This window comes from Hirsutella rhossiliensis, assembly GCF_020360975.1.
Source record: "Hirsutella rhossiliensis strain HR02 chromosome Unknown scaffold00001, whole genome shotgun sequence".
Classification (NCBI taxonomy): domain Eukaryota; kingdom Fungi; phylum Ascomycota; class Sordariomycetes; order Hypocreales; family Ophiocordycipitaceae; genus Hirsutella; species Hirsutella rhossiliensis.
In genome coordinates, this window is record NW_025408667.1 from 9,694,315 (window position 1) to 9,834,187 (window position 139,873).

At 49.1% G+C, this 139,873-nt stretch overlaps 22 protein-coding genes across 22 annotated transcripts; 11 read left to right on the forward strand and 11 right to left on the reverse strand.

Annotated features, from left to right (window-relative positions):
• Window positions 1-12,088: 12,088 nt before the first annotated feature.
• On the reverse strand, window positions 12,089-13,876 carry HRG_01240 (IQ calmodulin-binding domain-containing protein; the record flags this gene model as incomplete). The annotated part of the gene is made up of 1 exon (XM_044859711.1): window positions 12,089-13,876. One exon carries the CDS (start codon window positions 13,874-13,876, stop codon window positions 12,089-12,091), a length of 1,788 nt encoding a protein of 595 aa, XP_044726111.1.
• Window positions 13,877-15,659: 1,783 nt separating this feature from the next.
• HRG_01241 (PX domain-containing protein) lies at window positions 15,660-16,458 on the reverse strand (the record flags this gene model as incomplete). The annotated part of the gene is made up of 3 exons (XM_044859712.1): window positions 15,660-15,723; window positions 15,781-15,959; window positions 16,024-16,458. 3 exons carry the CDS (start codon window positions 16,456-16,458, stop codon window positions 15,660-15,662), a joined length of 678 nt encoding a protein of 225 aa, XP_044726112.1.
• A 3,253-nt stretch (window positions 16,459-19,711) lies between these two features.
• On the forward strand, window positions 19,712-20,397 carry HRG_01242 (putative cdp-alcohol phosphatidyltransferase protein; the record flags this gene model as incomplete). Its single annotated transcript, XM_044859713.1, has 3 exons — window positions 19,712-19,817; window positions 19,868-19,956; window positions 20,014-20,397. The coding sequence occupies 3 exons, from the start codon at window positions 19,712-19,714 to the stop codon at window positions 20,395-20,397; spliced, it is 579 nt and encodes a 192-aa protein (XP_044726113.1).
• A 1,100-nt stretch (window positions 20,398-21,497) lies between these two features.
• Window positions 21,498-22,937, forward strand: HRG_01243 (CDP-alcohol phosphatidyltransferase domain-containing protein; the record flags this gene model as incomplete). Its single annotated transcript, XM_044859714.1, has 3 exons — window positions 21,498-21,671; window positions 21,746-21,871; window positions 21,945-22,937. The coding sequence occupies 3 exons, from the start codon at window positions 21,498-21,500 to the stop codon at window positions 22,935-22,937; spliced, it is 1,293 nt and encodes a 430-aa protein (XP_044726114.1).
• Window positions 22,938-23,640: 703 nt separating this feature from the next.
• Window positions 23,641-24,573, reverse strand: HRG_01244 (uncharacterized protein; the record flags this gene model as incomplete). Its single annotated transcript, XM_044859715.1, has 2 exons — window positions 23,641-24,339; window positions 24,433-24,573. The coding sequence occupies 2 exons, from the start codon at window positions 24,571-24,573 to the stop codon at window positions 23,641-23,643; spliced, it is 840 nt and encodes a 279-aa protein (XP_044726115.1).
• A 988-nt stretch (window positions 24,574-25,561) lies between these two features.
• On the reverse strand, window positions 25,562-26,915 carry HRG_01245 (UAA transporter family domain-containing protein; the record flags this gene model as incomplete). Its single annotated transcript, XM_044859716.1, has 4 exons — window positions 25,562-26,004; window positions 26,058-26,444; window positions 26,495-26,585; window positions 26,646-26,915. The coding sequence occupies 4 exons, from the start codon at window positions 26,913-26,915 to the stop codon at window positions 25,562-25,564; spliced, it is 1,191 nt and encodes a 396-aa protein (XP_044726116.1).
• Window positions 26,916-28,362: 1,447 nt separating this feature from the next.
• HRG_01246 (uncharacterized protein) lies at window positions 28,363-28,983 on the forward strand (the record flags this gene model as incomplete). Its single annotated transcript, XM_044859717.1, has 3 exons — window positions 28,363-28,685; window positions 28,748-28,805; window positions 28,945-28,983. 3 exons carry the CDS (start codon window positions 28,363-28,365, stop codon window positions 28,981-28,983), a joined length of 420 nt encoding a protein of 139 aa, XP_044726117.1.
• A 752-nt stretch (window positions 28,984-29,735) lies between these two features.
• On the forward strand, window positions 29,736-31,365 carry HRG_01247 (modin; the record flags this gene model as incomplete). Its single annotated transcript, XM_044859718.1, has 4 exons — window positions 29,736-30,369; window positions 30,440-30,462; window positions 30,577-31,000; window positions 31,229-31,365. 4 exons carry the CDS (start codon window positions 29,736-29,738, stop codon window positions 31,363-31,365), a joined length of 1,218 nt encoding a protein of 405 aa, XP_044726118.1.
• A 6,016-nt stretch (window positions 31,366-37,381) lies between these two features.
• HRG_01248 (cytochrome p450 domain-containing protein) lies at window positions 37,382-39,036 on the forward strand (the record flags this gene model as incomplete). Its single annotated transcript, XM_044859719.1, has 3 exons — window positions 37,382-37,559; window positions 37,614-38,079; window positions 38,139-39,036. The coding sequence occupies 3 exons, from the start codon at window positions 37,382-37,384 to the stop codon at window positions 39,034-39,036; spliced, it is 1,542 nt and encodes a 513-aa protein (XP_044726119.1).
• Window positions 39,037-39,677: 641 nt separating this feature from the next.
• Window positions 39,678-40,331, forward strand: HRG_01249 (thioredoxin domain-containing protein; the record flags this gene model as incomplete). Its single annotated transcript, XM_044859720.1, has 1 exon — window positions 39,678-40,331. One exon carries the CDS (start codon window positions 39,678-39,680, stop codon window positions 40,329-40,331), a length of 654 nt encoding a protein of 217 aa, XP_044726120.1.
• A 219-nt stretch (window positions 40,332-40,550) lies between these two features.
• On the forward strand, window positions 40,551-41,545 carry HRG_01250 (4-coumarate-CoA ligase 2; the record flags this gene model as incomplete). The annotated part of the gene is made up of 3 exons (XM_044859721.1): window positions 40,551-40,785; window positions 40,847-41,005; window positions 41,076-41,545. 3 exons carry the CDS (start codon window positions 40,551-40,553, stop codon window positions 41,543-41,545), a joined length of 864 nt encoding a protein of 287 aa, XP_044726121.1.
• A 4,706-nt stretch (window positions 41,546-46,251) lies between these two features.
• Window positions 46,252-49,460, reverse strand: HRG_01251 (fungal specific transcription factor domain-containing protein; the record flags this gene model as incomplete). The annotated part of the gene is made up of 8 exons (XM_044859722.1): window positions 46,252-46,561; window positions 46,637-47,127; window positions 47,193-47,746; window positions 47,865-48,146; window positions 48,207-48,554; window positions 48,622-49,152; window positions 49,211-49,255; window positions 49,340-49,460. The coding sequence occupies 8 exons, from the start codon at window positions 49,458-49,460 to the stop codon at window positions 46,252-46,254; spliced, it is 2,682 nt and encodes an 893-aa protein (XP_044726122.1).
• An 8,461-nt stretch (window positions 49,461-57,921) lies between these two features.
• HRG_01252 (iron-sulfur cluster assembly protein) lies at window positions 57,922-58,588 on the forward strand (the record flags this gene model as incomplete). Its single annotated transcript, XM_044859723.1, has 2 exons — window positions 57,922-58,150; window positions 58,209-58,588. 2 exons carry the CDS (start codon window positions 57,922-57,924, stop codon window positions 58,586-58,588), a joined length of 609 nt encoding a protein of 202 aa, XP_044726123.1.
• A 3,126-nt stretch (window positions 58,589-61,714) lies between these two features.
• HRG_01253 (GMC oxidoreductase domain-containing protein) lies at window positions 61,715-63,646 on the reverse strand (the record flags this gene model as incomplete). Its single annotated transcript, XM_044859724.1, has 1 exon — window positions 61,715-63,646. One exon carries the CDS (start codon window positions 63,644-63,646, stop codon window positions 61,715-61,717), a length of 1,932 nt encoding a protein of 643 aa, XP_044726124.1.
• Window positions 63,647-64,944: 1,298 nt separating this feature from the next.
• On the reverse strand, window positions 64,945-68,141 carry HRG_01254 (elongation factor tu GTP binding domain-containing protein; the record flags this gene model as incomplete). Its single annotated transcript, XM_044859725.1, has 5 exons — window positions 64,945-65,510; window positions 65,593-65,680; window positions 65,741-67,881; window positions 67,933-68,066; window positions 68,122-68,141. The coding sequence occupies 5 exons, from the start codon at window positions 68,139-68,141 to the stop codon at window positions 64,945-64,947; spliced, it is 2,949 nt and encodes a 982-aa protein (XP_044726125.1).
• Window positions 68,142-75,009: 6,868 nt separating this feature from the next.
• Window positions 75,010-76,388, forward strand: HRG_01255 (acetyl-CoA acetyltransferase; the record flags this gene model as incomplete). The annotated part of the gene is made up of 4 exons (XM_044859726.1): window positions 75,010-75,074; window positions 75,139-75,188; window positions 75,253-75,325; window positions 75,386-76,388. The coding sequence occupies 4 exons, from the start codon at window positions 75,010-75,012 to the stop codon at window positions 76,386-76,388; spliced, it is 1,191 nt and encodes a 396-aa protein (XP_044726126.1).
• Window positions 76,389-77,371: 983 nt separating this feature from the next.
• HRG_01256 (paired amphipathic helix repeat domain-containing protein) lies at window positions 77,372-82,610 on the reverse strand (the record flags this gene model as incomplete). The annotated part of the gene is made up of 7 exons (XM_044859727.1): window positions 77,372-77,911; window positions 77,963-79,663; window positions 79,727-80,554; window positions 80,614-81,166; window positions 81,223-81,323; window positions 81,891-81,925; window positions 81,983-82,610. The coding sequence occupies 7 exons, from the start codon at window positions 82,608-82,610 to the stop codon at window positions 77,372-77,374; spliced, it is 4,386 nt and encodes a 1,461-aa protein (XP_044726127.1).
• Window positions 82,611-83,690: 1,080 nt separating this feature from the next.
• Window positions 83,691-85,112, reverse strand: HRG_01257 (uncharacterized protein; the record flags this gene model as incomplete). Its single annotated transcript, XM_044859728.1, has 1 exon — window positions 83,691-85,112. One exon carries the CDS (start codon window positions 85,110-85,112, stop codon window positions 83,691-83,693), a length of 1,422 nt encoding a protein of 473 aa, XP_044726128.1.
• Window positions 85,113-90,326: 5,214 nt separating this feature from the next.
• On the forward strand, window positions 90,327-90,980 carry HRG_01258 (uncharacterized protein; the record flags this gene model as incomplete). The annotated part of the gene is made up of 1 exon (XM_044859729.1): window positions 90,327-90,980. One exon carries the CDS (start codon window positions 90,327-90,329, stop codon window positions 90,978-90,980), a length of 654 nt encoding a protein of 217 aa, XP_044726129.1.
• Window positions 90,981-91,679: 699 nt separating this feature from the next.
• HRG_01259 (uncharacterized protein) lies at window positions 91,680-93,084 on the forward strand (the record flags this gene model as incomplete). Its single annotated transcript, XM_044859730.1, has 2 exons — window positions 91,680-92,725; window positions 92,961-93,084. 2 exons carry the CDS (start codon window positions 91,680-91,682, stop codon window positions 93,082-93,084), a joined length of 1,170 nt encoding a protein of 389 aa, XP_044726130.1.
• A 416-nt stretch (window positions 93,085-93,500) lies between these two features.
• Window positions 93,501-96,407, reverse strand: HRG_01260 (amidase-like protein; the record flags this gene model as incomplete). Its single annotated transcript, XM_044859731.1, has 8 exons — window positions 93,501-93,622; window positions 93,686-93,766; window positions 93,825-93,907; window positions 93,976-94,131; window positions 94,196-94,287; window positions 94,620-94,867; window positions 94,924-94,992; window positions 96,170-96,407. 8 exons carry the CDS (start codon window positions 96,405-96,407, stop codon window positions 93,501-93,503), a joined length of 1,089 nt encoding a protein of 362 aa, XP_044726131.1.
• A 26,276-nt stretch (window positions 96,408-122,683) lies between these two features.
• HRG_01261 (uncharacterized protein) lies at window positions 122,684-123,096 on the reverse strand (the record flags this gene model as incomplete). The annotated part of the gene is made up of 3 exons (XM_044859732.1): window positions 122,684-122,731; window positions 122,769-123,004; window positions 123,063-123,096. 3 exons carry the CDS (start codon window positions 123,094-123,096, stop codon window positions 122,684-122,686), a joined length of 318 nt encoding a protein of 105 aa, XP_044726132.1.
• Between the last annotated feature and the right edge of the window lie 16,777 nt (window positions 123,097-139,873).

Here is a 139,873-nt window from a genome sequence, read left to right on the forward strand (position 1 = left end):
AAGACCTACTAGCAGTCTTCTAGCCGATAGGGCTTTTTATATACTTAGTAGGTAGGTCGATTCCTCCTCGTACGTTTCTTCGAGGAATCCTCGTCCCGGTCCGGAAGGTCTGCTTAAAAACCCCCCCTTTTTACCCTTTATTGCTGATTTTAACGAAGAGGTTCGATTTCGACTAGTTCCCTAATTTTTCGACTAACGGACTAATAGGTCTATTAGGGGACTAGTCGGGCCGGTCTAACTAACGGGACCGGGGCCGGGCCCGGAGCAAGATACGGAGCCGTGGCCGGGCCTAGGGCCGTAGCTATAGTTAACGACGGCGTTAAGGCTCTCGAGGGAGGAGGAGCCGGAGGGGCAACAGCCGTAGCAGCAGCAGCGGGAGCCGCAGCAATAGGGGCTGCAGCAGCTACAGGGGCAGTAGGTCGAGCCGTCTAGGTCGAGTACTAGCTACGAAGGAATAAGACTGCTTGCTATTATACTCTAGCAGCCTCTTCGTCTAGTTCCTAGCTAGCTTCTCGAAAGATAGTCGAGTAACTATTACTAATAGGCTTTATTAGTAGAGATATATCCTATAGCTACTAGCCGGAAAGAGCTTCTATAAGGAAGTATTAGTTAGCTTCCTCGAGGATCTCTTCCTACTTAGCTAGCTACGAAGAAGCTAGTAGGTTCCTAGCAGAAAAAGCTCCTAGGTAGGCCGTATAGGTCTTCCTAATACGGTTAGTTATATATCCTCTCGAGGGAGCTATTAAGGTCTCGAGCTTTAAAAGCTACTGCCTAGGAGTCTCTTCCTCTCGAAGAGAGATTAGCTTTACGGCACTAATAGATTCCGTTATCGCCGTACGTATAGCAGTTAGTAGCTTCGTCTCGTAAAGGTATTCCTTACGGTGACTCTTATAGTTACCTAAGGTAGTAGAAAAAGCTCTTTGTTATATAGAGGTTAGCTCGGAGAAGAGGGTAGCTCCCTCTATAAAGTCCGTTACCCTAGGACGAAGAGGGGGCTCGAGAGGGTCCTACTTATTAAAGAAGACTAAATTATAGATAGTTCTATCTATACGAGCCCGTAGCTCCTTTACCTACTTATCCTAATCTTAGGGCTCTATAAGAATCGTCCTATAGACCGTAGGGACGGTAGAGGAGTCGATTTTCGTTATTATTACGGGAAAAGGTAGAAAAGTCGGTTAAAATCGGCTTTTCTAGTAAGAGGGGTAAAAGGAAGCTACGAGGGATATAAGAAAGGTGCCTTTTATAGCAGCCGGAAGGTATAGGAATACTATTCCTCCTAGGCTTATAACTCTCGCGAGAGAGATATAAGAAGTATATAAAATGCACGAAGGTAAAATTAGAAGTAAGGGGTCGGATAAGTAGGGCAGAGAGATTTAATTCTTACGGGAGCAGCAATTGCGGTAGGGGAGTAATTATTATATTACCTTAATTATCCTTCTTTCCTCTATCTAACGCCCCTCTTTATACCCGTCTAGTATCTCGATTAATAAAGAAGATCCTACTTAAAGAAGCTACTTATATCCTTTCGACTACCGAGCTTTTTGCCGGTTTTTCCCCTCTTTTCTAGCCGTTGCCGGCATATCCGTCTTATCTTTCGCTACCTTTATAGGAAGCTATCGCTACTTCTACTTCCCTTTATACCCCTACCCTCCTTTTTATACCTCTTTTTAGCTCCTTCTTCCTTCTTCTATACTAGGTGTTTTTAGCTTCCTTAGTCCCTCGTGCTAAGAGATATCTCCGAGAACTATAAAATCAGGCCACGCTTCGCAATAATTATAGTTTACTTATAAGCTATACTCCTAAGTAGTAATCTATCTATATAAGGCTTACTTAGCTTATATATGCTTTAGGCAAGCTAAGCCTAAGTAGCTTCTCGTCCTAACTATTATTTTAAGCTGCCTTATTATATAAACTTAGCCGGCTCTCTTATAGCCCGCTAACCGTAGTCGTAATATATATAAGGCAGCGTCCCCCCCTTCCTTCTTTCTTTTCTTTTCCTCTTTCTTTAACTATAATAGTAATAATAATAAGTAAGTTCTACTTTACTTAAAGTATTAGTTTATTCCTAGCTATATAGGCCGCTTTATTAACGTATACTTATAATAGTAGCTATAATAGTAATAATAGCCTTAATAATAATAACTTTAACTAGTAAGTTCTCCGCCTTATAAAGTAAGAGGCTATAATCTATAATATTAACTTCCGCGATAGATATATCTACCTCCCCCTCCTTTACTTCCTCCTTCTTAAAGCGTATAGAGTTATTCGTCGACGCTATACTAAGCACGGCTAACGATAGCTCTACCGCTACCGCTACTCTTACCTACGCCCCTACGACTACGCCTACCGCCGCCGCCTCTACCTCTATTACGCTAGCCGCCCTTATATCGCCCTTTTATATAATAACGCTATCCTTACCGCTAGCTATAACGCCTAGCCCCTCTACCCCCGCCTCCGCCTCTACTACCCTTATAAGTCCGCTACCTAGCGAGTATAATAGCTATTTTCCGCTAACTTCTTAAAGTATAAACGCTAAGTATAGGCCGGAGCCGCTTACGCGGCCCCCTATATATAGTATACGTTATAAGAGCTCTCTTACGCCGACTAAGTTAGGCGCCGCTATAGCGGTAGTTATTACTAGTACGCGCGTGCTAGCCGCGCCTATAAGGCGGCGCCTCCTATCCTACTCGCTATAGCGTTAGCTTAGAAGGCTAGCGCGTATAGGTAGGTACGGGGGGCTACTAAGAAGCGCTTTACCGCCGCCGCCGCCGCCTACTATAATCTCCGCGCCCTTAAGCGCTAGGGCCTTATCCCTAAGTAAGTTCCTCTCTTCTAGCTCTTTTACTTCCGCTACTAACTCTCTTAGTACTAGGAATACTACCTCTATCGCCTTATCGGCGGTCCCCTTAGCTATGCCCGCCCCCGCCCCTACCGTTACTACTAGCTAGGCCCCCCCTTACTCTCGGAGCCCTTAGAGCCGCCGCTACCGCTAACTAGCTCGCGGGCCTAGAGGGCTACTTAAGTACCCTAGAAAGCGCCGCCGCCGCTAATAAGGTAGAGGAGGATAATAAGGATAAGGATAAAGATAATAATAAGGATAAGGAGTAGGTCTAGGTAGTCTAAGGGCTCTGCCTTAAAATAAACGCTATTTTTATCTCCGCTTATATTATTATACTTACGTTATCGTAACTACCTACTTTACTTTACTTACTTTATAGTCCTAGCTTAAGCTACTATTAGTAGTCCGCTAGTTTATTATTCTTATTTATTATTTTAAATAAGGCTTTAAACTTATTAAGGGCTATAGTTCCTATAAACTTATATATAGGTTCTTATATAAGGTCGAGATACCTATACTACTTAACGAGGACCTCTTAGCGTTTCCCCTTACTAACCTTTTTCTAGCGCGCGGCCTATATCTCTTTAACCTTAAACTTATCCTTTCTTTTTACCTCGATTATAAGTAGTTAAGCGTCCGCTACTTCTTATCTAAGTAGCGGGTTAAAGGAGGCTCTATAAAGGAGGTCTATATTAATCTTATTATAGACCCCTATTAAGAGACTATTAAGCTCTATAACCTATAGGCTAATAACCCTTTATACTATAAACTTTATATATAGTTAGTTAAGCTTCTTTTTTAGCTATACTAACCTATAGTTATAGAGGTCTAGCTATACTTTATCTCTTACTATAAACCTATCTACTAGGGCCCTAGTCTTATTAGCGTACCGCTCTTAATCTTACGCCGCGGCGGCTATCGCGGATTAGTAATAATCTATAGTCTTTTATAGCTTTTATATAAATATAAAGGCGCGGCCCTTTAGTAACGAATTACTATACTACTCTACTACTATATCTATAGTAAAGGGAACTAATAAGGGTAGTTTAAAGCTATATATTATAAAGAAAGGGGCTATCTTAATAGAGGTATATAGTCTACTATTTAACGTAAGTTAGGCCGCGGGGAGCTAATAGTCTTAGTCTACTTAGTTATAGGCTACGATAGCTTATAGGTAAGTTTATACTTCTTAGTTAACCTTTTTAGGCCCTCCGTTAGTCTATAAGTAATATACTATACTAAGTAGCTACGTAATTTAAAGTAGTTAGTATAGGTACTATTAAAAGTAGCTAGTTTAATTTAATCCCTTATTACTTATAATAAAAGCTAGCTAGCTATATAAGCGGGCCTAGTACTATAGGAAGCGCTTTATATAGGACTTTATATCTATAAATAGTATCGGCTCTAATACTATAAACTTACTAAGTTAGTCCTTAATTACTTATATATAGCGGTTGCCGCCCTCTATAAGTAGGAGGTCCGTTATAAAGTCTATTTATATATAGGTATAAAACCGGTTAGGCACTAAAAGCTACTTAAGTAGCCCCTTAAGCTACGCCCTTTAAATCTTAGTATAGCTATAGATATTATAGTTATAGAGGAAGCGGCGAACGTAGTACTATAGGAGGGGCTAGTAGAAATCCCTTATAAGGCCTACTACTATGCCCTACCTACTTAGGGAGCTTACGATACTAAAGTTATAGATAAGCTAAACTAGCTTCCCTTAGAGCTCGTTTTATTTATCTAGCTCTAGCGGTCTATCCTTCTCCTTAGCTTTTATAGTATATAGCGCGCTTAGTACCTATAGTCTCCCCCGCTAACATAGATACCTTTATAGGTCGATATAATAGTTAGCTACTTATACCTTTAGCTTTAGCTTTAGATCGAGGCGTCGAGCGCCGGACTTAATAGCGCGGCGCATACTCTTATAAGTATAGTCTAGAGACGATATCCTATCCTATAAGCTCTAGAAGACCTTATCTTAAAATACCTATACCGTATACGCCCCTAGGCTAGTCTATCCCTCCTTACTAGGCTAAGGCAAAGGTATAGGGGAAGGCTTATTTATTAGCGCCGCGCCTTCCTTTACTAAGGAAGCTCCTATATAAGTCTATAGCGCTTCTTATAAGATAAGCTATAGATCCTAGGCCTCGATATCTACTCTTATCGGCCGGTCTTAATCCCTCTAAGAAAGCGTATCTAGGACTATAGAGTCCTACCTTAGCTAGTACTTAATTAAGAAGTTAAAGTATAAGAGATACTCCGCTTAATAGGCTTATTATTCTAAGAGGTACTAGCGGGTTATAAAGTACTTAAGATTCCTATAGTCTATAAGAACCTTAAAGCTCTTATAGCTCTAAAGCTCCGCTTACTATTACTTAAGGTAGCTAATAATCGCTAGTATCTCCTTATCGTAAATAGCGTAATTCCGCTTTACTAAGGTTAGCTTATAGGAGTAGAACGCTATTAGTTACTTCTATTTATCTACCTTTTAAGAAAGCGTTCCTTTAAGTACCTAGCCGCTATAGTTTACTTTAACTAACGTAAACCGGTTAAAGTCCTACTAAAGTAGTACTAGGGCCCGCGAGAATAGGTCCTTAAGCGTATAGAACGCTCCTTCCTATATAGGCCCTTAATAAAAAGCGGTCTATTTCTTAGTAATCTCGTTTAAGGGACTTATAATATATAAGAAGCCCTTAATAAATATCCTATAATAGTTCGCGAACCTAAGGAAGCTCTATATACCTATTTACGTAGTTAGGGCCGCTTAGTCTTAGATCGCCTAGATCTTTATAAGATCCGCTTATATACCTATACCTATATAAATAATAAAGCCTAGGTACTTAACCCTCTTAACCTTAAATTCGTACTTATCTAGGTTAAGGTAGAGCCTATAAAGTTAAAGGCGCTTTAGGACCCTTTATACTTTCTATATATAGTCCTTATAAAAGCCGCTTATATAGATAAGGATATTATCTATATATATAAAAGCGAACTTATCGAGGAAGTCCTAAAGTATATTATTAATATAACGCTAAAAGGTAGCGGGCGCTCCTAAGAAGCTAAAGAGCGTTATAAGCTACTTAAATAAGCTATAGTATATATAGAACGCTGTCTTCTACTTATTACCCTCTAAGATCTATACCTTATAGAACGCCTATTTTATATCTAGCTTTATAAACTATTTTACCTTTAAAAGGTTATAGAGTATATCTAAGATTAAGGGTAAGGGGTAGTAGTCTAGCCTTATAATTACGTTTAGAGCCCTATAATCGTAATAGAACTATATCCCGCCCCTTAGTTTATATATAAATAGGACTAGCGCTCTTACTTTAAAGCTACTTACTTAAATAAAACCCTTATTTAAGAGGTCCCTTAGCGTCTTCTTTAGTACTAGTAGCTCCGCGTATAATATACTATATAGCGGTCTAAACGGCATAGGTAGTTCCTACCCCTTTTTATTAATATAAAGTACGATCCTATAGTCTACCCTTAGCTTATATAGGTTAAGCTTATTTACTTCTTAGGACTTAAATAGCGGTAGGAGGTCGTAAAAGCGCTTTAGTATCTACTACTATAGCTTAGAGGGCGACTTTAGCTTCTTTATTTAAAGGGCCTTATCGATATCCGCTAGGCTAACTATATAGACCGCTATATTAGCCGCTACTTAGCCTTGCCCTTACTTTACCTATTATATAGTTCTTATAAAGATAGAGGTAAGGACTTCTTATACTAAGTATAAAGCTCGCACGCTTAGTCCTATACTTATAGAACTATTATTATAGCGGACCTACTATTATATAGGCCTAAACTATAGCTTCCTTTAATATAAAACTAAGTATAACTCTATATATAATAACTAGGGTTTCCTAAGGATTAAGGGAAATTCTAGTTAAGGGATTATATAGGCTACGATAAGCTTATAATAACTATCGACCTTTATAGCTAGCTATATAATGCCCTTAATTACTATACCTTCTATCGCGCTTAAGGCGCCCTTTACTTACCTTAAGGCGATCTTTTCTACTAGTACTTATATCTCTTATATAAGCGCCTCGTTAACTATAGCGTAGTACTAATAGCCCTTATCTATAAGGGTAGTAATAGGTAAGGAGTTATTAATTATAACCTATATTAAAGTAGGCTCCTTTTTTATATAAGCGGATAGTTCCTCCTTCTCCCTTACTAGTACTAAGAATTAAGGCTTTAGAGCCTATCTTTACTCCGGAGCTACTCTTTTTCCTTTAGGCCTAGGGGGGCGGAGTCTTCCTTATCGTCTAAGGCGAAGAGCGGTTCTATCTTTACTATTTAAACCGCTATAGGCCGCTTAGCTAAAAGGAAGGGGTATTTTAATATAAAGTATATAGATACTCTATAACGTAAGCAGCGGCCGTTAGCTTTCCTCTTCTTAATTTCCTTACTCGTTACCTACTTCGCCCGCTACTTAGAGTATAGGGCGGTATAAGGGGTAGTTAACGGCGTCTTCTTACTACGTTTAGCCCGGTCTATATAGGTAGCCGATATTAAGGTATCCCTATCTATATTAATAGCTAGTTATTTATCTTATAGAGGGGCGGTAATCCTATCGCCGCTATATAGCGTACGCTTATAGAGCTTTTAAAAACGCGGCGTCTATTTATAGCCCTAAGCTACCTTTATTAACTAGCTTATATACTCGCTATAGTTAGTAGGTATAATTATAGGGATAAGTAGCTCTTATAGGGCTAGCGTAATTAAATTCTATAGCTATATAAGCTTTACGCTATCTTCCTATACTATAGTCCCCGCTACCTATAAAAGTATCTCTTTAAAATTAAGAAGGAATTCGCTAAAGGTTTATCTATCTCTTTACTTAAGGGTCTATAGCCTATCTTATGCCTTCTCCCGCTCCTATACGTTGCCGAACGTATATATAAGGTATTAAAAGAAGTCTTATAGGTCGCGTCTACCTTTAAGGCCGCCCTTATCCTAGAATCTAGAGATCTACTATATCTAGGGCTCTAGTAGCGTATAAAGGAGCAAATACCACGCTATATCGCGATAGCTATTTAGGCCCTATTTCTTATTAGTTATAAACTTTATCTATAGCTAGCTAAGGAAGAAGTAGAAGGACTCCGGCTTACCGTCCTAAGTCGGCTAAGGGAGCGGCTTCCGCGTCGGTAGTATCGCCGCCGTAACCGGCGTTATAGAGGCCGTAGGGGTTAGAGCTAGTCTTATAGACGGCTCCCTTAGTATAGCGAGAACCTCGTCCTTCTCGCTAGCCGTCGCGCTTTTAATCGCTTCTAGGATAGCTATAATACTTCCTATCTATCTAGGGAGGGGCAGAGTACTTCCTTAAGGGGGAGGCGCCCTCTCTAGAGAGATATCTATTAGATCTATTAGTTAATAGCTTATACTATTACGGAGTAAGTAGAGGCATAGGCGTAGGTACTATCTATAAAATAATATTAATAAGCTATATAGAGCTCTCTTATACGCGGCTAGCCTATATATATACGTATAGGATCCGGCCCTCTATACGTAACTATATAGCTTAGGCTATAGCCTAAGCTTATAACCTATAATAGTTAAAGACTCTTATATACGCTAGTGTTATAGAGTAGACCTAAGAGGGCATAGGCTGTGGTCGCGCCACTACCCCCCTCTGCTATATACGGCGTGTTGCACGCACGCGATAAAAGGTAACGAATTAACTAAGCTGCCTAGCTTGTCAATTGACCATACTTATTAACTGTCTAGGCAACGCCTAGACTCTTATATATGGTTTCTTCCCGCGCTCTCTTCCGTCACTCCCTTAGTTAATAGGCCATTACCCCTAGGTGCCGCACTACCTATTAGCCTAGGTTGAGATCCCCCGCTGCCTGCGCCATGCACACGCCTCTAGGCTGCGGCGCCCGTATACATGCGCGCCTATCTAGCCTTACGCACGGGGACTCGAACCTACGACCAGTAGGTAGCTTAGTTAATATGTCATAGAGTAGACCTAAGAGGGCATAGGCTGTGGTCGCGCCACTACCCCCCTCTGCCACGTACGGCGTGTTGCACGCACGCGATAAAAGGTAACGAATTAACTAAGCTGCCTAGCTTATTAATTAACTATACTTATTAACTGTCTAGGCAACGCCTAGACTCTTATAGCTAGTAGGAAAATTACTACTTACTATAGGTAATATATAATAAGAAGCCCCTATTAGGCTAGAAATATAGTAATCTAGCTAAATAGAATATCGAAAAACAGCTAAAAGACTATTTAAATAAGAAAGTAAAATGCCTAGCTTAGACCCTTAATTTATACTTAAAGGAAGAGAACTAATAAATACTATTATAAGTAATAATTCTTATAAAGAGAGATATAAAAAGTATATATAAAATATATAACGGTAAAATTAAAAGTAAGGGGTTAGATAAGCTAGGCAAAGATATTTAATTCTTATAAGGGTAGTAATTATAGTAAGGGAGTAATTATTATATTACCTTAATTATCCTTCTTTCTTTTATTTAACGCCCCTCTTTATACCTATTTAGTATCTTAATTAATAAAGAAGATCCTACTTAAAGAAGCTACTAATATCCTCTTAACTACTAAGCTTTTTACCGGTTTTTCCCCTCTATTCTAGCCGTTGCTAGTATATCCGTCTTATCTCTCGCTACCTTTATAGGAAGCTATCGCTACTTTTACTTCCCCTCTTACCCCTACCCTCCTCTCTATACCTCCTTTTAGCTCCTTCTTTTAAACCGGTTTTTTAGCTTCCTTAGTCCCTCTTACTAAGGGATATCTCTAAGAACTATAAAATTAAGCTACGCTTCGCGATAATAATAAGCTAGGAATAATAATTAATATAGTTGCTTTATCTAAGGTAAATACAGCTATTAAGGGAACGCTATTACTTACTAATAAATTAATCTATAATTTAAGGGCTAATATTAACCTTTTTAATAACCTAGGATAGTTCTAGGAAGGAACCTTTAAATAAGGTTCTTATAACGAAGTCTAAGTTAAAGACTAAGCCTTTAAGGTATAAGGAATAAGAATAGTAGTTATCCTTATAATTAATAGTAGAAAGATAACTTTACTAAATATCTACTTTATCTTAGAAATACTAATAAGCGTCTTCTTAGCTAAGCTAAGGATAAATATAAGAATATTTCTAAAACTAGCTCTTAAGATACCTTTATTTAGAACCTATAAAGGATATTTATATTAAACTAACTAACTTTAAAGGCTAATTTATAATAAAAACACTCCTATAGTATAAGAAGTAGGTATTTATAGTTACGTAAGCGCCTAAGCCGATAACTAAGGGGGTAGGTAACCTATAGTATCGCCGCCTTAGGCATCTTAGTCTAAGATTACTAGAGAAGCTATTAAAAGCCTACTTAGGTACTAAGCTTTAAGGCCCTATAATATATAGCTATTAAATATATATAATAGGGAAAGCTAAGAGGGAAGTCTTAAGAAAAATACTATCCTTAAAGCCTAAAAGTCTAAGGGTATAAGTTAGCTTCGACCTTTACCCTAGCCCTATAATAGTATATAATAGGGAAAAGAACTTCGCCCTATTTACCTATATAGATATATTTATAAGGTTCTATTACCTAATAAAAAGAAAAATAGGTATTAAGGATATCTTTAATAACTTCGTAGCGTTACTTAAGACCTAGTATAAAGTTAAGATAACTATATTAGTTACTAGTAGGGAAAGGGCTCTTTTAATAATAAAGCTTAACTTAAAGCTTTTAAAAGAGCTATAGCTAGAGATATACTATATAGTAGTATACCTACTTAATATAATACCCTTTAAATTATATACTTATAGCTAGTAGTATCGCAAAGCATAGCTTAATTTATATTCTTAGAGATATCCCTTAGTAAGAGGGACCTAAGAAGCTAAAAAACCGGTTTAAAAGAAGGAGCTAAAAAGAGGTATAGAGAGGAGGGTAGGGGTATAAGGGGAAGTAGAAGTAGCGATAGCTTCCTATAAAGGTAGCGAGAGATAAGATAGATATTACCGGCAACGGCTAAAAAAGAGGGGAAAAACTAGTAAAAAGCTTAGTAGTTAAGAGGATATTAATAGCTTCTTTAAGTAAGATCTTCTTTATTAATAGAGATACTAAATAGGTATAAAAAAGGGCGTTAGATAGAGGAAAGAATAATAATTAAAGCAATATAATAATTACTCCCTTACTATAATTACTACCCCTATAAGAATTAAATATCTTTACCCTACCTATCTAACCCTTTACTTTTAATTTTACCTTTATATATTTTTATATACTTCTTATATCTCTCTTCGTAAGAGTAGTATCTAGGAAACTAAATATATAAAACGGTGCTTTATATAGAGCTCTATTTTAGGGGCTAACTAAATAACTTAGCGATAGTATGGTAGCGGTAACTAATAGGTAGGCGCCCCCTCTCTAAATATTTAAGCGCTTAAAGGTATATAGGTTACCCTTCTACTAAACCTAAACACCTTTACCTAAATAAGAAAAATTATTTTTAAGTATAATAAATTAATAGTAAGCTACTAGTAAAGTATAAAAAATTTTTTAGTTTATTATACTTTATTCTTATAAGTTATAGCACGGACTTAGGTATTTACTATTATACTCTTAAGGGCGCGCCCGCCCGCTAATATTAGTAAACTTAAATTTAAAAAGAGTATAAAAAAAGATATAAAACTCTAAACTATAAACGTATAAAACTAATATTTACTAATCTAAAAAAAAACCTAGAACTTATATAAAAATTTCTTATTATTTTCGTGTTCTTTATTCCTCTATTTCTATAGTTTAGTTAATTATATTTAAGCTTAGTTAGTTAGCAGCTTATATACCCCTAGGCGCCCAAATATCTAGAGGGGGGCGCCTACCTATCAGTCGCCCGGGGTAGCCTGGATGCATGGTTCGTTGTCATCCAAAATCGGAGGAACACGTGTACAAAATTGGAGGCATAGGTGGCCAAAAAAAATGCAGACCTTGAACATTAGACATGAGCTTGACGGGATCGGAAAGTCTCACGAGGTAATGGCCGTATGTGACAGATGGCGGCTGCAAGTGATCTATGGACTTTGTACTTGCCGTACGCAAGGAGATACGGAGGAACACCAACAGCATCTTAGCCACGTCGACGGGCTGTCTTTACTTTACGCTCTTTGACGAAGTGCAGGCTTGGAAGTTCCCGCATCGTCATCATGTAACCCAGGAAACATAAAAGGCTGGCTAAGTTGCAATCGCATCGATGAAACATCAGGACCCAGCGACGGCACCTCCCGCCGCCCCTCGTCCGAGGCCGCCGCCCCCATCGTCGTCGCCGCCGTGGCCCCTGACGTGGGCGGGTATCGACTTGAACTTATCCACCACCTTGGCGCCCGGGCTGCTCTCGGCCCTCGCCGCCGCCGCCTCGGCCTCGGCCTCGAGCCTCTTCTTCTCGAGGAAGCGGCGCTCCTTCTCGGCGCTCTCGCTCTTGTCCCGCTGCTCCTCCTCGCGCCGCCTGACCTGCTCGGGGGACAGCATCTTGTCGCGGCGGCGGATGAGCTTGTCGACGAAATCCTTGCCCTTGCGGCGCGTCTTGGTGTACGTCTCGAGGCCGACGAGGACCGTGTACGACTTGGAGATGGACACGTGGCCCATGTCGACGCCGGCATCCTTGAGGCTGCGCACAAAGGCGCGGAAGTTGGACGCGGGCGGGCGGTAGTGGCCGCTCAGCGGCGACAGGGACGAGAGGCGGCCGTCCTTGATCTTGATGAGGCCGGCGGCCGAGATGCGGCTGCCCTGCAGAAAGGACGAGTGTTGGAAGGCGCCCGAGTCCTTGATGCCGACGTAGAGGCGGAACGACGTGTCGGCGACAAAGATCCACGTGTTCTTGCGCACCGACTTGCGCAGCAGCTTGTTGAAGATGGTCGAGGCCGAGATGTGCGTGATCTTCTGGACGCCGTGGGCGCCGTCGTAGCCGGGGTCGCCGTACTTGGCCGCGCGGTCGGCTTCTCTGCGCGACTCGGCCGACGACTGGCTCAACGACGACGACGACGTGGAGTCCTTCCTCGAGTGTGCGTCGTTGGGCGCTGCCGCCGAGGGCGCCACCGGGCTGAAGGCGGGCGTGGGGTCGCCCTCGGGGACGATGCCGTGGACGCTGTCCTTGAACTGCTCCGTCGTGTCGATGCGCGCGTCGTTCTTGGCCCAGCACAGGCGTCCTTGCGCATCCACCTTGACGAGGTAGTACTGGCGCTCCTCGCGCGACAGGTAGCGCACCTGCTCGCGCTCGAGGCGCTCCCGCGGACACGTGTCGAGCTCAATGTTCCTGCCGGCGCCGTAGTCGAGCCAGTAGAAGAAGTTGTCGGTCGTGTCCGACTTCTTCCACTCCTCGTGGTACATGCGCAGGTTGCTGCCGTAGCGGTGCTTGACGTCGACCATCTCGAGAAAGTATTGCAGGCCCATCATGCGGGCGGCCTGGCGGCGCTCGGCGTTGGCCAGCTCGCGCTTCCGCCGGGCCTCTGCGCGCTGCTCGGGCGTCTTTGCCGCGTGGCGGCCCGAGTTGGCCGAGTCGGAGTCGGACGACGAGGAGGCGGCATCGTCGGCATCGTCGTGGCCAGCGCGGCGAGCGACGAGGCTCGCTTTTTTCCAGTTGCGCCGCGCGCTCGCGGGCCGGCGGTCGATGGGGTCGTCGAGCGACGTCGTCGCGGCGGCGGAGGAGAGCTCATGGTCGGCGGTGGCGAGGTTGGGGCTCCGTGCGGCGGCGCGCGGCTTGGTCGACTGGCGGAACTGAGCCTCGCGGATGGCGGCGACCCATCGCGTGCCGGCGTCGAGACCGAAGCCCTCCATCTCCCTGCGGGCGCGATAGCCGCGAAACGTCTTTTGAATCATCTGGGCGGCCTCGGCGCGCTCATGGTCGTCGCTGCGCCGCTGCTCCGACGACGTGGTGTGCGAGATGGACTTGCGCTGCTGGCGGGCCCGGCGCCGGGCCTGGCTCTCCTTCTGGGCCTGGACATGGGCGATGCGCTCGAAGTGGTCCTTGTCTGGGGGCACGAGCGAGTCCATGTAGCGGCTGGTCTTTGCGGTGGTGGTGTCGAGGCTGCCTAATGTCGACGTGTCGGGCGACATGCCTTGGTTTAATACTTTTGTAGGGAGAGGGGGAGGGGGAGGGGGAGGGGCGGCGGTTGTAGGGCGATCTGCAGCAGCTCACTGGTCGAATCCAGATGAGAGCAGGTTCCAAGTATTCATGTGAAAAAAAAGAGGATGGGGCAAAGAGAAATAACAATGGTGCTTCTGGTCTGCACGGTACAGTATGCATATATGTGCCTGGCTAAAGGGGAGGGAGGGGAGGGGGGGGACAGTTCGGGAACAGAGGCCCAGGCGTCGCGACGTGGTTGCCGATAATTACACTCTCAAGTCTATCCAGACTGGGTGACGGACGGACGGGTGTTTTTGCAAGTCTTCGGACTCTGTGTCGTCGTCACATCAGGGCTATGGCTGCGAGTTTGTTGAGAAAAAGAGCAGACGGCAGCCCGGGGGGGGTCACGTTTACGAATGCACCAAAAGAGGTGAGGCTGTGCACAGGCGTGGGCGTGAGAGGAGGGAAGTGGCGACTGGCAGCAACTCCCGCAGCCTGTGCTGATGCTTATTATATATGACATGCCTTCTGTACGGTAGGTAGGTAGGTAGGTAAGGTAGGCAGGTATGCTTGAATGTGTATACAAAGTACCTTAGTTAATTATACGTACTCCGCGTGTGGACATGGAGCTTGCAAAGCATCAAAGAATTGAGAGAGATGAAACCTACCTTTGTGCCCCTTCCTTTATCGACGGTGAGGGTGCGTGCATGGTCTGGCCGTGTCGTTTCAGTCAATTGTTTGGGAAATCAGACTCTTGTCAGATCCAGCGAGCAGCCTATACGCCCCTATCCACTCCACCGGCGACTTTACCTGCACGCGCTCTTCATGCCTCAATCAACAGTATATACGGAGTAGATACAAAGCAGATACGGGCCATGCAGGCGATAGCAGTAGGAAAACCTCACACAGCCAATTTTCTACTGTACTACAACGCCTTACGCAATTCTATGGAGCCGCAACAAGACCTACAGTACCTACCTACAGTACAGTATATCAACGCCTTTCCAAGCCACTGTGAATAGCTTCGACGAAGCCCTCTTCGTACGAGAAAGCGGCAATAAGCAGCCGCGGCGGCCAAGGAAGACAACGAGGGATTTGACCAATGCAATGTGTCTCTTTAGACAGGCCCGAGTTGCTGGGACTTTTATTATAGTGATGTTTACTAGGTAGTAAACTATATGGCGCGAAAGCAGCCCGAGCCATGATGGCATTGGGCGCTACGGGCTCTGCCGGTCCGAGTTGCAGCGACAGGGGAGAGAGAACGAGAGGGGCGGAGCGCTGCCGTAACGGCACCCCAGGGTCTTTCTTCCCTTTCCCCACCGGTATCCGACCCAAGCCACGGGCCATGGCGTACGCTTCCACGGACGTGCCCAAGCCGTACTGTAAGTCTGGCCCCGTTGATCAATACCATGTATGTATGTGTGCATGTCCCCTGTCCCGTCATGGCCATTGCGCCCCAAGGCCCTGTTCTCTCACCCCGAGATATCCCCTGGCGAGGCACACACGGGTCCTCCCTCTCCAATAGCTCCCCTCTGCTCCGATCCCGCGGATGCACTATCAAGACTCGCATGTACACTGCCCAGGTATCGTCCACAAGACGCCTCTCAGCCAACGCGTCGCCTGTATTTACAAGTCATTGGCGATCATGTGCGCTCCCAGAACGAGGCCCAAGAAGGAAACAGAATTAACAGGAGAGTATAACACCCGCAATCACGGAAACAGAAACGCCCGGAGCACAGGTGACCCCGAAAACTCGGGGTTCAACATGATGCAGCTGCACCAATGCAAGAGTCAGCGTCTAATCAAACAACGATGACAAGAGGCCGCGTACTTGAGAAAGTATTGCAGGCCGGCCCGCCTCTTCTCGAGAAACTTGGGCCGGAACCGCGAGATGATGCTCTTGGGCGGCAGCACCGGCATCGCCGCCTCGAAGCTGGGAAACGACAGCATCAACTGCGCGCGCAGCTCGTCAAACTCCGAGTACCGCTTGCGCACCGTCATGTAGCTTCCCTGCAAGAGGTTCCTCATTAGTTGGAGGAGACAGAAGAGACGACGACGCACGGCGGCAACTCACCCGGAGCGTCTCGACCCGGACGTTCCACACCACAAAGGCGCCAATGTTGGTGGCGCTGCCGTTGACGACGGTGTAGTCGACCACCTCGACACTCTTGGCCCAGCACGCATCGTTGCGGTCGCTGTGCTCGCTCGTGTCGTTGTCGCGCAGCGTAATCGCCCCCGCCGGCGGGCCCGAGTCGACCGAGAGGCTCGAGGCGTTGCGCCGGGGCGCAGCGCTCGACACGACCCAGTACGGCGGCGACATGACGGCCGCCGCCGATGGGGAGTCTGGAGCATTGTCGTCGTCGTCGCTGCTGTCGAGATCGCTGCACGTCTCGATGATGGCGGGAGGAGTCGAGCGGGGAGCGGCGGCGGCGGGGATGCCGAGGGCGTCCAGACCGGCCTCCTGGCCGGCAAAGGCCGAGCCGCGGTGCCTGTCTACCGCCGACGCCATTCGGCCATGTGTGTGACGGGGTCGTGCGCCGTGTGCGCGGGTCGGGATCCGATTCGAGGGCGGGATCTGCCTGCGCAGAGCTCTTGCTGTGGTGGTGTCGTCGCCGGGCGAGCGAGTGCAGCGGCAGAACAAGCGTCGGGCGAAGAAGCGAGACGGCGAATGAAGCTTGCGGCTATCGATGGGGGCAGTCGGCGACGACGGAGTTGATGCGGAGGAGGCAGTGTAGGAGAGGCGGCGAGGAACTGGACCCAACGCCTTCCAAGTCCGTCGCCGAGAGAGTGCCGGGTAGCAGATTCGTTGGGTGCCGGGAAGTACGGATAGCTTGTATCTTTGCTCGGCTGTTGTCAACGGCCGCAGCATCAGCGGGGCGATGCACGGAGTACAGTACCGCGGGGAACCACATCCGCTGGAATAACGATGCCCCGCTCAACGAAACACCAAGCACTCGGTAACTTACATTTTGTTTTCTCTTCGCCGGGGAACATGAGGGGAAACAGAGCTTACATCGCGGCAGACATCCACCCCTGGGGCATCGACGCAGCACCCGAGTGCCAACGAAGCATACAGCCTTGTCTCGAGGGACAGTGAGGCAAGCAAGGGCCCGAGAGAACGGTACCTGATGTGTTCGTACAGCACAGGCTTATATTCACTATTTATTAGTCAGGCCTGCCTGGTCCGGTTTCTTGCCGCACTCATCTGCACTTGGCTGGAAGCAGTCATGGCCAACCTTTCTCGTCACAGCCCCCTCCGCCTGCCATCGTCGGGCCCATCCATCATGGCTGTGCTCCGTCCAAAGTGCTTGCATCATCAGGTGACCGGTCACTGGGTGGGCACCCCGGCATCACTTGTGCCTGTGCGTATGCTGGGCAGCCGTGCGACCCCCCTTTGTCCGGTCCCCTCTCATGGCTATCCGCCCGCCAGACAACAAAGACGACAAGAAGGTGATTCTCACGTCGCAACTGGTCCAGACGGCGAGCTCGCGTTGGCCTAGAGGCTTCGCTCTCCCCCTCGCTCGCTGAGCCGAACCGAGGCCAAGCCTAGGAGAGGGTCGGCCGGGTGGCGTTTCCTGCCAGCCAGCCGCCCTTGTCTGACAGGCTGGGTCCGTCCCGCCGCCCGTGCTCACCGTGCTCGTCGCGCTGTACGGAGTATTTACAGCCATTGTGCGTGCGTCGCGGGATGGAATGGAACGCGCACAATGTAATTGTCTGCGCGAAATCGAAAGGGCCACATGGCGTTTCTGCTTGCTCCGGACGAGGTGACGATCCTCCTCGTAAGACATTCTAGCCCCGTTGACCAGCCTCCTCCGAGCTAGCGGATCGTCTCTCATTTCACCTTCTCCTTTTTTTACTTGTTCTATGGGGACGAGACCGTTCGAGCCGCCGCGTGCATACGGTCCAAGAAGGGTCGAGTATCGCCGGTGGGCTCGCAAGTATCCGTACTTGTCTCCGGCATATCCTGCGTCATGCGCGCAGGATACGCTTTAAGATACGATAGACTATCCTTCGCACTGCACGTATATGCAAGTAAGCGCATAAACTGACGGATCTCTGTGCTCGTACAAGAAAAATAGTAGGCTGGGCGGCGACCACACGGGGCACCAGCCAGCCCGAATGGTCGTCGGCCATGTGGACGGCCTCGGGCAATACGATACGGAGTAGGCACATACGAGCCACTCTGCGTACCGACCGGGCGTCTTCTGGCTCTCCAGCAGCTGCAGCAAGCTTGTCGTTAGCTGGCGGAGCCGGGCATGCATGCACGTGAATATGTAGGCGAGCACACACGGATGGATGGATCAGTTGGGATACGAAATGCTGCCTCACGTCCCCCGCTCGTCCGTCGTCCGTCTTCCGTCGTCGACACCAAGACCAAGACCAAGACCAAGCACCCGGTTAATTACCCGCATTCCCTGCAGCGCCGGCAACGAGCTGATGACTGAGGCGAGCCTTTGTTCCCCAGCCTGTGTCTTGTCCCGTCATGTCCCTGGGATACCTGGTTCTCTGCGCACGCACAGGCCGCCGACAGAGTACCGGGATGTCTTGCTGTTTCTGAGACACGAGCCAACGCTGATTGTTGCTGGGAGAAGAAGCCCTTTGGGCCCAAGACAAGACCCTCGATTGTCCCGATCGGCCTCCGGTTGCTGGGCCTCTCTTTCTTGCCTCGAGCAAATAATGATGCAGCGGGGGGGGGGACAACGAGAGCTCGAGCGCATGTCAAAACCTGTGCAGCCAGAGCCCGTGCCGCATGCATAGCGCTGTGCCGAGACCCAGTCGCACAGCCTCCCAGCCCCCGTTTGCGTCCGTCCACGGCTGGGGGGCGGCCGCCTGTCGCGAACGAGGCCCTTATCTTCCGATTTTGCTCTTCTAGCTCTGGCCCTGCTCTCCCTCCTCCCACGAGAGCTCTGCTATTATTTACGGAGCACTCCGTACGCTGGGTGCATATTGCGAGAGAGTCGTAGCACCCGCAGCTGCTCCGCCCCTGAGTGAGCCGGGAATTGCTTCTGCTCCCGTCGCTTGCAATGGGTATCTCGCTATTGGCAAATAAAAAAATTAAATAAAATTCACTGGCGATTGCCGGCTCGTGCGTATCTACAGGCACCGTGCGACTGCAGTGCCCGTACCAGTACCATGCGCCTCCCAGCAGCCAGCTCCCAGAGCCAGGCCCTGGCAAAGCGGGTGGAGAGGAGGGCCGCCGCCGCCGCCGCCGCCGCCGAGCTGGACTGGAAAGCTCGGATTGTGGTTTCAGTCCCCCACCCCCCGGTCATGCCTCTACTGCCGAGCAAAAATTGTCTTTCCGCTTCTGGGGTGTGAGCTCAGCTGCTGCCTGTCACTCACTAATACCTGGGCCGTGGCCTATTACATGCCGTGCTTAGGCCCGGGGTTGCCATGTCGCTTCCCGCCGCTTCCAGGCCGTTATAGCTTCTCCTCACCCGCCCTTACCGTTAGCCTTTGTCCCCCTCTCTTCTCCTTTTCCTCCTTTTCCGTGTTCTTCTTGGACCCCAGCTGCAGCTCTCGCCGTCAATCGCTGCCTGCTGTTTAGCATTGAGCCTTTCGTTGTCGTCTTTTTGTCGTTGCCTACGCGGGCTGATTCAGTGTAAGACCAGCCAGTCCTCCGCCCCTTAATTTGCCCAAGTAATTGGCAGCCAGCTTTTGCTTCCATGGATTTGCAAGGCGTTCATCAACGCTAACGGGAGAGCTTATAGCTGCTCATAATTCTCTTTGGCGACTCTCCGAGCAAAACTTGCACACTCGCTACGATGCCCTCGCTCCGATCCATCGTCCTGGCCACGGCGGCCGCCTTTGTCGCCGTCGCGCAGGCTGACTTGACCATCGACCCTTCTACGGTGCCGCTTTCAACAAGACGTGAGCTCTCCTTGCACGACGGGCGAATCAGGGAAGCTGACCGTGTGCAGAATCATGGTGTGACAACGAAAAGGATACCTGCCCTTTGATCTGCCAACAAGTAGGGCCCAGGACGACTCTGGTGAACGATTGCGACCCTGTACGTCGTCTACTCTCCCCCTGATACCAAGCGGCCGTTCTGACTGGCCACGTATAGGAACAACTCACCTTCGGCTGCCTGTGCGGCAACAACAAGCGGCCCAACGTGTCCGAGTACACGCTGACGCTGCCCTACTTTATCTGCCAGGAATACGGCAACCAGTGCGTCAAGGCGTGCACCGACAACCAGTGCGCGTCCGACTGCCGCGAGAAGAACCCGTGCGGCGCGTCGGCGCCCAAAAAGTACAACACGACGACGGGCTCGGGCGGCGTCAACCCCACGGCCAGCCAGACGGGCGACGCAAACACCATCTACACGGACGGGCCCGGCGGCAGCTCGTCGCGCGAGAAGCAGGGCGGCGGCATGACACTCGAGGTGGGGCGGACGTACGGCATGGCCATGGTGCTGACGGGCCTGTTTGCCGGCTTCGCGCTGCTGTGATGTGTGTCTTGGGTGCGGGTGAGTTGGCCGAGGCCGGGTGTTTTGTACGCGTGTGTTGGGCGTTGTGGGAACCAAAGTCGTTCATTTTGCATGGTTGGGTCTGAGCACTTGCTTGCTGATGCTGACGAGAAGGGGGCCGACGCTGTGGCCTCGTACATATCTAATGGTAATAGTGAGGAGAAAAAGAAAACAGACTGGACAGTGGCGGTCATGGTTAGGCTGGGGCGTGTTGGATGAGATTACCTAATGGATGGCATGAGCCGTCCCGCACAATCTAGCGGCCAACCAAGGCAATGTCTTGTTCTGACAAAGGGCCCCACGGCAGAATGGTTGAACGTGTGGTGAGCCGTGAATAGGCGTATCGGTAAATATGCATGTAGTTGGATGCGCCATCGGTGCAACGGCGAGGCTGTCTGGGCGCTGGAGTCGCTGCCCCTCCGCCCACGCCTACGTCACTGTCACGGGCGGTGCCAACGGTTGCCAGAAGGATTACAGCGGACAGTTGTATTCCAAGCAATGAAGTAGATACCTCCACTCTCCTCTGTAGACGGTATCTCTCCGCACAAGACACCCGCCGCGATACTCAATGGGTAAACCTGGCCAGGTACCTCTGACGTCGACACCGCTGACTCGCCCAGGCACTTGTTCTGCTCAGCAGTGCCCAATCTGCCGTACTCTTGTGCCTCGGCTCAAGCTACCTACGTACTTACCTACCTAGTCTAGGTACAGGCTCCCATTCCCTGCACCGCCCAAAAAAATTTCCGCGCCGGCTCAACGAGTTGCATGAGGCTCCTCAACGAATCCATCCAATCATCGCACACGCCCGCCTCGTGTATCACCAACCTACATACCTACCTATCTGAGTAGGTAGTCCACGGAGACAGGCCAGTTCTGCGGCAGTGCTTCCCGACACGGCACTGCGTCTAGGTACGATCACCGAGCGGGCAAGCAAGCACGGGAGTCCCCCAACCCTCCCTCCTCCGCGAATATCTGGCCCCCCGCGCCACCCCCATCTCCGGCTTCTTCTAATCCGCCGTGTCTCGCAGCAACGCGCTGCCGCAGCTTCGACCATTGATAGGCACCTTGCGACCCCTTGCATCATGGCGCCCAGCAGCAGTATGTCCCCTCCGCGAGTCCCCGAACAACGGTTGACGCCAGCTGCAGAGACGGCCGCCGCAGAGTGCATCTCTGACGAGGCCCTCTTGCATCTCAAGTCATACAAGTACTCGAGCATCGACAAGTCTCCCATATCAAAATACGTCCTTGGCCCCTGGGTATGCCATCGCCTCCGTCCCTGCCCTCGACCGACCGCCAAGACGCCAAGACGCGCTGACCGCCAGCCCTATAGTGGAATGCCTTTGTCCAAGTCTTGCCGCTGTGGCTCGCCCCAAACATGGTCACCTTGCTGGGCTTCTTCTTCATCCTGGCCAATGTCGGGCTGCTAGTCCTCTTCATGCCCGATCTGATAGGGCCCGTGAGTCTTCCTCGGCTTCCCGTGTGCGCGGCTCGAGGGTGCGCTGACTCGAGCGAGATGCTCTACGCTTCAGGGGCCAGCTTGGCTATACTTTAGCTTCTCCTTTGGCTTGTTCATGTACCAGACCATGGACAACGTCGACGGCAAGCAAGCCCGCAGGACAGGCACCTCGAGCGGCCTCGGCGAGCTCTTCGACCACGGCATCGACTCCCTCAACTGCACCCTGGCCAGCCTCCTCGAGACGGCCGCCATGGGCCTCGGCACCTCGCGCGCCGGCGTCTTCACCGCCCTGTGCCCCTGCCTTCCCATGTTCTTCTCGACCTGGGAGACGTACCACACGCACACCCTGTACCTGGGCGTCTTCAACGGGCCCACCGAGGGCCTGCTGATTGCCTGCAGCATCATGGCCGTGTCCGGCGCCTACGGCCCCGGCATCTGGACGCAGCCCATTGCCGATTTTCTCGGCCGCAGCTTCCCCGGCATCGCGCACGCGCTCGGCGAGACGACTTTTAGAGACATCTGGATCGGCCTCATCATCTTCTCGCTACTCGTCGGCCACGTCCCCTTTTGCGTCTACCACGTCGTCAACGCCCGGCGCAGCAAGAACCTGCCCATCGCGCCCGTCTTCCTCGAATGGACGCCCATGGCCGTCTTCACCCTGTCCATTGGCGCGTGGGTCTACTCGCCCTACAGCACCCTGATGCGTGACAACCACCTGGTCCTCTTCTGCCTCACCCTGTCCTTTGTCTTTGGCCGCATGACGACCAAGATGATCCTCGCCCACCTGACGCGCCAGCCCTTCCCCTACTGGACAGTCATGCTGTTTCCCCTTGTCGGCGGCGCCCTCATCGGCAACCTGCCGCGCTTCGGGTTCCCTGCCGTCAGCGCCGCGACGGAGCTGACCTACTTGCGCGCCTACTTTGCATTTGCCCTGATAGTTTACTTCCGCTGGGCTTACCTGGTGGTGACGAGCATCTGCAATTTCCTCGGCATCAACGCCCTCACGATCCCCCGGGAGAAGCAACTGGCCAACAAGCGGGTCCGGGCGGCCGAAAAGACGCATTGAATGATGTCGAGTGGGGGGGTGGTTTGTGGATTGTTTATCGAGGGGATACACTGGCGACGACATGTTCAACATTGATACCATTTCATGACGACTCAGGCGGAAAAGGCACGCCTGCACGCTCAACCCTGTAGGTTCGCGCACGCCCTGGAGGGGGCGAAACGTGTGTGTGGCGGGCTGGTGTGAATTCAATCCAGAAAATTACGAAAGGCGCGGGCGGGCCGGAGCGGCATGGAGAGCATCGGAGCCTGGGCGTTGAGAGGTCTCCTGGTGTTGCATTCTAGTGCCCGGAGTGGGCGTTGACAGCGGTTCTGACGCGTTCGACATCCGGGGCGTCACTTGACAGCCGCAGCGCGGGTTTGTTTGGTCTAGACAGGCACGGAGAGCAGCGGTGGAATAGAGACGGCTCGCTTTCTCTCGATTCCTTGACCTTTGTGCGTTTTTGGACCTATCTTGGACGATGGCATCGCTCACAGGCTCGTCAATGTGTCCCATGCGCCCATTTTCGCCGACGCTGCATGCCATTCCGGCTCAAAGAGCATCACGAAGTTCGCCTATAAATGCAACAATGGACCACCCTTGATCCTTTTGCCCAGACTCCAAATTCCGAAGCAGGCCCTTGTCGCCAAGCCCGGGGGGGAATCACCGCATACGAAAAAGAAAAACGCCTGTAGTCCTCAGCTTCCTGCACGACGACGGCTCCCCATCAGTTACGGCCGGGAATCGAGCGAATGGTGTCGAGCTGCAGCCGGTCGCGGATGCCGCGCGTAACGTCGTGGTCCAACTCGGCGTCCCAGATGCGCTGCTTCTTGCCGGCGATGATCTTCCTGACCAGCTCGCACAGCTCCCTGTTCTGGACGCCGAGGTACGTCCACGCCCACCCGGTCGAGATGTCCATGCCGTCGACGAGATCCGCAATGGCGTCGCAGAGACTCTCCTTTGCCTTCTTCCTGTCCAGCTCCGAGACACCATTTTCACCCTCGTCGTCGTCGTCGCCGCCGGCGGTGCGGTTAGCCTCGTCGTCGCAAACCGCGTGGCCCATGCGCCAGGGCAGCGACCTGACGAGCGCGGGCAGGCGCGGCCACGGCAGGAAGCGGATCTCGTCGCGGTCGAGCCCCTCGAGGTCCGGGCTGTGGCCGAAGTCGCTGATGCAGTCGGCGAGGTTGACCAAGGAGCAGATCCGGCGGTCGAGGTATATGGCGACGCGGACGTCGGGCACGATGGCGACGGGGCTGGGCGACGTGTTCCACCCCGTGGTCGCGAGGTGCGGGAAGTTGTTGCTGCTGCGCCAGCCGCCGTCAAAGTCGGTCGAGTCGGGGGCGTCGATGGGCGTGAAGAGGCCCGTCGAGCAGAGGAGGCCGGGGGCCGCGGCGTAGGAATCATCCGGCACGATGATCTCAAACACCTAGCCGAACAGTCAGTCAGTCAGCTATCAAGGCCTCTCTCTCCGGAAGATCCCACCGCCAGTGAAGAGAAGAGGGAACACGGGAAAACGTACGGGGCCATCACCAGCGTCGTAGTCGAGGAAGAGAGCGTTGTAGTAGGCAAAGGCAGCCTCTCCGCCCACGCACACGTCCAGCTTGTGGTATCGCAGGATGCCCACGGCGGCCAGCAGGGGCGTCCAGTCGAATCGAGACATGGTGTGGGCGACGAAAGAAGAAAGAAAAAGGCAAGAGGCCTGAATGTGCAGGCGCGTGGTTGTCTGCTATCGAGGGTGAGTGAGAAAGGTACGATGCAGCTGAGCGAGCGAGTGAAGGGATGAGATGAAGAAGGTCGAAGATTGAAGTACCAAGAGGGAAGAAAGAAGAGAGGAAGAGAGGTGCCTGCGTTTGAAAAATCCGACGGCTCAGGGTCCTGCACGTTGTTCAGGTAACGGGGCGCGAAACACGACGTGCGATGACGGCGGCCGCGCAAGCACCAGCGGCCCGGGACGTGAATCACTCACCACGCCGGGCCCGTAGTTGCGCCAACGAGCCAGCTGGCCCTTCTGCGAACGCACTCGCTCCACGGGTACAACGGCTGTATGTTCTGCGTCGCCGTCGCGCCTGTGCCGGCAGGGCAACGTCCCAGGGGGCACTTGGAGGGCGGCGGGCAACAAAGCGGCGAGGTGAATGGTGAGTGCCGAGATGGCATCAGAGGACTGGACGGGCTGCCTTTAGGACGGATCGCTCGGCCATGCCCTGGGAGGAGCAAACACCCGGCTTCGTTGCCGCTGACACTCTTACCCCCTCTCTCTTCTTTGTCGATTTGTCGTTCGTCTTTGCTTCCCGGTCCCGCGTTGTGGACAGCCGAACACGCACGTCTGCACGGCCATGGCGGGCTTGCGATGGTCCGGTTCGGAGCGAGTTCAGCACGGCGTCACGTCCTTGAGACTTGCTGCAGATGTAACATGAACCGAAAACAAGCATCATGTTCCTTCTCTATAGGCAAGAGACGTGCGTGGCGACATGACTGGGCCATCTTTCTCGTCGTTTTCATCACGAAAAGTCATGTCGGGGCATGCGTGGACGCTCTTCAAATATGTACAGTGCAAAGACATCAAACCATCCCTTTCCCCAAGCCAGACTCGCCTCGGCGCGCTCCTTGCCTGGCTGACCACATCCGACCATGTCTTGGCGCTCGTCCGCTCATGCTCTCGCGGCCGGCCCTTTGTCGTTTGGCGAGGTGGTGCCAGAGGCTGACCGGCCAACGGCCGACGGAAGACCAGGCGGTTGCGATCTCCTGTTCTTGGCCCAGGTGTAGATGAGACCGCTGATGAAGCCGAGGATAATGGCAGACACGCTGCCAAAGGTGATGGGGTCGGCAAAGAAGACGAGACCGGCAATGGCCATGGGAAGCTTGTTGAGAGCTCCGGACATGGCGTAGGTCGTCGAAGACGTGGCGCGGATGCACCAGGCGGTGCAGTAGGAAATGAAGATGGCGGCGAGCCCAGAGTACACCATGCCGACGAGCAAGCTGTGTCGCGACTCGGGGGGGAAGTTGTTGTGCAGGTTGGTGCTGGACCAGTCCTCGATGAGAAGCGACGACAGGATCAGAACGGGGACAGTCAGCAGGTTGTTGTAGAACATGACTGGTCAAGCGTCAGCGAGCTGTCCCGGCGTCACACGTATCCCAGGGACTCACCATCCCAGTTCTTCAGATTGGTAATCTTGATGGCCTTACGCATGCTCAAGACGTACAGCGCCGAGCACAAGACGTTGAGGCCCATCCAGGCATAGCCGGCGCTGAGAGTGGCGGCGGCGGCCGACGAGGCGTTTTGCAGGGCACCGGGAACGGCAACCGTGACGTGGTGAAAGTCAGCCCAGGCGGCGAGGACGGAGCTGGAGACCATGAGACCAAAGGACACGAGGGTCAAGGGGCTGACGCTACCGCCAAACCACAGGACTTCCCCGTAGGCAATGACGATGATGGTCAGGTTCTTGAAGATGGTGTAGACGGGGACGGAGAGAAACTGCAGCGCCTTGTTGCCGGTGAAGATCATGCCGACGAGGAGAAGGGAGATGGGGAACCCTGGGACCGGGGTTAGCGCGGGCAAGAGAATGGGATCCGGGCTTACTTGCATCGTTGGGCCCTTCCCGAGTCAAAGGGGTCCAGGTCCTTGATCATGCCGAGGTGCTTGCAGACGATAATGGTCGAGGTTCCGACAATGGACTGTTGAGTTGCGCGTTAGGAGCACGCAGGACAGACAGGGGTTTGCTTGGCACGAAATACCTGAATGGCCAGATAGAGCAGGTGCAGGTTCCATTGGCGGCCCGAGACGACGTACTTGTTGACGAGGGTCATGCTGATGGAAGACAAGCAGTAGGCGAGGACCGAGGCGCCGCCGCTGCCCTCGATGGACGAGAAGAATTGCGAGGCCGGCGCGGCGACAGGGCGGCCGGCGCGCGGGGAGCCGTTGCTGGGGAAGGCATGCTGCTCGTGGACGCGAGAGTGGCCGTCGGGCATGCGAAGGACGAAGTCATCGCTCTTCTTGTCCGTCATTGTGGATCTGGCGGGCCGAGGCGCTGTTGTGCAACTCCAGTCTCCGCTTTCTTGATCGCTCTGCGGCGAGGTCGAGCTTTGTTGGAGCCGGTTGATCAGGCACAGGATACAGTCTCGAGGCGCGTCGGTCGGTCGGTCGAGGGGAAGCAACGACGCGCGCACCAAGGAAGAGGCGGCGATGAGTCGATGTCGCGATGCCAAAGACGGGAGACGAATCGAAGGACACCGCGCTTGGGGGGGGGAGGAAGCGCGCGACAGAGTTCGACAGGAGACGCGAAGGGACCACGAGCGAGGTGGAGAAGAAGGGAAGGATTTGATGGCCGGTGCGAGGCGCACGTGGTTGTTCAGGCTCCGGCACAGCACTGTTTGTAAATTGAATTTTGGTGCGGCTGACTAACCAATGACAGAATGCTTGTTATGCACCGTGTCCGCACAGTGCGCGTTGGACCGGGCATTTGTCGCGGGGTGGCAAGTTGCCCGCCCGAGCCTGTTAGCAGGGCGCCGGAGTCGTGGCGACGGTACATCCGGCACGGTACGGATGATCGAGTATTATCTAAGCCGTCACAGATAAACCAACTTCAACGCTTTTGGCACTTGACAGACCATCACCAGCTTCAACATGTTTTGACAATAGGCTCGACAATCGCTGTCCAAACAAGACGCGACGCGGCTTGCAGGCTCCGCTCATCCTCGTGTTGATGGCAACTAATCCTCGGCTCTCCACATGCCTCGCTCGACGCCCTGCTTTTGCTCCACATCCGGCCTCTCAATGCGAGAGCGCCTTTGGGGGCCATGGTTCTTACTGAGGAGAGTGGGCATAAGAGGCCACAGTCATGCCTAGTGGGCCTAATAGTCATGCACAAGGGAGCCTGCCTGAATAACATGACTCCCCTAGCCTAAGGACAATATAGGCCTAACTTAGGTATAGGAATATCTTAATGCCCTCTTTTGGCTAGCTATATATAGTTACTATACCTATATAAGCCTCTCTTATCCTAATAGATAGACTAAGATATATATTACTAAATTCACCTTTCTATGTCCCTATTTCTTCCACTGTGCTCTCAAGCCCCTGCTTGAGAGTTCTCTAGCCACGGCGTTACCCTTGCCCTTTTTAATAGCGCAGCCTGGCCAACAGGCGCGGTAAGCACCGACGAATCATCTCTGGCTCTGATATGCACATAATAGCCCCTCTCTCCTCTCAAAACTTGCGTTGTTTTGCACCTCAGCTAGTCCGTACCGTCACTCTCTTGCCTCAGCAACAAGTAGCGTCCGAAATGAACCCCCTCTATTAAAGGACCCATCACGCCCTTCTACTGCTTGCTCTCTATCCTACCATGGATCCCTTCAGCGTTACCGTCGGGGTGGCCGGTCTCCTCGCAATGGCAACCGCCGTCATCAAGTTCCTAGACACGGCTATATCGACGATCCAAGCGCACCGAGGACCATGGCTTGGGCATTGGCCGAGGTTACCGACGTGAGATCGACCATTGCAAGGCTACAGAGCTTGATCCAGCACATTGAGTCCGTCCCAAACGCTACCAGAAGCCGGGTCGGGGTCCAGCACACAGCCGTGGCCGTGGCTGAGTTGATCGACTCGTTCGATCACCTTGCCAGCCTTCTCAAGCACGTCAGCCTCAGCAACCCGGCCGCGCTCAAGACCTGGGACCAGATTCACTGGGCTCGGAAGCAGGACGATGTCGCCAAGGCCGTCCTGAGAATCCAGACGCACAAGAGATCCATTACTCTGATGCTGAATATTCTTCAGTGGCAAGTCCTTTCAATAATGCCCATCGGCTCGGCATTGGGGCTAATAGCCGTCGGTTTTGTAGCGAATCCGACATAGTCGCCGTTGAGTCGCGAGCGACTCTCAAAAACAAAATAAACACGGTAATCGAGGGCAGCACAGCGGTTCAGCAGCGGTTGGAACAGGTGGGGCGTCTGTTCATTGCTTGCCTCTGCGATTCTTCGAGTCTGTCAAGGGTCCCACCAAACAACACTTCGATTATTGATGTGTTGTCTCGGGCAGAAGTCCAAGAAAGCCCGGCTGTCCCATCTACGACTGTGAAATTGCAAGGCAGGCTGTCTCTGCCACCAACCCCTTCATCCGCAATGGCGGAAACACCTTCCCTGGTCGCGGGCGGGACAAAAACCGCCGATACTGGCCCTCTTCCTCCTCCAGAGGTCTCGGAGTCAAACCCCGGAATCAGCGGTCTGCCATCATTTCGTCTCGAGTTCGAAGAAACCCTGCAAGCGAGCCACGTTTACCGTAGAGTTCGAACCCCCCCCGACACGTTCTCGATTTTGTCATCAGATAGTCGTTCGGTGGCGCGCACAGTTATGACAACCTACAGTCTGGCAGACGATGCGTCCATCTTGTCGACCTACCCGATCCTTGATTGGAGTCAGCTTAGTTGTCCAGAATTCTATTCCACACACCTCCGAGAGCAGAAACTGGACAAGAGCATTCTAAGTGTTTTCACTACTCGGAGGCTCGAATCATCGGATTCACATGCTTCTCATCCACCGCCACTTTCTTGGGGAAGATTCCAGTCGCTCCCAATTTGTAGTCAGAGTGTCATGGGCCAGTGGCATCGGTCGACGAGACGCATCTGGCAGGCGACGCAATTTCGTTTTGAATTTCAGTTTGAAGTTCCGACCACCTTCATATGTTCCCCATCCAACCGTCACGATCTGCTCCACCTCCCCGGCCTAATCTACCTAGACGGATCCCCCCTCACTCGTGCCCTGCCTGGGACCGAGCATGTCGCGCCTGAGAACGCGCATTTCGGGTCTGGGCTCGAGCGTCTGGGGTCAGCCATGCCCGAGACGACTGAGAATTCACGAGCTTCATGGGTCCTGCTTCTATGGTTTATCCAGTTTATGGAGGAGGAGTCGCGATTATGGCAGAACAACGTGACTGGGAGTCACTTGGCGGTGTACCAAAGTAATACGCTCAGGGTTGCCCTTCAGAGGAGGATTATGAGCTGGGACGCCATGCCCGCGGGATTCAAGAAACCGTACGCCAACACACGGATGGTCTACCTGGTGGAGCTTCTGGCCATGCTGGGCGTGTACTGGCTCGAGTTCGACTGGCCCAACGACCGCTGCCTAGCGAGGGGTATTGGTTTTCTCGTGAAGGGCCAGTCCATTCCAAACCTAGGCATCGCTTTCGACTTCAAGAACATTGGCCAGTGCAACTTTACAGAGAACCGTATTATTCCTGTTGACCAGGTTAAGGAGCTTTGCTTCGGCTACGTTCCAACACTTTACCGCAATTCCAACGAACTGCGAGTTTCTCGTCGACCACAGTTGTCCCAGGATAGAACGCTGGACACCTTACGACTGTCGAGCCGAAAAGAGATCGCCAATACCTTGGCGAAGATCGGCTGTAATGCAGTCACGACGAGTTATATCCTCCAGGGTAATCAGAAGGACTATCACTTGTTTCCTAGTATGGCCCCGCAGTTCTTCATGCGCCATACGAAGTACTGGAATGCTTCCACGGCTAACAGATTGTCCAGTTACTTTCGAGATTATAGGAATGGTTGGTCAAACGCTGCACATCAAAAATTCGTGCTTTCGACGTCTCCCTAATCCCACTATTCATGCCTGGGTAGGTTCTAGCCTCTCCTTTTCATCGTTGTTTGCGTCTTTCCAGTCCGCGATATGGGACAACATTATACCAAAACAGCCGGAAAGCCTTGTCTTTAGAAGGATCAACAGGCATATCGACAAAATGCGAGCGAAGATGGATAACCTCCCACCGATTGCTAACAGCGAGGTTGAATATCCGCTCTTGATTCTTCTCCACGAAGCCCTCGAAGATCTCGATGAGATTCTTACAGCCAAGGCCACATGCACCCAGGCGCGGGACGTCTTGTGCATCCACCTTCAAGAGGTTCTCCGATGTATGAATGAAAGTTCCAGCAACGACTTGGACCCAATCCGGAGCATTGACGAGCCCCGCTTTGAGGACATCTACACTGCCTCGGCAGAAGACAAGTATGCCACGTTCATGAGTGTCTATTTCAAGGTTGTTCGTCGCAAAGTGGTCGCAGAGGCGGCTGCTCGCTCTCAAAGTCGTCGGTTTGCGAGCCCTCCCTTGAGCACCGAGGGTACCAGGCCAGCCAATCCCGCGGGGGAGGGCAAGGAGAAGCCAAGCAGCAGCGGTGTGACCGAGGCAGATGGGAAGACCGAATCTGTCGGCAACGCCCTGGAAGAGAGCCAGCCTAGTCAGGGGGGTTAGCACATGACACGCTCCTTAGGCCAGCCCGAGGGATCGAAGCCCGACGAGCTCGGGGACCTGGAAGTAACGTACGAGGAAATCTGGTGCACACTCGTATTCCGCATGACGTGCTGGCTCAGGCTGCACGACTTTGACAGACATGACATCCAGATCTGCAAGAGCGAGCTGATGGGGAGAAGATTACCGGTATATATCATGTAACTTATACATCAAGGTCTGTGATCGGTCATGCTACGTACAATCTCTGCCACGCCATGGACGCCCTTGTTGACGAAGCTCCCGATAACCGGACTGGCTGTTCTCGCATTGGAGCAATGCTCTCATGCCTTGAGGGGCGGTTTCAGTCCAACGTCTGCAAACGAGGTTTCGATACAGGATGGTTAACATGGCGGACGCAATGTGCCAAGCCAGCCCGAGCGGTCTCGTCAGCCTTCCACGCGAGGTGCGTGGCGCAATACGGACCATTGTCGACAATTACCTGATGCTAGGCAAGGTTCTCCGACAGCAGCATGTCGAGGACCAGCTGGGAAAAGAAACGGGGGACTTGTCGCCATGGTGAAACTTGAGTTTGCAGGGATGGGCCATGAGCAAAGGGCGAACCGCTCAGCGGAATTCTGCTCAAGACGGGTCTATATGGTGCGGCGCAGCGGCAGTGTACAAGACGAAGAGCCGAGTTGGACAGACCGTTTGAACTGTAAGCTCGACTGACAGCCGTGTGCTTACACGGAGGCCAGCTGACTCGGGCTCGTACCTGCACGTGGCTCGCCCGTGACGTAGGTGTGCAACTTGTGTCTAAATACAGGTAGTGAAGAAATATTATATATATAACGACAGCCCCAAGGGAACAGGGAGGGACCTAGTTACTCCGCAAAGACGCCCGCGGCCATCAAGAGTCATCCACCCCCGGAGGCAGCCAGCCGGGCGGTCGCCCGCCAGGCACGCACTGCATGTGGCCATGTACAGCTCGAGTCTGCTGACAGCACGTGTGACGAAGCGCCTGTACGGAGGGCACGATGAGGGCATGTATTCATGTAAGAGAGCACGCGCGCGACTCCCTCGTCGCACAATCCAGGCGGCGCAGAGGGTCCCGTCATGGCCCCCGCTCGGTGTTGGATGAAGTCGGATTCCCCGTTTCGTCGCCAAGCCCTGATGGTCGGTGCCTATAATTAGGGCCCAATTATCTATACACCTCCTTTTATTAACTGTACACCAAAAAGTGGATCAACTGTGGCTGGGTCAGGCGCAGTGCCGATGCCGCTAATTTTGGTGCGCCCATTCCCGGCCGGCCAGCTGGCCAGTTCGTGATGCTTGCGTAACAACATCCTGTAACCGTAACTATCAGCAATACCATCAAAACTGAAGCTATTCGCACCGCGTTTTCTGCCCTTACGAGCCCGAATCATGGAGTCGCTTACGAAGACACTATTCCCGACCTTCCAGGCCGCGATGGAAGCCGCCGATACCGTTGCTGAGGCTGAGGGCTACGCCCTACACATTCGAACATCGAAGCGGGATAACGCTGGCCAACGCAAGTCTGCACTTGTTCGTTGTATCAAGGCCGGCCCTACGAAAATCGGAAGGATAAAGCTGCTCATATCTCTCGTCGTCGCCTCAATACAGCAACCCAGAAAACAGACTGTGAATTTCGCCTCTCGTTGAAGGAAAAACGCGGTTACTGGACTATCTCTTATCTTCACGATGTTCACAATCATCGCCTTGTTGATGACCCGATGGTCTTTCCGAAGTACCGGGCGCTTGTTATCCAGAAGTATCGCGACGACATTATCCGGAAGTTTAATAACAATACCCGGCCGACCGATATTGCTGGCGAGCTTCGTGACCTGGTTCACGACGATCCTCGTTTAGCCGGTATCACGGCTCAAGACGTGAGTAACGCCTTGGCTAGGCACCGTCAGGAAGAACTAGCTGGCCGTACGCCTCTTCAGTTTCTCTACGACCGGCTAGATAAGTCCGACTTCTTTCATCGAGATAGTCGTGATCCCCAGGGCCGGCTAACTGGGCTATTTCTCGCGCCTCGTGCTACCTTCCATCGATGGCGTCAGCATCACGATGTCCTCGTCCTCGACTGTACCTACAAGACGAACCGATTCAATATGCCGTTATTGAATATCTGCGCGGCCACTCGAGATAACAAAACGTTCTCTATTGCCTCTATCTTCTTGAACGGCGAGACCGAGTCCCATTACTATTGGGCTATCTCGTTGCTGCTAGTCCTTTGCGAGAAGGAGTCGATCCCATTTCCAAGGGTCACTGTCACGGACCGAGATACTGCGTTGCTTAAGGCGTTAGATAGCTTTCGCGAGCTTCAAAACAGTACTAACCTTCTCTGCACGTGGCATATTAACCAGAATGTCGTTGCGAAATGCAAGCAATTTTTCCTAAGGCATCAAAAATCGGCAATCGAGTCGTACGGGCCCCGGCATTCCAAGCGTTTCTACAAGAGTGGAACGAGATCGTCAAGTCACAAGATGTGAATAGCTTCAACGAACGTTTACGCCAATTTGAGACACCAGGCCGCCACCCGCTTGCAGCTATACAATACTGTTGCAATACGTGGCTAACGCCTTGGAAGGAGAAGTTTGTATCTTGTTTCGTTAATCAATATCGCCACTTCGGGCGTACAACGACCTCGATCGTCGAGGACTTCACTCTCATATGAAGAAGTTCCTTTGGTCCTGTACGGGCGATTTGACGACCGTTTTCCAACGATTCGAACGCTTCTGGGGCCATCAGGCTGCTCAGATCACAGCGATAGAGAATCGAAACCTCCACAAGATATCAACGTTCTCCCTACAGGCGCCGTATATGCCGATCCGCGAGCGAGTATCGTCATATGCGTTAAAGCTACTAATAGATGAGCATCGCAAGATCCTCTAGACCCCGAAGTCAACGGGCCAAACCGCCGCCAGGTCAATGTCCTTGTAATTGGGCTACTAGTCGAGGGCTACCGTGCTGCCATCGAATCTTCGAGTCTATCAACACCAATACCTCCCTTACACTCGACGACTTCGACCCATTTTGGTATATTCCGATCGATACAAGCGCTCAGGGCACAAGCCCTACTCGGGCACCATACGAGCCACAAGTTATCAGGGCTAAGGGCCGCCCCAAGGGCTCACTCAACCTCGAAGAGTCACGGCGGTCAAGATCAACGCGGCGGGATCCGTCACATCACGAGATCGCTGAACGGCATGAGCGGGCTGAGGCTATACGACTGCCTCCTCCTCAACGGCACCAGCGGCGATGACGGGTACGGTAACGGCCGCGATGACTTCAACGGAACGAGGGCTGCGGCACATCGAGGAAAACGGCGATACGTACGAGGCAGGCACACGGATGCAACGGGCGTATCAACAAGCCGGGCGTCAAACGCCAGTCTCTGATGATGACGATCAGCCGGTACGGCGGGAGACCCAAGACTGCATCTTCGTCGCCGGCCTCACGGACGATGCCGCCCTTGAGGATGTATGGGATCAATTGGAATCACAGTTAGATGAAGCGGATCAGGCACGTAGTGCACTCGAAGAAGGAGGCCTGTTGTAAACACCAAAGAATAGTCTCATCAGCATAGAAAGCGCAGTACGAATAGCTTCAATTTTGGGTGCCTTATCGTTGAAGGAGAACTGTTACTACCTGGCTCTACTTATCGTAGAGAATGTGTGCATACAAATTGGCGGTATCGGCCCTCTTCGGCCGTCAGCCACAGTTAATCCACTTTTTGGGTGTACAGTTAATGAAAGTGGGTGGATAGATAACTTGGGCCTATAATTAGCCCCCCCTCGCTCGGCCGGGATGCGCAAGGCCAATCAGTCATCCGGGGGCGGGCCTTTTGGGGCTTTGCCGCAGTTTGCGAGCCGAGCGAAACAATCCACGGAACGGGGGGTGCCAACATGTTTTGTTTCAACGGGCCATGAGTCCATGACGGTACGGTACTGTAGTAGATGTAGATGACTAGATGTAAGATGTATGATGTATGATGTATGATGTACAGTATGCAACGTTGTTTGTGCGCGAGGATGCTCGGTCCTGGCCCCGCCCCCCGGCAGCCCGAATAGGCAACCGTCGCGGCCCGCCGTCCGTCCGGTTCCGGGGCGGCGGCGCACGTTAGCGCCGGCAAGCTGCGCCGGCAAGCTGCGCCGGCAAGCTGCTGCGTGCTGCGTGCGTGTTCTAGAAGGCGCCAATAATTCGAGCATGGGCCGTACGGGTGTACGCCGTGGGGGGGACAGAGAACAGAGACAAGCGAGGCACGCACGTCAAGCAGCCGCAGAGGACACGGTCAGAAATAACCGCCCTAGATAGAGGATTGGAGCTAACAGAGCATCATGGCATGGTTCATCAGCGCCATGTGCGAAGCATATGTGTGTAGTATTAGGGCCTGCCCCTGTAACTCATAAGCTGTGCGCCGGTCAGATCCCGCCCAGCACCATCTCATCTCACTCACCCCCTCATCGCATCACTGCCACATGGCTCCCCTCCCATGTTCCCATCCCCCGGTTCGTGCCTCTTTCCCACGGAGCTGAAGAGCCTTACCGGCGCGCTGAGAGTTCTCGAGCAAGACGGCGCCCAGCGGGAGCCGGAGTGTTGAGACAGAGAGGGGGCCTGAGTCGAATCGCCATCTCCAGGGCCTCATCCGGCACAGCAGCGCCACGTGCTCCCGCGGGAAAGGGTCCCCGGAATCATCGTTGCCTTGAGGCAAGCAGCGAGAACACAGGCCACCCGTGTCCGTGAGTCATATGCCATTTGTTTGTCTGCAAGCCGCCGCCGCCGCAGCAGAGGAGGAGAGACGGATCCCTCGGGCGGATAACGGCATGGGCACGCCACCCCTGCCTCCGGTCGTGGACGATTCCTCTGCCCGGTTCTGCTCCCTTTACTTGTTGTCTCTTGGGCATTCATCTGGTCTTCTCATTTGTCGCATTCGGCCTCTCCTCCATTGGAAGCTGCCGCCATCCGTAAACCCATGGCTTATTCGTCCGCAGGGGAGACCAAGGCGTTCAACAGGGGGATCAGCCAGGAAAGCGTTCCGATCGGGCTTCCTCGAATAAGGGTCCAGCCGAGTCTGATACACACGTATATGGCTTTTGGACGAACCAGACAGCCCCCCTCGCCCCCCTTCCCGGGTCCCTCGATGCTTATTCCTGGCTCTCGGCCTTGCTCTTCTCCCGAGGTGCCTTGCCCTAGCGTGAGAGGCAGGGGGGGAGTAAACATCCCATCATCGCATCATCGTCGTGTTCCAGGCATGGGCCGAGAAAGTTCGCTCCCTCTCGACCGCTAGCTGCCTTCGTTTATTAGCGTTCTGCCACCCGCCCCCAACTGTTCAATGGGCCATGACGAGACCGGGGCGCCGTCATGGCTCCCGATTGTGCCTGTTTGGTGTCACCTGGCATTCCCGTGCGTGCGGCTGATGCAAGGGCAAGACCCCTTCTCTCCAGCCTGCCAAACGACACACCCCCCTCCCCCCCCTTGACATCCTCACCAGGCTGAAAAAGCAAGGCTCAGCTGGGGTGCGAATAGCTCGCAAGTCGGCTCGACTCCCACCCACATGTCGAATCGGCTCTCGTCGTTTCCCCAGTACCCCATCCTGTCAATTAAACAAGAGGAATACATGGTAGCCGTCTGTTTTCTCGCCTAGGAGACATGGGAAACAAAACAGGCCTCGGTATATAGACAGGGCTTATAGCCTTGGCCCCGTGTACCAACTCTACCGCTACCCCCCGTTGCCGTCAACCCCAGCCTGGCCTCGTCATTGGGGGGCATGGAGAGACCACCCGACAATGGGGACGAAAACGTTGGCGTTGGACGACAAGGAGGAGCAGGAGAGAGACGGGGCAGTGTGCGGTCCTTGCAATAGGACTCGAACTCTCTGACCAAGTGATTTGCTCGCTCCCGGTTTCGCCAACGACAATGGGTAATACGAGCGGCGTTCGAGTCAGAAGGCTCGCGGCGCAGGCCAGGCTGCCTCGCCTGGGGGCGATGCTTCAGGCACCGCAGTAATGGCTCCTCCTCGTCTTAGGAGCGTCCGGAGCAGTATGCCCCCAGCCTGACGCTCCTGGGCGCCGTCACGGCTTGCTATTTAAACATGTTTCGAGGCCGCTCCGAGGCCGGTTGGTCTTCTGGTTCTCGTCTATAGTTGAAGTAAAGGAGAACATAGAGTTATCGACATCCAATCTTAACCTGCAACCTGACCCTCGAGGCCACCATGAATGCCAACGGGCTCAAAGCTGCCTTGGTCCAGGGGCCCCTCCTCGACCAGGCCGTCTTGCCCCTCGAATTGCGGCTTGCCGTTGCACTCCTCGCTCTCTTGTCCGTCCCCTTTGTCTTGCGGGCCCTTGCCCTGCTCACCAGGATGCTCGCCCCTCTGCCATGCTGGAGATTCGGCAAGGCCCGGCCGGAGCCCCTGCCCCATGTCTCGTCCGTCATCCCCGTCATAGGCCACGCTCTCGAGCTGCGACGGCGCGGGGCCCGATACCTCCATCAGCTCATCGTCAACACACCGGCCGAGATATTCACCATTGACGTCTTGTTCAAGAAAGTCTTGGTTGTCAACCCTTCTCTCGACCGGGTCCTGGCCAAGCACGTCCACGAGACCAGCTTGGCTCGGGTCATCTCCATCATCGGCCAAAAGTCCCTCGAGCTGAGTGACAAGGCCGTTGGCACAATTGCCGAGTACGACCCGCGCCCGGCGCACTCGCAGCTGTTTGCGGCTTCCCAAGGCTCGGCAGCCCTCGCCGAGACGTCCGGCTGCTACATCCGCGAGCATGTCCTGAGACAGCCGCGCGAGCAGCAGGTTTTGGTCGGAAAATGGATGTTTGACCTGGTGGTCGGGGCCTCGGCCCATACACTCTGGGGACCGCAGAATCCGTGGAACGAGGACCACGAGTTTATGAGGCAGTTTGTGTAAGTGGCCCTCTTGGCCGTCGCGGTCGGGAGCGCCAAGCTAACTTTGCGGCCTGAAGGATCCTGAGCGACAACTTCGAATCGCTCTCGCTGCCCATGGCCCGGCTCGCTTCCCGGCGGGCGTACCGAGCGCGGCAATTCCTGATTGAGAGGCTCATGACCTTTCACCGCGAGCACCCGCAGGGCGTCGAGACGAGCGTGGCGCATCGCATCAATGCCATTGCCATGAGCGACCAAGACTGGCAAAGCAACGTCGACTACTATCGGTGCGAGCTGCTCGAGGCGCTGGGTCTCTTGCCCACGGCGAGCACCTTGTCGGTCTGGCTGGTGCGCCATCTGCTTGCCGACCCCGAGCTTCGCCGCAAAGTCACTGAAGAAGTGCGGCGGGTCGAGCCGGCAAAGGACGACGATGAGAGCCACGGCAACACGACTTCAAGCTCTTCCTGCTCGCCATCGGGCCGCCTGGACTTGAGCGACATACGGACAAGGTGCCCTCATCTGGTGGCGGCGTGGCACGAGACGCTCCGGCTTCACGTCACGGCCGTCCCCCGCGTGGTCACGGGCGACTTTGAGCTCCCGGTGCCCTCGCGAGCGACGCCCGTGGCGGTGAAGGAGAAGGACGTCATCCTACTGCCCATGCTCGCCTTCAACCTGGATCCGCAGACATGGGGCCCCGACGCCGGGACCTTTTCGGCGGAGCGGTTCCTCGACGGCAGCGGACGGCTGAGCACGCAGCGGACTCGCAAGGTGCGCGGCTTCGGGGTGGCGGGAAACCTGTGCCCCGGCCGCAACTTTGGCTTCGAGACGGCCATGGCGGCCGTGGCGACGCTGCTGCACGACTTTGACGTGGAGAGCGGCGTGTGCCCTGCGCCGAGGCCCATGGCGGGCATGAACGTTGGCTTCGAGCGTCTGGCCGACGACGTGCCGGTCAGACTGACGCGGGTGGGCCCCATGTGACGAGCTGGCGATCGATTCGCTGGGTGAATACGGGAGGCAGCCCGACGCCTCGCGGCCCCCCCGTCTGTATTCTTACTGTACCATCACGATGATGCGAGGCGAGAGGCTCGGTCTTTTGTCGTTGTTTTGGGGCTTTGAGGGGTTTTTCTTGGCCCCCTTGGTGTTTGATACCCTGCTTTTTCTGCCATGTTGACGGATTCTGCGGATAGACTTGGTGTTTGGCTTGGATCAACGATGGCATGTACTGTAGAGGATAGAGATGCGATGGACGATAAGTAACTAGAGCAGATGACGGCGTAGGCGATAGAGATGACGATAGAACTCGGCTTCCTCTTTTGGGGTTAAGCTTGTTGAGTTTGTTGATAAGCCTGCGAGGTGATTGGCGGAGAACCCGATGATCCACATGCACAACTCCGATGCCCTTGCTCCACCCTTGGAGCGAATCGCCGGGCCGATCCGATCCGAGCTAGCGATGCTGTAATGCTGACAGTCGCGATGCACCTCGTTTCGTCTGATGTGGAAAAAGAAAGCAAATGCGCGTCTGGAGCTGCCCCTCACCTCCAACATCCCCCGCCTCTACGTAAGTTACTCGGTCTCCATCAACACCACAAACAATACCGCGACCCGAGGCATCGAGAACCATGGCCGTCCCGCCCAAGTTTGCGGGCCACAAGCTCGAGTTCGCGCCGCCCTCGCCTTCGACCTCGTCGGTGCCGCGCGCAACGCACACGCTCGAGTTCTTCGCCGACTACTGCTGCCCTTACTCGGCCAAGATGTTTGGCACGCTCATGAAGACGGTGGCGCCCGCCGTGCGCGCAAACCCGGCCTGGGCGCCCGCGCTCACCGTTGTCTTCCGCCAGCAGGTGCAGCCGTGGCATCCGTCGTCGACGCTCATGCACGAGGCCGCCCTCGCCGTCCTGCGTCTCGCCCCCGCCGCCTTCTGGGACTTCAGTGCCGCCCTCTTCGACGGCCAGGCCGGCTTCTTCGACGTCAACGTCGTCAACGAGTCCCGCAACCAGACGTACCGCCGCCTCGCGCGCCTGGCTGCCCGCACGGCCGGCGTCGATGAGGGCGACGTCTACGCCCTGCTTGAGGTGCCCAGCAAGCCGGGAAAGGACGGCGCGCTCAACACGGGCAACGCCGTCACAAACGACCTCAAGCTTCTGACCAAGATGAACCGCCTGGTCGGTGTTCACGTCACGCCCACGGTCGTCTTTGACGGCGTCGTGCACGACATAAGCTCTGGCTGGACGGGGGACCAGTGGAATGAGTGGTTGGCCAACAACGTTGTCTGAATAATGACAAACAGTTGCATGTGCTTGACTTGGGTGTTTGTTGAAGCTACCGATTAAACTAAGACAATGCATTGCATTCTCAGGTATGGGGGTGGTCTAGGGTAGCCCATCTCCTTGCCCACTCTTATCTTATCCGTCTCGACGACAACCCTTGCATGCCTCGTCAATCTCACCCTCTGCTTCACTCCCCTGAGCTACGAGTAGCAACCAGCCGCGACAATGCCATGCCTCGCCCGGGCGTGCATCAAGACGCTGTCGCTCGCGAGATGCGCCCCGGCAGCGCCCTTGAGACCGCCCGTCTCCCCGCTCCCCCGCCTGCGGCTCCTGCTGCTTCCACGAGACGTCTGGCGGCGATGCTACGCCCAGCCTGCGACAAACGGCAATAGCCGGGCTCGCGGCGGCGACGATGCCAAGAAGCAGGCCGAGACGGCCGTCAAGAACGAAAAGCACTACCGTAAGCCCGCCCGCCCTCCTTCGTGTCATGCGTCCGTCTCTCACCGCACACACGCACGCAGAGATAGCCGAGCGAGTCATCATATACCACGCCGGCACGGGGCGCATCACGTTTCTCGCCATGCTCAAGCTCACAAGCATCTTCATTGGCGCCTTCTTCTGCTTCATCGCTGTCCCGACCTACATCAAGGCTGACAAACCCACGGCGGGGACCGTCGGAAGTTCGTGGACCGCCTTTCCATCTCCAGTACCATGTCCCGCTGGTCATCGTTGCTGACCCGTCGTCGACAGTCGCTCTCTGCGGCATTATGCCCCTCGCCTTCGTCGCCTCCACCGCCGCTCCCTTTGTCACCCACATCCACATCCACCTTCCGCCCTCGGCGCGAGTGTCACGCACCGCCCTCGAGCGCTTCGTCCGCGCCATGCCGCCCTCGACGCCCCTCACCCTCACCACCATGAGCGCCATCGGAAAGCCCCGGTACAGCAGCTTGAACGCCGGCGACCTGCTCCCGGCTGGCGCCCGGCGGCGCCGCTTTGGCCTCGTCAACTACGTGCGCGACACGACACGCGAAAATGCTGCGAGGAAGTGGTACAACCTGCGCGCCGTGGGGAAGTTCTACGTGCAGGAGAAGACGAGGAAGAAGGGCGGCGGCGCCAAGAGGTATCAGGTCAAGAAGAGCTCGATGGTTGATGCGTGGATTTGGGACGTTGTCAAGGAAAAAATTGCCTCAAGGGCAGCGGCGGCAACGGGTTCTTCCTGAATCCAGCCGGGGTTCGGAAGAAGGGGAGAAAGAGACAACTGCCGTCTGACGATCCGAGCTGGAGAGCCCCACGGCCTACCAAGGGCGAACAGCAACCACGTCACCCAGAGAAACGGTAGCGACATCCAAAGACATCGGTATGAGCCAAGCCACGGCTCGGACCGAGAGGGGGAGAAGTTTGCAGGAGCCGGGCTGCTTTGCGGGCCACGATACATCACCAGGCGCAGCGTGTCTGGGCCCGAGCGACAGGAGCATCATGCCTCAGCACTGATGGGCCGAGCCCGCCTGTTGCCGGCTTGCCGGTCTCCGCCGCCGCCCAGGGAACGCTCAGACGGGGGTGATTCCGCAGAGCCTCATCGAGGGCAATGTGACGAGCCGGGCACACGCAGCTGCAGCGAGGCGAGAGGGTTCCTATCAGCCTGTGCCGGCCTGTGCCGTCATCCTTGGTCAAGACGGCCCTGTCTGTAGGCCCGGCAGGCTGCGTGACGGCAGGCGCATGATGTGTGCATATACGTATGTGGCCTGTAGGCAACATCATACGTTACGAAGCATGTGTGATTAGTGTGCAGCACAGCATGCCGCCGTTCTTACTGCGTACACACCTCAATTTACCAGACTTGTAAGTGAATGCAGCCCAGTGTGTTCGCCGTGCGTGTCGTGTCGTTGCCCGGCGGTTAGTTGATATTGCGCGTCTGATGACGCACGGATGGACCCCGACCCGAACTGGAGCCCGGCGACTTGGTGATAGTGGCGCAAGAGGGGAAGCCCAAAAAAGCCAACTGCGCGCTGGAGCCGCCCTTTCAAAGTCAACCAGCGAGTCGGACGCGTCACATACCAACTGAGTCACGTTGATGGCTCCCTCATTCGGGGAGTCGAGGGCCTAGAGTTTCATCAAGATGGGCTGTCAAAGCTTCGGGTGAGACCAGGTTGGCTGGAGGGAGACCAGCCTCAATCATTGCCTTTCAGGCCATCTTTGCCATTGAGGTGGACTGATAGCTCACTGTCAAATATAGCAAAATAGGGGCACCCCCAGTGGAGGTGTTGATTAATATTGGTATAGTTTATAAGTCTTTGTTGTCCTGCTGACACTCACCACTTGGCAACCGGAGAAAAGTGGGACCGCCAGCTGGCAGGGGACCACTTTCAGGGGACCACTTTCTTTGTTATGCGTGTTTGCGAACCTCACTCCTGCGTGTTCACTTCCATTCCATTTACCCTCTTTGGCACGTGTCGTGGGCCGTACGTACCACCATTTGCGGGCCATGTTGGACTTTTATTGCCCTTTTCGTGGGTGGGAGCGTCCGGTGATGCATCCTGAATTGGTACAGCATTGATTTCACCTTTTGGACCGTTGGGAAGAGATTGTGACGCTTGAACCCACAGAATCATGGCTGAACCACCCCCTCCTCCCCTGGCTCCGGGAGCCCAACAACCGCCGAACCCCCAGGACGCTTTTTTCAGTCCGGACATGAGGTCCTTTCGTGTGGCAGGGCTGACAGCTATTCGGACGGTGGATCGTCGCGAGATACGCAGCGACTATTGGAAGAGCCAGCGGGGCTAGCGTTTTTGCTGTCGACGCTCAGGGACAGCCTAGACCCAGAGGCCCATGGGTCAGGGTGAGAGTCTATCGCCGGGCATGCCACTTGTGGACTGGCTCGGTCTATTCGTCGAAGGATATAACCCGTCCAAATCTCCATCACCAGTACACCTTTGGGGGGGTCGAGGACCACCCGACAGCTGCGCCTATTGCTGCCCTTATAGGCTACGACGCCTATAACTATCGACCACTTAACTCCCGGCTGCCGAAAGCTGGACCTTTTATAAGGCGGGCTTTCTAGCATCTTTCGGGATTTATCTACTTTACGCCCCTATTAGCAGTCCTCGAATTTCTAGAGGAACTCTATAGCAGCCTTCGCAGACCAGCACCTATATAACTTGCTTCTTCCGGCTGGCTTGCTGCTGGCAGCCCATCTATGGGTCTAGATCAAACGGGATAGCAACTTATGCCCGGAAATCTTTGCTGCCAACTACTCGGGCCAGAGAGATACTCGGGCCTAGGCAGTGCCGAAAGTCCCTCTTACGGAGTTCCTGATCTACTACCCTCTCTGGTTGCGCATTCATCAGCATCTACGACTGATGGAATTCATCTACCCCTTCCGCTTTATACGACAGGCTATTGACACGGACCTCTAGGCAGACCGACGAATGGCTATCCAGCGTGGTGCTATTGACGAAGCCCCGGTGATATAACTAGTAACCCAGACCCAATCACGGTGCCGAGGAATCTTCCCCACAGACCGTCAACTTATGTTGCCGTCTTTAGTGGTAGGCTCATCAATGGTCTTTCCGATAGACATTCAACTGCCTGACCTAACCCGACCATAAGGACCATGTTGGGCATGGGGAACGTCAAGCAATATGGCCTGCCCCAGTACGACTTTGCCCCCGTTGCTGGAGAAGGCATTTTTATTACCCTCGGACTCCCTCAACAGCTGGCCTGCATTGCCTCTGTCGGCCATCGGGAAGAATGGACTGGAGAGACTTTCGGGCGTGGTCTGGCCAGGGTGCAGTCCCTCTGCGGCTCGGCGACACGGTGTGGACCAGTATGGAAGGCTCACTTCCTGCCTGCCCTTTACCCCTGGACATCTCCGCATGGTCCCACCGCTTGAGGGATGGACGATGGCCTCCCCTCAAGATGGTTACCCGCTGGTAGCCAGAATGAGCCCAGATGTGTCTTTCGAGGCTCGTCAGACCATTCTGGACACTTTGGACCTCTTTGTCAGAGCTGACTTCATTGCCCCCTTGCCTCCAGGTGTCAGCTTATAGTGGATTACAATCTGCGACCGGGCTCAATGCGTTTTCTCACGGTTGAGACTTTCCCGGAGGATTACGGACATACACGAAGGGGAAAGGCGTTCTTGTTTGGTGCCGGAGGCACTTTTGCTGGAGGAGGACACGATAGGCGCCCAAAAAGGGAGGGGCTTTGGGCACGTATAATAGGTACAGTACATGGGAGGAAAGACTAGGCTCCTTGGGGCAGATGCGCACTTGACAGGGGAAGGCAGGTTTTCTGGGCGGGGTATCACTTGGGGTACGGATATAAGTACCTAGTGTCCCTTTTGACTATCAACGAAGACGTGTCTTTTGTGTGTCTCCTATACGTACATACATACGCAGAGTACCCGCGCAAGTCTCCCATCCATTCTCTATGCATCTCCCAGCATCTCGGCCATCGTCTATACGCCTGTCCAAGAGGAATGGGTAGGCAGCTTTGCATCCTGTCCCCCAGCACACAAAGTCACACAGACAGCAAACGGCATATTACAGCATAGTTACGTTACACGACCCCGCCCGCAACTCAACGGAGAAGCATCACCCCCGTGTACATCTAGGCATACATATACGCAGGTGCATGTTATAAGAACCGCCGCCGCCCACTGCCCTGCCGCTGCCACCAGAGCCGACAGACTTTGCGCTATAGCAGACTACTAACTTACTTGGGCGCTCTTCGGAGCAATTGCAGCCCCGCGCGCCTCGGGATTCGTCGTCCCCTTGCAAAACGCTCTGCATATTTCGCAGGGCGTACCGTTGAGTACCTTGTTGACTTCATCGACAGGCATGCGCTGATGCGTTAACATGCGGTTGATATACCTACTGTTACATGCTGTAGGTATCCACCGCAGAGCCCCCAGCCAGCAGGGACGCGAGATCCGGCTCTCCCCGTCCCACCCACACGGCCTGTCTGTCTGTCGCTCGACATGATGCCAACCTCAAGCCAGCCATTCACACCTCTTCACCTCCAACTTTCCACGGCGTGCTCGCAACCACTCTTGGCACCCATCCAACACGGGGTCCGCGAGGCTTGCTGGCCACCTCTCCCTTGCGTCCCCCGTATCCAGCTCCACTCAACAAGAAAATGCTCCGACCCCTGCTTCTCTTGCTTTAAACCTTCCCCACGTGCAAGGCCCCCCGTGGGCTTCACGTAAGCTTCACCGCCTACCCAAGGCATATATCAAGGCATATCGAACGATATTACGCATCCAACTCTTTTTCTTGCTCCATCCGAAGCCGCCGTCTCCCTTCTATTATACATTCATGCATACATGCATGCATACAGCCCCTCCACCCCTCATTCCCCTCCCCCGCGGCCTTTCTCTCGGACCATCAAGCACCGCAAAGAGTCGCCCCGGCATCGTATCTCTCCAAGTAATAACGCCACACCTCCCCATTCATGGCTTCGTCAACATTCGTTCCGTCGTCCACATGCATGCCCGTCGTCACACGTCGAGGCCCTCAGCCGCGTCAGCATTGGTTACCCAAACCCCCTACCCGTCAGTACCCTATCTTCTCTCGATTCCATCAACGTGAGGGTATCTTGCACAGTCGTACACATTTCCAAATTTCTCCCGCCGGTAGGGCCATGCCTAAGCAGCTGTAAAGCTTCCCCTGTAGTCGAACAGTAAGAGAAAAAGGGACTCGTCATGAAAGAAAAGGGGGAGCAAGCCTGAGAGTAGACGCTCGTCGAGGGGACGGCCTTTCTTTCACCCTTCCTGCCAAACAAGGCCAAGGAAAAGACACGGCTGCACGACGACAGCTTGAAAGGATCCCCAGGCGTCAGTGCGAGCAGCTCGAGGTCGCCGGCGACTCTCTTTCGTCCACATATTTCCCTCCAGGCATCCGCAGCGGGCGGGCCAAAGGAAAACGCATCAACGTCGCTTCATTGTTTGCATCGTGTCGTAATCCCATGATCGTTTGAGTCCCCCTTCATATACGCTTGCCACCGACTCCTGCCACATGGCCGGTGTGATAAAGTTGGCCATCGGCGTGGGAGCCGAGTATGCCTGTGCCGGCATCTGCTGCGCGCCGTCGGCTGCCAACGTCGCCCCGACACCTTGGACGGCCGGGATAGTCGAAATCTCCGAGGGGCCCGAAGAAGTCGCCATGTCCAGGGCATCAGCCTGGGCAGCGGCCACCGGCTCCGCCTGCGCTGGCGAGCCAAACGACGTGTTCCATTGTCTGCAGCTCGAGTTAGCGCCTTGCTAAGTGACGGGGGCCAGCCATTGACTCGTGAGAGGCGCGGATAACACGCACTCGAATATCCTCGCTGGGTTCCACGTGGGCTGGCTGTTTGGGATGGCCATGTCCTGCCGCATGTCCGGAGCCTGGCCGTCTTGCGGCATCAGGACGAGCGACTGCGCAGGCGGGCTGTCACCCTTGCTGTCCCCAGGACCGGCGGATACCGGCGGTGAGATGGGGTGGCTAGGGTAACTGACTGGCTGGGTATGGGGCGTGCCCAGATGCTGGTCTAGCGGGCCTGTTCGATCCATGGCCTGTCGATATCGGTGCGTCCCTCCGGGCGGGCTGGGATGGCTCGACGAGTGCGGGCTTCCGTACGGGAACGACGGCTTGAGCACAAAGGGCCTTCTGACGTCGGCCGAGAAGGCTTCGCGGACGGCGTCAATCTGCTTCTGGAGCTCCGGCATCGGCCACGCCTCCATCACCTTCTCCATGATTCTCATGTGGCGAGTAAAGTATTCCGGGGCGTCCGAGTTGAGCTCGGGATCCGGCGACACGATGGCAACCTGCGGCGATGATTAGCACCAAGACCTTCGTACGACACGGTGCACCCCGAGACAAGGCGACTTACAAGATGGAGGACAATGCAAGAAAGCCCTGCGTAGACGGTGAAGCTAAAGCCTCGCTGCATGGCCTGGAGCCCCGTGAGGCTAAACGTTTGCACGATGCTCTCCTGAAGGCGGCAGAGGGATTTGGCCGCGTCGTAGCAGATGGACATGTGGTGCTTCCATTGCGACTCGTTTGCGGCCGGGTCGAGAAATGACAGCACGGGCCGGTGGTAAAGAATCAGGGTGAGGTAGTAGTACGAGTGCAGGTTTCCGAGAAACGAGGACGGTATCCACGGAGGCGAGCTGCCGGGCGGGAATGTGATGGCCATGTCCGCCGGCAGTTCGGACAAGAACGAGCTGATGCTCTGGCTGAGTTGCTGGAATTCCGGGTCCATGCCCCATTCTCGTTTCCTCCCAATCTTTGCATAGACTTTGCTCATTCTGCCGATGTTGCGCACAAGCCGGGCAAAGTAGGTGAAATTCCGCGACACGAGGTATTCGCCATCGTCGCCTCCCTCAACCTGGAGGGGGATGCTGAAGTCGACCGATTCCAGGTCGACGGACAAGTCATGACGGCCTTTCTCCCAATAGTCAGCAATCTTGCGTGTATGTTGCGGCAGACTCCGTGAGAGCAAGCAACCGTGGACGGAGCAAAATAAAACAAAGACCAATCCAAGCACAGCGGGGGCACAAACCTTGGGGTGTGCCGACCATGACCTCGCAGACAAATATCGTCTGCCAGATTCGGGTTCGGAGTTGACACTCAGCCGGGCTCGAGTCGCAGGGGCGGCCGACCTGGTGATCCTCGTAATGCTCGTCCAAGCCCAAGTCCTTGGCCATCTGCACACATTGCACGACCGTCATCCACGAGCGGTAGTAGTAGCCACGCTTGGGCGCGGCCTCTCGAGCTTTGAGGATCATCAGGAGAGCCTGGAGCGTGCTCAGGCGGGGAATATCCATGAAGGAATCGGCATGCCCTGCAGGTCCGAGTCAGCGACGTGATGCGTGGCCATGGGGGAACGGCAGCGCGAGCGTACTGGAAGCAAGCGCCAGCCACTGGTGCCCCTGAGCGGGATCCTCGGCCAAACGACCTCCAATGGCGAAGAGAGCCTCAAGAACAAGGGGCGAAATGGTTTCTCTGGCCGAGTTCCACTGACGATAAAACTGCACCTTATCCAGGACCGGTACATAGGGGTGAACTTGGGCGAAGTAGAGGTCAAAGTAGTGTAGTGCCGAGGCATCGTCGGGCATCAGTTCCGGCGGTACCCGGACTTTGTGGCCCGGTCCGGTGATGATGGGAGGCAGGACGCTCTCGAAATCATCGTCATCCTCGACGGCGGGCATTTCATGGTGGCGAAAAGATGCCTTATTGCGTAGATAGGGGGCTGCGTGACATGCAGTCAGCGGCAGGTAGGAGACGAGCGAGGAGTAGCGGCCGGGGGGAGCACATACCTGTTCCGAGCTCGTTGACCTTGAGCGTGCCCAGCAGATCGGCAAGGTCCTGCTGCTGGTACGAGTCGGTGGAGCAGGCCTCGGAGGAGTCGTCGGGCCGCGGGGCCGGCTGCAGGGGCGGAGTGGGAAAGGCATGGGGTGGCGCGTAGGGCTGGTGGTGGTGGTGGTCGAGAAGGGAGACGGGAGGCGGAGGAACGGTCGTGTAGTGCAGGCTGTGCTGCGAGTCAAAGGGCATGGACTGGTAGGCCGAGGCATCGGGGTCCGGGTATGCGCCGTGTGATGGGTAGACGTCGGCCGCGTGCTTGGGGACATGAGGCTGCAGGGCGATTTGCTGAAACTGGCCCGAGGGGTTCAGGATGGTCTCGTACGTGGCGGGCGGGTGGGTGGCGGCCGAGTCGGACGAGCCGTCGTAGCCGTTGGGCCGCACGCAGTGGAGTTTGAGCCTGATGCAGGCCGAACAGGGCCATGTGTTTGTAGTGGCGGCGTCGCACTTGATCTTCCTTCTCCGGCAGCCCTCACAGGCTCTCATGACTGAGACGGCAAGGTCGTCAGCAGATGCGCGGGCACAAGCCTCGGCCGGGCGACTCACCCTTTAAGCGCTTGTGGCGGTTGTGCTCGTCGACAAAGACATAGTCTGCAGGGGGGGGGGGGTTGTCAGCGCCTCCAAGGCCTCTCGGCTTCTCCTATACCGATGTCATCGAGGGCTGGCGATGCTCACTCTTCTGCGTCTCCCTCTGGGGATACTGGTGCGGGATGAAGGGAAAGGAACCCATGTGTGCGGATTGGGTGCTCGATGCGTCCTGGGGCAAGATGGGGCGCACGGCGGAATCGTTGGACATGGCAACGCCCAGGGCGGACTCGGACGTGTCGCGATGAGGACAGCTGAATGTGCGAGGCGAGGAGCTGGTGATGTACGACGGGGACGACGAGAGAGTGGCGGGCAGTCGACATGAAGCAGACACGGCGGGCTTGCAGCCTCTCGGGTTGGCAGACGGCTGCAGATGGCTCGAGAGGAACAGGAAGGGAGAATACGAGGCGAGGTCGGCGCTTTTGGACGAGACAGAGCGTGCGACGGCGACGGCGAAAGTGGACTCACTCGTCGTACTCGCACTGGTGGATGACGATGGCTGTGACAAGCCAAGAAACGGTGGTACCGTGTGCTTGTGAGTAGCAGCGAGGCAGACGACGCATGTATGTACGTACGGCGAGGTCGACGTACAGCAGCACTCGGATGTGCTCCAGGGGGGATGAGAGAGGCCAGGAAGGGGAGGAGGAGGAGGGCCGGCCGGGTTATTATTGATTCCTCTCTGCCTCTCTTTCTCCCCCCTCTTTCGCCTTGGATCTAGCGTAGCTGCAGTGCTTCCCTCGTGCGATTCGCTCCAGGGTGGATGATGTCGATGGGATTCCGCACTGTCAGGGGTCGGGGGGTTGAGATTCGAGCTAGAGCTGGTGCGGGCCTCGACTTGTTACCGGTGACTAGTGCGTCCCGTCTTTGTCGTCGACTTTTCGACGGACGGGCGGGCGGGTGGACGGATGGATGGATGGAGCTGGAGAGAGGATTGACGAGATGGTCGAGCAAGGATGCCGCCGGTAGTACCCTGTACGATTACCTACAGTGGACGAGGTATGTACAGTACCTGGCTTTAGTGAGGGGGGCCGCTCTGTGGAGGTACATGCACCCGCAAGTATGAGATGCATGTGCAGTACAGCGAGGAGCTCTTGTACACCACCCCAGGTCTGTCTCTGGTGATTGACGAGGCCGCAGATTGAAGGAACGACTCTCTCTCCCTGCTTGGGGGACACGGGGGGTGGGCATCGTCGTCGGGTCGGCGGTGGTGTGCGAGGTCTGCTGGTAGGTACCTATTCCCACGGGTGGAGAAGCCGTTGAAAGATTCCGCTAGTGTACTCTCACAGCACTGGAGTAGAGTAGTCTCTTTGGGTGGAGAAGGGGCATGCGGACCGGCGATGGGACTGGAGGCTGATTAAGGTACTCCGTGGTGGGTGTGATGCTGATGGTGATCATGGTTGATAGGAGGTCGCCATGGGGCCCACTGAATGCTGGTGGTGGTGGTAGTGGTGGTGCGCTGTACTAGTAAGTACCCAGGCGGCGCTGGCGGGGCTTCCCATCCTCGTCAGTGGGCTTTCCTCCTGCTTGACGCCCCGGGTAGGAGACGAATCGAAGTCATCCTTGGCATCGCAAGCAGGGCCGCTAATGTGGGCGGACCTGTTTATTATTTTTGCCATTACCTTAATCCATCCTGGATATTTTGCTTGCCTCCTCACACTAGCCTAGATCGTATTTTATGCAGGACTCTGCTTCATCTCAAGTTAGCCTCGGTCCGCTGGCCGAGTGTGTTTGATGGGGCATTCACCAGACACACAAGGCCTTGGTAAAGCGTGCCAGCCTCACGTAGAGTACAGTACGGAGTACACGGGCCGTCGTACAACCAGGCGTTTCTGTGCCGCTCATCCGTACCTTGTCTTGCAAGGACCATCCATGTCTCCTTGTCCTGGTCACCGTACCGGTTGTCGTTGTTTGGAATCGGATGCTACAGTACAGGCTTAGTACTCTGATGGGCGACTCGTACGTAGGTAGCCTGTGTAACATCTGGTGCCGAAGCTGCGTCTCTCCTACCATGAGAGCGTGTCTGTGTGTGTGCCAGGCCTGCAGGCAGTCCTGTACAGAGCCGAGATAGGACGAGGCATGCATGCATCTACTTTGACGGGGCCACACAGCCTTTCACATCGCATTAGTAGGCCATGCTTATACTGTAATTACCTTGCCGTATACGTACAGTTAGCACGTACCTGTATGCAATATAAGTATGCAGTGGGTTATAGTGACCGTTGGTCGTCCTTTTGCTCGACATACTGTATGCTACTGTGTGCTATGACACGAAAGAGTCGTTGGTAAAGCGCATGCATGCTGGCACGCACACGGGACAGCTCAGCCCAGTGGGTCGCATAATTATACGCAGCGTGCGTATGTATGTTGGCTCGACCATCAATCAGGGCGGCTACCTGCTCAGAAGCATCGTGAACACACAGGCGGCTCCAGCAGACAAGGCGGAGAAAGAGGCTAGGTGCGAACAAAAAGTCCTATAGCGCGAACTAGATGCTTGTGCGCCGAGGCCAAGGCTGCCCTGCGGATCCTGGCCGGTGCCTCTGCTAACTGCTCCGGTCTAGACCGAAATCGAAGGGGATGCACTTGCAGACCAAAGAGTTGCGGTTCCAAAGAGAGAGGAGTGAGAACAAGGATCCATGTCCTTGTTGGTTCAGGCCGGCCGAATGCAAGGCAACAGCACGTGAAAGCCCGGCAACGTACCTAGGCGATGACGGAAAGAGCCTTCTGCTTGCTGCTTTGGGAAGACAACATCTACATACAGTACAGTACAGTTATTCTGGCATGCATTTGCAGGTGGCAAGGACCAAGCAAATGAGTCGAGGCAAGGGGGTGCGGGCTGTCAGAGCCAGGAAAGCTTATCCGTCGAGCTTGCCGTGAAAGCTGCCGGCCACCCCTGCATGGCCCATGCAGTTAGCCGCGGTTGAAGAATCTGCACGTTGCTGCTTCTCCGCACACCCGATGGCGCGGTCCAAAAGCTGGCGCCCGTACCCCGTACACGGGGATAAGCTTGTATTAGAGACGAAAACGAGGTCCAGGGTACCTGCCTTTGCTTCTACCGCTTCTACCGACAGGGGAGCCCACAAGGTCTTCCCTGCTAGCAGCCCTGTTCCAGGAGGGACAAGGCCACGGCTTAAAGCTTGGTACCTGAACAGCCAACTGCGCCCTCGGGCCGCCCAGGGGGCATGCTAAAGAGGAAATCGCAAGCCCCTTACTTACAGTACAGGCGCATAACGTCCCTGCTAACGGGCAGCCAGAATCGTCCCTCGGTCGCAGGCTTGTTATGAGAGGGAGCTGTCGGCCTATCGCATCCAAGCCCACATGTTGCCACTGCGCAGTTGGCGCCCGACAAACCTGCTTGGGCGGGTGCGTGGAGCCTTGCCGCCGTGCTTCCCGCGCCCGAGCCAACAGGCGGGTGACTTTTTTTTCGTGCTTCATGTACACGATGTTAATAACGGATTTGTTTTTTTCCTTTGCAAAATCCGGTCTATTTTTTTTGCCGCTGCGGTGAGTCAAAGGCAACAAACGTCAATGAGTGCCGGGCTGGTGGTGCTTTTCCCCCCGGCCCCGGGTACTGTACGTCGTACGTTACTGCGGTACCGAGGCTGCAGGGCAGAGACCAGCCCTGTAGAGACCAGCCCTGTATGTAAGTGAGAGCGGCAGTCTCGCTTGCCGTTTCGACAGCGTTCCGTGGTAAGCCAAGAAGTGGCAACATCTAATACGGCACGTACCTTCCCCAGCACCGGGCATGTCATCAGCGCGGCATGTACTCCGTGCGCGGCGAGCCCGAAAAGGCACTGTCCCTGCGCGGCTCTGGCCAGGCCATCTTGGTATACCCGTCGGACATTTCGGCCCCTGTCCTCCCATCTAGGCCTGACGCGCGCTCTCTGGCTGGGAACACCTGCTCATGGATGGTCTCCAGCCCAGCCTCGCCTCGCCTCGCCTCGCCTCGCCTCTGCCTCCCGATGGTCCTCTGCAAACACCGAGCTGAACCGAGCAAGAGCGCTTTCGCCAAGAATCGGGCTGAGACTTCATGAGATGAGATGGCACATCATCAGATGAGATGCTCATGCTCCAAGTTAGATGGTGCCATGTCCCCTGGCCTTGATGACGGATGCGCTCCACAGTCATCAGGCTTGACGTTTGGCCTCCCACCCAGGCACCCACCGCACAGCCTTGTTGCCTCCCCCCATAAGCCACTCCGAGTGATGCTTACGCCTGGCTACACGACTTCGCCAATGGAACCCGAGCCTGCATTAGCCTCGCATTGTCGGGTTGACATGTGCAAAGGAACCCTCCCGCCCCCGGGCTTGCGTGGCAGAGTGTCGTTGATGTGCCATCCATTCCTTTTGCCATTCTGCGGGCCCCATCACCTGTCTAGGTTGCATCTCTTGCTGCGACCTGGACAGACAGCCTGGTTGGCTCTGCGGCCCAAGAAGCTGTGCCTCTCACGAGTGCTCGGCCGCGATGGCTGCTTGCTTGTCTGGCATGATGGGCTCCGAGTCCAGCAACGCAATGCAATCGCCGTGGCTATTCCCGGCGTCGCTGGGCCGGACCCGCCCGACGAGGAAAAGGAGCATTAGCCATCAGAAGCCGCGTCTGTTTCCCGACCAATGGTGGTGCGCCTGGCTATCGGGCCGCGCGCTGGATCGACTGTCAACGGCGGCTAGTGGGTGGACATGTACGTTGGTCGGCAATCTGCAGTCGCCCTTTTGCGGACGGGGACGGCCGGCAAAGTCCGTGCCTTCAAAGTGCATGCATGTCACTGTTGGTACGGACGGAGAGCGTTTGCTCACGCGCTGCCTGGAACCATTGTACAGTACGGCCATGATCCAACAGCAGGTTACTGTACAGATGCCTACGCACCATGTTTTCGCAACACGAGAGGCATCGAGGAATGCTCTCCCCTGTCTTATACACATGCCCATTATACGGGGTGCGTAATCGGGCCATAGGGGAGTGACCAAAGGCATACTGCGAGCATGAGCCCCACGTATACGGTTTCAACCAGCTATATGCTCAAGATGCCAGTCTACCTGGAATAGGGGCTCACCATCAATCGACTCTGGACTCTATAACTCGTCATGCCATGTGATATATGCAGTGCCTGTCCTGTGTTCCCTGGTATTTCGACAGATGTGTGTGTACCTGCTTAAGCGAGCTGCCTGTGTTGCATCTCGAGTCTCTTTCATTGGTACCTTGCTGTAATTGTGCCTGGCCGGGAGAAGGGGGGGGGGGGACGGTCAGCTTCTCTTCCGCAACGATGACGCGGAAATCGAGTCTCTCGATGAATTACTGATGTCATATGTGGAGCTTGAGCGATGCACCTTGAACTGAGTGTGGGATGGTGCGGAATATGCTCTATTCTCCCCCCCTACCGTGCCTCAAGCGCAAGAACAAATGCATGGGTTGAGACTCTGCAAGCTTACAGAACCCATCGTCGCCTTGTTGGTCGGGTGGCACTTTTGGCGTGCATATAACTCATACTGTATGAAGCGCGAGCAAGCAAAGCAAAAGCAGAGCCAGGCCCGGGTAGTCAAGCCATGTTCTTCGTCCGTCAGGTACAAGCCAAGACCGGCCCGCGCTCCCGCACTCTGGGTTTCGGCAGTCGATACACATGCATACATGTAAACACACAGACGCCGAAGACATGCCAAAAAAAGATGGGGAAAGCGCCGAGAGACGGATGGGAGCGGGCGCGGCGCCGAGGCCTAGGATCCAGAGTCGGATCGGCCGGCGGAGAAGATGGTGTCTGATGCTGCAGACGGGGGAGTGCGCGTCGGGACCAGGAGAGGCAAAGCAGGGATTCTACGCCTTGCCGTAGCGTGGGAAAACACTGGATGAGCCGCACAGACGGACCTTTTGACTGCATCTCCAAATCCATGGCGTCCCCAGAAGGGCCTGTTGATCAGAGGCAAAGGGACAGGGACAGGCCCTCACGCACAATCATGGTTATAGTACTGTACAGTCCTGGATTACGCAACAGCAGCCGTTTGCGTCAAGGGGGAGCGATGGCAACACCTGGCCAGACAGGGTCAAACCCCCTTCCTGTCCCAAGCAAGTACGTAACCATGGAGCCGAACCTACTGTCGGTTACACGAAAGCTTTACCTCGGTGTGCTAAAGTACTGTAGTCTGTCGCCGAGTTGGGGTAACAACTAGACAAGTGACTACAATTAATAATGCCGCATCACGTCTTTAATTCCGCTGCGACGGGATACGAGCCGCTGCGCCTCCCCGCACCAAAGGGGTTGACTGACATACTGTACTGTATGTGCTGTATTATATACAGTACATCCAAAAGTGTGTTGCTATTTAGATTAAACGTTTGCTGAAGCATGTATCCGTAGTTGGCCCTCGAGTCTGTGCATCTTGTTCACATGTGGCCGCGTCGAGGAGCCGAGGCTCAACAAGGCCCCATGTCGTCTTGTTTGCCCCGTCCATGCCTATTCTGTGCGCCAATCTAATTACACACACATCGCAGTTCTTCTGTTTACAAGGCGCAGCATGCCTGTTGTTCAAACGTGTTTGTTCCTGTCGACCTCCTAACCGCTAGAGGAGGTGATTGCCTAGGCACCTACCCAAGACGGGTTGGTCGACCTGACGCTGTCCAAGGTCCAGTGAAGCCACCGGCAGGCAACCCCCTACAGTACAGTACTGTTAGGTAGTAGTAAGATGCCTGTCTTGCCGCGCCATCTGTATTAATCAGGGGTAGCTTGGCGGCAAAAAAGTGACAGCTTTGTTAGGAAGACAATGGAGGCCGTGTGACACAGCAGATGGACCACGAGCGTGGGGTACAGTAATTACATGCAACCACACACACACACACATCTAAAGGACGCCGACGTGATGGATACCGGTAGAATGGGCCCGGCGTACCGGCAGCGGCAGCGGCAGCGGCAGCAGAAGCAGCAGCAGCAGCATGTGTCGAGGTGCCTACCTGCCTGGGTATACACTGCGCGGCGGCCATCGACTCCGGCAAGCCGCGGCATTTCTCCTCCGCACCGACCGGCCGATGCCGGGGACCCGTAGTGACAGGGCGGTGGAGGGCGGTGGAGGGGACCCCGTGCCGCTGCCGTATTCGGCCCGTCCAGGATCGCCTGGCCGCGCAGGGCTGCCTACTGTATTACTGTACAGATGGATGTGTGAGTGGATGGAGCTCGCCTTACGTTATGGATGAGGCCGGTGGGTTCTACCGAGCATGTGTGTGTGCAGATATGTATGTATGTACGAGCGCCGCATCTAAGTTACCGTACCACCGTGTCTGTAACCAGCCGTGTTGTGTTGGTCGCGTGCGAATAATTACTGTATGCAGCATTTCTGGGGAACCCGCCCCTACGCCCCTCACGGCCCCCCTTTTCGCCCAGACAAGAAAGACTGCGGCTCTCGGCAATGCCATCGGTGCTCTGCTTTGCTGGAGCCAACGACAGACTCCTTTAATATCGGCCGGATGGTTTGAGAGTTGCGACGGTAGCCTCGCACCCCTGTTGAAAGTGATGTATTGCATCCTGCTATATGAGTATATGTGTGTTCCTTGCTGCATCTATAGCACAAGGCGGCCACGAGCTCTTCGTCCAAGGCCGTGTTGGTTGCCGCACATGGCAGGCAGGCAGGTGGCAAAAGGAGTCATCCGTCAACCGGACAGGGATTCTAGCCGTCTTCCAGAAGGCCCCAACGAGTTGGATTACCTACCTACTGTATGTACCTACTTAATACCCAGGTAATTACAGTACTGTACGTTGATTCGCATGCATGAGAGCCTGGCCTCTGTAGCCCTGCAGTATACGCTACTGTACGCCACAGTGGCGTACCGCACGTAATGGGCTTCTATGCCTTGGACTCTACAGAGTATACTTACCTAGGTACCTACCTACTTGGGTGTGTGGAAATCTTGTATGTACAACATGCAGTCCAGGCAGGCATCGATGCGCTGGTAGCACTTTGCGGTCCTTGAGCGGAGTTTGCAATTCAATATCGTCGACTTCCGAGATCTCTCCCCCGTCAACATGTCCACGTCTGCTCATGCCATCCATGCCTGTGGAGCCATTGATTGCATGGTACCAAGTGCCTGCAGAGTGCCAAGTTCATTGAGCCCCCCATTCCAACCACCCCGCCGTCCTCGAGTACATGCTCGGTACCTCGACCCCGGAAGTCGCCGACTGCCTGCCCGTGATACCTTAAGAGTGATACCTTTAAGAGTCGTGGTGGTGGTGGTGGCACGAGACGTCAGGAGAGGGGGTGCCTCTGTGTACCAGCGCCCATCGCCCATCCACCGTTGAGTTTGACAAGGCGCGGAGCGGTCCCAACGGCCCGTCATGGCCGCTCGTCTACCGCCCATACAGCGGCTTTGCGATGCTGGTGGGCTATTATGTGCGAGAGGCAAGGTACGGAGTACAGCCTACCTAGGTACCTACCTAGGTACCTTGGGTACCGCGCAGACCCCGCGGAAGCATTCCGAAAGGTACTAGGTAGGTGGCTCCAAAACACTCCGGCCCCGGTATTAAGATTACCCACCGTCGATGCTCGCAAAACGTCCCGACCTCGAGCCTCTCCATACCAGGCAAAAAACGCTGTCCTTCATTTCAACCCACCCCCGGCCGCTTGCCTCCCTCCGTCGCATCGCCCTCGCCCGTCATCGCTCCCGAGATTGCTACCCCGTTGGCGATCCAAGCAGCAGCCATGGCCGCCGCCGTCCTCGACAACGCCAACCCCACCATCCTCAGCGCCGAGCAGCTGCCCACGCGCCACTCCAAGGCTGCTCCACGAGAGGGGCCCGACACCAGGTATGACGCCCTGGTCCGCCAGCCGCCGTCCTATCTGTCCCGTCCTTTCTGCGACGCCAGTCATGCGTGGCCGACTGCCGCCGTGAGCCATGCCGCAGACCCTATCGATGAACAGGAAATATACGGTACGAAATTCGCTTGCCTCTCCGTCACCGCGGCTCTGCCTTCGCTGACCTGTTTCAGATCTCATCTCCACAATATCAGATCCTGAGCATCCTGTCTCGCTTGGCCAGCTGTCCGTCATCAACCTCCCGGACATCCAAATCACTCCTTCTCCTGCCCTAGGTGTGCCACACCCAAACACAATCGTCCAGGTCTCGGTCAAAATCACGCCCACCATCACCCATTGCTCTCTCGCAACCGTCATTGGACTGGGCGTCAGGGTGCGCCTGGAACAGGCCCTGCCGCCCAACTACCGCGTCGACGTTCGCTGCAAGGAGAACAGCCATAGCCAGGATGACCAGGTGAACAAGCAGCTCGGAGACAAGGAGCGAGTCGCCGCTGCCCTGGAGAATGATACATTGAGAGGCGTCCTAGACAAGATGCTGGAAACATGTTCTTGAGCCTGAAAATGGCCATGCCAAGCATGGTCGGATCATAGGAGCCTCTGAAGTATCGAGGCTTCGACTCACTTCTGGGCTGTGAATGCCGCCGCCTACGCAACGGTCGGGATTTCTCCATGATGGGACATGGACGGGACATACTCGGACACGCGGCCGGCTTTGGCTTGCGGGGACAGCTGCACAGTCTTGTCTATGCAAGGTTGATGCACTCAGATTGCAAGAAGCTCTGCGGTACGCTGGCGTCGTCGCTGCATACGCCTTGCAGCTCCAAGGACACGCATGGTTATGCGTCGCGGCGTCGGTCAAGCCCCCTGGTCGAGGCCAATTTGGCGACCCAGATGAAGGCGAGCACGGTGACAGCTCGCAGCCTTGGCAGGACGGACTACCGAATGCTGCGACTGCATCTGACCGCATACGTACATACATGGAGGCTCGGATCCGAGTAATCAAACATGCACTCCTGATTTTCAAACATGCACTCCGACTTAAACCCCATTTGGAAGAGAGCCCCACCAAAATTTGGCGCGGCGCGTTCCCAACGCCGTGGCCGCCGCGGCTTGCCGCCGGCGCCCGAGGCCACCTCTGCACACACGTTCGTTCGTTTTGAAGCCATCGTTTTGAAGCTATCACCAACTATTCAGCACACCACACCAACGCCGCCACCGCCGCCGCCGCCTACCGCACAACCGTCACGATGAATTCGACCGATCGCAACATGAATACAAACAGACGATGCCCTCACTTCCACAGGCGCCGCCGGGCTCACAGGGGTACTACGTAATGCCACCGCCTACAACACATGTGCCTGTATACACACAGGCGCCGCCGGCGGCATCGTACGTCTACCCGATGCCACCTACGCCCTCACAGTGGCAGCAGGGGCCGCCCCCCTCGGCACAGGGACATCACGATAGCTGCCTGTGGGCACAGCCGCCGGTACAGTCGCAAGGGACGGCAAGGGAGCCTGCCCGACAGCCAGGGGATCAGAGGGACACGGCGCCATACAATTTTGGTAGGCAGGCCGGGCATACGTTCGTCCCTTACGTGCCTCGTCCTCCGCCGCGTCAGACGGATCAGACGGATCCTACGGATCCTCCGGCACCGTCACAGTCATAGTCACGGCGTTGATTGATCTCACGGGCGGTAGTCAAAGGTGTGCACATTGTATATATATCGGAAAATAGGTCGGGCCGGGCGTATTGATATATTTGAACGACTCAAGGAACGCAGCTTCCAGCGTTGGTGATAATTAAATGCTGATTGAATGCGACCGGGCGGCAGCCGCGGCGGCCACGGCGTTGGGAACGCGCCGCGCCAAATTTTGGTGGGGCTCTCTTCCAAATGGGGTTTAAGTCGGAGTGCATGTTTGAAAATCAGGAGTGCATGTTTGATTACTCCTCGGATCCAGGGCCGGCAGTTGCAGGAACCCGCACAATGCTACCGCAGTTTCGAATTCCTCGCCCACAGAGGTGGAGGAGTAGCAGTCGGTGGGCGAACCTTGGTGGGCAAGCTTGCCATTAACTGGCCCCATGTATGTGTCGTGCGAAGGCTTTCTGGATAGCCTCAAGTCATGTTGTTCTCTCCGTGTCTGTCTGATTCCGGGCGCACAAATAGCGCCCGCTTCCCCGCACGCCGACGAAGCGCGAAGGAATGTCCGGGCGGCCCGACCAACCCACGGCTGCGGAGGGCGGGAATGGGGAGGAGTCCTCGATACGAGATTCGGAGGTTTTTAATCTTCGGGTCACGCCGGCTCCTGTACCGAGCTGCAGCGGGTGCCGTGAGCCATCAGGGTCCTCGCAAGCGGACGGCAAAGGCGGGATGTGTGTTGCCTACCATCGTATTTCCCAGCGTGGCCGAGGTGGGGCTGCATTCGTTGTCGAGCGCGCTCTCGTCGTCCTCGCTATCGGCCATGCCCGCCCGGCGGAAGCGAGTCGTCGGCGTATCGCTTCCAAGGGGAGGAAAACAAGGTCATCCTCCTCTCGCTGGTGCGAGGGCCAGACTCCATCCATGGTAAAGCCATGCCTAGGTTCGTCGCGGACGAGAACAGGGCGGTAGAGGCCACGAGCCGAGCTAGACGGGGCTTTTATATCGTTGGCAATGCTCATAATATGCTTCGTGGCAACAGCAGGACCCGGCAGACGTAGGAAAATATAGCGAGGGCGTTCTAAGGTCGAGCCGGGCGCATCTTCCTCTTACGTATGCCGCTCATGGCACCTGGACGAAAACCTTTCAGTCTGAGGGGCTGGCGCCTGATGACGGCAAGTAGGTGCCTTGCGAGGTGCGGCGAGAAGCCTCCGACGGCACAAAGTGAGGACCCCACGGGCTTGCGGTGGGAGCTTCAGGTCGGTGGTGCCCCGAGCATGCGCTTCATCCGAGTAGACGAGGCATTCCCGCAGACTTCTCGGCGAGCGGGCGTGGCTAGAGGAGCGGAGCTTCTGCCCGTCTCTGCCGCCGAACCCGGGCTCGGTTGTCGGCGAGCCGAAAGTAAACCCCTGCCTTCGCCTCCGTGTCCATGGCTGACCACTTCTCGACAAGGCTTCGGCTGTCCGTGCATGCGCGCGCGTGCATGGTGGATATGCCGGGCATTGGCAATTTTTTATTTATTTATTTTTTGGCGTGGTATGTTGCCGCCGCAGCGTAAGCGGAATAAGCCGAGGCGGCGTCGGTTCCTGGCTGAGAGACGGCCGTCGATGAAGAGGGCGTCGTCACAACTCACGCGCGCACGTGTAGATATTAACGTGCGGGTGTACAAAGTGTAGACGCACGTTGCTGATGGAATGTATTTCATCTGTAGACATGCTTGGACCACCGGGGCATGGGGGTGTGTCGTGGGTAGAAGAAAATAGGGTCGTCTCCAGCACAATCCTCTTCCTTCTTTGCAGCCAAGTGGTTCTGATCCCGAGTACGTTCCGCGTAATGAGGCGCGTGAGACTGAGTAACATGACAAAGCATTTCGAAGAGAATATGTACGGATATATAAAGGCCTTTTCCCTTGTATACGAAACACGAAGGCCAAGGGCGCCCGCTCCGCAGCCGTGCCTCCAATACAGACAAGGTCAAAATAGGGGCCCCAAGAAGGGAGCAAAGCCGAAGGGGGCGGCGCAAGGAGCCAGGCAAAGAGCACCATCACGCCCTCTCCATCTGCTGTAACATCACGTCGGCCGCCTTCTCGCCCACCATGTAGGTCGAGACGGCGGTAAACGTGCCGGGGATGCGCGGGAAGACGGAGGCGTCGACGACGCGGAGGCCGCGCACGCCCCTGACGCGGAAGCTCGAGTCGAGGACGGCCATGGGGTCGCCGTCGGCGCCGATGGGGCACGTCGACGAGGCGTGGTGGCCCCAGGCCGTGTCGCGCACGTAGGCATCAATGTCCTCGTCCGACTGGATGCCCGCGCCGGGTAGCACCTCTGCGACGGGGACGAGCTGGCGGCGGAAGGCGTCGCGCGCCAGCCTCACGCCCTCGCGGAGCGCGCGCACGTCGGCCGCCGCGTCGCCGCTGCCCGTGTCGAAGAAGTTGTACGTGATGCGCGGCATGTCGAGCGGGTCGGCCGACTGCAGCGTCACCGAGCCGGCGCGGTTGCGCGGGTGGCCCTTGAGGATGGCCCAGGTGAAGAGGTCCTTGCGGGCCGTGATGTCGACGCCGTATCCAGGGTAGTAACCGCGGAAGTCGATGGGCCCGCCAAAGACAAAAGTGTCGTACTCAGACGCGGCCGACGACTTGAAAAGCATCGACGCGGGCAGGCCGTTGGAGACGTAAGGGCCCCTGCTACCGATGAGGGGCAGCGGGTGCTCCCACTTGCGCAGGCACGGGTCTTCGGCGGCGGACGGGCCAAAGGTGCAGCCGTGAAACGTGGAGAAGTTTGTCGGCAGCCGGCCCTGGACGGCCACCTCGTAGTGGTCCTGCAGGTTGGCGCCGACGCCGGGCAGGTCCTTGACGACCCGGATGCCGAAGCGGGTAAGTTCCTGGGCGGGGCCGATGCCGCTGAGCTTGAGGATCTGGGGTGAATTGTAGGCGCCCCCGGCCACAATGACCTCACGCCGGGCGGTGACCGAGCCGGGGATGCCCTGGGCCGCTGTCCTGGAGCGCGGACTGGCGCGATAGAGATAGGCGCCGTCGAGGAACTCGACGCCCGTGGCGCGGGGCTCGCTGCCCGACTCGTCAAAAACGACTTTTGTGACGTGGCAGTTTGTCCGCACGTCGAGCGGGTACCGCTTGGAGCCGTCAGACTTCTTTGCATCGCGGACGGCGACGATGAACTCGCGGGCGCCAACGCGCTGGCCGCCGCGCGAGGAGATGGGAGTCTGGAAGTAGCCGCCGTCGCGGTCGCGCTGGGCCGAGTCGGCGTTGGCGTCGCCGGCGAGGACCGAGGCGAGGTTGACGACGGCGTCTGTGAGGTTTCCGAGGGCAAAGGTGCCGCCAAGGATGAGGCTCATCAGCTGGGGGTCGGTCAGGGCGAGCGTCAGCGGGGCCGTCTCGGTGGACAGCCAGCCGTCGGAGCCGTGGCCGCGGGCGCCGGGCAGCAGGTAGCGTTTGTTCTCGATGCGGGCAAAGTAACGGCGCATGCGGTCGGCGGACCAGGAGGCGTCGCCGGTGAGGCGGGCGAGGTGGTCAAAGTCGGAGCGGTGCGGGTAGACGGTGACGAGGGCGTTGTGGGCGGTGCAGCCGCCGAGGGTGGCGGCGCGCGGGTATAGGGTGCCGAGCATGCGGGCGGCGGGCGGCGGGGTGAGCCCCGTGTAGACGCGGCCGTCGGGGGTCTCGTACGACGTCTTGTAGTCACGGGCCTGGCGGGCGTCGTCGGCGTAGTGGCGGACAAAGAAGTTCCAGGCCATGGATTCGTCCTCGGACGACTTGGCCGAGAAGGCGGGCACCGTGTAGTTGACGTTGGCGCCCTCGTCGTGGCCCGCGTCGAGCAGCAGGGTGCGGTGGCCGGCCATGGCGAGGCGGGCGGCCAGGGGCCCACCGCCGGCGCCGGCGCCGACGACGGCATAGTCGTAGCCCGAGAGCTCGACGGCCGAGGCGGACAGGATGAGGTTGAGGATGAGGTTCAGGATGACCATGTGGGGCCGCATCGTTGGGGGCTGCCTTATGTAAGCTGGTGCCTGAGGTAACGACAGTGTGTGCTGCTCCGTGTGTGCTGCTCCGTGTGTAATTACTGTCCTGCTCAGTGTGTGCACGCTTCAGTTGCCTGATTAGGCAATCAGCTTCCTCTTCCCCGGCCAAGGCGGCAGACGATGGCTTCTTCTCAAGCGACGCAGCAGGGAACGAAGATGAGCAGCTCCGGAGCCCAAAGTCAACAGCGGGAGCATCACTTGAGAAAACTCACGGGCAGCCGCCTTTATATGTCGAAGACACGGCCTCGGCTGCAGTACCCCCTCCCCTCCCCCAGCCTTGCATTGCATGCGCTTGTTTTGTCCATCCAGCCTCGCCCGCCTGCCGGCCGTCCGTGCCTACATGAAACTTACGTACAGTACTCCGTACACACGGCATCGACGGGCTTGCCCTGGTCAGCCGAGGCCTGGGCTGCGGCGGCTTACCCAGTTACCGAGGAAATGTGGCCAAAGATGCCCGGCATGCCCAACTATCCCAGTGCCTAATCTCCGCGCAGCCAACGGGGCAAGACAGCAAAGATGAACCGGGGCAACTCTTCCTGCTTCCCTTTTCTTTTCTGGGCCTTGGTTTGCGAGTTTCACACCAAGATCTGGTCCCATTACGTCTTAGTTCGGCGATGATGAGCCTGTATTACAGCGCCACCGCATGCAATTATCCGGCCTGTCACACTGCCATAGTCACGGCCCTTCAAAACCTTCGCGTCTACTCCATGACACTCTTTTATTCAACGCCTGGCCGGTCAACAAGCCAACCACTCTGAGCCAGCCCAAAGCGGGGCCCCGTGGCTGGGTCGCGCCCATGAAGCACTTAGACGCGGGCACCTTGCTTGCTCCTGATTATCGTTCCTCTCAAGTCAGTTGGCTGCTGGCAGATGGAGAGCTTGGCGCCTTGCTCATTCAAAGGCTGGCTTCTCGGACCCGAGCCTCCATCTCAAAGAAGAAACCGCCAATCGGCATCCGCCTCGGCGTCAGGGACCAGCCACCACGGACCAGCGCCCCTGGTCTAGTAATATTGACGTTCTGATTGCACGCCAACTCTAAACAAACCCTGGATCGCCTGTCCAGTATTGACGCCAAGTCCAGTCCATGCCGTCCACGTGTCCTGCCTGAATGGTATGCGAACATGTCGGTACATGTCGTGACGCAGAGCCATTTGACCTCCGTTCTCCGTCATACGTGGCATCTGCAGATATTGTACAGTAGAATACAAAAGCAATGCAGTCGGTCCGCAAGCCGCCCCGCCCATTTCACCCGTCTCCCAGCATGCCGCTCGCAATCAAGCTCACGTAAAACTCGGGCTCCAGGAACGTCTTGACGCTCACGTCCTCGCTCAGCCCCTTGCGCCGCCTTGTCTTGAGCATAAAGTCGCGCGCCGTCGCCTGCGTCGATGCCGGCTGCAGAGGCCGGAGCACCTGCTCGTTGTCCAACGGGTCCCCGGGCACGATGCTCCAGCTGTCAAATACCATGCTCACCATCGAGCTACCCTGAGTCTTGATCCGCAGGTCCGTCTCGAATCCAAAGCTGTCACTCACAGGCACCAGTCCGTTGACTCGATAGAGCGGCGTCCCGGCCACGGGGCCGTCTGACAGCACGTGTCCTCGCCGGCGCGCCAGCACGTTGTAGACTTCCATGTACGAATCTTCCGGACCTGTGACCGAGACCGAGTACAAGGGCTCCATCAGGCGCGGCGATGCCATCAGAAACGAAGAGTAGCATGCGCGACGTGATGTCGGAATCATCTGGCCGCCGCCTCTGTAGATGGCTTCACTGGCCAGCGTGACGTCCGTCACTTTGAATTTGGTGTTGCGAATGGCTGTAGGTCCCAGATAAGTCAATAAAGAGTCGTCGTGGAGCACATCATCTGTGTAAGCCAAAGGGGGAGCGCGGCAGCTTACGTTCTTCGCACAGAGGCCCTTCGCGAGTGGCCCAGCTGAAGCCCTGCCGAATAGACTCTCGCACGGAGCTCAGGAGCTTCTTGTCGACCTGCCAGCAAATAGCCGTCAGTTATGCGCTTCGACACACGGAAATGCAAGCCCTTCTCACCTCTGTGGGCAGCGTGTCGTCCTGTAGAACATTGGGCCCCCTGTCGTCCGGGCCAAACGCCCAGATGCTCCTCGCAGCCAGCTTGTCCCATGCGTGATGCTCTTCAAAGTACTTGGCCGTCTTGCGCACGGGATCCTTAATCTTGACGACTCCCGTCTCAATGTCGGTCGCGATGCCCTTTTCCAGCTGCTCAGCCACCATGGTGACCCTGTTCTTCTTGTTGGGAGTGATGGCGTAGCACTTGGTCGCCGACGTCTCCACCACCGTCTCGCAGAAGCGCGTCACGGGGTCCGACACTTTGATGTCCATGTCAGCGTACAGGCGGCGCAGGTCATGGAGGACGCAGTCCATGTAGAGCTCGCCCGTCCCGAGGATGATGTGCTCGCCCGACTCCTCCACCTTTGTGTCGATGAGCGGATACGACTTTTGCACCTTGCGCAGCCCGTCGAGCATCTTGGGCAGCTCCGAGGGGTTGACGGGCTCCACGGCCAGCTTGAGCACCGACTGGGTAAAGTGCGTCACCGGCCGGAAAATGTGCGCGTCCTCGTCGTCCTGCAGCTTCGTAGCCACAATCGTCGCCGACTTGACGATGAAGTTGTCGACGCCGCCCAGGAGCACCAGGTTGCCGGCCGGCACCCCGTCGGTGGGAATGTTGTACCTCGTTTCGGCAATGAGCACTTCACCAATCGACGCGGCCGTCATATCTTCCTCGTCGTCAATCGAGTACCCCTCGCCGAGAACCCGGACCGCCATGCCCGGTCGCGCGGTGCCGCTGAGCACGCGGCCAAACGAGTAGAAGCTCTTTGCGTCAGCCGTGTTGAACAGCTTGGTGACGTGCACCACCAGCGGGCCGTCCTGGTCACACGACTTGATGGACGCGGCAATCTTGGTGTCAAGCGGGCCGGTGTAGTGGCGTTCCAGGAGACGCTCGGCGCCCTGGCCCGGAGACGGGATGTGCCGCACAATCATGTCGACGAAGCTCGTGCAGGGGCCGAAGAACTGCTCGCACACCAGCTTCAAGATGACCCCGGCGTCGGCTTTGTACTGAGAGGGCCTCAGCTCGATGCCCAGCGGGGTCAGCACCTGCTTGAGCCGTGCAGGGCTGTCGGTGATGGAGTGGGTGAAAATCTTGTAGATGGGTTCCAAGACAAAGTGAACAAAGGACCTTGGGGCCTTTTCCTCGACGGGCTTGCGGGTGAAGCTGCGCTTCTTGGGGTTGAAGTAGATGTCCCCCCACAGCCGCTTGGCGAGGTCGTCGGCGTTGAAGTTGCCATACTTGTCGGTGTACATTTGTGCAAACGACGGCAGCGTGAAGCACCAGCCGAGGTCGGTGCATGCAAAGAGGACATTGCCCTTTTCGGGACTGATGCGCTTCGAGACGGCCGTCGAGGGCGAGGCGTTGGTAATGACGGTGTTTACCTCCTCGACCACGTGCTTGAGCTTGAAGTAGGCATCTTTTGGGGGCAGCTTCAGTTCGAGTACTAGGCGGTCCATCTTGTTGATGATGAGGGTGATTGGAATATCCTCGAGGACGGCGTGCTTGATGATTTGCTCCGTGTTGACCTGCACGCCCTCGACGACGTCCACAACCAGACACAGGCCGTCAACAAGGCGCAACGCAGTTGCTATCTCGTCGGCAAAGTTGACGTGGCCGGGGGTGTCGATGAGGTTGACGAGGTGCGACTTGCCCTTGCCGCTCTGGAGGACCAGACTCATGGGCGAGGCCTTGATGGAGATGCCGCGCTCGCGCTCCATGATGTGGACGTCGGTATAGCGCAGCTGCTCGTCGCGCTTACGGCCCGTCTTCTTGTCGAGTCGGTCGGCAATGTCGTGCGTCTCCATGACAAGCATATCCATGAATGCTGTCTTGCCGTGGTGGAGGTGGCCAGCGAGAGCGACGTTTCGCGTCTGATTGGGAAAGTTCATGAGGTCCGTCATGAAGGCTCGGTCGTAGAAGACGGGGGGTAGGTCGGCTTCCTCGATGGTAAACTTTTTCACCTCGACGGGGGCGATGATGGGGGCAGTGAGGGGCAAGGCATCCACCTCTTCGACGCGGGTCTCGACGTCGGCGCCGTACACCTGCTCGGCGGTCGGGTAGTACTGCTTGTCCTCGTGGAGGATGACGGCGTTGGAAGGGCCCTCTGTCGCAGGTTAGATGAAGAGGTTTGCAGCTGGAGCATGGGGGAGCCGACCGTCAATATCCATGAGCTCGTCACCCGGAACGGCTTCGCCGTGCTCGTCGTCGTAGACATAGTCGCCGGCATCAACGCCCGCCTCGGAAGCCTCTTCAGATGCGGCGGCCTCTTCGCCGATGAAGTTGCCGAACCTGCCATGATCAGTCAGTCGAAGTGCTCCGTGGATGTGGGCAGGCAGAGGCGCACTCATCGTAGAGGTCGTCCATGTTGACGGCTTTGCTCGACGGGAACGAGGTTGAGATTTGAGCCTTGCGCACTTTCTTTGGAGCGTGGGGATGAGCGGGTGCTTACAAAGCGGCAAGGCTGCGATCACCTGCTGTCCGCGTCACGTGCGAAAAGGCATGACCAGGGACGGGCGGATAAATGAATGTTAGTTGGGCTCGAATTTGTCCGCCCCTGGTCTGCCGTGTGAGAAACAGAGGAAGAGGTCAAGTGTTGGATCAAGTATGTGGCTCCCTTCTCCTCGCCCCAAAAAACTGGTCCTTTTGCACCCCTCTTTGCCCCTACTGGCCCCTTCCTGCTGGAATACTGTAGCTGTGAGGAAACCACTAGGTTGTGCAGGCAAAAGTGAAGTGACACCCCAACAGAGGACCTGATATTATTAATAGTGGACCCTATATGCCATGGAGGTGCTGGTGGCAGCTGACAGTAGCCTCTCCTGCGACCACTGCTGCCACTGCTGCCACTGCTGCCACACATCACCTGGTGGAGCAGGAAGGACCACTACAGCGGAGTAATACACACTCAAATTTCTATTCGTACATTATTCCAGAGAGCATCATCCTACACACAGCTTTTTGACTCTACCTTTTGGGCTCATCCGTCCGATCCTCATGAGGTTTCCACGTTAGGCAGGCCGCAGAGCCTATACCTACAGTCGCCCGTCGCTGCCGCCCCAGCCGCAGTCGCCAGAACCAGAACCATGGACCGGCCAAGTCCACCCCATCCGCCTCTCCTAGGGCTGATATTTGAAGATTTTGAAGTCGAATCGGCCTCGGGACCCTTGAATTGAATGAAGCCGAATCGGGTAAGGTCTTCAAATTCGACGAATCAAAAATCAGGAGTCTTCATTCAATTCATTCATAAAAATTGTGAATGAATGGCGATATGGTCGAAACGTAAGGCGAAAAAATTATCACCCGCTTCGCGGCCAAGGGACATACAGGAGGAAAGGGTCAATACCCGAAGCCACCCACCAAGGGCCTCTTCCTGTTCTTCCTCGGCAGGCTCACATACACATCAATAAACAAGCTGCTTTGACCCCATCATTAAGGGGTTTGCCCCGCGCGGACACGGTAACTTCGAGTTCGGCCGCGCTTGTGATGACGCTCTGCGTATTTAAAAGTCTGTTGTGCGTGTTTCAGTTGGATTCCACCGTCCACACTCCACTGGCAAAATCCTAGTCCCGCGCCGCCCGCGTCTGGCGGGGGCGTCGCTGGGGAAATCGAGGCGAAGGACGGCAGTTAGGGCGTCCATATATTGTGGTATAACGACCCTAACAGTGCCTGATACGCCACCGTTTCAGCAATCTTGCCACCCTATACGGAGTATTAAAAAACACCATGAAGCTCATGAACAGTGCCATTTTATAATGCACATGATTTAAATGTAGTGCCGCTCGAATGTTCTGGATTTTCTCGTTCGGATGATATAACCCTCGATAGTTACATGTCGTTAACATTTGCTCAAGAAATGCCACATCATCTTGAAGGCAATCAATGGATAGCCCATTTTTTGGTTGGAATACTACATTTCAAGCACATATTAAGCTCGGCAACCCATATTCTGGATATATAATATAATAATTATACCGCTGTACAGCCCCCAGCAAGCTGATTCGAAAAACGCGTTCAGATCCTCAACATCTCAATACTGCGCGAACAATTGGAAGTGACACGAATCGAGTCAGCTCGCGATTTGGAGGCTGTTAGGGACTTATCTACTCCTCGAGCCCAATATGACTGCTACTTGTTTGTCCATACAAATTAGCCGATCAGGAAGTACCGAAAAATCTGCATGATAAGGATATATTGTGCCAACTAGCCGCGTTCAGACGCGTTATTTCCGCTCAGTTGACCACCTGTTAATTCTACTGCTGTCGGAAAGACAGGGTCGTCAGCCCATCCACCTTTTGCCTGCGTGGCGCAACGGTCTTCGCGACAACTGCCACGACATTATTTTACCACGACCTCGCCTAATTCCTGCTTCGATATTCCGACAGCGGCTTCGGATCAGCCCCCGAATCAACGCCCTGACCGACGACCTATCCTACCCGTTCAACCCCGACTCCTTGACACTTTATTGTGGTTTATTTGGTGTCGTTCCGACTACCTGTGTCGCGTCCATTCTCGAGCCTTTCAGCCAAGATCAGGTAAAACTTCATTACTCTCCAATCTACCCTCCTTATTTAATTACCTTACGAGTGGATAGCTAATTATAACATGATACGTAGTATGGCCCTGCTGAAACAAAACATCTGCCGCAGCGAATTTCTTTGCTCCAAGGACCCGGCGTAAATTGCCAACGCAGAATTATGCCCGCATCGAACGTCCTCAATTCAACCCTCGGAATCCCGCGCGCGCGCGCGCTGATTCTAGCGCAACTCCGGCTCCTTCCTCTCCTCTTCCAACTGGCGAAGATACAATTGTCTGCGCGCCCCCGGGTCATCCTGACTGTGAGTCAGATGATGACATGCCCGACGCGGATACACCAGAGCCGCCATTGAACAGTAGTCATATGACGCTCGCAGAGAAAGCCGGACTTATCAAGAAGTGGGCCGACAACAAACAAAAGCATGTTCGCAAGAAGAGAGACAAGAACAGCCACGTCTATTGGTATATGCAGAGGAAGCTATAGACAGAAGCTTTTACTCAGAGGATAAGGATGGGCCGAAGATCTTCCAAGAGTTCCGGTGGACTTGTATAGAGTGCCTTCAAAATCCCAATACTCTTCGAAAGAGATTCCAGGTCCTCGAATCGAACCGCCGAGGGTTACCTCTGGCATGGGAGACCATTTAAAATCCACGGTATTACGAAGGAATCTCACCACGCTCGAATTAATGGATACGGCCGCGCCATTGGTGGAGGAGATTATACAGAGGCAGACGCATGGAGCGGTCGACCTAGGCAGAGAGCAAGACTCACGGCAAAGGAGTCTATCCGCCGGTGGTTTGTAAAACACCGACAACCCTTCTCTGTTGTCGAGACTCCTGCTTTTCAAGAGATGTTCTTGGCTCACAACACAACATGTGTGTACAGGAGTCGTATAACGTTACGCAATCATATATATACAGACTTTGTCGAACGCAGGAGAAGCTGAAGATTGAGCTTGAGTACAATTGTGCCACCATCTCGTTCACCCTTGATATCTGGACAGCACCGAATCAGGTGCCCATTTTCGCCATTATTGCGCACTGGATTACACCGGGTTTGAGGAGAGAGAGAAGTTATTGAGTTTATTGAGCTCAAAAGATCTCACACTGGCAAACAATTAGCTGAGATAGTTGAGAGGACGCTTGAGGAGCTCAGGCTCAAGCCTAAGCTTCTCGCCATTACGGGAGACAACGCCGGCAATAACGGCACGCTCTGTCAGTCTTTGTACGATTCTCTCAAGACCAAATTCGACGACAAGGTGAGCCCAATAGGAGGCCCCGCATGCGCTTTCACGGCAGGAAGAGTTGGATCCGCTGTCTAGCTCATATTACCTCGCTCATTTGTGAGGGCGTCTTGCAAGATCTCAAAGCAGGCACAGCGAAGGAAGCCAAGAAGATGCTTGACAAGTGGGACGAAGAGAATAAAAGCAACAACTACACCATTCCGGGAGACTCTAGTCGAAGTGGGATTGCCAAAATCCGCCTCCTCAATCTCTGGATGTTGAGATCCGGGTCTAGGGAGCAAGACTTCAAAAGCATGCCGCGCACGCACTACCGGAAGCCAACCTACGATGTCGACACTCGCTGGAATTCGGCCTACGACATGATTGACCAATTCCTCGAGCTTGAGGCAGAGTATACTGAGTTCGTTGATACTCACCCGCAAGTCAAGTGCCTCCTGCCCTTATCAGAAGAGATTGTCGCTCTCTATCAACTGCGGAAGGTTCTGAAGCCGTTTAAAGACCACACTCTGAAAGTCTCCGAAGTTATGCCGCCGATCTCACAAAGTCTCGATATCTATTGGGATTTGGAAGCTCTCCTTGATGATGTAGTCGAAGGAGTTGGCGACTTTACAGACCTTGATATGTCCATTCGAGACGCCTTCTCGAAGGGCAAAGCAAAACACGTTACTTATATGAAGAAGCTTGACGATCAAATGATGCTATTCGCAGCTCACATCCTGGATCCGCGTTATAAAACTCACCAATTGGAAATGATGATACCGGATCAATACTCTGAGATTATGGCTAAAGTCAAGAAGTATTTCAAAACGGAGTGGCCGGAGCTAGCAGCATTGAATGCCACAAACTCAACTATGAGCCAATCCAGACCAGCTGAGCGTCCTCAAGGAGTCTCCATTGCGCAATGGAGAGCCATCCAAATGAAGAAGGCGAGGGAGGCGGAGACGGGCGCGGCGATCCCTATTTCGGAGCTTGAACGGTGGCTTGCAGCTCCTCGAATAGAGTTCGACGAGTCTATTGCAAAGTCTCCAGACTTCCTACTGAAGTGGTGGAAAGAACACAAGGTCGAGTGGCCACTTTTGGCTGCGGCGGCGCGTGATCTTCTCTCTGTCTCTGGCTCTGAAGTTGACGTGGAACGCCTCTTCAGCGGTTGTAGAGACGAATTCGGTATCCGCCGTCACGCCTTGAAGGCAGATACGGTGCAGTACTAACACTTTTACGGAGTGCTTATACTCAGGAAGATAAGATCGATCAGGCGTTGATCAAGGCGGCCATGGAGTATGACATCCTGCCCTTTGCCAATAGTATTATTTGGAGACCAGACCACATTCCGGGCAAGCTGGAAGATGGTATGTATGGATATACCCTCATTATATATGTAGGTATATGCTAATCTGTGTTCAGGCGAGAATCCTCCTCAACCTCTTCCTCCCACCGAGGCTCCCACCGAACCCCCTACCCCAAACCTCCTGCATCCCAAGCCGATAAGTCTGCGATATCAACCCCCTGTCTAGATACAATGGAGGCTTCGGAGGATTGGGGCTCTAAGAGTGTAGCCGTGTACAGTGGCGGATTCGAACGCGTTGTACCGACGTATTTTGAGGATTCGGCAGAGCTTTGAAAGTGCTTATTTTCAGTCGATTTGCCTAGGACAGGCGGATCAGTATTTATGTAAGTTAATTTTTGTAGTATTCGGGATTATCGACTTCTTAGAAGGCTATAACTTAAAACTATATACTACTTATTGGCGTTTTGAGGCATCTTTGCAATCGCTCAGGTACACACCAAATTCACTTCGTTTAGGGATCCTTCAAACCATTCATGAATGGCCTGAATTGGCCCAAACCCAACTTGAATCGCGAAAATTGGAGCTTGAAGATTTTGAATCAAGATCCAAAAAATTCAATTCATTTGATTCATCCTTCATTCAAAATCTTCAAAATCTTCACCTTCGTCTATCACCCCTAGCCTCTCCTCAAGGCAATTCCGGCGGCAGGGCGGCGTCACGATCGGACACCTTCTCGGTGGCCCTCCTCCACGACGACAAGGTATGTTGCAACGCTTGTCGTTTTGTGGAGTGCCATGTTTGAACTAACAGCTCCTGCGAGGACGCCAGGCTTGATTATCTCCCGCGATGGACGCAGCCGTCCTGTTCTTGTTTTCTTTCTCCCTCAAGCTCTATTGCATCCCAAGATGGACCAGCAAGTCAAGTCATCCAGCCCGTCAATCCAGCCTCTCATCCATACAGCCCGTCCCATCCATATAGCCCGTCGTCCAGCTACTCCATCAAGCTAATTAGAATAGAACTTTTATTGTGATAAAAATCTCGCTTATAACGCCTCCGCTCCCGCCGCCGCCGCCGTCGCCGCAGGAGCCGCACTGGACGCAAGCGGGCCCCGAACCCGAGGAGTCAAGGCATGTTGCAACGCTTGTCGTTCTTTAAAGTGCTATGTTTAAGCCAACTATAGACCCTTAGCTCACTCGACGGCGAGAACGCGGCCGTGATAACCCGGGGGGAGGGGGCCGTCGGTGAAAAGCGCCGGATTATATTCCAGATCGAAATTGGGAGACAGGGTGCCGCTGTTGTCCTTACGGCAGTCGTAGTTGGAATTGGCAGATGACAAGGAGGAATCAGTTTGTAAATACCAAAAAAGGGGGGGGAAACATACAGCAGCCGGCGTTCGCTGGTCGTTATCGACCTAATTACTAATCTGCCACCTGCGTGCTCGTTAAACTCAGATCGAGACGGGTCCTGCTTAAGAGGAGAGTAGGAGACTCGGATACCGTCGGAATGAGCCGCCGTCAGTGACGCAGAATCCAGGTTCAGCCAAGATTACCACTTACTCGACGTCTGCCAAGAGACTTGTGTTTCTGCTTGTGAATATTACGTGGACCCGTCGTTGATACCCAAGATGACGTCGAACCAGAACGTGGCTCAGGAATTAAATAGCTCAACGTGTGTCTCTCGGAAACAGGCGATGACGAAGTGGCACTTTTGAAATACCTCAACTCTGGCGACTCCATCCCAAGCCTGTAGCTGCTAAAGAAACAGAGGCCGTTTTCGACCAAAAAAAAGTCCAGTCTTTATTTTCATCGCGGCCCCTTTGGCTAACCCTCCGAGCTGCATCGTTCTTTTTAGCGTCCCGCGTGTTTGCCGGCATATTAATTACTGTACAATGTAGAGCTCGCGTCTCTCGGACGAGGGGCAGCGAAGTGGGGAAGCAAAACCGCGTGGAAAATCATTAATAGTGCATCTCCCATGTTCGGCATGTTAGCTACTTCGTACCCACGCCAAAAGGGGCATCGTGCATTGCCTTTCTTACCTCATAGAAACCTCGTCTCCCCTCCCCCGCCAAGGCCTTCCTCAACCTTCGCTGCTACATATCACCTCTCCTCTCTCCCTCGACGCCCGGCACTCGCATCCGCCTTCTCAACCACCCAGCTGCCGCCGCCGCCATCATCATGTCTGGCCTTCCCCCCGTCTACATCGTCTCGGCCGCCAGGACCCCCATTGGCTCGTTCCTGGGGTACGTCGTCGCCGCCAATATCCAAGCTGCAAGGGAGCAGAACCATACTGATCATGGCAAACAGGTCCCTGTCGAGCCAGAGCGCCACACAGCTCGGGTCCACGGCCATCAAGGGTACGACAGCCGAAACCACACCTCCCTGCCCGCATGTGACGCTCCCCCTCTCACCACCCACCAGGCGCCGTCGAGCGAGCCGGCATCAAGCCCGACGCCGTTGAGACCGTCTACTTTGGCAATGTCCTCTCCGCCAAGTGCGTTTGCCTCCCCCTTGATCTCTTCGGGGCAACAGCTGACCCCCAGCCCGCTCGCAGCCTCGGCCAAGCCCCCGCCCGCCAGTGCGCCATCGGCGCCGGCCTCCCCCCCTCGACCGTCTGCACCACCGTCAACAAGGTGTGCGCCTCGTCGCTCAAGGCCATTGTCCTCGCCGCCCAGGACATCATGCTCGGCACTGCCCACGTTGCCGTCGCCGGCGGCACAGAGTCCATGTCCAACACGCCCCACTACCTGCCCACCCTCCGCCAGGGCGCCAAGTACGGCGACCAGACCCTCGTCGATGGCGTCCTCGTCGACGGCCTCACCGACGCCTTCAAGAAGGAGCACATGGGCCTTCAGGGCGAGCTGTGCGCCACTGAGCACTCCTTTTCCCGCGAACAGCAGGACGAGTACGCCATCAACTCGTACAAGCGCGCCCAGGCTGCCACCGAGGCCGGCCTCTTCAAGGAGATTATCCCCGTCGAGGTGAGCGGCGGCCGCGGCAAGCCCCCCATCAAGGTCGAGCGCGACGACGAGGTCAAGAACCTCAACGTCGACAAGCTCAAGGCCATGCGCCCGGCTTTCAAGCCCGACGGCTCCGTCACCGCCCCCAACGCCGCCCCCATCAATGACGGCGCCGCCGCCGTCGTCCTCATGTCCGAGGCCAAGGTCAAGGAGCTGGGCGTCAAGCCCATCGCCAAGATCCTTGGCTGGGCCGACGCCGAGCGCGAGCCCGAGCGCTTCACCATCGCTCCCGCCCTCGCCATCCCCAAGGCCATCAAGCACGCCGGCCTGTCCGACAAGGACATTGACTTTTACGAGATCAACGAGGCCTTTTCTGTCGTCGCCCTCGCAAACATGAAGATCCTCGGCCTCAGCCCGGACAAGGTCAACGTCTACGGCGGCTCCGTCGCCATGGGCCACCCCCTCGGCTGCTCCGGCGCCCGCATCGTCACCACCCTGACCTCGGTCCTCAAGGAAAAGGGCGCCAAGTACGGCTGCGCCGGCATCTGCAACGGCGGCGGCGGCGCCTCGGCCCTCGTCATCGAGAACCTGCAATGACTCGACGTCGCGCGCCGATCCTCGCAGGTGCCCAGGCTGTGACGAGGGGAGGTGTAAAGGATGCAAGTAGGTCGACGAGGAACTGGCTTCGCAAGCAGTCTGACCACGTAAAAGAGGTGGTGAATGTGGGTCATCGAGGGTCAAAACGGAAGCCATCAACGATACGCCGCATAATAGGAGTGGGAGTAATCTCAGGGCACACAGGCTTCTCTCCTGGTTGGGCATTCTCGTCGATACATCTAGACGTGTCTATTCACGACCAAGCAGGACAGGGCAGAGCCAGCATACATAGCAATCGTTTAATTCTCTGATTCTTCCTATCCGCTCCATGACGCATCAACAAGGACACACAAATCCCGCCGTCCTGTTGCCAATGAGAGACGGGAAGAAACCAGGCGTTGTAGAGACCTGCGCGTCCGACGATGCAGCAACTGAACGCGAGACCTGCAAACGCACAAAACTGCCGAAAGAAAGAAGACAAGAAGGCGCGCAGGACCCCGGACCATCCATCCATCCCTCATGTACGTAAACCTCGCATCCGGTGTCCCGGGGGAAGGGGGGAGAAAACGCAAAGCGTCCAAGTCTCGATGCCCTGGGTTGAAATCCAACCCCCATGCCCCCCCATCCTATTCCTCGCTTCCACGTCGACAGGACGAAGTCGGAAGAAAGTCATCGGCTTCTTGTTCGACTCCACATCATCTCAGTTTGAGCAACAGAATGGGGAGAGCGGGGAGAGGGCGCCGCGCTTGAAAAAAAAAAATAGTAATAAAACAACAAGTGTAAAGAAGTTTGGCGCTTCGTAGCTGAAAGAAAGCTCGACGAGTCGTAGTCAGCAGGACCTCAACTGCCATGAACCAAGTTCCCAGCGCAGACCAAGGGGCGAGGAAACAAACGCGATCAAGAAGAGGCATTCAAGGGGAATCAAAAGCCAAGACCTCCGCCACGCTCGAGCATGCTGGCGCCCCGAAGCACATCCCCGCCGCTCAGTCCGTGTCCCCCTCGCCGTCGCCGGCTGTCGGCACGATGCCCTCGTCCTTCCACCTGGCAAAGGCGTCCACATGCTCGCGCACCTCGTCCGGGCTCATGTCCCTCGTCCACGGGGGGTTCTGCACCATCTTGTCCTGCAGCTTGTTCTTGCGAATGGTGCTGAGCGCCGAGCGGAGGTTATCCCGTCGCTCGGACATGATGGGCGTCTTGGGCGACTGGTCGTAGATGAAGTACTCGGACGTGCCGGGTGCCCAGACCATCTTGGAGCTCTTGAGGCAGATGCTCGTCGTCAGGTTCTCGCTATACAGCAGGGGCTTGGGCACGTTGTCGTCGTCCGAGTCCGTGTCCCCCGAGGGCATGTTGCGCGTAAGTACCACCTTTTGCAGCTTGGACCGCGGGATGCCCTCGGTCGGCTCCACGCGGATAAACGACGAGATGTAGTATTGCCAGCGCTCGCGCAACTGCATCTCGTCCATGTAAAACGTCGTGTCGTTGCGCTGCAGCCAGCGGACCGTGGCCTCGGCCTTCTGCGGAAACTGCTTGCACTGTCAGCACGACTCTCACCTGCGCTCCAAGGTTAGACTTACCCAGCAAATCACAAAAATGTCACCTTCCTTGACGCACTTCTCGGCAAACTTGCGCGCGCTAATCTCCGTCTGGTAGCTCGTCTCATCCTTCTCGCGGCTCATGAGGTACTGGTGGATCAGGTCCGGTGTCTTCTCCTTTGCGTCGTTGCTGGTGCACGTCAGGGCGAGGCGGCAAAGCGTCTTGAGCTGGTCCTGGATGGTGTACAGCTTCCAGCCGCTCCGGAGGTAGTAGTGACGCAGCACTTCCTGGTACCGCGTCTCCTCGATCTCGCCGATAAGGTAGTCCTCGATCAACTCCACCGTCTTGGGCCAGAACTTGTCGGGATCTTCGTCGGCTTCAAAGTAGTTGACAATAGTATCCGCGAACCCAATGTCTCGGGCAGGCTTGGGTCGATTGCGCCGCTCAATCTCGCGCGACACAATGTCCTTGCTCTCTTTGACCTCCACGAGCCGGCCGTAGACGGTCTGGAAGATACTGAAGAAGACGAAGATGGTCTGGTTTGCAAAGAAGTTGTACCACGGGCGGCGAAAGAAGCCGTCGGCCTTGAGCTCGCCATCGGCGTCGATGAGAGAGTTATCGCCACCCACAACGACCGGCTTGGGCACCGTCGGCATCCAGCGCTCGTTGGAGACCTCGGTGGCGGCTGCGTCGTCGAGCGCGTCGGGCATTTCTTCCTCGTTGGCCGATCCCACGTCGGGCGTCGTCTCCTTGCTCCCGGACGCCGCGCTGTCCTCCTTTTGGCTCCGCGGCTTGCTGCCGTTGCGACCGGGATCGAGAACCCCCCTAAGAAGATCTCCTTTCTTGCCGTTGCGCTTGCCGCGGCCGTTGGCCAGCTCGGTCGGCATCGGATCCTCGACCTCTTCCTCGGCCGAGTCAGGAGGTATCTTAGGCACCCTCTCTTGCACCGCGTCCTCGTTAAGGTCGAAAAAGTTCGTAATGAAGGACTCGAAAAACTCGGAAAGCCGCTCTTTCTCCTGGGCGCTGTGCTGGCCGCTATGGAGGGGGTAGAGCATCATGAGGCGGAGCAGGTCGAGAACGACGTCCTTGTCGCTAAAGTCCCAGACCAGCTGGTATCGGGGCGCCTTGCCCTTGAGGACACGCTCGCGCCGCTGTTCTTCGTGCTTGGTCTTGATGACGTCGACGAGGTGCTTGGCCGTCAGGTTCCTCTTGTCGTTGCTCTTGACGAGGATGCCCATGTGGTCGAGGCTCTTGAGGTACATGTGCTCCGTCTGAGCGTGCCACACCTTCTCCCACTCGCGCTGGGAGAAGCGCCACTCTTCGTCCTTTTGCTTCATGCGGGTGAGGAGGATGGGCACCACGTTGAACGGGTGGCTAAACAGGTCGTTGACCACCTCGATGCCCCTTTCGCCATATATCTTCTTACAGATGCGCTTGAATATCGAGGTGCTCTGACCCGCAAGCGCCGCCGGCATGTGGAAGGCCTCCCTCTCTGCCGGCGACATGGCCAGCATCTGCTGAGCCACGGGCTCAAGCAGCTGGATGCATTTGAGGTTGATCTCAATGTTGAAGTCGTAGTCATGGCGCTCCTCCTCAATGCGGTGCAGTCCTTCCTCAAACTGGTTCTTGCGGTGCGCCACGAAGCCAGAGTCCTCACTCGCCCAGGTAGGGTGAGAGGCCCACTGGTCGTTGAGAACCGAGTTACACAGCTCATCACGTCCACTGCACGGCTTGAGACGCTCCTTTTCGCGGAGACGGGTTAGCATGCTCAAGGACGAGACGGCGTTCGCGTCTACTGTACTTACACGCTTAGGCAGAAGCCTGTAGCTCGGTCCGTAGCCGCGGCAGTTGCTAAGAGAGAGCTTCTCGGTCGGCGGCGCAGGCCGATTGTCAATCATGACGTCGTGCGAGTCGACGCCAACAAATGTCTTCCAGAAGCTCATGAGGTCAGGGTTTGCGCCTATGAAGAGCGCGCCCTTGTGGAAGAGCGTGTTCTTGTCAATGATGTTTTGGCTGAAGAGGTTGCACAGCTTGAGGAACTCGTTCATGGAAGATCTGTTGCTCAGGAACTTCTTGACACGTTCGAAGAAGGCTATTTCTTCCTGGCTCGAGGTTGCCGAGGCACGCGCCGGATACGGCTCGGGCATCACCGGGGTGAGCGTTGGCTCAATCGCCGCCGCAGTGTCCCCGGCCCCTCGGGCGTGGCTGAGCTTGGGTCGCTTGTTGCCGTTGATGGCATTCTGTGGGAATCGTCCGACCGCAGCCGTCTCGATAAGCAGGGCCTCGGCGCTCTGGGCCTGCTTGTCGGTGCGGGGGCGCTTCTTGTCCTTGCTTGCGCTCGCAGGCGGGGCAAAGCTCCCGAGAGGGGGCAGCTTTTGCCCGTCTCTCATGCTCGGCTGCGGAGTGTGGCTCGGGCCCGGAGGCAAGGCGTCCTCAAGCCTTCCCTGAGCTGCTTTGGCCTGCCCGGCCGACTCTGGCAGGAACTGCTTGAAGTCCTCGAGAAGGTCCGGGGCTGAGTTGAAGAGGGTCGTGACCTGGGCATAGACGTCCTGGATGGGTTTCTGCTCTCGTTGATACGTCTGCAAGATCTCAAGAAACTGCTTGTAGATCTCTGGCTTGTCTTGGAAGCGATTCTGCAAGAAATGAATCGTGAGTATCATCCTGGTCAGCGGTGGGGGATTGAGAAACTCACCTTAATTTTGTTGACGTAGCTGATGGCATGGTTGAACTCAACAGGGCCCCTGCGCTCCATGCTGGCTTGACTCCCGTTGACGCCGCCAGGACCGGCACCAGGAGCTGGGGTCTGGGGACCGCGAGGGGCTGGGCCACCAGCAGCACCCGCGTTGCCCGGCATCTGGGGTGCGTTCCTCTGCGGGCCAGCCGCCTCGAACGCAGCGTTCTGTGCAGCCGCCTGGACGAAAAGGCTGGCGCCGCTCTGTGCCGTGGTGCTGAAGCTGGCTTCCGGGCTCTCGACGTTGTGCTGAGCCCGTTGCTGCCACTGGCCGCCACGCTCGGGGAAGGGGACTTGGCTGCCGCCCGAGCCATGGCCGTCGCCTTGGCCGCGCCCAGCGATGGACTGGACAGTCGTGCCCATCGGGGTGGTGACTCTGATAGTGTTTGGGTCGTTTCCTGCGCCGCATTCGATTCTATAGCCGGGAGGCAGAAATGTGTTGAAGCCCTGGATGAGATTCGGGTGTCCGGCAAACAGCTCGGACACTCTGTTGATCACTCCTGGAGTATCAATGCTAAAGAAACGCTTAGCCGCCGGCCAGAAGGCAAAGAGAGAGAGGGGGCAGCTCACGCCTGGCTCTTGAAGTCCTTCATGATATCTAGGAATCGATTGTAAACATCGGGCTGATCGTGAAACTGAACCTTGACCTGGTCAAGGTACGTCAGGGCATCCTGCGAGGTCCATGATTAGCTCGTGCTCAGCGATGGTTTTTGGTGCAGAGTTGGCGGGAGCGGGCAGTACGAGAGAGCAGTGGTAAATGTTCCAAAGCTCGACATTGTTTCCGCAGACAAGCATGGCTCTGCGGCCCCCTTCGCAGAGAGCCGACAGAAGGGCATCAGTCAGGTGTGGCATGTTGCCGACATGTCCCATGCAAACAAACCCGCTTCTGAAGGCTGTGCCAGAAGCGAGCGGCGGTGCTTGACAGCGCCGTCGTGGTCGGGCGTGGCAAATATTTGAGGCCGTTCCGATGCGGGGAAAGCGAGCAAGGGACGTGGCTAGGAAAAGAAGCAAACGACGAGAGGGAAGAGAGGGCAAGGTCGGAGGTGACGAAGATGAATGTTGGGGAAAGATTTGCAAAATGTGAATGTTTTTGCCAAACATTTGGCAACACAGTGAACAAGGTCAGAAAAGCCTGGCAGCCTAGCAGCCATGTGGTTTCTTTGCTCTCGCTTTTGTGTTGGGCGTTGCCACTGCGACACGCGAGCAACTCATGTGACTGACGACAAAACACAACTCACATTTAAAATGGGCTGCTGGCCCTGCGTAATGCCGCCTGGAATCTGGGGCCCAACAGGCACCACGCCCAGGATCGGGCCACCCTGCTTCCCACCACGCTGGCCCTCCTGTTGCGGCTGGGGGGGCTGCTGCTGGGCCTGCTGAGCTTGCTGCTGTTGCTGCTGCTGTTGTGGCTGTGGCTGCGGTTGCTGCTGCTGCTGCTGCTGCTGCGATGGACCACCTCCGTAGACTGAGGCCGTGCCGCTCGGCGCAGGCTGGGACGCACCCGGAGGAGCCTGCGAATGCGGAATGGGCGCAAAGACTTGGTGCTGGCTCGCAGCACCGGGCTGCCCGCCATGCGGCATCTGCCGACCGGGCTCGCCCTGCAGAGGCCCGCCGAAGCTGGCAGCGGCCATGGGGCCCGAGGGGGCACCCAGGTGAGCGGCGGGCGGTGGCGCGGCGCCGTTGTGGTTGGCCAGCAGGCCGCCGGGACTATGGATGGCGCCGGATATCCTAGAAGCCACGGGCTGGTGGATGGGTATCGAGCCGGCGGTGCTCTGATGGGGGGCCGGCGGGTAGCGGTCGCCCGCCTCTCGGTCTCGCTCGCGCTCGCGCTCCCGCTCACGCTCCTGGTCGCGGCGCATCTCCTCATGCTGCTGGATGGCCCGGTGGCGCTCCTCCATGTCGCGGTCGCGGTCAAAGGGCGGCCCGCCGTTGCGGCCGTGGAGGTTTTGGCTGTTCATGCTGATCTGGACAAGGGCGTCAGCAAAAAGTTTCCAGCCCACGGGGCGGACAAGAGCGGACGGCCGAAACTCGCCAAGGGGAAAAGGGAGAAGGAAACGCTTGGAGAGAGAGCGGACACGACGGCTGCGTCCTCTGCGAAGCGCCCAAGGAGAGCCGTCGGGAACAGGGGGGCAGGGCCGTCGCGAGGGAAGACAGCAAGGAGCGACGACGCGAGCAGACTTACGGCGTAGCGGCTCACCGACAACGGCGAGAATCAACATGAAAGGCAAAAGACCTCTCAGGCAGTGGTGTCGGGGTGTATAGAAAGAGGTCGATGGCGGCGCGCAAGAGTAAGAAATAAGGGGGGCAGATGCGTGTGTGCAGAGTTGGGGGGAGCTCTGCTGCCTTTGCTGGGCGCACAAAGAGAGTTGAGAGTGACGGGATCTGATCTGACGGACCGACCGCCCAGGGCCCAGGGGTGGGGCCCACTGACAGCAGTCCGCAATAGCGCGGGAAGCCTGCCCCGTCACGTGCTGATAAGTCGCACCCTACGGCTGTCGCAAGGCGCCGCCCCGCCTCCGGGCCTTATCTCTGGCCAGCCTTGCGAGCAAACCAATGTCGTCACGGCGTGAAGAGCCGAAGCGAAGCGCCTGCACCGCACAGCCGCGAGCAAAAGGGTTAGTGGCCCCATTCTCCAGGCACAAGCTTACGCACATCCATCCCCTGCTTGGCCTCGCCCTTTGTCCCTTGCTCGCAAAGTTTGGCCACGCTCCATCAATGGGAACTTGTTTCTCTTCATGACGGCAAACCTCAGATGGCCGCTCTGAATATACTGCACGCAATGCCACAGACCGCTCCACACTCAAAGAAAATGCTTCGCCTGTCAATCACCAATCTGTCTCTGCGCGCCTCAACTCCAAACGCAATACGTACCAAGCCGTGCTTTGAAAAGCACCCTGTTCATCAACCACCAGTGACAACTCCTCGTCTTTTCACCTCGTTAATATCATTGTATGAAGAGTAAAATTTAAAATTTCGCTAACCTCGTTTCTATGCGCCTACGATACGTCCACGGGTGCCCCTCCGCGATCCCTCTGCCTTTACGAGCCTGGCGGCGGCGGCGGTGGCGGCGGCGCGGGCTTTCGGATAATCTTAATCTTTGGCCGGGCACTCGCCTGTGTCCCAGACGCCGGGCTATCAGCCTTGGACGTAGGAGCCGGTGTCACGGGGGCGTTGGCTGGCGCCTTGGCCGGCTGCGGGACAGCTTGGGGCGAGGCCGAAGCGCCGCCGCCGCCGGTTGGCAAAGGCTTCCGCTCTCCCGTCGGGAGCGGCTTCCTCGCAGGTTTCGCGGGGGCAACCTCCTTCGCGGTACCCGGTGCAGACTCCTTCGGGGCTCCGGACGGCAAGGCGGTCCTGCCACCTGGTGATGGGCCCCAAGGCTGACCCAGAATGACGGCAAGACGCGTGGGATTGTTTGTCTTGAGCGTGACGATCCGTCTCTTCTTGGCCGGCTTGATCGCCTCCAGGTTCACCGGCCGCGACTCCGTCTTAGGGCGCTTCGGCGCCGGCGTGCCACCGTCTTCCTTTTCCGGACGGGCTCTTTTGGCCGATTGGGTAGAAGGTGTCTCTGACGCTCGAGGTGCCGTCGCCCTCGTCGCCTTGGGTGGTTGAGATACGGACGGCGGAGCGGTTGCCGTCGGGAAGGCTGCTGAGCCGGGCAGGACGGAAGGGCGCTGCGGCGTCGAGGCCTTTGTGCTGATCTTGATCGACGATGTCCTGGGGACGGCGATGGGTTTCTTGGGCTCCTGGACGGGCAGCGGGGACAGCGCTCCCTTTGGCTTGATCTTGTAATACGACTTGAAGTTAACAATCATCGACGAGGGATGCGCCCCGCCGTGTCTCGCGGCCGAAGATCCGTGCGCGCGCGCTCGATCGATGGGCTTCTGAGCCGGCCTCTCCACCTTCCAGCCCTTAGGCAGGTTCAGAGTGAGCACCCAGCTTCTGGCCTCCTCAAACATCATGGCCGCCAGGTCGAGCAGGCTCTCGACCTCGGCGCGTCCGAGCTCTGGGTGGTCGAGCGCCTTACGCACCGCCGTGCTGTAGTGCCTCTCGTCCTTGCCGTACGTCTCCTCCATCTCCTTGCGCAACGCCTTGAGCGCGGCGTCGAGGTTTTCCTTTCGCGCAAACATGATCTTTCGAGCCTCAATCTCCTGGGCGCTGTCCTGGACTAGCAGCAGCGGATCCGCCTCGTCTAAGGCCGGCTCATTCTGGGCCACCTTGGTGTGTTCCCCAAAAGCAATGGCTGCGAGCCCGCGCGCCATGGCCTGGATGAGCTTGTTGCGCACGTACGGCGATCGGTCCGTCATGAGAGAGTACAGGAAAAATGAGAAGAAAGTCGGCTCCATCAGGGCGCCGAGATCAATCAAGGCTTCAAAGGCCTTGATCCGTATCAGGTCGCGGGTCCCGTCCAGGACATACTGCGCAAAGTCCGTGTACTGGGAAGGGATAACCACCGCCTTCATCAGCCGCTGCTTCGCGTCCAATCCCGCAATGGTCCAGATGTTTTGGTACGAGTTTGTCCATTCGTCGCGCCGCAGGACTCGTTCTATCTGCTCAAGGGCTTCCTCGAGGAACTGGCGTTCCTCCTCACTGGGGACCTTGTTCTGCCGCGAGAACCAGTCGTCTTGCTGCGACGGAATGAGGGACGTGGCCAGGGCTTCCAACAGAGTGGCTATGTAGAAGTGATCCGAGTGGGGGTTGTCCTCGTTGTTGTTGAACAGGAGCTGGTCCATAATGAAGCGACGAGCCTCGAGCGGACACCTGTACGTGTGGTCCCGGACGTCGGCAACGGCCTTGATGATGGCGCACCGCACGTTGTACTGCTTTTTGTCGGAAAAGTCGTTTGGGTAGGGCTGGTTCGTCTGGTCGTAGCAAAACATCTCGCGAAAGGCCCTCAGGAGCTGCCGCAGGCCGAGCATGGGAATGTCCTTGATGTTGGCCTGCCGAGTCAGGGCCCGCGCCGCCATGGTGCGAATGCCGTGAAAGTAGCGACGGTCGACCAGAGTCCGCACCAGGAAGCCCGACGCGATGGGATGGAGCGGCCCCTGGCTCAGGTACAGCATGGCATCCTGTTGCGCCACCACGTCCCTGTCCTGCTGCAGCTGGGACACGTACATGTACGGCTCGAGATTCCGCTTCATGTCGCAAGCCCACTCAAAGTCGGCGTCGATACGGATCCATTCGTAGGATTCCTGGTCCATCTTCCGCTCCGTCTCGGGATCCCACTCTATGAGCTCCCAGTCTCTCAGGTCGTCCGGACTCTGAAGCACGTCGCCGAGGCTGTAGAGTAGCGCATCATCGGCGTTTTCCGCGATTTCTGCGCTTGCGCCGGCGTTTTGCTTCTCCTTTAAGCGCCGAGTGCGCTTGAGGCGCTTGTACTTTGTGTTGTAGGGGATCTCGAACTTGGTTGAGCGCGTGGCGTCCTCACGAATCTCCAAGATGTGCTCATACGGGGTCCCGTCTGCTTCGTGGATCCTTATTGTCATGGGGCCCGTGAACAGCGGCTGCACGTCGTCGACATTGAGCCCGGCCCGCCGTTCCTTGACGACGCGTAGGAAGTCGCCCTTTTCCATTTCTGCCTTTTTGCTGGCCTGGTGCTGAACTTGATTGAGGGTCAACTCGACGCAGAGCCTCTTCTTATTGAATTTGGCCTTGATGTCGAACCTCGGGCAGCCGGTGCCGTAGATCCACTGGTTCCAAAACGTCTCGAGGCGGGTCCGCGAGCCCTTTTCGCAGGTGACCCTAAACTTTTCCGTGTCGAGGATGGTCGACTTGTCGCTGCTCTCAATCTGAGCCTTTGTCAAGAACTTTTGCAGGATGCGCGTCAGACCATGGCCACCCGACGCCTTGGCCAGCCTCTTGTCGAGGATGAAGATGACAACGGGGGCCTTGACGGCCATGAAGTCCATCTCGGACTGGTCGAGATGGAGATGTGGCCCAAGCTCCCACAGCGAGGGTCGGCCAACGTCCATCCGGACGAGCTTGTCGGAGGTGGCCTTTATGCGAAACCGGTGCTCGTTGTTGCCGCAGAGCTTCTTCATGAAGAGATCAGTCATGTAGTGGGCGATGCCGAGGACCAGCCAGAGGTCGTTTCGCGTGTTGGGTATCATGTTGATGCCGATCCACTGGGACGTTAGCGTAAAGGCAATCTTTCTCGTCACATCCATCTCGACGTCGATGACGTCTTCGGGGAAGAGCAGCCGGTTACTGACAAAGGCCAGCGAATGCAGGGCCACGGTGTCGTCGATCATGTCGTCGAGGAAGCAGACCTTGAAGTTGCTAAAGGGATACTTGGCAAACGTATACGTCAGAAAGTCGGCGGCCATGGTCAAGGCGGCCGCCGTGTTGCGGACCCAGTCGCCGCGGTTCGGCAGGCAGTAGGCGTGGATCTTGAGAGCGCTCATGCCGAGCTTGACCTCGTCCTCTTCGGTCCGAAACTCGGAGGACAGGTCGATGTGCTCAAAGGGGCCGACGGCGAAGCCCAGCTTTTGCACAGATGCCTTCTTCTCCGGCTCAAACGTCATGATTTTCTTGTGGTCGTCTTGGGGATCCACGGCCTCCTCCATAAGGAAACCGGAGCACACGACCGTCATTTCTCTCAGCTTGTCCTCTTCGGCGAGGCGGAGGCCCCTGTCCCGCCCGTCGGGGTGCGTCTTGTCCGCTCCGGGGCCATTGGCGGAAGATACATCCTGCTGGGTAGCCAGGGCCTGTTGGAGCGCGTCACCGAGGGTGCGAGGGTACTTGATGGATATTCTCCAGTCGCAGCGCGCACCGTGGTCGTCGACGCAGGGGAAGATGCAAGAGGCGGTGCCTGGCTGGATCGAGTGGCGGGTGTACATGTGCGAGAACCTGCTATCCAGGGGGTCGACGCCGACAAAGTGTAGTCCATCGCGGGGGCTCCTGTTGGCGAAGGGGACGGTGATTTTGTACTGGCGGTGCCCCTTTTCGACGGCATCGAGGTTCGTAATGGACTTTCGGATGATGAGCCTCGGGCGGTCCTGCTCGGCCTTTCCACGCAGGCTGACGCGGAGCGACCCGTAGGCCGGCGTGCAGCCCTCGAGCTCTCTATTCTCGGCTGCAACGTCGGTCTTGCGGGTGTGGAAGATGGAGCGGGCACGGATGCGGCGCAGGTCGTGGTGCTCGGCCCTCCAGTTCCAGCCGTCGGGGTGGGAGAGCTTTTTGTAGGGGTCGAGATAGTCGACGTGGGCCTTGCGTTTCGGGCCCTCGATGACTTCGCCGTGCGCGTCGCGGAGGTCGGTTATGGTGACGCGGTCCGTATCGATTTCGCAGTGGGCAGCGTCGAGGGCAATCTCCTCAACCTTGTCGTTGAAGGTGACGACGTAGATGTCGGTGGTGCCGTCGATGCGCCTGTCGTGGAAGTTGACCTCGAGATTGACCTCCTGCTTGACGATGAAGTATTCTTGGATCGGCCGGTCCTGGATGAGCGGGAGGCCGTCGGCGCCATCGAGCAGTGGGTGCTGCTCGGCGCCTTGGAGCAGGGACATGGCGGCGAGGAGATGGCGGCGAGGAGATGGAGGGCGAAGCGAGGTCTGACAGGTTCCAGGAGGATATCTACAGCCCCAGCGAGCCCGCTTCCTCACAGGGCTTGCACCTCACAGGGCTTGCACCTCACAGGGCTTGCACCTCACAGGGCTTGCACCTCACAGGGCTTGCATCGGCGGCTGCCCTTTGCTGTGCTGTGCCCCGGCGGGGTTTGGCCACCTCTGTCGTCAGCGCCAGTCGCCTCGCTCGTCATGACGGGGCCCAACTCTTGGCTGCCGTGACTCTGTCGTGCGGTGTGGCGCGAGCTGTCGCCGGTCGGAGCGGACGAGTGCGTGCAGGTCGGAGCCTCGAGGCGATTCAGGAACGGCAGGCGGCACTGGATCGAGCCAGCCGCTGCAAAAAGAAAAAAATAGGATCGAGCCAGCCACTGCAAAAAGAAAAAACTAAGAGGCGGGTGGAAAAGGAGAGAACAAACGCCCGAAACGCCCGAAACGCCGCAAATTTTTTTTTAGGTGGTAGTGGCGTTGAAGGCCTGAGGGGCCACAAACGCCACGGCAACCACAGCCCCGGTCCAGACCGCAATAAGGATCAACATTGTCACAAGGACAATAGCGGCACAAAATGTTCCAATTTCGATTTGGAATATAGTGTGACGCGTTGCACCGACGGCCCCCCCCCCGGGGGTTGCCACGGCCGCGTTCTCGCCGTTGAGCGAGCTGAGGGTCCATAGTTAGCTTAAACGTAGCACTCTAAAGACCGACAAGCGTTGCAACATGCCTTGACTCCTCGGGTTCGAGGGCCGCTTGCGTCCAGGACGGCGGCTGGGGCGGCGGCGGCGGGAGCGGAGGCATTATAAACGAGAATTTTATCACAACAAAAGTTCTATTTTAATTAGCTTGATGGAGTAGCTGGACGACGGGCTATATGGATGGGACGGGCTGTATGGATGAGAGGCTGGATTGACGGGCTGGATGGATGAGACGGGCTGGATGACTTGACTTACCGGTCCATCTTCGCTGTCAATAGAGCTTGACGGAGAAAGAAAACAAGAACAGGACGGCTGCGTCCATCGCAGGATATTATCATCCTCGCAGGGTCTCTTGCCGTGTCGTTAATCCCCTACTCGCTTCTGGCTGTCGCTGGAGGCAGGTGTCGCTCCGGGTCTTGGCCAAGCGTCTACTCCGTACTTGCGTATAAGTCACGCCTGACAGTCGTGCTCGGTTGGCGCCCAGCGCAGAAGCACCCACGCTTCGCTAAGGGTTCTCAATCGGGCAAGCGAAGTGACGAGGGAAGAGCTGGAAGCAACGGGCGGCCAAGGAGCAATGGTACGCAAAGCGCTTGCCAGCTTGCCCATCGGTGCAGGGAGGACTGGACAGAGAGGCATCCGCGAGTCATTCCAAGGTGCCGATGAAGATCATGGTTGATTGGCACGCGGCTCAATGTCACAGCGGTGCATAGGAAGTTGCCAATGTCGTCGAGGCCATGAGGTGGAGGACTTGGTCCAAGCCGGCAGCCAGGACAGCCTTGGAAGTTCACAGCAAGATCAAGGTCCACCAAGAGTGAGGCGGCAGACTACTTTGCATGTGCACGTTGGAAGGCTGCGACGAAAGTTGGTCAAGACGATTCAATGTTGCGCCAGACGCGATGTGCCTTCTTCATAACAAAACTCCTCAACTCCTCTGTACGTCATCCATGCCCACGCCGCCGCCCTCACCATTCCGCTTCCTCGCCGAAGCGCAGATCACGAGGCCGTCAGCACTTCCACAGCAATGGAGGGGGGGTTGCAGAATTTGGGCTTTTCTCCCATTTCCTCTTCTTATTCTTCTTTAGCCACAGCCGGTAGGTTTGCCCTAGGGGGGAACTTGCTTCCGCCACCACAGGCAGCCAGCATCCATAGCAAGGCATCATGGAGGCTGGAGCGAAGCTTCCCTCCCATGCGTGGAATTTACTTTGGAAGACAGCTAATATAAGGAGAGCGCCAGCTCTTTCCACTCATTCCTTTATTTCTTCCCACAACCCTACTCACAATTGCCGTTCCTCACCCTCCAACATCACAACCACCACCTGCGCACTCTCACAGTCCAAGGCATTCATCGCTGGCCAAAAAATAACACAGCATCTTTTATACTCGAGCGAAAAGCGTGGCATCCAAGTTTGCACCGCACGCATCGCAAATGCAGCTCTCGCCGAAAAACACAAGGCCCCCGAACGAACGCCCGCCGCCGTACTGCGCACGCGATGGCCCGCCCCAGGAACAACGCGAGGCCGGCAGCGCCAAGGCGGACGCAGACGACTCCCCTTGGCCGCCCAAAGACATCGATTTGTCAATCATGTTCCTCCCGGATCCGATGGACCCATGGCTGAATAACGCGGCCTGGGAAGCCGATGTGGATGTTGTGGCCAAGGACGTGCCACGCCTGATGAGGGAGGGCTTCCACTGGAACGAGGCAAATATCCAGAGGGAGAAGGGACATATGGTTCTTAGAGGTTTGCCACCCATCCCGAGAAGTAGAGGTTGGAGCTACGCCCGCGTCTTTTACCTCACCGATAAACCGCGAGATGGAGGAGACGCGCAGTGGACTGCGACTCTGACGGTTTTCGCCCGCAAACTCTCTGTGCTATCCAACTTCAAACCGAGGCAGATCTCTCTCGGCAATGTTCACAGTGCTTGGGCCTGGAATCGTGACAAGAAGCTCACATACTCTTATTATGCTATCCGCCCCGGCGATAGCTTCAACACCATTTATGATGATCGGCCGCTGGAGGGATGGTGGCCATGGCCAAAGAAGAGGCAGAGCCCGCTGCAGGGATGCTGTCCATGGCTGTAGAATGGGCGGAGCTTGTTGGAGGGATGGTGGCCACGGTTAACGAAGAGCCAGGGTTGGAGGGCAGTGCCAGATGAAGTCGAGCTATAGTCAGTCAATGCATCACTTTCCTTCCAGTCTCTTGTTTGTTGTGCATTTTACTCCGTGCTATGCCACTCGTGAAGAGATGTGGTGGTAATAAAGAGGGGTAAATCAAATGGGGTTGGGCCGACCGGGGAGGCTGGCGGAAGGGCACATTTCTGCATGGCAAGGCACCACAGAACCGGCCGGCCGGCAGGCCCGAGCACCGTCCGATTCACCGCTCGGCATCGGGCCGGGAAAAAAGAGGGGCCGCCGGGACGCCCAACTAGGCAGAGTGGAGTATTCGCACCCAGTCCTCTACGGCAGCACCTCTGCTTCCGAGTCGAGATGGGCCGTAGATTTGAATCACGAATGGTCCGATTTTCGTGCCTGATCATCAGAGTGTCCCCGTGCGCGCCTGTTCCTCTCCCCCTTCCTCTTCCCCACTCCCCAGGCGCGGAGAGCATCAAGCGCAAGACCTTGACCCTCATCTAATTAGTACGCCGCCAAGTAGAAGAGCCAATCAGCGAGGGACGGCGACGTTTCTTGGCCCTAACTTGGCGGGGTAAACTGCCCGCCATCGCCGCGCCTCATGAGCCTTTTCCTCGCATCACCATTGTCACATTCTTGGCCTTGTCCAACATGGCACTGCCAGCCTGCGTCCAAGCGGCGCTCAGCATCCCCGAGGTGCTCATCCACATCCTCGAGTACGTCGACGACGAAGACCCGGAGTCGCTGCCGTCCGCGATTCGTGTCAACAAGCACTGGTTCATCTGCGGCACCGACGTTCTCTGGCGCGATGGCACCTGCGAGGCCCTGGCCAACGTGCCGCAGCATCGCCGCCAGATGTATGCCTCCAAGTTCATCTCGCTCCAGTTTTCGGGCGACGACGAGGCTGCGTACCACGCCATCTTCCAGCACCTCGAGTTCCCCCGCCTCAAGTACGTCTCTCTCGACGCCTATCGTCCGGGAGGCGGCTCCTATCCCCTCCGCCAGTACCTGCAGCCCCCCTTGGAGAATTTATTCTTCTTCGGCGGGGAGCTCGACGATGACTTGCTCCAGCACTTGCAGACGCACTGTCGGCGCCTCAAGAGAATCATCCTAGATTCGCCGGGCGTCGGGGTCACGGCCGAGTCCTTTTTCAACTTCATCGTCGGCTGCAGGTTTCTTGAGCATGTTAAGCTCGACCACCTGCTTACCGACGAGCTCATGCTGCATCTTGCCGGGCGATCCGGCCTCTTAACTTTGAGCACCCGAAAAATCTTCTCGATACAGCTCCTACAGCAAATCTTGACCCTAGCTCCTAGACCATTTAGAGCACTCAACATCTTTCACGCCGCCGCCCCCTCTGCAGCCGTGCCCTTGGTCGTCGGCTTAGCCGGTAACCTTACCAATCTTCACCTGTACATTCAAGACGCTGACTCTGACGTCCTTGGTCTTGTTTCTTCCTTGACCAACCTCCACTTCCTGTCTCTGTCTTTCGTCATGCCCACCAAACTTTCAAAACAAGGCCTCATGTCTCTAAAGGACCTCACCAGGCTCCGCACACTTGACATAGGCCCAGGCGAAAGCGAAAATGCGTCAGAACTAACAGCCTTTGAATCAGGCTTTACAGATACAGACTTTTTTGACATGGTTTCTCAGTTTCAACTTCTGTTCAGAATCCGCTTCATGGTGCAGTGCGACTTGTGTGTCGCTGTATTGTTGGAACTCGCACGATGCTGCCCCTTCCTCGAGGAGTGCGCCCTGCCTCAAGCTATGGACATGGAGGTATTACACTTTTTAGTCGGTCAAGGCCCCATTCTGTTGAGGTTGCAGTCGCTGGAATTAGGTGCTCTTCGATCTGTGGAACGTGCAGATAATGATGAGGGGTGAGACTCGAACAACAACCCCCCTCTCACTTACAACACTGACTCGTCGCAGGCAAATGCCTTCCGAGAATCTCACCGCTCTCATAAAATGCTGGTTCCCGAAGCTGCAAGAGTTGCACATCAGCGGCGACGACGAATTCTCCAAGGTCGTTGTTGACGCATTTTCAAACGAGTAGAGTCCCTAAAGCAGGTGTGGCAACTGGCAGCTTAGGGCGGACAAAGAGCCGTTCAAGCTGCCGCTGTGCTGGAGGGTTGGTAAAGACCGTGTTTAACCAGCACCCAGCCTACACTATCCCAGATATCAAAGGTAGGCTAGTGTGACTGAGTTAAGGTGTAGCGCGGATACCATAAAGTTATATGCGTATATATGCCGCGTCTACGTATAACGACCGACCTAAGAATATAAGTTAACTTCAAGTTATTTGCAAAGCTCTTTTAACTATAAGCCGACCTTACCGATGCCAATTCCCCCATCCGAGCTCCAACCAGGAGGGAGTATTGAGGTGAGCTTGATGGCTTTCAATTAGGTGACAAGACGCACTAGTCGGATGAACATGGTCACGTTCCAAACTGTTGAATACTCTCAAGGCTTTCAGGGTTTCCGCTTGGTATCATGAACAGGCTCGAATGGGGTGCTTCCGTTCAAAACTGATGAGGGCAGGCCGTTTCCCGCGAGAAAGTCGCGAACCGGGCTCAGCAAGCCAATATCCTTATCTGCGAATAAGGTTACTAGGTATTAGGATAACACTTCTCACTTGCAATGCCGAGATAACCTACCTTCAGGCTCGATGATCGATAGACATACCGGGAAGAACTCTTGCCTTTGCGTGACTTGGGAGTAGAATGGGCATTGGCCGACTAAAGACGACGGTTAGGAGGGGAAAGCATGGTTGTCCAAAATGACGGGCACCAGTACCTGGGAAAATAATGCTGGGCACACCAGCAAAGGACGCGTGAAAGTTTGAGTCGAAGCCGTATAAATCTCTGTCTTGTGGAGCTCTGGACTCACGTTAGAGGCGGGATACAAAGAGCAGGTTGGGAGACGATTGACGATCCGTCGGACGTACGAGAGGTACTCATTCCGGTAATCCAGCTTATAGCGTGTGATGATCATGATGGTGCTTTGATCGTTGAGAATATGCTGGAAGAGCCACTCGTTGTGCATGGTCACTTCATTCGACGCCTCGTGTTTGCGAGAACTTGTCATTGCCTGCCCCCTGTTCCTAGATTTGCACCATTTTTAGGCATCTGAAAAGGAAGGTGCGTTAAGAGAATGTCGCGACTTACCACAGCCATTGAGTAACTTTGCAAACGTAGGGTGCTGAGTCGAACTTCTCTCGATACACTTTCGAAAGTCGGGCGAGTGGCTCCAGAACTCGCTACAGATAATATCCATAAAAGTCTGCAGTGTCTTGTATAAGTTAACCGCATAAAGAGGCTAGAGTCGGGGTGGCGGTCAGACTTTACCTGGGCAAAGGCCTTGGAAACCCTTCTGGGGCATGAGGGGACTACGTAGCATTCCAGGGATCCCCAATGGACAGGTCGTGTACCTCTGTCCCAAGCCATGCTGTCAGGGAGGCCACCCACCCGTCGGCTATCCTCTGAACCCGAGCATGATCGGAGCAGTAATCTTTCGGAAATAGGATACGCGTTGGGTGTGGGCGCTGTGACTCGCTCAACCTCCATCAACAGCCATGATGATACCACACACACTTTCTGTAGGGTCAACGGGGGCAGCGAGCCATTGACGACCGAATTCTAGCCTGGTCCGGCTGCTACGCCCAAGAAAGCCCAGGTGTGGAAGATCTCGTGCTCTGTCAGTAACGCTTGCTGTATTGAAAGTGAGGGCATAGACGTGCGGGCAAGGACGCATCGTGTCTGGAGCCGGGAAGCCATTGTGCGACGGGCGAAATCCGTAGATGCCGTGTGCAACCGCCAGGTCTCGGATGCTTCCACCGACTATAAGGATCAGAGCGTCAGCGCCGACCAAAGCAATGAACGTGTAGATAACTTACCATCGGTTCCCAGCGTGATATCGAGCGAAGAGTAGGTAGCCAAGCCTGCCGTAGAGCCTGTGATGCTTTCTATCGAGGCTAAGTACCCATCCTCGCGAGCATTAAACGGGTAGAAATGATTGGACTAGTCCCCGATGACTTCTTGGTTGCCTCTAAACTCGACTGTCTTCGTCTTACCTAGACCTGTGGCCCTTTTTCTATGACCAGTTTGACTATAGGAGACGAGGTTTCCGAAGCGTCGTGTAGTCTACGATATGCACGGTTTTTATAGCCCGTGTGAACCTCTTTGAAATGAAATAGGTCCTTGATTGCAATTCTCATGCCGGCCAACGGAGAGCGCTGCGACATTATATAGTAGAGTCAAGACGGGACTATAACGCAAAAGGAAGAAGTCGCATAGGCCGCGGCATTTGAGAGTTTCGTACCTACATACTGACCGTGAAAAGAATGGCCATAAACGATAGAATGGGGCCGCAGCCAGCTTACGTTTAAGGGTCATCTTAAGAAGGAACCATGCTAAGGACGAAAACTTCTTATTTATCGGGAAATATCCTTAAAGCCAAATAAAGGCCATAGGTCGAGAAGAAATACGGCCCGAGCGGGATCTGCTATAAGGTAGGGATCACGAAAACCTAATGGCAACCCTAAGACGAGAGTAAGTCTATAATAGCGTCACTGAGCGACGAATTTTCCGAAACGACGAGGATATTTGCACAGAAAGGTGTCACAAAAACCATATCGTTCTACGAGTAGCGAATGTGTGCTTCTAAAGTTTTCCGGCGGTAGGCGGTTCTATTGGCTTCTAGGCATAAAAGCAGGTGATGGTGTGTGTTAAGCCGAGTCGCCGAATCTGGAATCGCCTCATGTGCCGCAAATTCCGCAAATGATAATTCCTGGGGAAAAAAGCGATGAAAAAGTGTATTGAAAGAATTGTTCGTCATTGACTGGCTCCAACATCTTGCCTTCGCAAGACAACGCTGGAACAAAAGGAGATCCTGCAAGAGCGCGCCGACTGATCAATCTTGTCTAGTCAAGTCACTTAATGCATAGTAGGCTACTTTAAGGGAGCTCTGTGCTTGTCGAGCTGGAAATAGATGTTGTCTACTCCTGGAGTTCGGAGACAAGGTATGCAGCAGCAGGAATCAAGTCCGGGCTCGTGCTCTTAGGGCTCTTAAAGGAAAGTTAGTGTCGAGAATCTCTTTGTTGATTGAATGAATCAGAATGGGAATATCAGGCTGAAGCCTACTTATTCGCGCTTTCATCGAGTTGATCACGTCTTCAGTGGCGCGAACCGCAACAGCATCAGCTGGCAAGTCTCTCTTGCTGACACTCGGGGCATCCTTGTAGCTTTCGACGGCAATCAAGAAGTACGCGACGCCCATGGCGTTGTCAGCTGACACCGACTCGCTCTGCTGGGTTGAAGCAGTTGGGGCGGCGGTAGAAAGACTACTGGAGAGGGCGACGAAAAAGATGGATGACTTCATTTTGATGTTTGATATTTGCTTGCCGTGTGGCGTTGGGTAATTATTGCGAGGCAATTTAAAGATTTGAAGGCTTGAGTGACCGTAAAACCTGGCAACTAAGAGGCAGGCCTTGGGAACGGATGCAATATGCCCCATTTTGACGGTGAGGCGTTGCTGTAACTCGTAGCCGGATAGCTTTCACGTAATGTTATTTTGGTCTCGAGGTGACGACAGCATCCCGCTACACGTTGGTTCTGCTGCTAAGAAGACTTTACCTATAGGATAGCAGGCTTTTTTGCTTAATGCCTTAGTAAGCTAGTCTATAGTTATAAGGACCTTCCTACTTAGGGGGGTTCGGCCGGATTGTTTACTTAGGCCTAACGCGGATCCTACTAACGAATATAATATTAAGGCTAACGTATAGTAGAAAAGGTCCTATTTTATAAGGCGAATTAAAGCTTATAAGGGCTTATAAGTTATAGGTAATATAAAGTAGATACTAAAGATAATATATAGCTTAAGCCGTTCTTTTAGTTCTTTTATCTTTAGACTATACCCTTACTAATATAGTTAGTTAGATTAAGTCTTTACTAAGTCAGCCCACCTAAAGTCCGGCACACCCTAACACCGGCACTCTCTACAATACTAAGGCAGGCACATTCTAACAGTAATTAAAGCCGCATTTTAACGTTACGATAGTTAATTATAGTGTTTTCTAGCTATTTAAGCTGCCAGCTACTACATAGAGCTTTAAAATCTACGTCTTGATTGGCTGCGGCAATAGCAGCCGGCTCGAGGATGCGCTCGAGCCGCTGCCTCGTCTTAATAACTTAATCAATCCGTACGAACCGGCTATTAGGATCCTATAGAACCTTTTTCTATTTTCGAGGCCGTAGACGATGCAATTAATGCTTAAGCTATTATATTCGAAGCTAGGCAGCTTTAAGCTGCTAATTTTAATTATTAAGGGCGCGGCTAACTTTACTAAAGAGTAGTCGGATTATACGGTTAACTTAACCGCGATTTTCTAGCCCTATAACGAGGCGGCGAACTTCTTATAATCGTTTAGGCGTTTTAAGGGCATTTTTATTAGCTAAGGAGCTAATATTCTTCCTTTTTAATAGCGTTAACGGCGTTAACGGCTATAGTAAGACGAAGCGGCTTAATAAGGGCTTTACTATATTAATTAGCTATAAACTAAACCCGCGCTAACCTCCCTTAATATTCTTTTCGGTTAGGCTAGCCTGCCGGGCTTTATAGTAGATACGAAGGAAGGTAGCCTTGCTAATTAGCGCTATATTATCGAAAGATACGATTTTCTCGAGTTAACGTTAGTATACGGCTTTAATAGGCGAGAAAACCGAGATATCGAGTAGTTAAAGGATATATAAGGAGTATAATAGTAGGAAAAGGAGATATATACTATTCTAGAAGTATTTATATATAAAATTATTAGTCTAATAACTCCTATAGCCGTTAATAATAAGAAAAGTATTGCCTTACTTATAGTGCTATATTTAAGGGATAAAAACCTACTTTAGCTACTAAATAGCGATAGTATTACTTATCTAGCCCTTTAAGGAGGCAATAAAGTCCTAATCTTATAGAAAATTAAATTCGTTAGGGAACTATTAGTATTAAAGGTCTTAACCCTTAAAAATCATAAGGGGAGTTAAGGCCTAGCCTATAGTAGAGATGCATTTAACTATTATAGTCTAATAACGCGATCCTAGCCGCTTTTTAAGAGTCTCTTACTTCTCTAAGCTCCTTAGTACTAGACTATTAGAGCCGAGGCCCTTAAGGATGCCCGTTTCGTCTATATTAAAGCGGGACTCCGGTAGGATTGCCTATATAGCCGGCAGCTTAAGCAATTAAAACTATTCCTCGATACGGGCTATAGAGGCGCCGTTAACGCGAGTAGAATCGAGAGATCTACCTTTAATAGTACTAATCTCTAGGTTCCGGGCTAAAAAGCCCGAAATCTACTACTTCCTAAGCGGACGGGTATCGCCGCCGGCCTTAACGATACGGCCGGTAAATTCCTTAACCTAATAATGCGTTAAAGGTAGCCTAAGGGCGGCCTAGGCAAGAACCTAGTCGGTACGGTGTTTTTCCTGCTCTCGGCTAAGCCTCTAATATGCCTCTTTTACCTCCTTAATAAGCAGAGCCCCTTTAAGACGTATATAGAGGGTCCCTCTTAGAATACCCTACTTTCGACTAGTATAAAGCTAAGGCATCCTGTTTTTAATAGCTTCGAGTGCTTCTTAGAGCTGGTTTTTAGTATACTTAGAAAGCTAAGGCATCGCTAATATAAATAGTATTTATTTTATAATTATAGGGTAAGAGATATACGAGAAAACGCGGTTATAATATAATATATTTAACAACGCGATAGTATTATAGAGAGTGCTAGTATTAGGGTATACCGGACTTTAGGTAGGCTGACTTATTTACTAAAATAATTCCGGTCTATTAAATATAATAGCTTAATTACTATTAGTTAAGCTTAAATAGCTACCTATAGTAAGCTTCTAGCTTCTTACTTAGCTTTTAAAGTACTATTATATTTATAGTATAAAACTACCTTAAAAAGTATAAAAGCTAGGTATAAGTATTAAAGATTATTATTAGTTATTAAACTAAGGCTAGTTTATGCTTCTTAATAAACCTTAAAGGGATACTATTTAAACTTAATACTTTCTAGCTTACTATCTTATTATATACTATAGTAATATTAGTTATTTAAATTTATTAGTTAACTATAAGGGTTACCTTAGCTATAAGCTAAAGTAGCTTTTAAGTTATATTAGCTATTAATAAAATAAACTTAGTAGTTAGTATCTAGGCCTTTTCTTTAAAAGTTTCTATTAATTAGTTTTTACCTTTCTTAAGTAATAGTAAGATATAAGTTAGTTTTAAGAGTAGCTTACTATTAAAGAAAGTAAGCTTAAAAAACTAAAATAGTACCTTATAAACTAAATAGTTATATATAAAGGAGTTTACTTAAGTAATATAACTCCCTTAGCTTAAGAATATAATATAAGCTTAACTTAAGTATATAAATATCTTAATACTATAAAAGTCTTTAACTATTATAAGTTATAGGTTTAGGCTATAGCCTAAGCTATATAGTTATATATAAAGAGCTAGATCTTATATATATATATATAAGCTAGCTATATATAAAATAGCTTTATATAGCTTATTAATATTATTTTATAGATAGTACCTATATATATATCTCTACTTACTTTATAATAGTATAAGCTATTAACTAATAGATTTAATAGATATTTCTTTAAAGAGGGTACCGCTTCTTTAAAGAAGTCCTCTGCCCCCCCTTAGATAGATAGGAAGTATTATAACTATCTTAAAAGCAATTAAAAGCGCGATAACTAGCGAGAAAGATAAGGTTCTTACTATATTAAAGAAGCTATTTATAAGACTAGTATTAACCTCTATAACCTTTATAACGCTAGTTATAGCGGCGATACTATTAATATAAAAGCTACTCCCTTAGCTAACTTAGGATAATAAGCTAAAGTCCTTTTACTTTTTCCTTAGCTAGCTATAAATAAAGTTTATAACTAATATATAAGGGTATATATATTATAGTATAATTAGTTAGGTAGTAGAGATAGCTAGAAGTACTATGCTTTATATATTATATTCTCCTTATTATAAGACTAAAGCTTATAAAAAGAAAGATTTCTCTTCTTTAGTTAAATAGTAAGTAGTTTATAATATATAAGTAAGGTAAGTACGATTCCTTACTAATACCCTACTAATATATTAATACTATATACTTAAGTGCTTTATTAGCCTATACCTCTTAATAGCGCTCTTATAATTATCTCCCCTCTTATATAAACGTCTTAGCTATATCTTTAATATATATTACTTTCGCTATACTATATATATTTAGTAAAAAAGAGAGGTAGTTTTAGTTATATATCGCGTATATATAACTATATAAGTATATATTAGTCTATACTTTATAACGTTAATAGTTATTATACTATTAGTTACTACTAAGTAACCGTTATAGTATCGCCTATATATTAGCCGCGTAACCTTAATATAAAAAGCATATATATATATCTTTTACTTCTTTTATTTTCTTTTTTTAACTCTTTTACTTATAATTACTATAGAGTTTTATACCTTTTTTTATTAATCCCTTATACTTTTTTATATTACTTTTTATTAATAATTTATTAATAATAATACCTTCTATACTAAAGAAGATAAAGAACTATAACGCTGATTTCCTATACTATATATAGGAGTAGGTAGCGGCGGGTTCGCCCTTAAAGTATAAGCGATTAGCTTAAAAGTCTCGCGGTAACGCTAGTTCCCCTTTAGTAAAGAAAGCTAAGAAAGGTATAAGGGAATCCTAGTCTTAAGAGACTTTTAGTCTAGGACTTAATATTAGTAAGGGTTATACCCTTATTACCTTACTAAATACCCTAACTTTAACTACTAATAAGCCTACCTCTATAGGCTAGGAAACTTATAAGTCTATTACCTTTATTAGCGACGCTAATACTAATAAGGAGATTATACCTAGGCGCTCTTAGGTAAGTACTAATAACCTAGCTACTCTATCTTAATAGGGCGGCTCTAGCTAATAAGAGATTATCGCTTAGGCCGCTCTTTAAAATAAGTAAGCTAATATTAATAATAAGGCCTAGCTAAATAAGGGCTAAGACGATCTTAATACCTAGCTAAATAAGGGCTAAGATAACGATAATAGTAATAATAAAGATAGCTATAATCTAACTCCTTTTACTAATAAACCTAAGAATAGCGGCGCTAAAGATAAGGGTACCTAAGCGGCGGTATAAGGCAGTCGCGCTCCTATAAAAAAGTATACCTAATCTAAGGCTAAAGCTTACTTAGTTAAGTCCTAGGGGGTTATCTCTTATAAGCTCTAGTATATATATTATTTTAAGATAGTTATTAAGGAGTATAGTATAACTAAGCTTAAGCTTATTAAAGTACTCTTAATTAACTATATTTTCTTAAGGGTTTCCTTAATATACTATAAGTAGTACTATAAATATACCGCGACTTATAACTAGGTAAGTTTCCCTTTAACTTTAAATATTATAATTAATAAGCTAATCTTTCTTAAGGCCGTTACTTTTATATTTAATAACTAGGCTAATATAGTTACTATCGTTAAGTACTTATATAAGCTTAATAAGCTAAAGACTAGTAATAAGGATACTAAGGATAATAGCTTAAACGCGGGCGTACTTATTTTTAAGGAGGCTAATTAGCGCTATCTCGCTATTATAGTATAGTATTTAGCTAAGGCTTTTAACGCCGTTAAGATAGCTTATTATAAGTCCTTTAAGACTATAGGTATATAAAAGTCTACTATTATAAGTTTTATTTAACCTTTTTATTAGCGACCGCTTAATAATATACTAAGTTAAGCGTACTAACTACTATATACTAATTAATAAGCGCTATAAGCTTATTATTTACCTTAACCTTATACCCTTATTTAATATTGCTTATATAAGCTTAGAGTACTAAGCCTAGGAATCCTAGTTAAAACTCTACTTTATCGACGGCGATATAAGCTATACTTCTTAGTAATACGCTTTACTATTTACTAAGGCTAAGGTAAGTACTATCTTAATAAAGATAGGTCTTAATATAAAGGATAAAGAAGGAGTAAAGGATAGGGTAGTTTTAGTATTTTTAGAGGTATTTAGTATAATAAAGGGGGCGCTTTAGTTAGTTCCCGCTATACTAGTAAAAAAGAGAGGTAGTTAGAAATAATAAATAGGTTTTATCTTTCTTTTATTTAGTTATAACTATCCTTCTCTCCTTTATTATTAAGGTCTTAATAAAGTTATAGTTTAGTTTTATTTTCCTTAATAATATTTAATAGGTAGTATATATAGTTTTCCTTTATTCTCTTATTTTACTATTTTATATATAGTTATAGGACGTTTAAGTATACTAATATATTAATAAGTTAGTAGCAATTTAATAGGGATTTATTACCGATTTAGTAGCGTCTTCCTACGCTAATAGGTCTCCCTACCTTACTTAGTTTTATACCTCTTTTTCCTAGTTAAGCGAGTAGTATATTCTTTAATAAGGTCTTAGCTATTCGCTATATCTTTAGTATTAACTTATTAGTTATACTTAGCTAGCTATCCTTTTTATTTAATAAGGAAAAAGGTATTACTTTTAGATCTCTTTTAGTCTTTAATCTCTTAGCCTTCTTATTTACCTTTATTATCCTTTAAGTTTAGTATTAATAGGGTTTCGCTATCTTTATAAGTACCTTTACGCTCTTTTAATAGCTTTAAGAGACTAATATAAAAAACGTTATAAAGGTATAAGTACTTCTTAAGGAGTATAAGATAATATACTTACTTTTTAATAGCTTATAAGACCTAAAATAGTTTAATATACTTAGGTAAGAGTTTTCTTTTTTTATCTTTAAGGTATAAGTTTTTTATTAATAATACTATAAGGTCTCTTACTTTTAGTATAAGTAGTTAGTACCTTAAATCGTAGTATTTTACTTATAATTTAATAGCCTTTCCTTAGTATTCCTTAAGCTTCTTTTATAACTCTTATAACTTAGTAACTCTTACTCTTACTTTAGGTACCTCCCTTAAAATAATATTATCCTTAATATTAATATAAAAGTTTAAAAAAAACTTCTCGCGAAACTAATATACGCTTATAGTAGGTATATATTACGACTAAAATACTAACTAATACTAGGAATTAATTTAGCGGTATTAATTACCCTTAGTAATAATACTATACTAAGGCTAAGGGGTAGGTAAACGTAGTAGCGGCTATTAATATACTAGGCTCGACTAAAGCGCGTAGCGTAAAGAGACGCTACTTAAATTTATATACCTTAATAGGGCGAGTTAATAAACCTAAAGTAGCGATACGATACCGGCCTAAGCGCTAAGCGACCTTATAAAAAAAGCGGTATACGATAAACTTATAGGCTTTATCCTAAGCGTATAGTTTAGTAGGGTATAGGTAGTAGTTAAACGGCTTTTTAAGGCAAAGAGCTATACCGGTAGCGCGTTATCGGCGGTACTTTATATAAACGAGAGCTTTAAGATAACGATCTAAGAAGTAATTAAGGAGGTAGTTAAGGAAGAACTCCGCCTAGGTATCGCTTTAAGCCTAGGGGGCCTTAAGCGAACCTAGGCCGCGGTTATAGCTAAGACTAAAAGACTAACTTAATATAAAGCTATAGTAAAATAAGTCCTACCGCGCTATAAATATAAGATTATTATAGTCCCTACTAAGGCGCCGCCTAAAATCCTAAGCCGCGAACTAAAAGATATAGTAAAGGCGGTAAATATAGCCTTAAAAGCTACGAGCGCTATAGCGGCGAGGCGCCTTTAAAGTAGAGATATCGCGGTTATATTTAATACTATAGTAAGAGCCTATTAAAAGGACTAAGGCTAGGTTAAGGCCGTATTTAAACTAAAGGCTATAATTACTTACTATATATATATAGTAGTCGCTAAGAATATCCCCTTAAGAGTAGTAATAATAAATAGGGAGCGATTACTTTATAAGATTATAGAAGTAAATAAAGTTAAGGTCCTTTAGGCCTAAGCGCTATACCCTTAATCTAAGATATTAACGGCGATAACTATACTTATTAAGGTTAGTAGCTTAAAAGAGGCTAATAAGCTCTATAACTTAAGCTTAGTCCTTAAAGTATAAATCTTTTAATATAAACCTTATAATAAGTTAGTTTAATTATAAAGGTATTATAATTACTATAGGTATAGCTATATAGCTAGATAGTATATATTAATATAACTTTATAGCTAATATAAGAGTATAGTATATAATAGAAGTAAGGATAAATATAGGGCTAAGAAGGGCGAAATCCCTTATAACTAGTTCTTATATTAAGGGGACTACTTATTATTAACCTAGACTTACCTTATAATAAATAAAGCCTAGGAAAAGGTAAGGGAAAACTACTTATAACGACCTTAATAGTTTATAAATACTTAAACGTACGCCGAGTAATAAGTACTCCTTATTATCGAAACCTAAGGCGTTTTTAAACCGACCGCGGTCTAAAAGTAAGGACTAAGTAAACCGCACTAAGATAAGAGGTCGAGCTTAAGATACCCGCTGGCTAGTAAAGCTAAGGAGGCTAAACTAAGTATAAACGATATTTATAGGTATAGTAAATAAAGAAGCGCTAAGAAATAAAGCGCTTCTTTCTTTATATAAATAACCCCTTTTACCTTAACCCTACTTATATATAACTAAAAGTATTATTCTAGAATATATAAAAGAGATATAAGTTAGCTTAGTTAGCGCTTTACTATTAAGCTAACTTTAACTTAATAATACTATAGAAAGTAAAAGCTATACTAAGAGGCGCCCCCCCCCCCTTAAAGCGGCGCCCTATAGCTTAGTCTATAAGGAGGGAAGGTATACGCTATATATATATAAAAGGCTCGGGCTAGGGACTTAGTCGCCCTAGTCTAAACTAAACTAAAGTAAGGTAATTTTTAAGGATAGTATTAAACTATAAGCGATATACTTACTACTAAGGGCGTAAGGACTAGTATATTATATAACCTAAGCGTAATTAAACTAAAGTACCTTATAGTAATAGTAAAGGACTTTAATATCTATTACCTACTCTAAGATAAATATAATAGAACCTTAGATAGCGTAATATAACTTATATAAGAGGCGATAAGATTATAACTTAAACTCGCTACTTTAAGAAGGGAGTATATAAGATTTTTCTATAGCTAAAGAGATAGTACTATCGACCTAGCTTAGGTAACGCTAAAGACTAAAATATAGTATACTAAGCCTAACTTAGACTTAACTAAGTTAAATAATATCCCTTAAACTATTATATTATAGGTCGATACCTAGGCCTAAGTACCTAAACTAGCCTTAAAGTAGAAAGAAGTAAAAGTAAAGCTAGTTAAAGCTAAGACTATATCTTAGCTAGGACTATACTAGCTAACGCTCTAGACGCTTAAGGATATCGACTAAGACCTAGACTATATCTTTATTACTTTAGCGTAAATTATAATAGCTATAGTTCTACGCTAGGAGTAAGTACTACTTAAGGGTAATATATAGTTTACCTTAGAGGTAGGGAGGGTAATAAAAGAGGCTAAGAGGGCGAGGAGGAAGTATAAGTAGGAAAGGAGTAAGGTAAACTAAGTAGACCTATATAAAGCGTCTATAGCTTAAAAGTAAACTATTTATAAGGTAAGGAGGGCCTACTAGCGCGAGTTCTTAAAGGAATTTAGCGCTAATAATACTAAGCTTTAAAATATAGAGAGGTAGGCTAGACTTTATAGTAGGCTATTACTAGAACCGACCTATATCCTACTATTAGTTAAGGAGGGTAAGGACTAACTAATAAAAACCTTTAAAAGAAAGGCTTAGATATTAGCCGCTAAGTTCTTCCTATTAAAGGTAAGTATAACCTAAGAGCTACCCTAGCTTATAGCTAAGGCGACCCTTATAGTCGACTAATAGATCTAGCTAGCTAACGTTATAGTAGTACTAAGTAAGATAGTAAGCTAGAAAGTAGTGGGTCTAAACGGCGTCCCCTTAAGGTTTATTAAGAAGTATAGACTAGCCTTAGTCTAATAACTAGCTATAATCTTTAACGCCTATACTTAACTCTTATATTTCTTAGAATAGTTTTATAGCGCGAACGTAGTAGTAATCTAAAAGCTAGGTAAGAGGCTAGAGGCCTACTATATAATAAAGGGATAAAGACTAATTTCCCTCTTACTTATAGTAGAGAAAGTACTTAAGTAGATACTAGCTTAAAGGATCGCGGGAGCTATAAAGGTAAATAGTATATTACTAAATAAATAAATAGGGAATAAAAAGGAGCGCTTTATAAAAGCAGCGATCTTACTAGTAATAGAACTAATATACGCGACCTAGGCCTAGAAAGGTATTATATTATTCCTATAGCTAGATATTAAGGGTATATTTAATATAGTTAACTATAATAAGCTTATAAGGGAACTAATACTTTAAAGATACCTTAAATAGCTTATAAGCTTAATATAGAGCCTTATAAGTAATAAAAGATTAACCCTTTACTTTAATAAGAGGATATTAAAGCTAACTTAAGTACTAATAAGAGTCCTTTAAGGCTCCCCCTTATCCTTAATCTTATTTCTATACTATATAACCCTCTTATATAAGAGGCTTAGTACGATTTATAGTATTTATACTATTAGCTTTATTAATAATATAAATATAGTTAGTATTAAACTTAATAAAGCTATAACGGTAGTATACTTAAAGGAGGCCTAGAAGGTATACGTAGAGTAAGCGGCTAAGTTTATAGTTACTTTCGAACTATTAAAGAGTAAGTTAATATACTTTATATAAAGGAGATAAGTAATAACGACGCTAGTTAGCTTTAAGACTAATATAGTAATATTAGTTTAGGAGGCCTGCTTACTAAGGGTTTAGGTATACCGGAAACTATATTAAAAGGTATACTTAAAATAGCTCTAAGTAAAGATAAAGTACTAGACTATAGCCCTAACTAAGCTCGTATTACCTATATAAAGCTATACCTTACTACGCGCTATTAAAGTCTATAGTAAGGTAATCCGGTCCTTAATCTCTTACGCTATAGTTATATTTTATAAGATAACGCTTATAAAGGGGAAACTATATAAGATCGCGAGGGACCTAGTATAAGACTAGTTAGCCTACCTTTAGATAGTAATAGGCGCTTACTACGCGACTATAGTCTATTAAGTAAAAGTAAAGGTATAAGTACCTTTAATCGACCTCTACTTAAACTAAAGAATAATAAATACCCTTTAAAGGTTAAAGGATTTAGGGCTCTTAAGCTAAATTTAATATATATTTAACGCGGTCGCGTATATACTTAAGAAGAGGCGATACTAGAGAGTAAGTAGGCCCTTAGCGGCGCTACTACTTAGTAGGCCCCCCCTTACGGAGGAGATAAGAGGGGTCTAGAGCTAAATAGGATCGGACTACCTCTTAGATAAAGCTAGGTCGCTTAAAAGGCTAAATAAGGAATAGGCCGCTTAATAAAACGCTAAGGAAAACGCGATCTAATAATACTAAACTACCTTTTACCCTACTAACTTCCCGCTATAGTTTAATAAGGTAATAACGCTAGACTATTATAAGGGCCTCCGTAAGTATATTAGTATAGTAATTACTTAGATATATATAAGAAAGATTAAGCTTAATAACTTCTTCTTTAACTAATAGGTCCTTAGTATAGTCTCGCTAATATATACTTATAAATAAAAATAAGATATTATTTACTATATAATAATCGACTATTTATTAATAGAAGAGGTAAGAGAGTCCCTCTTAATATAGGCCTAGGACGTAGGTAACGTAAGAGCAGGCCTTTAAGGAAAAAAGATAGCGGCGCTACTAGTATAATAGTTCCTTTACTTAGGTAGGCTCTATTAGTTTAACCTAGCCTAAAGGCTATATATAGATATACTAGATAATAAGGCTAGGGTCGCGCTAAAAATAAAGCGGCCTTAACTAAGACTACCTTAGCTAACTACCTTCCTTACTAAGGCGATCTAAGAAAAAGAGAGGACTTACGATAATAGGTCTATAATATTAACTAAATCGGACCTAGACTAAGTATAAACCTCGCCGCTTAAACTATAGACTAAATAAAACTAATATAACCTAACTAAGCTAGCCTTAATAGTTAGAGAATATAACCTACTATTAAAAGACCGCGACTAAATAAGACTTAACCTAAAACTAAACTAAGATAAACTTAATAACTAGCCCTTAAACTATAACCTTAGCTTAACTTATTAGTAGTAATATCCGCCTTAGTATTATAGTAAGAATAATAAAACCCCCTTAAAGTAGTACGCGGGGTATAGGAGGGAGTAACCTAAGACTTATAAGGAGTATAGGGACTACTACTACTATAAGAAGCTTAGCGATAACTAGCTAGGCCTAATCTTAAACCTAAACTAGAGCTAGTTTAGATAGCTAGCTTATAAGATAAAGTAATAACTAGGGTTTATATTAAAGTAGGACCTATACTAGTAATAGCGCGGAAGCGTTTACTATAGCCTATACTATAACTATAGATCTAATCGAGGTTAAGACTAGCAATAATCTTAGCTAAGACCGAACCACGATAACTATAAAGACGCTACTAAATAAAGTTAAGAGCGTTAATAGGGTTAGTAAGCGATATAAAATAGGGACGCTTTAAGGCAGGCTTAGCGCTAAGAGAACTACTAAGCTATAACTTAGCGTTGGAGCTAATAAAGGGTAACGTAGTAGGCTCCTACGTTAGCTTTAAGATAACCGCGGGTATAGTAATAATAGCGGACTCCTTAGCCTTAGCCTTAGATAGATACTCAGACGTAATAGCCGCCTTACCCTTACTTTTACCCTTACCCTCCCTCTTATTGGAAAGGGCTAGGGCTAGACTAAGCTTAGTAAGGTTAAAACCGCTACCCTTATTATTATAGTTATTACTAGTAATAAGATAGAAATAGTTAGTAAGATCGTTAACCGCTATAAGAGTTTTTTAAGTAACTAAGAGCGACTTAGGCCTAACCTATATTAAGGTCTTAATAATATCGCTAAACTTACTTAAGTACTTCTTTAGGGACTTATATATATAGCGGGTATTATCTATAAAATAAGTAAAAGTAAAAGTAAGCGTCTTTATATTTTTAGCGACTATAGCTAAATAAAGGGTAAACTTACTTAACGCGCCCTTACCTTTAATAGTAAAGGCCTTCTAACTAATATATATATAAGTTTCTAAAGTAGTATAGTAAAGGCGCTCTTATACTAAGCCCTTAATAAAGGAGGGGCTATTAACTTTAGACTAAGCCTAGTAAAAGGTATAAGCGGCCTCTTTACCTTTAAAGGTAATTTAAAACTTAGATTAGCTTTAAACTTAGACTATACTATAGCGGGGTAGGGTTACTTACTTAATAATAGGACTAGTTAAAGTTAGCGTAAGTAATATATACTTTAGCTTTTATAGCTAGTAAAGTTAGCGAAAAGTACTAAAAGTAAGATTAACCTAAGATAAGACTAAGACTAATACTTATAGGACTAGTTTTAATAGCTAGTAAAGGACTTATAAGTAAGCTTACTAATAAGGCGCTTAATATATATAAAATAAGGGATAGAGCGTTCCGATCTTACTATAGTAGTAACTTTCTTATAAGGAGGGGGCTTTAAAAGAAGCGAGCCGCTACTACCTAAGTTAGCTTCCTAGTTAAATATAGTAATACGATAATAGCGAATAAATTAAAAGTAGTATTAAAGAGAACTAAAGATATAGAAATAATATAGGTAAGGAACTAAGGCCTATAAAAGAGATAATAAATAAAGAGGTAAGAAGAGATAAGAATAAAACTATAAGGGGAGGGTAGGTATATATATACGTAAGCCGGGCGCGCGTAATTAGTAACTACGCGACTAACGGTAAATATAGGCCGCCGCGCCCCCGATTAAGAAGTCGCGTAGCTAGATAGGAACCGATTTTCGATTAGTAGAGCTAGCTAACCGAATTTCGATTAGCCGGCCCTACCTAAGAGCGACCTATACCTACGCCCGGCCCGGCAACCGGATATTACCTACCCTACTAACTAATAGACCGATAAGCTAACGCGGCCGCCGCCGCGGCTATATAGTAGTAACGTAGGAGCTATAGAGAAGAGAGGCGCTTACGAGCCGAGCCCTTAGAGAGAGACTACTACCTATAACCCTAGGCCTAGGCTAGCGAGCCTAGGCCGCGGCCGCTTAGAATAGTAGCGGCTATAGCCTAAAAGGGCTTACGCCAAAATATAAATACGCGAGAGAAGCCCGCGGTAGCCGGCGTAAATTTCCTATATATTACTACTACGACCTCGTTTAAGGTAGACCTATACTAAAAGAAGGGAGGGTTTTCCCTTAAGTACTTTAGTTTTTCCCTTTTATTTAACGTTAAAGTTCTAGATACCTTTAGCTAGGTCCTTAGCGTAATCTTAATAATAATAATATAGAAGTTTAGTTAGTAACCTATTTACGCTTTATTAAGTAATAACTAAGTTATTATTTTCTTTATATTATTATATATAAATTAAGTAATATATAAGAGTAATACTTAGTTAGTTTATTTTAAGTTAGTAAAGTATCTTAAGTAGTATTATATAGCTTAGTTTATTTATTTTATTTACTTATTAGTTTATAAGTAAAATACTATTAATAGCCTATGTTTTACTTATAAGATAAAATAAAGATCTAACTAAAACTTACTTATAAATAAGGACCCTTTATTTATAATAATACCTTTTAAAGGTCTATATACTAATTTAACTTAGTAATAAAATAATTTTACTAGCTTTAAAGCTATTATTATCTTAGAGATAGGAAAGAAGAGGTAATACTTAGTATATTAGTTTATAATTACTAAGATTATATTAACGTCTTATTTATTATATTATACTTTAAGTAGACCTATAATAAAGTCTATTAATAATTCTTCCTATAGTTATATAAGATATAGTAATAATTATATAGTACTATAAAGGCAATGTTTCTTAGATACTATACCTTAATATACTAAGTATAACTAAATATATTTATTTATATCTTTTATTATTTTATCTTAGTAAAAGTTCCTTGCTAATAGTTTACTAGTTTATTAAGAGCTAAAGTATCTTACTAATAAATCGTTATAAAAGAGCTATATTAGCTCTTATTATAAGGCTACTTTTAATAGTACTATAATATAACCCTTTTATAATAATAATCTATTTAAGCGTATTAACTAAAAACCCTTCCCTTTTAAAAAGTCTTTAGTTTCCTTTAGCTTACTAATTACTACGTTAACCGACTAAGTACGTTTTAGTAACTTTAATAGTAATTCTAAAATTTTACTATATAAACCTTTATATAGTAGGCCGCTTCTTTAGCGGTCTTCCTTAAAAGTAACTATTTATAACTAGCTCTCTCTTTAGCTTAATTAGCTAATCGTTTAGGTCTTACGCCTAAATTATTATAGTTTCGCTATAAATAAGCTTATATATTTTCCTTATATAAAGGCACTTTACTATAATTATATTAACTTAAGGTTAAGTATTTCTTTACTTATAAAAACGCCTTATTATTTCTCTATTTAAATATAGTATTAATAGTAGCTAGCTTTACTTATAGCTTTAGTAATAGTTCTATAAATAAGGGCTTCTTACCCTTATATCTAAGTATTCCTAATAGCGCGTTTACTAAGTTTAATTTACTTATACGATACTTAATCGTAAAGTTAAATAGTACTAAATATATATACTATCTTACTTACCTTTTACTTAAGGAGGTTTAGTATATAAACGTTTAAAGGTTATAGTAGTTTAATAATACCTTTACTTTATATACTACCCCTTTAATATAATATTGCTAGTATTTAAATAACTTAATAATAGCGAATAGTTCTTAGTTTAGAATACTATAATTAAGTTTAGCCTTAATAAACTTCCTTAATTAAAATACGATTAAATAGTAACGCTCTTTATTACTATATTAAGAGATAATCCTTACTATTGTAAATTATAATATATTTATTTCGATATAAATACGTTTTTCTAGACTATAATATTAAAGGAGTAGGGCTCCTTAAAAAGTATCCTTAAGAGCTTAAAACGCTACCCTTCTAGTAAGGTTTAGCTCTATACTCCCTAGCTTTTTCTTATTCTTACTTCCTTTTAATAATATAGTTAAGGGCGCTATAACTCTTAAGTACTTATATATAAATTATTAGTAAAAATTATAGAACCTAAGGAAAACCTAAATATTATAGTAGGTTATAAGTTTAAGCTATTAAGCTATTACCTCTACTTATTAAAGGTCTATTAATACCCTATTAATAAATAAAATAAACCTAAGGAACTTAACTAACTATTAATAAAAGATATACTTCGATAGTTTTATATAAAGCTTTACTACCCTTAGCCTTTCTATTACTTATCCTAAGTATTTAGTATATTCTTCTTTTATCTTAGAGTATATAAGGATATTATTAAGGTAGACTATATAGATTATATTTATAAGCCCCTTAAGTACTTAATAGATATAGCTTTAAAACGTAGCTAGTATATTAGTAAGTCTAAAGGGTATTACTAGGTATTCGAAATATTTATAATACGTTTAGAAAGTAGTCTTTTATTTATCTCCTTCTTACCTTATATATATATTTAGTAACGTATAAGTATCGCGAAGTATAGCTTAATTTTATAGTTCTTAGAGATATCCCTTAGTATAAGGGACCTAGGAAGCTAAAAATAACTAGTATAGAAAAAGAAAGAAGGAGCTAAAAAGAGGTATAGAAAGAAAGGTAAGGGTATAAGGGGAAGTAAAAGTAGCGATAGCTTCCTATAAAGGTAGCGAGAGATAAGATAGATATACTAGTAATAGCTAGAAAGGAAGGGAAAAACTAGTAAAAAGCTTAGTAGTTAAAAGGATATTAATAGCTTCTTTAAGTAGGATCTTCTTTATTAATTAAGATACTAGATAGGTATAAAGAAGGGCGTTAGATAAAGGAAAGAAAGATAATTAAGGTATATAATAATTACTCCCTTACTATAATTACTACCCTTATAAGAATTAAATATCTCTACCCTACTTATCTATAAGAATATACCCTTATATTCCTATTTTACTATTATAAAGAAATAATAAGTATAGGGAGGCTCTATAAAATAAGCTAGTAAAACGAGGCTCTATAATATAGTCTAAGGGAATAACCCTTAAAGATAAAGACCTTTACTAAATATCTATACCTTCCTTTAGGAAAAGTAGGTTACGATAAGCCTATCCTAAGAAAATAAAATATATATAAAATGTATAAGTTAATTACGAGTAGAACGGCTACCCTATTACCTATTTTAGTATAGCGGTTCCGAAGATATCCGCGATATAAGAATAGGTAGGGCATAGAATATTCTAGTTAAATCTACTACTTATACTAGAACCTATAGTCTTACGTTAACTATTACGTTATAATTAGACTACCTACTAAGTTAGGAAGACATACTATAGATAGAGCTTTTTAAGCACTATAGAATATACTAGAAAGTTAACTAATTAGTCTACTAGTAGGCTAGCAATAGTATATAAAAGACGAAGGATTTCCCTAGGAGTAGTAGATAAAATAAGTAAGTTTATAAGTATCCTTTATAACGCTATTCTTTTAATATATTATTTAGCCCCTTATATACTTGTTATAAATTCCGGACAAAATTCTACCCTATACTCCTTCGACTAATCTTTCTACTTATATTATCGAGTACCCGATTCTACGCTTATTGCTTATACCTTCTTATAAAAGATAAAGAAGGGAAGATACTATAGTATAGAGTACGTTTAGTTATAAAAGGGTTTATATAGAAATACGGGATTAATTATAAAGAGACCTTTATACCTATAATCCGGCTCGATATAATAAGGATTATTCTAGCTTTAGCGGCGAAGAAAGGCTAGAAGGTATACTAAATAGATACTATAGCTACGTTCCTTATAGTAGACCTAAAAGAAAGGATCTTTATAAAAGTGCTAATATAGCTCTAGTAATATTTCGGGAAATACGTTTAGATCCTAAAGAGTTTATATAGATTAAAGTAAGCTATAAGGATATAGTATTTACTAATATTAAAATATCTTAAGGAGATTAGTTTCTTACTAATAATAGTAGACCTAATAATATTTAGATATATAGAGTTAGGGGTAATTATTAGTATATATATAAATAACTTTATAATTATAAGGGGGGATAAGGATACTATTAAATAGGTTAAGGAAAAGCTAAAGGGAAGATTTAAGATAAAAGACCTTAAAGAAGTAAAGAATATTCTTAGAATTTAGATTTAAAGGTATAAAGGAAAGCTAATAATTAATTAATTATAATTTATAAAGAAAATCGTAGTAGAATTTCTCTATAACGACTTAATAAAGTATATAACCCTTATAGAACCTAGAGCTATATAAAAGCTCGTTAAGGAACTAAGACGGCCTTTAAACTATAATAAATAGTTAAAATATATAGAATTACTTAGAAAGCTAATTTAGCTATATAATATAAGGTTCGATATTATATTTATAGTTAATAAAATAGTATCTTTTATAGTAGAAGTATACTAAAACTATTAAAAGGCTTTACTATAAATACTAAGTTATATTAGTAGGACTATTTACTATAGTATTATATATAGCGGAAATAATAAGTATATATAAGGAGTTAAAAGCAGCGATATTAACTATTATTCTATTAACTATAATATCGAAGGGCACGTTAGCTTTATAAGCCTATAAGATAAAGAAGCGTTCTTTAATACTAACTATACTATTAATCTAAGGGACTAAAAAAGTGTCCTAGGGTTTATCTTTATAGTTTATAAAGGCGCTATTATAATATATAGTAAGAAAATAAAATTAATAGTAAGATTTACGATAGAAGTAAAGTATATTAAGATAAGGGAGGCTATAAAAGCTACCTTTTAAGGACGTTAACTACTTATAGAACTAAAAGGAAAGGGGGAGCAAATAGTACTACTACTACTTAAAGATAATAAAGGAGCTATATAGCTAACCTAAGGAGTATTAAATACATCGAAAATTAAGTATATTAATATAGTATTTTATTACGTCGTTAATAAAGTTAAGGAAGGGAGAATCTAAGTTTACTAGGTTCTAAAAGAGAATATACTAGTAAATAGGATAACTAAGCCTTTACTTAAGGAGGCTTTTAAGAGGAATAAGAGGAGGATTAAAATTAAACTATAACGCTATAAATAGCGTTATAGTTAAAGTCTAATAGCTCTAAGGTAGTATTAACTTAATATAAGATATAAACTAAGATATATTTAAGTAGTAGTTATAAGTAGTAAGTTATTAAATAGTAGTATAGATATACTACTATATATATATATATATATATTAAGAGCTATTAAATAGAATTAAATAGAAGTAAGTTTAATCGTAATACTTTAGCCCCTTAATTTAAACCCTGTTTTAAAGGCCTAGCTTATAAAGGGCTAGTAGGCCTAGGTAACTAAAGTAGGCGTGCTAGAGGTTACTATCTCCTTAGCTAGCTAAGCGAGGGTCCTTAGTCCTAGCCCTTTAAGGTTTTATTACTTAGAAGACTATATCGAAATTAACGGTCTCCGCTTTTACTATTAGCCTAAACTCTAAGACGAATTATTAGTATCTCTTTTAAAGAATCCTAATTATTTAATTCCGCCGTACTAGCCTTATAGGCTCTAAGAAGGTATCCTAATAGATTCCTTTATCTTATAGGGTTTAGAAGGAAATTAGGCTTATTAAAAAGCTTAGGTAGTAAGCTACCTTTTTAAGCTAAAGTATTTAAAATAATCTATTTAGTAAGGTTATTATAAAATTAACCTTACTATACCCCTTAATCCGGACTTTTAATTCCCTTATAATTAAGTAGTCTTTCTAGGCCTTTCTAAATAACCGGAATCGGCTAAGTATATTATATATATAAAGGGAAGCTCTTAAGTTAATAATTACGGATAAGCAGAGTATATTATAACTCTACGCGCTAGCGTAGAGATACTAGCGTAGAACCTTACTAGTATTATATACTTAAGTAGTATTACGTGCCTATATATAACCTCGTGCTTACCTAAGCGCTGCTAAGGTAACCTTATATATATATATATAAGGGCTAGCTTAGTTATATAGTCTAGTCTTTCTTTCTTACTCTATAGCTTTAAGTCTTTATTTATAGTACTAATATATCTTTATAGCTATTAAGGCTTATATATCCCTAGCCGTAATAGTATTAAGCTAGCCGAGAAGTAATAAAAAGCTAGCTTAGAAATATTACCGCCTTACTAGCTAGGGAAAACTTCTATTTCGCTAAGAAACGTAAGGTAACTATAGAGAAAGCTACGCTTAACCTAATTACCTTATACGGATTATACTTCCGCTATATAGTAGCCTATAGTCTCCTTTATCTATTAGTAGGTCTCTTTATATATAAAGGGTAGGGTTAACTAATATATTATATTTGTCTATATTCTACTCTTTAAGAGAGGGAGGAAGCTATGATACTAGCTATATAGCCTTATCTATATACGTAATAGCGTATATAAGCTAGCTAGATAAGTATAATAGACTACTATAATTCCTATATTAGTAACTTTTCTTTTACTATAAGAAGTATAGTAATAATCTATCTAGGTTTAAACGAAAAGAAAGACCTAGTTATATAGGTTATAATAACTATACCGTTATAGCTATTTAAAGTCCGGTTATATAGACTACTTATAATAGGGATCCTAGGGAACGGACGAAAGAAAAACGGGCTAATAAACTATAATAACTATTTAATTATTAGCGTTATAAGTAATTAAGGGCGTTAGATATATCCTTCTATTCGAATTATTAGACTATTAGTATCGATAAGGCGTTCTAAGGCTTAGTTCGGTAATGCCTTTATTATAGTATTAGCTAGATTATCTATAACGTTAATCTAACGAATCTCTATAATCTCTCGTTACTTATACGACTAATAAAGGGCTATAATATCGATTATTAATCGCTTCTCTTTCGTTATACCTAGTTTAATAAGATATTTATAAAGGGAGTATAAGTCTATATAAATAATTAAAGGGATAGAAGGAAGTCCGAGACGGTTAGTAATTATCTTTAAAGTTATTAATACCGATATACTAATATCGAATCTATTAACTATTCTATAGATTTCTAAGGCTAAAACGCTTTAAGTTATCCTTTCATACTTAGTTAAATTCTAGTAGATAATATTACTATTAATCCTAAACTCTTTCTCGTTATAGTTAGTCTCGTTAGTAAGGATAATAATATATTTAAGTTATAAGGATAGGTCTTAATTATTTATAAATAATCCGTTAGTAAAGATTAAAAGCTTTATAGTAGTAATATTAATAGGTTTATATATAAGGCCTTATTCTTAGTAATCTATTTACTATTATAAGCGCTTATTTAAAGCTTTATAGTCGTTATTATTAGGGGTCTAGGCTTATACTATAATAGAAACGTTAAAGGAGGCTTCGGGTTAATAGATTAAGGCAATATACGATCCGCGCGCTCGTTGCTTAACGTAGCGTTAGCTATAATTAAATACTTTAGGGTTAATAGTAGCGATTTTAGTAGCTTATCTTTTCTACTAAAGCGATAGGGATCTTATATTTAATAGGGTAAATTTTATACTATTAAAGTTAACTGTTATTCTTAGGGTTATCGAAGTCTTTAGTTTAGCTTAAAATTATACTTCCTTAAGCTTATCTTCTTTATAGGCGGAAACGCTATCTATTCTAAGTATAAGGGTATTATCTATCTATATTCTAATAATGCCTAACGTATTAAGGCTAGTGTTTATAATTAAAAGGTAGGAATTATAGGTTAAAGTAAATATATTAAAGCTCTTAAGGTAATATTATTAATATATACGATACTAATAAACTCTAGCTTCTATAATTCTATATAAGGGCTTAATAATATAAATAATCGTTTTATAAGGGTATTTATCTTATAATTCGGTAGGTAAATAGGTTAGAATTATCCGGAATAGCTCGGTTTAGGATTATAGGTATACTTAAGTAATATCGCGAAGGGAAAGGGCTATACCGTTGCCTTAAAGAAGTCCGGGGGCAATAGCTAAAATAAGTCTTTAACTAACGCGTTAAATTATTAAGGATTACGTTAGTAAGGTAGTCTTCTTAAAGTCGCTATATCCTTAAATAATAAGTCGTAATTTCTTATATAGTTTAGTATTTTTACCTTTAACTTTATAAACTATTTAAGAGCGAAAGATATAATAATTACTATAAATTATTCAATTATATCTTTTAAAGCTAAATATACCTCGTCCTATAAGGTTAGTAATCTTAATATTATTAGATTCTTTAAATAGGGCGCTAGGAGCAGTAATAATGCCTTTATTCCTAAGTTTAATAAATAAAGTATATATATCTTCTTCCTTCTAAGTTAGGAAACTTTAGCCTAAAGGAGCGGTTATTATAATTAAATCCTTTAGCTTATTCTTAGATCCGGGTAGGCGTCCTCTCTTACGGGGTGCCGGGGGGTTAGGTCGGGCAGGGGTTTCTTCTTCGTCTTAGGTAAGGGTAGGAACTTAAGGGATTATAGAGTTATTACGTAGGTATAGCTATATATACGTAGAACGAAAGACTTAGGGGCTATTAACTATATTAACCGTAACGTTATATCTATTAATTAAAGTAATCTTAAAAGGTCCTTGCTAGCCGTCTTTTTCTCTCTAAATATAAACTTTACTTTATAGTAAGAGGGATAAAACGTCGGCGGTAGACGGTCTATTACGCGTGCGAAGGGCATCTTTAACTTATCTTTCCGCTAAGAGTTAGTAGAGCGTCTTTATCGCTTTTTATATCGCGGCCGACCTTTTTAGGGTAGAAGTAAAAGGGGGCGATTCCGTAGTTAAACGAGGGTAGGCGCTAAAGATAAGCAAAGTTAGAATAATCCTATTAGGTCTAGCTATATCGTTAATAGCTTTTATAGCTATTTAGAGCACTACTTCGGCGGAGGTAACGTTACTTAGTTCCGCGTTTATAATATTATACGCGCGTTAGAGGGGGGCGTAATATCTTTTAATTTTTCCGATAGACTAATACGTCTTAATAGGCACTTAAGAGCATTTAATCCCTATAAGTTTTACTTCTTAGCGGAACTCTATTAAAGTAAAGTTAGTTCCTATATCGTATCGAATAGTATTAAGGGGTCTAAGGTATATATTAATCTAAACGGTCCGAAGGGTCTCCTATATATCCTTAGCTAATATTAATAGTAGGAATCTTACTCCTTAGAAAGCAGTAGCTGCGTTTATAACGTATAAAATAGGGCGTTATAGGCTTCCTAGGTATATTATATTAACGAAAATTTCGTAATTAAACTCTTAGTTATCCTTAAGGGTAAATTTAAAGCGTCTTAGGGCTTACGAGTATATTTAGTAGTAATAGTAGAACTTAGAGATAGTCTCTAATATGCCTATCGAAACGTCGCTATAGCCGGCTTACTTTAAAAGGTAATATAGCTTAGGGACTACTAGGTGTCTAAATCGTCGGTAAAGTATACGAATCTTAGTCTCTATAAGAAAAGCGATCGAGTCTTTAGCTTTCGAGAAAAAGAACTAAGGGTGTCCCTATTTACGGGTGATAGGGATACTTATTTAGCGATTAGTTTAATAATTAGTATATTCGATAGTGTCTTTAATATTATTAAAATAGATTCTAAGACGGTCTATATCGGCTAAAGAAAGTAGGAAAGGGGTAGGAGTCTAAAGGATATAGAACGTGATCCGTCCGACTAGTGTTTTAAGGGCGATAGAGCTAACCGAGTAAATAGCTTCGCTATTCCCGAATTTAATAGTAGCCTAGCCGGGCTTAGACCTATCTAGGGCTATAGAGGGATCTTCTCGTTATAAGGCAATATACTAAGAGTAACCGGCTATAGAGACTTTAGCTGCACCTATGTTAATTATAATGCCTTAGAATTTATCTTTTAAATAGCGGTCTTTAATAATAAATTATAAGGCGGGAATAGTGTTTTAATCTATACGGTTAGCGTCTTTACTAGTAATTAAATAGTTGAACGCTTGCTAGCAGAGCATTTAACTTGCTTGCTACTATTTCGGGTTAGCATCGTTATCCTGATTCTCATCCTAGTCGCCGTTAATCGTCCCAGTCTCATCACTAGCGGGGTCGTCTTTAATGCCTTCGTAGTCCGTTACATAGGCCGCGAGTTCCACGGGCGTGCCCGTGAAGTAACAGTAGGCTATATATTGACTCTTAGCCTTCTAACGTTCTTCGGCCGTGTGTTTAATAGACTAGTAGCCTTCTTTGTTGCATACGAAGCACTTCCTAGTTTAGGGGCGGTTATTGTTGCCTTAAGGGCGTTGGTTAAATCTACCGCGGTTATAGCTCTAGCCTCTAAAGTGTCTGCTTCCTCTATATCTACTACTTCTTTCGCGGTTATTATTATATCGACGATTAAGGTAGTACCTCTAGTTATTATCCTAGGCGTATTAGGGGGTTATGCTGCGTGCGAGATATGTTTTAATAGAAGAACGAAGATCTATAAACAACGCCTCTATCTTATTTAATAGCTTAAAGAGGGCGTGCTCTAATTCTAGCACGCCGCGGTAGGCGTTAATAAGGGTTATTCGAATATAAACTTTATTAGTAAATTCCCTACCGAGGGCACGCTAATACCGTTGCAACTTATCGAAGAGTAGGTAGAGCACTTCCTAGAGTAACTTCGTCGCGTTAGCATTATCTATACGAAGCTTAGTAAATATAGTTATAGTCTAATCTGTGTAGTAATAGGCGTGGTTTACTTCTATATTAAAATGCTACTTAATACTATTATATACTTATCGGAATATTGCGGTCTAGCTAATATAATCGATATAATATATCTAGGCTCTATCGGCGAGGATATAAGGAAGTAGGGCGTAGAATTAGTTTAGTTTAAGTTAGATATTATAGTAAAGGCTTATAAAGATATAGACTTTATTATCGAAGAGGTCGTACGGCTCTCTAGTATAATTCTTATTCTTATTCTAGAGCTTTATAAACTTATACTATATATCTACGTTAACGAGAGTATTTTAGACATTATCCGGTAAAAGCCTTATATATATATATTAAGAGGTATAGTTATAATAAGCGTAACTATATTCGCTCGCACGGGGGCTTTAGGGGCTTTAGCGATAGGGGCTTAGTCTTAAATAATATTAGAAAGCTAAAAATAATATATTATCGGGTGCAGCGTTCGTTAAGTCGGTGCGTGTGCCGGGGCCATAGGGGTCGGAGCTAGGGCCGCGGGAGTCGGGGCTGTCGCAGTTAGAGTCGGGGGAGCCGGGGTTTAAGACGAAGGCGGAGGGGTTCGTAGTTCGATGCTAGGGGTAACGTTCGATAAAGGGAGCAGAGCCTATAGCTGTGTTGCCCGTTAGGCTTACCTGCGATACGCTAATATTCCCTTATCGAATTCCATTGTTATAAACTTATCGTCTAGCTAGATAGGGAGGTCTTCGGCTGTCTATAAGGCAATGAATTATCTAACTAATAAACCTTTCTTCCTTCCTATATAGATGCTATGCCTACGAAGGAGAATCCGTAATTCTCTTTTATAGTCCTATTAGCCTCTCTTCTATATAGCTTCGGTCTAGTCCTTAAAATGCTCTTAGAAGTATTTAAAGATCGCGATGCCGTGTATATATATACTATATTCGCTATACGATATAAATCGTGCGATATAAGTTATAACGGCGATCTTATCTTCTTCTTCCGGTATAATATGGTTATCCTAGAGCATTGCGTCGATATGCCTATAGAGGCTCTACGGGATAGTCGTCTTCTTTATTAGTTCCTCGATCTAGCCGGCCGGGGCCGGGTTCGAGCTTGCTATTATAAATTAGGTCTCGAAGAGATTCTTTACGTGTTGTTAGGGGTCAGGGGTTGCGATATAAGTCGCACTATTAATTAGTGTTAGGCAGCCGATTAATAGCTTAAAAGGGTCTCTCCGTAAGTTAGGCAGGAGGAGATATCCTTATTCTTAGCATAGATAGCTCTCTCTAAGTGTATAGATGCGGCGTTACTAAAGACACGGGTCTAATATACCTTCGAGGGCTACGATCTATCTCTTCTTCCTTGCTGTTCTATGATTGACTAAGTCAACCACTAATTAGTATTGGTAGGTCTCTTTGCATGTAAAGGGTGGTATTAACCGGTGTATTGTATTCGTCTATATTCTGCTCTTTAAGGGAGGGAGGAGGCCACGATGCTAGCTATATGGCCTCATCCGTACACGTGACAGCGCACGTGAGCTAGCTAGATAAGTATAATAGATTACTATAATTCCTATATTATCTATATTAAATAACAATCGTTTCGCGATTTAATTTAATATATTTGCCTCTCTTAAGATCTACTAGTATAATAAATCGACCTTACGAATTTTATCTAATCTAAATATACTAGCGACGTATTCGAGCTGATTTGGTTTTGCTAAATATGGATCTGATTTTAAAATATTTAGAAACGATTTATTGTTTGCAACCCTGGATTCTATGCTAAAACTTTCCAATCATTGGTTTGGTTCGTTTTTTTTCGTGCCCTCGTTAGGAAATTATTTGCCAGGGTCCTCAATTCCTGCTGCCGTAGGGTTGTTCTTTGCATCGCTAGGTCCTTCCTTAGTTTCCCCAACCGCTAATTCAGGTCCTTTTTTTCCTGCACTAGGATCTGCTCCGGAAGCACCTTTGGCGACATCGTCTAACACTGCCTTTAAACTTACTGCAGCGTCTTGACCTTGCTTATCATCCTTCATCAGTTTCGAGACGGATTCTACAAATATTCCCATATTTTTGGCAAAGTTTGCGTCTGCCTGTGCCAGATCTGAATCTTGGCCTGTCTCTTTATCTGTAGAGTCGGCCGAGTCGCTAGTAGTGACGGGCAAGTTAGGAGCCAGAGGTTCCCCACCTCCTGAGACGCCTGAGTCGCCAGCCGGAAGTGCCACAGAGCACATAGCAACTACGCGATGAGTTAGAAAGCGAGACAGGGGACAGGTAGACACAGGGTGTCAACGTACAAGCCAAAGCAGCGGCAATAGCAAAGCGGACCATTTTGGCAGTGAGTTCTTTATAAACTGGAAGAAAAGAGGAGTGTTGCGAGCGATGATTTCTTAATGAGTGACAAGTCTCGTCGGTTATGGGGAGCAGTGAGCTTGAGGGTACTAGGCGAAGCTGGGAGTGTCTGGTGAGTGTGATCTCTTGACTGATAGTGATAGCTGGATTCAGATAACTCAGGCAAGGTGACCGTCTATGGTTCTTATACCCTTGGCCTCTAGCAGAAGTCGGACTAACAGCCAATGATCTTTCCTACTCCGGCTCGTGCATAAGTAAACCCTAGCATGATTAGTTTTAGCTGAGTCGTGCGACATAGTTTAAGTTGACCTATTCGTACACTGCTATTATATGCAAGTTTACTAACCTTGTCTAAGCGTTCGGCATAACAATAGTGTGACTAAGGAAGGTGCTAGGGTTGTCCGCATGGGGCCTAAGTAGTGCTAGAGTTGGTCTAGGCATATCGTGAAACGTTAAGCGCCATCTATGGACCCTGACTATTAAGCATGCAGCTCTAGCTGGTTAAGGCGCAGCGCCGATACTGTACGATTAAGTGCGGACATTTCCCGCGCCTGCGTCGCCGACAAGGTTAGAGCCGCCCGCCCGCCCTAAAGCATAGAGTAACTAAATTAAGGTTATCATAGCGTAGGGAAGATTAGCCCTGCATTTATGCAATAGTATCGCAAGCGGATTAAGCCTCTTAGAGGGAGGGAAAGGTACTATTTAGAGACTTTACTATGGCGGCGGATTATAGCGAAAGCTATAATAGAAAAAAAGAGCTTTAAATTAACGAAATTAAAAATATTAATTATATATAAGGTTTATATATATAGGAAGGAGTCAGCAATATAGGTGCGAGGAAGATACGCACTATAGCACCTAATTATGCGGTATCGGCGCTGCGCCTTAACTAGCTATACTAGTCCACTTTATGCTTAATAACTAGAGATATATGCTGAATAGTCAGGGCCCATCTATGACACGGGGGTCTAATGCAAGTGGGATTCGCAACAACGAATTAAACCCCCCCCCGAAACCCCCCCGGGCTAAGCATGAGTTGCATAATTGACCGGGGGATAGATTTTGACTGCGGCGATCCAATCTGCCACGTTGCCCTTCAGACGAACCGGCCACGTCGTCCCAAGTTCCCGTTGCGTACGGCGGATGCGGCAATAAACGATCCCCCTCAGCGAATCTTGCCTAAGCTAGTTTACTTATTTTCTAGCGCTATTTCTATTGACCCGTCATGACTTTACTATTGAAATCCACTAGTTCGAGGCTGTGAGCCGATCCTCGCTGCCTAGCTTCAGCTTGGCATTCGTACACCGGAGACTTGGTTCGACTAAAGTTTACAGCTTTTCTAGAAAGTGGCCAGCACTTGCCGATATGTGTTTGCCGTGATAATATTAATAATGTGCCATGGCGAAGACTTCTAGGTATATCTATATATATGCCTTAAGGAACGTAAGGGTTTATGTCCCGCGCCCGTCCCTCTCACCCCCAAAATCACTGCTTATATTGGCTGCCTACCCGGCTTTGAGTAACGAAGGGCCCAATATGAGTTCTCTCGGGCTTGCATACGCCGAGCGTTAAGGTTTATCCATTCTAGTGGAGTGGAGGGGCTCGGCGGCTCTTGCTTTATTGAGGCCCCGATCGGCAAGGCCTAAAAAAATTAGGACGACTACCTACTAATTTTTATGCGGGCATTCGTACCCCTGTCGCCTTCTTACCCTGCTCTTAATTGCTGAAACCCCGATATGTCTACGCATAGACAGAGTATGACTCTCCATTGTCCCCTCTAGGAACCTTGCATTTACGTTGCTAGTGCGGGGGATCGAGACGAAACCTTAAACGATTCATGCTTATAAAGACGAATGGACACGTACGGATATAATTAAGAAAAACGCTTAAGCATATCTGCGATTCATGAACGTTCAATGCGATGTTGCTAGGAAGTCCGATCGTAAGGTTTCTTAAGCTATTATTTTGACTACTAGGGCGACACGCGAGTCAAAATTCCGGACTTCTCGATTTGTGGACGGCAGACCTAGCATTTAAAGAGTCGTAAGAACCATAACTAGACTGTGGTTACAGTTTCAATTCAATCTGCTTTTGTACACAAACTACCTACCTACTTACTGCTTCCTACCGTTGAATTACCCCAATGAAGATCTCAACATCACTCCTTATTTTTGTTGGGCTGGCTAAAGCTAGTCCATTGTCAGAAAACCAGATTTTCCGACGACAGCCAATACAGGTCAAACCAAGTGATAGAGCAGCAGGGGACCGCTTTTTGGCGGATTGGGCTGTAAGTAGCCTTCATAATTTGAAGAGGCGGTGTGCTAATATTCTGAGCGACTACAGCCTTTACCAGGCATAGGTTTGGGGGGTACCTTTGGCAGTGTGCTTGGGGGAGGAGGTGGTCTTAGTGGTGTTTTTGGCCGTCTGTTTGGCGGTAGTCGCGGTGGTGGTGGTGGTAGTCGCGGCGGTGGCGGCGGTAGTCGCGGCGGTGGTAGTGGTAGAGATCCTCGAGGTGGCGGGCAGTCGGCCGGGCGACATATCGACATCGATGAAGCGACTGGCCTCGGGACCTTTAGGGAGTCTCCAGCGCCAGCTCCAGCGCCACGTCCAGGTAACAGCGGTGGTAGAACAGGAGGTCGTCCTCCACGGGATTATGGACAGTCGGCCGGGCGACATATCGACATCGATGAAGCGACTGGCCTCGGGACCTTTAGGGAGTCTCCAGCGCCAGCTCCAGCGCCACGTCCAGGTAACAGCGGTGGTAGAACAGGAGGTCGTCCTCCACGGGATTATGGACAGTCGGCCGGGCGACATATTGACGTTGATGAAGCGACTGGTCTCGGGACCTTTAGGGGGCCTCCAGCTCGGGCTCCAGCGCCACCTCCACGTGGTGGTAGAATACCGGCGCCTAAGTCCGAGACCCCAAAACCCCCTACGCAAGCAGACTATAAGAAATTTCTCGACAAGAACGCTCAATAAATGCGCATATAGAAGCCAGCGAAAGACTCGAAATACGGACTTTATATGTCGCATTCAGGATGCGTATAATGAAATGCGCGGTTGATAAGCGATGTCATCGAACGTTCTAGATAACATTACAAAAGCACCCTAGGTGGCAAGTGGCAATTTCGCCACCACAAGGCAGTTATATTCCCTTAGGACTATAAGAAGACAGAACTTCTTATATTTATTTTAGATGGACGACAATAAACAAGATTGACTCTTACTTTCTATTCTTTATCCCTACAAGAGTTATGAGCCCGGTTGGCCCTTAGTTGCGCCATCGGATTCTCTTACACCTACGCTTTAGCATAAATCGTCTCTACGAAGAGCGACAGCGCTAGTTTTTAAGATCTACGCCCTTAAAGGTATATAAGCTTAGTCTATCGAGATCTACGTCTACGAAGACGTATAAGCTCAGTCTATCGACTACCATCAGCACTTAGGATAGAGTCACATAAGGAAGCGTCTATCGATTCGTCCCGGGTTAAGCTTAACGGCCCGTTAGACTAGAAATAGTAGATAAGCGTTATTTAGAAATTCGCTATTGCGCACGGAATCTAGGACTTTGTCGACCTAAGTCGACCCCTTAACCCGGCTCTACGGGAACCAAGGAGACCGGAACCATTAGATCTATAGGATAAGGCAATACTTATAACCCTTAATACTAATAAGATTAAAACTTTTAAGCTTCTAACTTCCTAGTACCGTTATAAGTACTCGATCTTTAAGGCATAATAGAAGGCTCTAGTAAGCCTATAGGAATATATCGTTAAAACTTATAGGAACTATTATAATACTATTACCTACGAATATAAAGTTATAAAGGAACTTAGGGTCCTTAAGTAGAGGATTTAGCCTACTAGCTAGGCATAAGAATAAGACGTCCTTAACCGATTTTATTCTACGTTAAAGTCGCCCGATAGGATAAAGATTTCGGATTAGGTTATAAAGTGGCACTAAGTCCTTACCGAAGCCTAATAGCTCGGTATCCCCGACGCCTAAGGCCTTAGACCGACTCGGCTATTCCTTAAGGTAGTTTTAAGAGTAAACTCTACGTTTTCTTATTACTAGCTTAATAAAATAGAAGATAAAGCCTATAGCATCGATCTACTCTAGTAAGGTCGATTTCTAGACGGCATTAATATTAGTATTATTTTTTAGAGGGCTTATTCCCTTACTTCTAATTAAAAGGGTAGAAAGGGCGGAAGCACGTTCGCTACTTAGTAGGGCGAGCATTCTAGCTAAATAAACACTAAACGATCCTCTTAATCCTCTTTTAATAATAATTCCTCTTCTTCGACTATATATCGGATACCTACGTATATATATAGTAAGGACCACCGATTCCCTAACTACTACTACTATAATAAGTCGATTCGGCCGACTAACTAGTAGCTAAGGACTAATATAGAGGCTAAGAAGAAAGAGCTTCTTAAGAAAAAACCATACCTAGTTAGAGTAGTCGAACGTATGCTTAAACACTTAAAAGGGCAGAGTTAGAATCGATAGGATAGTTCTAGTAATAAAAATAATACTCTAAGTATAGGTGAACCGTTAGTAACTACTATAGTTACCTTAAGCTTACCTCTACCGGCAGCCGTATCTATATTATACGTCTACCCGCTTTAAGACCCTATTTTACTTACTTTAGTATTAGATATCTATAAAGTTCGGGATCGGCACCGTTTTATTAACTACTAATCTATAGAGGAAGAAGAAAGACTTCTTTTAGGGAAGGAATTTTTACCTATCCTTAGTCGAGGCACCGTTATTATTAACGTTAGCTATAATCGAACTTTCTAACTTAACTAAGCCTTATATATCCCGTCTTTTTATACTAACGTTATATTAGCCGACTATTTCCGTAAGGTAAGCATCGATTAGACTCTTATAATAGGAGTCGTGTTAAAGAATAGCTAGGAGATATATAGGACGACCCCGATATACGGATAAAACGTCCTCGAATTTATACTAATTTCCCCTTCCCTTCCGCTTACTATTGCCGCCGTAACCTTAAAGGATCCTAAGCCTTCTAATCTAAAAGAGGCACTACTCTAGCACCGATATCTAGGTTACTTAAACCCCGCTATATTAGAATACCTTATCGAGATAACGACTAGATATAAGATTAAAGGCCTAGCAACGATCGACTATTAGGTGTGCTCCCTTATAAAAGCGAAAAAGTAAGTTTTACGAAGACCGTCTAAGGCAACTTCTCTAAGGCCTTTCTAGCGGATCTATATTAACCTCTATAGTATATACTAAAGCTATAACGGTAAGAAGGTAGTATTATTACTTAAGTATAACTTTTCTAGGCTTATTTTCTATTACGTACTTTTAAATAATTAATAAGAGACCCTTATTTTAACGCTTTTACGTTTTTCTTTATATATTTAGCGCTAGTAGAGGCTCTAAGTATATATCGTTTACCGGGATAACGACCGCGGACTCTAGTCTAGGTACGTTATATAGATAGATAATAAGGGCATTAAGGATAAACCTATTACTCCTTATATACTAGCATAGAACGGCCCTACCGAGCGTTCTAAGGGGGTAATAGGCGTAAGGGCTAGGAATATATACGTCGAGGCGAATCTCGATAATAATATATAGCCTAAGACCTAGACCGCCGCTACCTACCTATATAACCGGTTACCTTAACTTCGTAAGAACTAAAAGACTCCTTTCTAAAGGCTATATAGGTAGCTTAGGGATAGTAACCGAGATATAGGTTACTTAGCGAATCCTTTACCCGATATTACTTACCTAAAGGTATATAGCTATAGAGCTTATCCTTTAATAACTACTATACTTAAAAGTACTTAGAAGAAAGACCTTAAGACTTAACTATACGCTAAGATTAAATATCTTATAGGATATAATTCCTATAACATTTACTATATTTAGATTCTATTACGCTTAGAAGTCCGCTAAGTCTATAATATTACTTTCGATAAATTATAGGTCTACTAGAAATCTACTAGAGACATTCCCTTAATTATTAAAGAACTAGAAATCCCGTTCCTAGAGTATATCGACTCTAAGTTAAAGGATAAGGAGCCTAACGATTAAATAGTTTCTTAGTCCGCCCCTAAAAAACGCGTGCGCTTCTAAGATAAAGCAGTATAACTGCTTACCCCTAAGGCAACCCCGGAGCTATATAATACGATATTTATTGCTAACCTAGAGGACCCGCCTCTAAACCCTAAGCCTAAGCTAAATCGAGTAGATAAGACTCCTTAAGAGCTAACTAGACGCTTAGCCCGAATTTAAGCGAGGAAATAGTCTTATCTCTTAGCTTCCTTTTACGCTATATTTTAAATAGTAAGGGAGGAACGACTCTATAAGCGGAGCCTTCCCCTTAAACTACGATCTTAGAGAGAACTTAACTCTTACCCCTTTAGAGACTAGTTTAAACTTATAAGCAAAACTAAAGTTAATATACTCTTTTCCTAAGGCACCTTTAAACCTATTTAGCGTAATTAAATAGATCCGACTACTAGAAGACCCCTTCCCCTTACTTAGGCTTTTAAGTATAAATTTAATAAGTATAGTTACTTAACTAAGTTTAAGTCCTACCTCTATATCTATAGAGACTTATAAGAAACTAATAGTAAGGATATATATACCGCGACGCTTATAGCGTATAACTTTCGTATAATAATAGCCTTAATATATAAGTTCGACCTTAAATTATAGTACCTTAATACTATAAACGCTTTTATAAACGCCGAGTTAGATAAACTTATATATATTAAATTCCCCGATAGATTTAAACGTTTTAGCTAGGTTCCTAAGCTTTTCTAAGCCCTATATAGTCTACGAAGATAACCCTTACTTTAGTAAAAGGAACTTATAACTACCTTTAAAGAACTAGGCCTTAAGACCTATTTTAATAAACTATATATCTAGGTAAATAACTAGTATATTATTTTCTTTTTTATAAAAAATATCTTAATTCTTTATTAAAAGAAGAATAAGGATAATATTATTATTATTATTAAAATTACGCTAGGGACCTAGCTAGAGGTATCTAGAACTTCGATATTAAATAAAAGGGAAAAACTAAAGTACTTAAGGGAAAACCCTCCCTTCTTTCGATATAGGTCCGCCTTAAACGAGGTTATAGTTATAGTATATAGGAAATTTACGCCGGCTACCGCGGGCTTCTCTTATATATTTGCTTTTTAGTATAGGCCCTCTTAAGCTATAGCCGCTACTATCCTAAGTAGCCGCGGCCTAGGCTTACTAGCCTAGGCCTAGGGTTATAAGTAGTAGTCTCTCTCTAAGGGGCCCGGCTTATAGGCGCCTTTATTTTCTATAGCTCCCGCGCTACTACCGCGTAGCTATAGTAGCGGCCGCGTTAGCCTATTAGTCTATTAGTTAGTAGGGTAAGTAATATCCGGTTACCGGGCTAGGCGCTAATATAGGTCGCTCCTAGGTAGGGCTAGCTAATCGAAATTTAGTCGGCCGGCTTTACTAATCGAAAATCGGTTCCTATCTAGCTACGCGACTTCCCGATTAAGGGCGCGGTAGCCTATATTTACTATCTATCGCGTAGTTACTAATTACGCGCGCCTAGCTCGCGTATATATATACCTACCCTCCCTTTATAGTTTTATTCCTATCTCCTCCTACCTCTTTATTTATCCTTACTTATATAGGCCCTAGCTCCTTACCTATATTATTTCTATATCCTTAGTTCTCCCCTATACTATATTTAGTTTATTTACCGTTATATCGCTATATCTAACTAAGAAGCTAACTTAGGTAGTAACGGCTCGCTTCCTTTAAAGCCCCCTCCTTATAAGAAAGTTACTACTATAGCGGGATTAAAACGCTCTATCCCTTATTTTATATATATTAAGCGCCTTACTAGCGAGCTTACCTATAAGTCCTTCGCTAGCTATTAAAACTAGTCCTATAAGTATTAGTCTTAGTCTTATCTTAGGTTAGTCTTACTTTTAGTACTTTTTACTAACTTTACTAGCTATAAAGGCTAAAGCCTATATCGCTTATACTAACTTTAATTAGTCCTATTACTAAGTAAGTAACCCTACCCTACTATAGTATAGTCTAAGTTTAGTACTAATCTAAGTTCTAGATTACCTTTAAAGGTAAAGAGGCCGCTTATACCCTTTACTAAGTATAGTCTAAGGTCGATAGCCCCTCCTTTATAAAGGGCTTAGTATAAGAGCGCCTTTACTATATTATTCTAAAAACTTATATACGCGCTAGTTAAAAGGCCCCCGCCGCTAAGGGTAAAAGCGCGTTAAGCGAGTTCGCCCTTAGTTTAGCTATAGTCGCCGAAAATATTAAGATACTCGCCTTAGCTTTTACCTATTTTATAGATAATACCCGCTATATATATAAGTCTTTAAAGAAATATCTAAGAGAGTTTAGCAATACTATTAAGACCTTAGCTTAGGTTAGGCCTAAGTTACTCTTAGTTACTTAAAAGACTCTTATAGCGGTTAACGATCTCGCTAACTATTTCTATCTTATTACCGGTAATAACTATAATAATAAGGGTAGCGGTTTTAACCTTACTAAGCCCGATCTAGCCTTAGCCCCTTTTAATAAAGGGAAAGGTAAAGGTAAAGGTAAGGGTAAGGCGGCTATTACGTTTAAGGGTCTATCTAAGGCTAAGGCTAAGGAGTCTACTACTATTACTATACCCGCGGTTATCTTAAAGCTAATATAGGAGACTACTACGTTGCCCCCCCTTAGCTCTAACGCTAAGTCTTAGCTTAGTAGTTCTCTTAGCGCTAAGCCTACTTTAAAGCGCCCTTATTTTACGTCGCCTACTAATCTTACTAACGCTCTTAACTTTATTTAGTAGTGTCTTTATAGCCGTCGCGGTTTAGTCCTAGCTAAGATCGTTGCTAGTCTTAACCTTAATTAGATCTATAGTTATAGTATAGGCTATAGCGAACGCCTCCGCGCCGCCGCTAGTATAAGTCTTATCTTAGTATAGACCCCGGTCGTTACTTTATCTTATAAGCTAGCCGTTTAAACTAGCTTTAGTTTAGGTTTAGGGTTAGGCCTAGCCGGTCGTTATTAAGCTTCTTATAGTAATAGTAGTCCTTATACTCCTCGTAAGTCTTAGGTTACTCCCTCTTATACCCCGCGTACTACCTTAAGGGGGTCTTATTATTCCTACCGTAATAATAAGGCGGACGTTACTACTAATAAGTTAGGTTAGGGTTATAGTTTAAGGCTAGTTATCGGCTCTATCTTAGTTTAGTTTTAGGTTAGGTCTTATTTAGTTATAGTCTTTTAGTAGTAGGTCTTATTCTATAGCTATTAAGGCTAGCTTAGTTAAGTTATATTAGTTCTATTTAGTTTATAGTTTAAGTAGCAAGGTTTACGCTTAGTTTAGGTCTAATTTAATAGATACTATAGACCTATTATCGTAAGTCCTCTCCTTTTCTTAGGTCGCTTTAGTAAAGGAGGTAGTTAGCTAAGGTAGTCTTAGTTTAAGGCCGCTCTATCTTTAGCGCGGCCCCGGCCTTATTATTTAGTATATCTATATATAGCCTCTAGGCTAGGTCGAACTAGCGGAGCTTACTTAAGTAAAGGAACTATTACGCTAGCGGCGCCGCTATCTTTTTCCTATAAAGGCCCGCTCTTATATTACCTATATCCTAGGCCTATATTAAAAGGGACTCTCTTACCTCCTCTATTAATAAATAGTTAATTATTATATAGTAGATAATATCCTATTTTTATCTATAGGTATATATTAGTAAGACTATACTAAGGACTTATTAGTTAAAGAGGAAGTTATTAAGCTTAATCTTTCCTATATATATCTATATAATTACCGTGCTAATATACTTAAGGAGGCCCTTATAATAGTCTAATATTATCGCTTTATTAAACTATAGTAAGAAGTTAGCGGGGTAAAAGGTAGTTTAGTATTATTAGATCGTTTCTTCCTTAGCGTTTTATTAAGCGGCCTATTCCTTATTTAGCCTTTTAAGCGACCTAGCTTTATTTAAGAGGTCGTCCGATCCTATCTAGCTCTAGACCCCCCTTATCTCCTCCGCGAGGGGGGGCCTACTAGGTAGTAGCGCCGCTAAGGGCCTACTCCCTCTCTAGCATCGCCTCCTCTTAAGTATACCTACGACCGTATTAAATATATATTAAATTTAGCTTAAGAGCCCTAAATCCTTTAACCTTTAAAGGGTATCTATTATTCTTTAGTTTAAGTAAAGGTCGATTAAGGGTACCTACGCCTCCGCTTTTACTTAGTAGACTAAGGTCGCGCGGTAGGCGCCCGTTATTACCTAAAGGTAGGCTAACTAGTCCTATACTAGGTCCCGCGCGATCCTATATAGTTTCCCCCCTACGGGCGTTATCTTATAGAATATAACTATAGCGTAAGAGATTAAGGACCGGATTACCTTACTATAGACTTCCTTAGCGCGCGGTAGGGTATAGCTTTATATAGATAATATAAGCCCGGTTAAGGCTATAGTCTAGCGCTTTATCTTTACTTATAGCTATTTTAGGTATACCTTTTAATATAGTTTCTAGTATACCTAAACCTTTAATAAGCGGGCCTCTTAGACCGGTATTACTATATTAGTCCTAAGGTAGACTAGCGTTATTATCGCTTATCTCCTCTATATAAAGTATATTAACTTACTCTTTAATAGTTCGAAAATAACCGCGAACTTAGCCGCTTACTCTATATATACCTTTTAAGCCTCCTTTAAATATACTACTATTATTACTTTATTAGGTCTAATACTAACTATATTTATATCGTTAGCGAAGCCGATAGCGTAAATACTATATATCGTACTAAGCCTCTTATATAAGGGGGTTATATAGTATAGAAATAAGATTAAGGATAAAGGGGAGCCCTAAGGGACTCTTATTAGTACTTAAGTTAGCTTTAAGGTCCTTTTATCGAAGTAAAGGGTCGATCTTTTATTACTTATAAAGCTTTATATTAAGCTTATAAGCTATCTAGGGTATCCCTAAAGCCTTAGTTCCCTTATAAGCTTATTATAGTTAACCGTATTAAATACGCTCTTAATATCTAGCTATAAGAATAATACGATGCCCCTTTAGGCCTAAGTCGCGCGTATTAGTTCTATTATTAGTAGGATCGCTGCCTTTATAAAGCGCTCCTTCTTATTCCTTATTTATCCGTTTAATAGGATATCGTTCGCCTTTACTACTCTTATAATCTTCTAAGCTAGTATTTATTTAAGTACTTTCCCTACTATAAGTAGGAGGGAAATTAGTCTCTATCTCCCTATTATATAATAGGCTTCCGGCCTCTTACCTAGCTTTTAAATTACTATTACGTTCGCGCTATAAAACTATTCTAGGAAATATAAGAGTTAGGTATAAGTATTAAAGATTATAGCTAGTTACTAAACTAAGGCTAGTTTATACTTCTTAATAAACCTTAAGGGGACGCTATCTAAGCCTATTACTTTCTAGCTTACTATCTTACCTAGCGCCGCTATAACGTTAGCTAGCTAGATCTATTAATTAACTATAAAGGTCGCCTTAGCTATAGGCTAGGGTAGCCCTTAGGTCGTGCCTACCTTTAATAGGAAGAACTTAGCGGCTAATATTTAGGCCTTTCCTTTAAAGGTTTCTATTAGTTAATCCTTACCTTCCTTAACTAGCGGCGGGATATAAGTTAGTTTTAGTAATAGCTTACTATAGAGTCTAGCCTACCTCTTTATATTTTAGAGCTTAGTATTATCGGCGCTAAATTCCTTTAAGAACTCGCGCTAATAGGCCCTCCTTACCTTATAGACGGTCTACTTCTAAGCTATAAACGCCTTATATAAGTCTACTTAATTTACCTTACTCCTTTCCTACTTATACTTCCTCCTCGCCCTCTTAGCCTCCCTTATCGCCCTTCTTACCTCTAAGGTAAACTATACGTTGCCCTTAGGTAATACTCGCCCCTACTATAGAACTATAGCTATCGCGATCTACGCTAAAGTAGCGAAGATATAGTCTAGGTCTTAGTCGATATCTTAAAGCGTCTAGAGTATTAGCTAGTATAGTCCTAGCTAGGATATAGTCTTAGCTTTAACTAGCTTTACCTTTACTTTTTTCTACTTTAAGGCTAGTTTAAGTACCTAAGCTTAGGTATCGACCTATAATATAATAGTCTAAGGGATATAGTCTAACCTAGTTAGGTCTAGGTTAAGCTTAGTATACTATATTTTAGTCTTTAGTATTACTTAAGCTAGGTCGATAGTACTATCCTTTTAGCTATAGAAAAATCTTATATACTCCCCTCTTAAGGTAGCGAGTTTAAGTTATAATTTTATCGCCTCCTATATAAGTTATATCGCGCTATTAAAGGTTCTATTATATTTATCTTAAAGTAAGTAATAGATATTAAAGTCCCTTACTATTATTATAAGGTGCTTTAGTTTAATTACGCTTAGGTTATATAACGCTCTAGCCCTCGCGGCCCTTAGTAGTAAGTAAATTATATATAGTCTAGTACTATCCCTAAAAATTACCTTACTTTAGTTTAGTTTAGACCGGGGCGACTAAGTCCCTAGCTTAAGCCTTTTATATACGTATAGCGCGTACCTCCCCTCCTTATAAACTAAGCTATAAGGCGCTGCTTTAAGGGAGGGGGGGCCGCCTCTTAGCGTAGCTTTTACTTCCTATAATACTATTAGGTCGAAGCCGGCTTAGTAGTAAAGCGCTAACTAAGCTAACTTATATCTCTTCTATATATTTTAGAATAGTACTTTTAGTTATATATAGGTAGGGTTAAGGTAAAAGGGGTCGTCTATATAAGAAGGGAGGCGCTCTATCTCCTAGCGCTTCTCTATTTATTATACTTATAGATATTATTTATAGTCGGTTCGGCCTCCCTAGCCCTACTAGCCGGCGGGTATCTCGAGCTCGACCTTATATCTTAGCGCGGTCTACTTAGTCCTTACTTTTAAACTATAGTCGATTTAAGAATACCCTAGGTTTCGATAGTAGGGAGCACCTATTACTTAGCGTACGTCTAGGTATTTATAAACTATTAAGGTCGTTATAGGTAGTTTTCCCTTACCTTTTCCTAAGCTTTATTTACTATAGGGTAAGTCCGGGTCTATAATAAGTAGTCCCCTTAGTATAAGATATAATTATAAGGGATTTCGCTTTTCTTAGCTTTATATTTATCCTTACCTTTATTATATACTATACTCCTATATTAGCTATAGAGTTATATTAATATATACTATTTAGTAATATAGCTATACTTATAGTAATTATAGTACCTCTATAGTTAGACCGACTTATTATAAGGTTTATATTAAAAGATTTATACTTTAAGGACTAGGCCTAGGTTATAAAGCCTATTAGCCTCCTCTAAGCTACCGACCTTAATAAGTATAGTTATTACCGTTAATATCTTAGATTAAGGGTATAGCGCTTAAGCTTAAAGGACCTTAACTTTATTTACTTTTATAATTTTATAAAGTAATCGCTCCTTATCTACTATCGCTACCCTTAAAGGGATATTCTTAGCGACTACTATATATACGCGGCGGGTAATTATAGCCTCTAGTCTAAATACGGCCTTAACCTAGCCTTAGTCCCTTTAATAGGCTCTTACTATAGTATTAAATATAACCGCGATATCTTTACTTTAAAGGCGCCTTACCGCTATAACGCTTATAGCTTTTAGGGCTATATTTACTACCTTTACTATATCCTTTAGTTTATAGCTTAGGATTTTAAGCGGCGCTTTAGTAGGGACTATAATAATCTCGCGTTTATAGCGTAGTAGGACCTATTTTACTATAGCTTTATATTAGGTCGGTCCTTTAGTCTCGGCTACGACCGCGGCCTAGGTTCGCTTAGGGCCCCCTAGGCCTAAAGCGATACTTAGGCGGAGTTCTTTCTTAACTACCTCCTTAATTACTTCCTAGATTATCGTCTTAAAGCTTTTATCCGCGCGGAGTACCGCCGATAATACGCTACCGGCGCGGCTCTTTACCCTAGAGAGCCGTTTAACTACTACCTATACCCTACCGAACTATACGCTTAGGACGAAGCCCGTAAGTTTATTATATACTGCTTTTTCTATAGGGTCGCTCGGCGCTTAAGCCGGTATCGTATCGCTGCTTTAGGTTTATTAACTTACCTTATCGGGGTATATAAATTCAGGTAGCCTCTCTTCGCGCTACGCGCTTTAATCGAGCCTAGTACGTCGATAGCCGCTACTACGTTTACCTACCCTTTAGCCTCGGCGTAGTATTATTACTAAGGGTAATCGATACTACTAAATTAATTACTAATATTAGTTAGTATTTTAGTTATAATACGTACCTACTATAGGCGTATATCGATTTTATAAGAAGTTTTTTATAAGGATAATATTAACTATTTAATTATATAGCTATAAAGCTATTATAAACTTACTAACTAAGGTAAAGTATCTTAGTTCCTTAGGATCTAAGTTATTTAAGACCGAGATACTAGTAAGGTTTAGCTTTACTAAGATTTATATATTAATAAGATTATAACCTAGTATAAAACTACTAAGAAATCTTTCTTTTAAGGTAATCCGCTGCTTAGAAATTCTCTTTAACCTTATAATAGATAAGCTACTCTTAAAAGCGTAAACCTTTTTTAATAGAAAACGGGATCGATTAATTTTATAGCGATATTAACTTAACTTAATATTTCCTTTAGTATTAGTAAATTAGCTAAATATATAATAAATCCGTCTCCTAGGCACTATAAAATTATAGATCGGATGCTTAAGTATCTTTTTATAATACGATTCTTCGCGCTTAAGTTTTTAGGAAATTCTAATAAGCTCTAACTTCTTACTAAGCTAAAGGAAATCCGGATTACTACCGACGCTACTTTCGCGGATAACCTTAATTCGAGGAAATCCTCCTAAGGATATCTTATTACTCTCTTTAATAGTCTAATTTAGTAGAACGCTATAAAGTAGACTACTATTACTACTTCTTCTACTAAGGTAGAGCTCCTCGCCTTTACCTATACGGCTAAAGAGACTCTTAGCCTCCTCCGATTATTTAAGTAAATTAATCTAGAGCTTAATAACGACCCCGTTATTAAGTATAATAATATATAGACGATTAGGCTTATTATAGCCGACGTTTTACGTATAAAAACTGCTCTTAAATACGTCGATATTCCTAACGCCTAGGTAAGGCAAACGTTTTAAGAAGGCTACTTTAAGGTCGAGTATATCCTAACGAATTAAATAATCGCGGATAGTCTTATTAAAGCACTGCCTAGCTAAGCCTTTAAGGCCTTTATTTAATAACTTAGTCTTATTAATATTTCTCTACGAATTTACTACGTTCCCTCTAACGATAAGGAGTAAATACTATATAGCCTAAGGCCTTTTCCCTTAGACTAGGGGGGTATATCGCATTTAGGATACGTATAATAAAATACGTGGTTAATAAGCGATATTATCGAACGTTCTAAATAATATTATAAAAGCACCTTAGGTAGTAAGTAGTAATTTTGCTACTATAAGGTAGTTATATTCCCTTAGGACTATAAGAAGATAGAACTTCTTATATTTATTTTAAATAGACGATAATAAATAAGATTAACTCTTACCTTCTATTTTTTATCCCTATAAGAGAACTACTAGAGTCGCTCCGAGACGCTATTAAGGTATACTAGTCTCTCTACGTTACTAGTAATATTCTCTACTACGATATCTCGTTAAATAATATTATTATCGTAGATATAAAGAAGCTAGGGGACTTTAAAGGAATACTTATCGACCTTAACCTAGCTAAAGTTAAAGATAGTAGCCTAAGCGGAGCGCGGTACTAGACTAGTATAATATAGTTTATAGCGGTTAAGGTACTACGTTAGGCCGATTATACTTACTAGTATAATCTTAAGTCGTTCTTCTATATTTTACTATAGATATATACGCGATACTTATAGAGCAATAGGTTTAGTAGTAAAGAGAAGCCGCTTAAGGAGAGCGACTTATATAATTAGGAAATTAAAAGCTTTAGGGATATCGCGAAAGTAAAGAAGGGTAATATAACTATAAACGGTCTCGAAAGGATTATAGGCAAGTTTCTAAAGCGGCTTAATATTATTAAGCCTCTCTATCTAAGGGTTAGGAAGATTCTCTTTCCTTTAAACGGAGACGAAAGGATAAGCTTTAGAACCCCTATAGGAGACCTAGACTAACTTTATAGGCCTATTATAGCCGCCTATAATAAGGCCATCGGTAAGTTAGATAAGATGTTAGAGATACGGGCGCTATAAAAGAGTCATTTAAATTGCAAAAAGCACGTTTAGGCCTTATAGCCGGTTGCCGACCCGGTTGCAGCGGAAATAATCGGCAGCCTTTCCTAGCCAAGTTACACTAGGAGGTCAGGTCTTCTTAGGATATTTGTCGAAGAATCTAGGATTTGGCTGGAGTTGACAGGCAGCTGGCAATGAAATACAAATACCCGTGGCAGGACTTCGTAAGACGAGCAGGCGCAAGCTTAAGGTCGTCCGGGTGTGGACGGCGATGGCCTTAAGAACGACAACCGATCACTTGCTTGCATTAGTTCTCTAAAAGCACCGATAAGGGTGATTTCATTGGTGGGTAGCTGATGTGATGATGCCGCGGACAATTTGAGGGCGACGAGGGTTGACTTGCAACCGGTTTCCCCGAACACTTACGTCACGCATCTGAGGCTGGATATGGCTGCCGACATCTAGCTTCAGCATTCAACATCTCGCGGCTAATAGTCTT